The sequence below is a fragment of the Centroberyx affinis genome, unplaced genomic scaffold (genome assembly GCF_046629955.1).
Source record: "Centroberyx affinis isolate AG114_WGS23_722 - 3 ecotype Tasmania unplaced genomic scaffold, CSIRO-AGI_Caff_v1 ptg000046l_1, whole genome shotgun sequence".
Classification (NCBI taxonomy): Eukaryota; Metazoa; Chordata; class Actinopteri; order Beryciformes; family Berycidae; genus Centroberyx; species Centroberyx affinis.
This window is the reverse complement of record NW_027278759.1, coordinates 1-126,465: the sequence shown is the minus strand read 5'-3', so window position 1 is coordinate 126,465 and position 126,465 is coordinate 1. Positions and strand designations below refer to the sequence as shown.

At 43.3% G+C, this 126,465-nt stretch overlaps 11 protein-coding genes and 1 non-coding gene across 13 annotated transcripts; 4 read left to right on the top strand and 8 right to left on the bottom strand.

The window, feature by feature from the left end:
- Positions 1-4,964: 4,964 nt before the first annotated feature.
- chrna11 (cholinergic receptor, nicotinic, alpha 11) lies at positions 4,965-10,611 on the bottom strand. Its single transcript, XM_071517803.1, has 7 exons — positions 10,557-10,611; positions 9,673-9,867; positions 7,846-7,932; positions 7,169-7,278; positions 5,551-5,699; positions 5,338-5,457; positions 4,965-5,259 (listed from the first exon to the last, which is right to left on the bottom strand). Exons 1-7 carry the CDS (start codon positions 10,609-10,611, stop codon positions 4,965-4,967), a joined length of 1,011 nt encoding a protein of 336 aa, XP_071373904.1.
- An 11,649-nt stretch (positions 10,612-22,260) lies between these two features.
- Positions 22,261-27,862, top strand: LOC139643217 (small conductance calcium-activated potassium channel protein 1-like). Its single transcript, XM_071518408.1, has 9 exons — positions 22,261-23,160; positions 23,823-23,918; positions 24,470-24,760; positions 25,492-25,613; positions 26,136-26,277; positions 26,467-26,577; positions 26,970-27,097; positions 27,406-27,475; positions 27,632-27,862. The coding sequence occupies exons 1-9, from the start codon at positions 22,291-22,293 to the stop codon at positions 27,860-27,862; spliced, it is 2,061 nt and encodes a 686-aa protein (XP_071374509.1). The 5' UTR covers positions 22,261-22,290.
- Positions 27,863-28,576: 714 nt separating this feature from the next.
- On the bottom strand, positions 28,577-31,329 carry rps27.1 (ribosomal protein S27, isoform 1). The gene is made up of 4 exons (XM_071517598.1): positions 31,295-31,329; positions 30,427-30,535; positions 30,183-30,293; positions 28,577-28,845 (listed from the first exon to the last, which is right to left on the bottom strand). Exons 1-4 carry the CDS (start codon positions 31,298-31,300, stop codon positions 28,817-28,819), a joined length of 255 nt encoding a protein of 84 aa, XP_071373699.1. The 5' UTR covers positions 31,301-31,329; the 3' UTR covers positions 28,577-28,816.
- LOC139643316 (small nucleolar RNA SNORA35) lies at positions 29,195-29,324 on the bottom strand. Its single transcript, XR_011695074.1, has one exon. It is a non-coding gene; the product is annotated as a small nucleolar RNA SNORA35 (small nucleolar RNA).
- A 792-nt stretch (positions 31,330-32,121) lies between the features above and the next one.
- Positions 32,122-39,091, bottom strand: lrrc71 (leucine rich repeat containing 71). Its single transcript, XM_071517816.1, has 15 exons — positions 39,007-39,091; positions 38,419-38,553; positions 37,958-38,065; positions 37,570-37,645; positions 37,410-37,484; positions 37,097-37,165; positions 36,799-36,958; positions 36,619-36,702; positions 36,410-36,484; positions 35,954-36,064; positions 35,658-35,742; positions 35,483-35,562; positions 35,146-35,257; positions 33,938-34,029; positions 32,122-32,241 (listed from the first exon to the last, which is right to left on the bottom strand). The coding sequence occupies exons 1-15, from the start codon at positions 39,089-39,091 to the stop codon at positions 32,122-32,124; spliced, it is 1,467 nt and encodes a 488-aa protein (XP_071373917.1).
- A 1,825-nt stretch (positions 39,092-40,916) lies between these two features.
- Positions 40,917-73,672, bottom strand: ash1l (ash1 (absent, small, or homeotic)-like (Drosophila)). Its single transcript, XM_071517778.1, has 27 exons — positions 73,577-73,672; positions 72,424-72,520; positions 68,517-69,346; positions 63,225-67,671; positions 59,582-60,257; positions 59,226-59,399; positions 58,958-59,052; positions 58,621-58,694; positions 58,419-58,464; positions 58,013-58,121; positions 57,601-57,807; positions 57,139-57,285; positions 54,781-54,889; positions 54,414-54,563; positions 53,407-53,474; positions 52,547-52,713; positions 52,148-52,300; positions 50,538-50,592; positions 49,962-50,094; positions 48,446-48,724; positions 47,169-47,255; positions 46,839-46,929; positions 46,000-46,138; positions 45,493-45,665; positions 44,856-45,022; positions 43,687-44,158; positions 40,917-43,471 (listed from the first exon to the last, which is right to left on the bottom strand). The coding sequence occupies exons 3-27, from the start codon at positions 69,129-69,131 to the stop codon at positions 43,380-43,382; spliced, it is 8,925 nt and encodes a 2,974-aa protein (XP_071373879.1). The 5' UTR covers positions 69,132-69,346; positions 72,424-72,520; positions 73,577-73,672; the 3' UTR covers positions 40,917-43,379.
- Positions 73,673-75,029: 1,357 nt separating this feature from the next.
- On the bottom strand, positions 75,030-79,911 carry rnf115b (ring finger protein 115b). The gene is made up of 9 exons (XM_071518375.1): positions 79,834-79,911; positions 78,772-78,830; positions 78,450-78,507; positions 78,143-78,360; positions 77,015-77,083; positions 76,830-76,908; positions 76,354-76,447; positions 75,805-75,920; positions 75,030-75,515 (listed from the first exon to the last, which is right to left on the bottom strand). Exons 1-9 carry the CDS (start codon positions 79,909-79,911, stop codon positions 75,393-75,395), a joined length of 894 nt encoding a protein of 297 aa, XP_071374476.1. The 3' UTR covers positions 75,030-75,392.
- Positions 79,912-80,563: 652 nt separating this feature from the next.
- Positions 80,564-87,476, bottom strand: scamp3 (secretory carrier membrane protein 3). The gene is made up of 9 exons (XM_071517790.1): positions 86,897-87,476; positions 86,553-86,633; positions 86,071-86,184; positions 84,555-84,678; positions 83,916-84,044; positions 83,012-83,171; positions 82,762-82,863; positions 82,434-82,551; positions 80,564-81,430 (listed from the first exon to the last, which is right to left on the bottom strand). The coding sequence occupies exons 1-9, from the start codon at positions 86,948-86,950 to the stop codon at positions 81,293-81,295; spliced, it is 1,020 nt and encodes a 339-aa protein (XP_071373891.1). The 5' UTR covers positions 86,951-87,476; the 3' UTR covers positions 80,564-81,292.
- A 3,646-nt stretch (positions 87,477-91,122) lies between these two features.
- Positions 91,123-94,370, bottom strand: crabp2b (cellular retinoic acid binding protein 2, b). The gene is made up of 4 exons (XM_071518082.1): positions 94,136-94,370; positions 92,155-92,333; positions 91,653-91,769; positions 91,123-91,483 (listed from the first exon to the last, which is right to left on the bottom strand). Exons 1-4 carry the CDS (start codon positions 94,215-94,217, stop codon positions 91,433-91,435), a joined length of 429 nt encoding a protein of 142 aa, XP_071374183.1. The 5' UTR covers positions 94,218-94,370; the 3' UTR covers positions 91,123-91,432.
- A 5,289-nt stretch (positions 94,371-99,659) lies between these two features.
- Positions 99,660-101,117, top strand: mrps21 (mitochondrial ribosomal protein S21). Its single transcript, XM_071518354.1, has 2 exons — positions 99,660-99,766; positions 100,775-101,117. Exons 1-2 carry the CDS (start codon positions 99,684-99,686, stop codon positions 100,953-100,955), a joined length of 264 nt encoding a protein of 87 aa, XP_071374455.1. The 5' UTR covers positions 99,660-99,683; the 3' UTR covers positions 100,956-101,117.
- Positions 101,118-104,736: 3,619 nt separating this feature from the next.
- ciarta (circadian associated repressor of transcription a) lies at positions 104,737-110,512 on the top strand. Its single transcript, XM_071518094.1, has 6 exons — positions 104,737-104,951; positions 106,820-107,172; positions 107,328-107,403; positions 107,539-107,617; positions 107,749-107,902; positions 108,314-110,512. The coding sequence occupies exons 2-6, from the start codon at positions 106,822-106,824 to the stop codon at positions 108,608-108,610; spliced, it is 957 nt and encodes a 318-aa protein (XP_071374195.1). The 5' UTR covers positions 104,737-104,951; positions 106,820-106,821; the 3' UTR covers positions 108,611-110,512.
- A 1,228-nt stretch (positions 110,513-111,740) lies between these two features.
- LOC139642904 (regulation of nuclear pre-mRNA domain-containing protein 2-like) lies at positions 111,741-126,055 on the top strand. 2 transcript variants are annotated; one of them, XM_071517961.1, is made up of 10 exons: positions 111,741-112,189; positions 116,585-116,714; positions 116,970-117,121; positions 117,395-117,447; positions 117,988-118,114; positions 118,303-118,478; positions 119,353-119,701; positions 121,431-121,637; positions 122,803-122,988; positions 123,244-126,055. In XM_071517961.1, the coding sequence occupies exons 1-10, from the start codon at positions 112,018-112,020 to the stop codon at positions 125,016-125,018; spliced, it is 3,327 nt and encodes a 1,108-aa protein (XP_071374062.1). In that variant the 5' UTR covers positions 111,741-112,017; the 3' UTR covers positions 125,019-126,055. The 2 variants fall into 2 exon arrangements, with proteins under 2 accessions (XP_071374062.1, XP_071374070.1); XM_071517969.1 differs by having other exon boundaries at positions 112,121-112,189; positions 116,601-116,714.
- The last annotated feature ends 410 nt before the right edge of the window (positions 126,056-126,465 follow it).

The following is a 126,465-nucleotide window of genomic DNA, read 5'->3' as shown; positions in this document are numbered from 1 at the left end:
CGTGTATCGCTTGTTGCAAAAGATACAAATATATCACACAAACTGCAGATACTGTATCTATGAGATGTAAATGCGTATGCATGTAACATGCTCATTATAACTTGCAAACCCCATGACATAGATGTTAAAACAGTACAATACAAAACACATTCGTACCTCCTGATACACATCTGCAGTTTGTGGGACATATTTGTATCTTTTTCATTTTTCAGTTACAGGTTTTTCATATTTTAACTCCATAGTTGGTGAACAAAATAGCAGGTGTAATAAATCTCTGGATCATCTCAGGCTGCATGATGTCACCAACCTGACTTTGCAAATCAACATTAAGATTCACCAATGACAGCAGAGCCAGAAACAAATTTGTAATAAAGTCTTAGTTATAATGATTTTTTACACTCATGAATGCATTCCAGCCTAGGTGATGTTTGAAAAAATGAATGAACAGATAATAAAGATAACAGATAATTTTAGTTCATTACTGGACCTGTTATGCGGTAAAACAAGAAACAAAAGATAATATTATATAAGATGAAACTTTAATGATTCTCTTGGGTTGGAAACCGAGTGCTTGTTCACCTCATGTGTAAAATTCCTTAGTATACTGAAAGAGAAAGGCGCAACACTCTCTTGTAGCAGAAAAATAGAAATCTATTTATTCAGCTCTAAAAACATGACGTTTCAGTCTCGACCTTCAATTTCAATTTTTCTACTACCAGAGAGTGCTGCGCCTTTCTCTCCCAGTACTATGCTATTTTGAATTTAAGGTTGCTCTCCTTTTTGTTGCCTGAGCAAGGATTTCTTTTTCAACAGTTTGAAATTCCTCAGTTAACACAAATTCATGCATTAGTGAATACTTGGTTTCACCCCAAGTAAAAAACCTCATGAGTGAACTTGTTGCTACCTCGGCAGCTCAGATGCTTTTCTCCCCAATGTTTTTACCAGCCAAGTAACAAATCAGCCCAGACTCAATCAACTTAGAAACGGGGCGTAGGAGTCAACTGGCCAGCTGCATCGCCACCAGCCGGCCTTGACTTATCGGCTGAGGGGCCGTGCCGCTCGGGGTGAACGCCTCGTGTCCACTTAACCTTGTGACCGCGGCGGCCCGGCTGCTTAAACGACGGCCGGTACGGTGAGGGAATGTGGCTCGGCAGGCTTAATCAAGCCTAACGACACATCCGTAGGTAGGCTCGCCTGGAGGAGGGGGCATCAATCATCGTCTGGAGCATCTCTCCCTCTCCCCCTCTCTCTCTCTCTCTCACTCCCTCTTTCCCTCTTGCTCTCTCTCCCTCTCTCTCTCTCTCTGCTTCTCGTCAGCTGTATCGACCAGTGCTGTGGGCCCCTGGTAATTAAAAGGCATTGATCGCCCTCAGCCGCAGGATGTTGGGGATGTGAACATACAGTAAAGCACACTGGGACCCATAGAGAGGAGGTGGGTGCCTATATCTGAATATGTGTCTCAACATGCTACACATATGTACTTACTGTGTTGTGTTTATGTTTAATTTAAATATTGATGAATTCATATATATTTTAATTTGTGTCCATGTTTGCATGCAGAGTGTATGTGCCTCCTTTAAGATTGCCCCAGTTGTGTGTGTGTGAGGTTTCATAGTTTCATAGTTCATTTGTATGCTTTGCATTGATGGTGTTTTGCTATCCCATTCACACCGTACACACTGGAGCTGTGTGAGGGCTAATGTGCCTCCAGTTGGGTTCAGTTAAATTACCCATCTGGTGAAATATCTGAGGCCGGGGAGAAGGCTTTGGGTCCTCGCCTGCTTATTAAGTGAGAATGGGGGGAAAAAAAACAACTGATTGATTCCATGCATACACAAGCCCAGAAGCATATCTTCCTCACAGAGGCACACACTCACACACACACACACACACACACACACACACACACTTTCCCCTTGCTTCTTTTATTCCGTCTGAGTGAACACAGTAAATCTGAGTGCTGCTAGATTGCTAGCGCTGCACATTTTCCAACCTCAGAGATAGATAGAGGGAGAGAGAAGGAAAGAGATGGAGAGAGAGAGAGTTAGCCTGTCAAAGGGGGAAGCTTGACTTGGCTGAACATGGAACAGCACAGTACTATAAATACAACCCCGCCTCTTTAGTCAGTCTGACACACTGACTGAGTGACACACTGAGGGCCACACGCCCATCCATTCACCCATTCTAACATAAACACACACAGACTCACAGAAACAAACACACATTCAGACTCCATACTGGTGCAGAGGTATACAGTACAGACATACAGTTGCATGAAATATCTCTCTAAATTCTGTTTATTTCTACAGTATATATTGTCCACGGTGGTATGATGGAGTGCGGTGGCCTTTTGTCTGATGTCTGTGACTGAGTTATGCTTGTCTGAGCACCCATCTCCCTGCCTCTGTCCCTCATAAATCCAATGAATTACCCAGCATGCCCCCTCTCTCCTCCATTAGCCCCCCTCCTCCCGTCCTCCCTCCCCCCTTCTTCCTGAACCAGTGATCAATTAAGGCCCTGTCCAGCTCGCACTGCACGTCAGCACTTTCTCTCCCTCTCCCTTTACCCCCTTTGCTCTGTCATTTTTCTCTTCTTTTTCAGGTGTCGGCCCTGCCACCGTCGACGGAGAGAGAGAGAGAGAGAGATGGAGCAGACGAGAGGTGGTAAATAAAAAAAAAACAAGAGAGAATCCTTTATTTTCAGGATGAGAAATGCTTTGTACAGATGCAAGTGTTTACGTGTGAGTGTGTGCTGGAGGGAGAACATCCTTCTGCAAACCGCCCCTGCAGGAAGTTTACATTCCAGCTCCGAGGAGATTTCACTTTACAGAGGAAGAGAGAGGAGACAGAAGATAAAGAGAGGTAGAGAGATAAAATATTCCCCCAACTCTCCCCGCCTTCTATTCAGCAATTCACAATGGGATAAACGTATTTGCATAAACACTGGAAAAGGACAGCGTTGATCAGGGATGTTGTGGAGGGTAAACCCACCTAAACCAAAAATGTACCCAACTTTTTATTTACGCAATAGAGTTCGCCCTCCGTTTTGGCCTTACATAAATCTCCATGATTTCATTTCATGGTATACATCATGATAAGTACAGAGTGACTGCAGGTTCTCAAAAAGTCTGAAAGTTTTAAATTAAATTATCTAAATTCAAGGCCTTAAAAGCTCTTAAATATGATTAAATGTTGCCCTTGAGTCTTAAATACGATTTCAGATATCTTAAAAATGTCGCTTTTTCTTGGTGCATTACTTTTCCGGTGAGAAATCTCCCTGCTTGCACAGATTTCTACTATTATGCTGCTGCTGTTTTTTCTCTCTTTTTTTTGTCCCCAGGCTTATTTTGGGGGGTGAAATTGGTCTAAAATTTGATTTCAGTCGGCTTTAAAATGGTCTTAAAAAGTATTACTGTAAATTTCATTTGCAGAAACCTGTAGTCACCCTGAAGTACTCTCAAGCTGATGTAAGTTATATAAGGGTATAGGTCTTTAAAGGGGGGTAAAAAGCATATGTTGATGCTTTGTTTTCCTGAAAATGTATTATACTATATCAGCTGGAGTCAATTCATCAAAATAAAAGCCCATCAATTTCTTATCTCTTGTTATAGATGTGAAGTCTCTCATGAAGCTCATACTACTGTAAACCACTGAATGGATCTGACAGAAAATTTACGGGATGTCAGTTCTCTGTATTAATTCTCAGACTTTGCATGATCTCATCCCTCAGCGTGCCTCTTATAGTCTTTATCTAACAGACTGACCTCCCATCTCAGTTATTAAACCTTTAATATGGAGCTCAATGAGATCAGTTCGTCTATTAGGACCTGCTTGGTTCAGTTAGGTAAGTGCTCAGTGAATCATTATTGGTTCGGGCCTCCATTGTAATGCAGCTACTGGCCATTTCACTGTTGATTACCGGTTAATACAGTTTCCCGGTCGTGATAAGCGCTGCACACTGCGCCCGCTGCTGAGGAGCTTTTGATCTCTGCTGATTGTTACAGATTGGCAATCCTCTCAAAGAGATAAGGCCTTGGAAAGTTAAAGCGGTCTGCAGGGAGAGAAAGGGACCTCATCTTTTAAAAGCTTGTTAGTCTGAAAGGTTATTCAAGGCCTTTCAATTTGACGGTCATTAGACGGATGTGATAGAATGATAGATGAGATTCTTTTTGTTCCTCTCTTCTGCGGCATTTTTCATCTTCTGTCCACTTTGTATATCTGAGCGTCTCCATCCTTTGAACAAGTTGTTTTAAGTTTGAGCAAGTTGTATCCACATTTTTGGTTGCTCCTCCTAACTCTGCCGATGTCACCAGGGACAAAGTCTGTTTCTTCACCAGTGCTCTTTGTTGTCTATCCTTGTGAAAGTCTGTTTCTCTCCCTCCCCCTCCCCTTCCTCTCTCTCTTCCCCACATCACTTTAAATTAAGCAGTCTTTTCTCACCCTGCTTTGGGGATGTGGGAGTAAAGGGCTATCTTCCCGCTTCCAGAAAATAAAACTGTCTTATTTATCTGTCTCTATCTATCTACCTGTCTCTTTCCCCCTCTCACTCTCTCAATCTCTCTCTCGCTGTAAGCTTCCTTATCTGTGGTCAAATTGTACCAAGCTCTTCTCATTGCCTTTCTCACTCTGTCATCTTCCCCTTAGGTTTTGGAAAGCCTTTTAATTAACCACAATCCATTTCACCTTCACGAGAATCTGATAAAGCACGCTGCTTCCCCTAATTTCATCTTAACTTCACTGTACATTCCTTTTCTCATCTGTTTTCTCCTTATAAAACTGGATGGATCACAAAGAAAATCATTTGTTTTTTTTTTCCATTTCCCAGTCCCTCCCAATCACACATGGGGCCTACAATCCTTTGAAAATGTAATTTTCTGGATCCAGGCCCACTCAATCCAACATTCTACCTTCATTTCCCCTCTTCCCTTCCTTAACACTCCTCCTCCTCTTTTTTCCTCTTTGTTTTCAAACAAAATCCTTGGAAATAGCCTCCACAAAGTTGGGAGCGGACATGAGAATAGAGATGGTGCATATGATGTTGAAAACACTGAATGCCACCAGACACAGGCGGTCGATTACAGCGGCTGCAAATTTCCACTGGTCAGCCATACTCTCCGCCTCGTCCTGCTCCCGGAAGCGGTCTGCCATGTAGCGCACCTCCTCCAGGATAGCCTGCAGCTGGGGGTCTCCTAACCCCCCAGAGGAGCAGCCTCCGATCCCTCCCGGCCCCCCTCCAAAGCCCCCACCGCTGGAGACCGTGCTGGGACAGCCTGCAGTGTCGTTATTGGGGGTCGGGGGCGGCGGGGAACTGCAGAACTTAGTCGGCAGGTGCGGAGGCGGGCTTCCTGCCACTCGAGGCCCTGTCGAGATGCTGTTCCTCTGGACCGGGTCCGGGAGCAGCGTAGGGTCCTCCAGGGCCTGGAAGCCCATATAAAGAAGGTTCCCGTTGTTGTTAGCGCTGGACTGGACGTGGAGGTGGGGGTGTCCTGCGTGGAGCGGCCCTGTCTGGAGAGGAGCCAGGTTCTGCGGGTGCAGCGGATGGAGGGTGGGCTCCAGAGGGTTGGGGATGCTCCCGCTCTGCGAGCCCGAGGAGCAGCGGCGCAGGTGGGGGGCGCAGGGGGGCCGCTCCGGGTCATCGCTCTCCCCCGGACGCTTCATACGCAGGAACCACGCTACCCACTGCAGCAAGACGACCCGCACCTGAGAGAGAGAAAGGGAGAGAAATATGAAAAAAAGGGGAGAACAGGGAGCGAGAGAGAGAGAAGCATCTAGAGAGCATAAGAGCACACAAGGAACCAGAAGAAAAAAACAGAAAGATGCAAAGCACTGAGAGCCACCAGGAACAGAAAACCACCCACACACCTTGACCTTCACATCACGCCGCCACTGCAGTTAAGTTAGGCTAATAGCTCCATTTGTTGAGGATTGGTATTGATGCTATTTCCGACCTCGCCTTTTGCTTCTAAATGCAACAGTACTTGTGTAAGCACATGTGTGAGATCCTCACCAGGGACGCCCAGTGAAAACGCCCGAGGCAAAGCAGGTTTACTGCTTTCACTGGATTCCCAGCAGAGAGGTTACTCTCTGATTGAAATTCAAACTGTGGAATTAACAGGACTGAGTGGCAGATTACTGTTGCATGACTGTAATGAGCTTACACTACGGTTTCAATTACCTACAGCATTTAGTTAAGAGCAGAATGTCTTCTGGTAAGCGGGTACAAATTTGAAACTGTTCTGTTCCACGTCTGGTCTGCTCTTTGCTGCTCCACTGTATGAAAACTCCCTTGGAGAGAGAGGACAAGCCCCCAGAAAGGGCATACTGGCCCAACAGCATCCAGATGGGTGTCTGGTTTTCTAATGAGTAGCTAATGTCCAGATGACTGCTCAATTAGTCTCTCCTGAGCATGTTCGCTGGCCAGGTAGCAGTCCCTGTTACTGCTGCTGTTGATGTTGTTGTTTTTGTCCAGTGTGCAATTATGAACAGTGCCGGTTCGATGCCCCGCTCTGAACCACATCAATTAGTTCATTAATTGGCCATCGGACTGTCTGAACAGGCCATTCATCAACAGAAAGTCCTTGCAGATGTGCCGATCCATACAGCATCTGTTCGCCCTCATTCACTATTCGTGTGCTTATTGATAAATGTAGATTTGTCAATTTTTTGCAGTTAAATTTTTTACCTTTATTTTCAGACCTTTACTTTCACCTTTACATTCAAGGTTAAATCTTGCTTTGGAAAAAGTCTTGACGCATGTTTTTAGCATTTAACAGAAGGTGAAAAAAATAGGAAGATGGAATGAGTCAAGTCAAATCCGCCCACAGATCCAGAGTGCTTTGAAAGCACACTCCCGTTGAAGGCTGCGGCGATGCATTTGATGAGCACGCTCAGACAGACTGACACTTCCTGCTGGATGAGTCACAACAGGGGAAATGAGAGAATAAAGAGAGAGAAGAAACGGTGGCAGAGGAGCAAAGGTAGCAATGACAGATGGATGAAATGGTATTGAAAATAGTAGAGCGGAGGTATGAAACTAAAACTGAAACAGACCTTGATAAAAAAAATAATATACAATATCTGAAATAAAGATTTGGCAAGCTGGACCGAAAAATGTATGTAACTGATCATGCATATGAAGTATTGATGAACAGCGTGAGCGCTGGCCTCACCCATTTGGGCATGTTTCCTCCGTTTGGGTCGTGGTGATGATACTGCAGAACCACCACTGTCGCAATGACTGACATCCCAACGATGATCATTATACTGGCAAAGTACTGACCTGGGAGGAGCACGGTATGGAACAGCGTTAGATTTCATTACAGGCTAAAACTGCATCATGGCAGCCATTTTTAATAAGAAATGCTGAAAGCAATGTTCTGATGATCATGACACTGCATTTTTTTCTTGAGTTTTTAATGGTCAGGATTTGTGTCTTTAGGCAAAGAAGGCATCGCATCTGTCTCTGGCCGCACACTTAGCTCACTAAACATAATTTCCAGCAGTGGGCCCACGATCAATTTAGCCAATTAAATTTAAGGGCGACCAGATGGCTAAAATCACCAGAGCTCAACCAGAAGCTAGTTCCTGCACCGCTCAGGGACAATTACTTCAAGCACAAACATGAAAGAGCAAATGTTTACTGCCGCTGTCACATGGAAACCTCATATCTCCCACCAAAAAAAAAGAAATTAATAGTAAAACCTCTTATTTTCCTATTGACGCTCATAAATTTTTGTTATACCAATAGGTTTTGAATGAGTTTCATGGGCCCAGTTATGAAACCGGACCACTCATGAAAACACACACACACACACACACACACACACACCTACACACACACACTTACCTATAAGAGGGATGGAGTCGGATGTGGCTGGCATGATCTCTGCGACCAGCAACATGAAAACAGTAAGAGACAGCAACACTGTGATACCTGGGAAGAGAAGAGAGAGAGAGAGAGAGAGAGAGATAGATGCTCAGTATTTTGACAAATCGTCAAACTCAAGATAGCTGACTTCAAAGGATTAGATTAGGTTCGATTTATTTTAATACAAATTAATTAAACATGAAAGACTAATGCTCGTACAGTGAATAACTTTTGGGCATATTCTACTGCAGTAGACGCACTACCGCACTTCCAAACAGCAAACCGCAAGCCTTAAGTAATCCAACCTGCGCCTGTGTGCATGTGAACACACACCTGTACGCTCCTGCTCACAAACTCATCTCCACCTCTTCATTTATCTTTTTCTGCACATTATCTGTCTCACTTTTCTGACCAAATTTAAAGAGTGCTTTCCTGGCATAACTTGGCCCTATTCAAAAGCACTCAATTAAACACCGGTCCAATGAGAGATAGAAAATGAATGCCCTTTAAGGATATTAAAAAATATAATAAATGCTTCTTTTAAGTTGTTTCTTTTCAAATAGACGGTTCTTTCTGTGTAAAGCTCCTCTGCACCTAAGGGCCCAGACACCCGGTGTCCCAGTGCCTCTTCCATCAAGCACAGTGACAGAGTTTATTCCTGGAAGGCAGTGTGTAAGCTCTCTCTCCCTAATCAATTCACTAGCCTTAATTACATCAATAGGTTAATTGGCCGTGTGTGTAAGGCTTGGCATTTTTTCTGTAGTGAAATGCTGCGTAATGCATCCTGTGTTTGAGTTGAGGATATGCTTTGACATGACTGTTGCTGTTTCCCTCTGGGGCCTCCCTCACTTTGTGTTAGTCTTGATCCTTCTCCTCCACTCAGACATGGGTCAAATAGTATTTATCTTTTGTTTTAACCTTTTTCCAGCCTGTATAAGGACAATAGAATCAGGACAATGCTATATGGCCAGAAAGCTTAGATAATCAGAGGAAAGTATTGTAAGTGAATTTAGTTTTCTGTGATTGACAGCTTATCTGTATTGTTCTGATGAGAGTGAAACCTCACTCATCTGGTACTCCAAGCAGTGTGACTCTCAAATGTATTAACTACTGTATTTAACTCCAGGTTGATCAAAGGTCTGCTTCCGCTCTCTCTCCATCCTATTAGTTAGTAGTCTGCCACCTTTGCCTCTTCATCATTCTCCCTCCCTCTACGCTGTCCTCTCTCATCCTCTTCGTATTCCTCTCCTGTCTGTGTTCCCTTTTTGCTACCGTCCCACACGCATTCATCTCTCTCCCTCCTCTACCTTCGGCTCGCCTTTCTCATCTTTCTATTTCATCGTGTAACCCCCCCCCCCCATCCCCCACTACCCCCCTTCCCCCAGCTCCTCACCCTCTCCCTCGGCTCTTTCATCCCTCCACTAAAGTCTCCCATGTCACTTTTTTTTATTTTTTTTACTTTTTTACCTTTACACATGTATGCTCTTTTTCAGCTATGCCCTGCTACACACTCAGACATTCACACCTGGGAGATCACAGTCTTGAACTGAATCAGCTCTACCGGAGCAGTTGGAGATAAAGTGCTTTGCTTAAGGGCACTTCATCATTAGGCTCGATGTTTAGGGATGGGGGAGCGTTCGCCTTTTCCAGCCAGATTTCCCAGCTGGTCCGAGGATTGAAACTAGCAACCCTCCAGCCTCTAAGCCCACTTCTCTGGCCTCTAGTCGTCTTTTCGACCGCTTCTCCTCCTCCACTTGCCTTTTACCCGTCTGTTTCCTCTCCCGTAGCTCTCTTTGGTCCACTCACCCAGTGAGATCTTCTCCCCAGAGTCAGCGGGCAGCACAAAGATGAGCAGGGTCATGGAGGACAGCAGCACACAGGGGATGAGCAGGTTCAGGGCGTAGTAGAGCGTCCGCCGCCGGATGGTCACAACAAACGTCACGTCGGGGTACGGCTCCTTACAGCAGTCGTAGAAAGCCTCGTTCCTGGAGCCGGGCACTCCTGGAAGGACAGGGAGACAGAGACAGACTGATTGAGACAGAAACAACGATATGATTCAGCTTTCGATATGATGCCATGTGATGTAATACGATATGATACCATGCCATACCATATGATATTATATGATATGATACGATACGATACGATACAATATACAATACAATATACGATATGATCCGACACAATATACAATACGATACAATATACGATACGATACAATGCGATACAACAGAATCTTTTTGTCAGATTTCGCTGCAATCTGTTATGCATCAGCACACACTGCAAAAAACGTCCATCTTAACGAGTCATTTAGTTTAATATTCAGCCTTCAAATCTTATTTTTCTTAAACCAAGAGAAAAATTCTGTCAATGAGTTGAGATAACTCCACTTGTTTCTAATGCAGTTTCACCCGTTTCAGGAATTTTCTAGAAATGAGAAAGTCAGAATAAGGCAGATCACTGCACTACTATCAAGAAAATGAAACTTGGTTCTACAAAACTCTTGAAACAAGTTGATTCACATTGGAAACAAGTGAAATTATCTAACCCCATTGGCAGATTTTTTCATTTTATGAAAAATAAAGATTATGATTTGAGGACTCAATAATAGACTAAATCCACATAAAACACAAAATCACACTACACTCAGTTACAGGGTGTATACCACGCAGTGAGTTCACCCTACTCACCCACTAGGTCCCACTCTCCGTTGGGCATGTAGCCTGAGATGTCAGCCTCGTTCATCTGCAGGTCCAGCAGCCAGCCGTCGTACGTCCAGGAGCCGAACTTCAGCTCACACTTCTGGATATCAAAGGGGAACCAGCGAACGTCTACATTGCATGTGCTCATGAAGATTCCTGAGAAAAGGGATAAAGAGAGACAGAATTTAAATTCTAAAACTCCTTTATTTTGACAACTCCAGCTAAAAGCAGAGACGTGTAGTGATCACATCAAAAGAAACCATTAGTCAAACAGAGAGAGAGCGAAAGGAGGAGGGTGGGAGGCAGGGAGTTAGGGCTGCACTATCAATTGAAACAATATCCAAACGACAATATTGACCGCATCAATTTCCAGTAGAGAGGTTGCATTTTTTTCCTTGAGGGAAAAGTGTTTCAGAAAACCTCTTGAACAAGATGCCTGTCAGAGAAAATCATTTATTTTTTTCAGATCCAGCCAGTCCTAACCACTGATATCTCATCTCCCCCACCTTACTTTTTTATATTTTAGATAGAAATGGTGTAGAAAAGATTATATGGCCACATGTATCACAATCCCTTGCACAATATTGCAGTATGATTTTTATTAATATTGCGCGGGTCTGCAGAGAGTTTGGGGTTTTGAAATTGAGTTTGGTGGCTGGTGAGGTGGAAGCAAAGACTATAGATTAGAGACAACCTTATCAAAGAGATGTGATCAGAGAAAGAAACATATTGTCACTCATAGCTTTAAGATATTCTCTTCTGCAAACAGATGCTTTGTCTATGCTCTGCCTGCACAAACTGCTGTTACCTAAGTCTCAGTAATACAAGAAAACATCAACAGTGAAATTCAAAAGTGAGATTTTCCACAGCGCCAATAATCAGATTATCACTTTTATTATGCAAAATTAAACGCACTCACACATGCACATACTGTACATAGACACATGCGCATACACAAAATCATGCATACACACACATACGTACACGCCTGCGCACCCACATCCACCCCCACACAGAGAATCCAAGGGTTGGAGAATCCTCGTAGAGGTCGCTGGCAAACTTCAGCATTAAAGTAATTACTGAAATGAACGAATCAAGTCTATTGAGACTTTCACTTGCACACAGTACCGAAATGCCAGTGGAGCCTAACAAACAGCTCTCAAAGACATTCATTATGAGCCTGCAGACATGCAAATCAGGCTTTAGAGTGGAATGAAAGCAGAGTTTGAAAAAGCAAATTTGAAGAGATTAGCAGGTCCGATGCTATGAACAAACCAGAGGTTGATCACACAAAAACGATCTCAAATTAAGTTGCTGCTATAAAACCTACTTTCACCTCATTATGCAAGCAACACTCAAAGGCTGATTAGAAAATGCAGGACTTATTTCTCCTGATTCCATGATTCAGCCCATTTTACCCCCTTGAAGCCAAGAATCAGGCTTATGAAATGAAAACACTCTACATTGCTCTCAAGCGTTGTTCTCTACAATCCAGTTACTAACACCAAGTCCTCACAAATGCTTGCCTTTGCTTCATGGGGACGATCCCTCTATAATTACTCCCATTATGAGCTGCTGAGGCACTAAACCCTAAATTACACTGATTAGCTAAAAGCAGTTTTATCTCTCTTTGCAGTGTACTGCACTGTGCACCTACATGTATATTTTAGTAACAGTAACGTGCCTCTCACAGATAGCCAGTAACCTTGGAGCTACACTCTCAAACAAGACACCCTGATTTTTCTGCAGCTTGGAACCGTCTCTCTCACGGCTTAGCGCCCAAAATAAAACTCCATCACTCGCGAAAATCACCTCCAAAGACGGCATCACCGGGCCTAGAGACAAGATTACCTTTTTGGAAACATCGCCTCAACCCAGCTTTCAACTAAAACCTATTTCCTCTTATCTCCTGTTACACCATTAAACCAAAACATCGCACAAGACCTTTAGATCTGCAGCTATGAGAGCTATTCCCCCCAAATGATAATACAGCAGCATTCACCTGGGATCATCTGCCTTTGAATTATTAACTCTGCTGGGTGTCAAGCTACTGCTCCCTGCCTGACACCCACAAACCTGTAGCCCTTTATCTCCTGACAATAGCCGGGCCAAAAGGACCCCAGTAATTGCAAACCGACTTGTATGAGGGAGAACCCAGGTCACACACACAGCTTCTTCTTCTCTCTCCATTCGCTCATTCTCTCCTGCTCTCTTTCCTTTCTCTGTCTCCTCACGTATTGTGGCACAGCCTGGCTCCCCCTCATTAGACCGGGCCATGGCACCGCAGCTCTCTTTTCTTCTTTGGCTCTGATCCAAACCACAACATTAAGGAGCTTTATTTACATTCAGGAGCACCTTATGAATAAACATAGCCGCTGAGTAAAATTGATAGGGTGGTTTTCTTAGCTTGTATTCCTCATCTTGACTCCACAAGGCCATTTCGGCCAGCCTGGCACAAAGGATCCCAGGAGCTCTGCTCTAATGTGGTGTAGAGAGAAATGACTGAGAAAGTAAAAAGCAAAGAGCCGTGGAAACCCAGGGGAGTCGTTACTTACACAGGCTTACATGGGTCTTGCGTTCAGGCTAAAGACAGGAAAGGGGGAAGCGAGTGTCTCCTATTTATAGGTGTTAGTCAGAGCATTGGGATTCTATAACAGTGACTAACCGGTGATGCTCTTTCTTAGTAATAAAATATTAATGTCAAGTGTACAAACAGGGGAGACATGCAGAGATTGCAGAATGAGATGCTGCCTTTGCACCTCAGAGAGATGAGGGAGTGATGGGGTGAGATAGGGATGAATGATAGAGAGGGCATCTGGGGATAGAGAGAGAGATGGAGAGAGAGAGAGTGAGAGAGAGAGAGAGAGAGAGAGAGAGACTCACCTGGAGGAAGATACTCGGCGTAGCCACTGGAATTGACCAGAATATTGGTCTTAAAGGTGGAGTCAAAGTCATCATCTGCACTAAGGAAGGACAGAGGAGGAAGGTGGAACTTAGGACACTGCTCGGTGAAGTGTGTGTGTGTCTGTGTATGTGTATGTGTGTGTAGCGGGTGTGTGTGAGTGTGTGTGTGTTACCTGTTGTAGAGCAGGATGTCTGGTGTCCATATCTGGTCTGTGGTGAAGCGGAGATTTTTCACTCCGGGATGTTCAGTCTGGTTCCACTGGAGATAGTGGTCAAACCAACTCTGAAACACACAGACGCAGATACAGTCTATCCACTTTACTGCAGACAAGGTGTCTCCATCATAACACTTGGTTGTTCAGTATGAATATTATTTGAGTTCAAACAGAATATCATTGCTATCTCTGTCTGAGAACCTTTTAGCTTCAAATAGGTCAGCTTTCAGAAAAACACTCCTAATTTCACAGTGACGACCATGCATTTTTTAAGATTTTGTAATGGATTTTGTATGAGATTTGCAGAGAGTAGGTCATGAAACTTACTTTACACATTAAAGGCCATGCAAACCAGTTTATGTAAAAACTTGAAAATGACCTAAACCCACAATAGCAGCGATATTCATTATCACTCTCTCAGGTCCTTACCATCCGCAGCCAGATGTTTGTGGTTAGCACCTGGTTCTTTTCGTCCTACAAAACATTTAAAACATTTCTTAGAAATCATTTGCACCATAAATCTCTACTAACAGACTAGAATATTAGTTTCCATCCACATAAAAGATTCAGAGTTGCAGAAAAGACAGTCCTCCGTGACTTCACGCAGTCCAGACTGAAGGACCGACCAAAGCACCAGCCAGCTGCTGTCTCTAGACCCCTGGTTCTCAACCTTTTCACCTCCCAACCCACGAAAATGAAACCTGCTATTATCTCCAGGTGTCAGGCATTAACGCACAGAACGCTGAACTTTGACACCAAATGATAATTCTAATTTTCCCTTTTCAGGCCATTTTACTGCTTAATTATCAGAAGCAGACTAGAAGCTGTAAATGTCAATTATTCACCAAGAGAAACACTTTATCACACAGATTAAAAACATGATCATGAATTTGTATGATAGAAATATATTTTGTCACATTCAACAAGTCATCCCTGTGGGGGTTGAGAAGCACTTAAACAGGAATCCAGCGTGACACCTACCACGTCCATGATCTGTATTAAGCTAAGGGAGAAGACGACGGTGAGCGGGTGCGAGTCGTTCCCCACCGGCCGCTCCATGTGGTTGTAGTCCTTCAGCAGTTTCTTCAGCAGGTTCCTCTGGTGGGGGCCCTGCTGCGACACTGGAGATGCAGAACAGGAAGGCAATTCAAATTCTAACACACCTTCACTGTTAAAAAAAACTCCCTATATTAAGACCATGAAACATAAAGAGTCTATTTGTGTAGACCTTAATCACAGATGCAGTCCCAAAAGATTTCATAATGCCCACGTTTTGAAAGAGTGAGTGAAAACGACCCCAACTCCCCCTCCCAACCTTAAACCCTCAATGAGAACAAGGAAAAATGCCCTGAAAATCTCATTAGGAAAAAAAAATGGAAGAAACCTTTGGAAGGGCCTCGCAGAGAGGGATCCCCCAGGTGTACAATGGGTGCCAAGAGAGAAAAAAATATATATATATTGCAGATAAAATCAGAAATTAAGCCTTCAGGAATTCAATTTCCTCATCCATAAATCCATCCAAAAGAAGAAGAAGAAACGAGTGAGGGAGGGAGAGAGGGAAACAGGAGATATGAAGGTTAAGAGTGAGAGATGCAATTAGGAGAGGAGAGATAAAAAAAAACTGATCTCTTATCGTCATTAGTCACTCTTATCTCCGTTTGCAGTGACATTCATGGTTTAAATGAAAAAAAAAACACGAGGGAAAGGTCCAGCTCCTCAGTCAGAATGGAACATTTAACACTAATATACAAAATAATGAGGAAGGAAATAATGAGGAAGGAAAGCAGCAAACGAGCATGCAGAAAATAAGAAGGATCTGATAGTGGGAAAGCCTCATCAATGCCTAATTGGCACTAATGAATGTATATTTTGGTTGGTGTGAAATGCCCCCAGGCGCCACACATATTAGAATTTGCGCAAAACGTTAAATATAGATGTTCTTGGAGTTGGAAAAACAAATTAAAGGAACCTGGAGGTGTGAATGTGCTTTATTAATGATTATTCTTAACATGCTGTATCCCTATTGAGAATATCTCTTTTCCATAAGTGTGTTAGTTCAGTTTACAAGGATAGGATGTAACTGATAGTGCCTACAGCATGGCACTAACACTGCCAAGGTTATTTGATTCCCATTTGCACTCATTGTATTGTAAGATGCTTTCAAATGGCATGCGTCATGTAAAAGTGAACTTTGCTGCATGTCAAATCATTCTGTAAGCTGTATTTATAATTCATTCTGCAGCAATTCAGTGTGAAATTGTTGTCCCTTGTCTTTTAATTGCTGTTGTTCCTACAGAGATGTGTGCTGTTGGCTTGAAGAAAAATTTCTGGAATCAACTGGTCTGGAACCGTTGTTTGAGAAAAAGCATTTCAGTCACAGTTGTGCCTGTAGGGAAAGTTCAGCAGCTCCACTCTCTATCATCTACTGTCAGCCTTTGCCTTCTAGTGTGACTTCTGCTGCCTGGAGCCCTTCAGCTCGGCTGCAGCAACACGTCCACAACACCATAACAAGCAGGCAAAGATGGAAGAGCGGCTCTATGAACGCTATCCAGCTGATGTGATCTGTTTTTCCCGACACATGCAGACACATCTGGGGAGACAGAGGCTTGCAGAACGAGGGAAGGAGAGCGGTGAAACTGTGATGATTGCGGCTTCAGATTCTTTTAATTAAACACTGTCATCTGCCTCGCTTCACAGCCAGGATGTCAATCTGCCTGCTGTCTGTCTCTGAGGAAAACACACCTCATGCAGAGGGATCAAACCCAGCATGTGTATCCAGCAAATATTCATCAGCCGCGCAGTTCAGGAGAAAAATCCCACTGACATAAAGAGGCAAGCAAACAGGTGAGCCGGATTCTCTCGTACACGCACTTCACTTCACCTTTTCCTCCCTTTTTCTACTTCATATTCTTATTCCACTACATACTTTACACACTGGGCATCGATGCCACCAACACAAATTCCTGCACATATTTATTTACCGTACTCAGTGAACAAAGTGATTCTGATTCTGCCGCATCCTGATTCATGGTTCCAACCCAGATAAAGTGAAAAAGAAAAGAAGACAGAGACAAACAGGCGGGCAGGCTCACCGTGGATCAAAGCGGAGAATCCAGAGAGAAGCAGAGCTGCCGAGGACCACATCCTGGTGGTTAGGAGCAGGAGGAGAGGAGAGCGGAGAGACGCAGAAGCAGGTCTGGACCAGCCTGGGTCTGGGGGGGGAGACGCCGAGGAGGAGAGGCGAGGAGAGGGAGGTTCGATTCAGGAGCCTGGAAATCCCCCGGTCTGCATCCACACAGCATCAGAGGGAGCGAGTGAGTGTGTTGGAAGAGGAGGAAAGAGGAAAGGGAGCTGAGAGACGAGGGAGGAGGAGGAGGAGGAGGAGGAGGAGGAGATGGTGGCTGTGAGGTACAGAGACTGAGCTCTCTCTCTCTCTCGCTCTCTCTCTACAGATATATATATATATATATGTATATCTGTCTTTCTCCCGCACGCACACCGCCGGCAGATTGCAGTGAGTGAGTGAAGGGAGAGGGGGGAGCTGATTGATTCTAGACACAAGTCAGCTCATGTGCGCTCTCTATCCCCCCCCCCCCCTCTCTCTCTCTCTCTTTCTCTCTCTCTCTCTCTCTCTTTCTCTCTCTCTCTCTCTCTCTCTCTCTCTCCCTGCCTCCCTATCTCTCTGGGAGGTGGGACTAAAAAGGAGAGCGGGAGAGAGAGAGAGAGAGAGAGAGAAAGAGAAAGAGAGACAGAGAGAGATGGAGGGAAGAAAGGAGTTAATTACTATATGAGGAGTTTCGTTCCAAAACGAGATTTAATAAAATGACACCCAATCTCCCATATTGACTGCTGGCATGAAAGTTAAGCACATTATGGGTCAGTGCTGAAGTTAGGAGTCAAATGAAGACATTTGCTTATAAAATATTTCACTTTTTGAGGACAGAATCATTTATATTTTTTCAAATATTGTATGATCAAATGTGTGTCTGATGTATAATTTCAGATAGCATTTTTTTTTTCCAAAAAGGCTATACAGCATTTTGAAATGAAACCCTTATCTCCCTTAGTTGACCTTATTACTGTAAACAAAATATATGCACATGATCTAGAAGCATCTTAACTGACTCCATTGGAGAATTTGATTAAACAAAGATAAGGGGGAAAAACCTCTTAAGAGATCACTTTGTATTTCTGTATTTATTTCAAACTAATCGCATGTCTTTCACACCTCTTGCACACTGAACACTGTGCATGTTATGCCTATGTGTTCTGTCGATATGGGTCAAAACATATGACAGCTGTTTTCAGATGTGATGTCATGGTCACGCACTGCTGGGGTGGAAAACTGAAACAGAGACAGGTGTGTGTGGTAACTGAGCGAGAATTTGTGTGTGGTAAAAGGTCTGTGAGGGATTGTGCGTGTGTGTGTGTGTGTGTGTGTGTGTGTGCTGCCTCCCCACTCAGCGGGGGGTGAGCTTTGAATCAGCAGGGCAGATGGACTCCAGTCTAATTGAGAAAGTGCTGGGCTCTGCAGGAGGGCTCAGGAATGTGCATAGTTAAACTCTACTTCTCATTTGTCCTCACGAAATGCTGATGCAAGGACAGAGCGGTGAGAAACCCAACGAGAGAGGGAGAAAGCAAAGGAGCGAGATGAGGAAGAAAAGAGTCGGACTGTATAATAGATTACCCTATTACTTCTACTGCCCTTCGGAATTACCCCGCTCCAAGGCGGCCTGTCAGACATCCTGAGTGCTCCGGAGGCACAGATTCATGCTCGGCTGCACACAGAGGATGGAGGATGGCCCTCAGAGGCTAAAAGAAGAATGGCTGAATCCCCGGTTAAAACAGAGAAAACCACACCAAGCGTGCAACAAGGACAAACAACGTGCCCCTGTAATGTATCATAACAGAAGCATCCTGTTGCTCCTGCAGCGCGGCACAGTTGCCGTTTGACTGTGTGCTAAATTGACTTTGAGTTCATCTCTGAGCGTACGGCAGTGAGAAATAAAAGGGTTCCTCGTGCTGTTATGCAGCAAGCGCCAGTCTGATACTGTGCCAAAATCAAAATTCATTATGCCTCATAAAAACACAGATTGGAGGCACTGAGGCGTGGGTGACATCTGGTGGTTTGTATTCCAACTGCAGGCTGGCAGTTAAACAACTGGAGCTAAGTACCAGCAGCAGGGCTTTGAGGGTGAGGTGCTGGAGTTAATTACCAAGGAGGGAGCTGGGCTAAATGAATTGAGGAGATGATGAGAGCGGAAGCCATAAAGAGAAGGTTAAATATGAAACAAAGAGGGCAGAAGAGTGAAAACACTGGAAAGGAAAAGGATTTGGATTAAACTGGCATCAATGATAATGATGGTGATGATGGTGATGATGATGATGATGGTGATGGTGATGATGATAGAGAGGAAGAGAATGAGGAAGTGAATGAGGATTATGAGCATTATATAGACAATAAAATGACACAAATGACGAGGAAGAGGAGAAGGATGCGGATCAATTCCTGCACGTCTTGCTGTATTCCTGTTGATTAAAGTGACTCTGATGCTGCTTCTCATTCCAGCGCCGTAGCAGCAGTGATGGTCCTTGGTCTGACCTGGCATGAAAAGCTCATCCCTCTCAATGCTAAATGCTGAACGCTGCCCCTGACAATGCAGCCATCAGCCAGTGCGCTGCTGCTGTGCTGTGTGTTTTTAATTACTCTGCTGATTGGATTAGGCGCTCCTCTACGCTGACACGTCCCGTCTTAATAAGGTGTTATCGACAGCCGAGCTCATACATCCGCCCGCCTGTGATGTCTGATTTGTCAGAGTGGCCTTTTTGTTTTGTATGGAGTTTGGTAGATGAGTTTCTTATGCTAATACGCTATTGTAGTGTATCCTGACTCACAAAGCACAGGAGCAGCTTGAGTAGTGAGAGTGATAGAAGTCCTGCGCTGACAGAAGTATTGTTGGGACAAAAGTGGAGTAATTTAATAGCATTTATGGGTAAACATTTTATTGATATGACAATTAAACTCTAGTTGTGATATTTGACCTTTAAAACACACAAAATGAGTCACTGCTGTTTGCCTTTTTAGAGGAGTATTTATCTTTTGACCAATGCAGCCCAATAGATCAGACTGAAGCGGTTAATATTGTCACAAGATGAACTGCCACTAACTAACATCAAGGGCATGAGACTAATTTTTCATTTACCCGCCACAACAATTAGTGGATTCAGACTATCCCAATTTAATTTAATTTCACAGTAGCCAAAGCAGAATTTGGAACAAAGAAGACTAATTGAGGACGAGCTGGCTTCCCTCCAAGGAAGCTAGAAGAAATGACACACTTATTCAGCTCCAGCCAAAATTTACAAGCACTTGGCTGGAGGCTTGCATTAATCTGAAGCCCTGCAGATGTGTATATATCCTTTCACCAGCCTGTTATTAAAAGGACAACACAATTTAAGAGCGTTCATGCTTTCTATCACCGCAGTGAAATCAGCCTTGCACTAGAATTGCACTCTGTTGACTAAACTGAAGGATGTCGTTTTAGATTCAGGTCCTCTGCTAGGATGTGAGCGGGGGGTTCAGATGCTGTCTCCAGATACAGCCGCTGTCCCCGAGGTTTAGTGCTGACAGACATGCAGCGAGGCATATAGAGTAGGAGGCTCCCCGCACGTTGACTTGTGCGGTTTTAGTTTCAACACAACAAACCAGACGGCATCTGGCTAAGTCTCCTGGAGCGGAGTACTTTTAGCATAATTAATCTAGTTTACATCTGGAAGGGCTGAGGAAGTAGAAATCAGACTGGCTGATCAGACTACCATCTCCCACCTGCGTACCACCCCCCAACCCCCCTTTAAGTACATGTTGTCTTCAGATTATATAACGCCTTTCTTTATCCCTCCACCATCCTGCTGTGCTCTGTCCACCCTTTCCTCCTTGGGTCCCTCCATTTGGATGGTGATCTATTATCTGTAGACCCATCTGTCACATGGATTTAGATAAATGATGCTGAATGTCATTGTTATGACTTTAATGCTTAATACTCCCCCCCCCCCCCCCCGTGTGCATATTGTTGGGTTAAAGGGGTGACATATTTGATATTTCATAAGCGCATAAGTATCAGATCTCTAACTCCCAGACTTGATTAATCTCGGATACTAATCTGCTGAATTGATATTGAGGACCATCGTTCACTCTTGAAGATTAAAAAAGAACAGATCTGAATAGCACACTTGGGATGCTCCCATGTCAAAAATTACACTACAATTACACAACTGATGAATACAATTATATATATATAAAAAAAAGTAGAATAATAGTAATATTCATTGCTCAATGAGAATGACGCTGAGCTGATTTTTGACATAATGAACGTGAGCCCACACACACACACACACACGCATCCACACACGTGCATACACACACACACACACACACATCCACAGGGAGGAGGAAATCTGTCAATCCCTGCTGAAAAAACTCTGACAGATGACACATACTTTGCGTTGCTGGCCAGCAACATCTGCAACTTAGAGTCTCTGCAGTCATTAAGCCCCCAGCTTTAAGGAAGATGTCATGACCATGGACAATGGTAATGCAGGAAATAGATAAATAGAATAAATGCCTGAAAATGCAATGGATATCCGTGGGTATTTGCCTCCTATGCCATCATATGTAGGGAAGTTCATAACCTCTGCTTGAATCTATGGGAGGGGCTCGATGAATCTGCTAATGGATTGCTTGGAAGTTCATACGGACAGACCTGCGAGATTTGGAGTATTTTGATCTGGACACACTGGAGCGTAGTGTTGTGGCTCGATTAATTTTCACTGTTTAACCTTTATTTCCGTGCGGGAGCTGTTGAAAGCGGTGTGTTTGTGTCTGTAGAGGATGCAACAGGATTTTGTTTGAAGGATCCTCTTGTGGTTCAGACAGATGTGACCTTCAGGACATTAAGAAGATTTAATACTGGGATATTTGGGGAAATTTAGTTGTTTGTTCTTCCTCATAGCGGACTGACTGGAGAGTGGAAAACTTGATTGAGGAGGTCCACTTCAGGTAAGACTAAAAACAAAGATAAACTATTTGTCAAGAGGAACTCGGCGGAACACGTGAAATAGGCCCACACAGAAAAGAAAATAGCTTTTGGAGCAGTGAGGGTGGTGAATGAATCTTCATTACTATGTATTGAGACAAGCAATTTGATTGTAACAGAACCAATTCTTGAAAATGAGTTTACTTTTATTTTTGTTGCATTTCAGACAAGATCTTCATATAATCTGTCTCTGCAAATCTAAAACCATTTTTAATAATAATTTAATAATATAATGACTGGCACAGTGGACAGAGACAAATACAAAAGCGGTATTCAAAAGTAAGAACATGGTATGAGAGAACCTGTCCTTGTGACTGTCATCAAAAGCTTAGTAGCTTAGTAGCTGCAGTTGAAGTTTCTCTTGCTGCCACAAAGCATTTCTCATCTGTTCGCTGCCTCACTGGCCTCGCCTCATTCTGACCATCTGTTCTTGTCCTCTCTCTCTCTTTCCATCTCTACTCAAACCTCTTAAAAAGATTCGGTGACTCATCACCTATAAAGCCTCTCACCATGGAGCCCTCCCCCTCTATGAACTTGTCAATGGTGGATGGAGACGAGGTGGAGGACCAGCGCCCCCTCCTCCCGCCCAGAATGGCACCTCCTCAAGCCTGCCCTGCCCAGTGTGGGATACACCATACGGTCCAAACGGGGATAGATCACGCGGCCTGGCTGGACAGAACCCAGGCCATGACCACGACACCTTTATACAACGGCCACCTTTATGTCACACCTTCCCCCCACCAACACAGGAGGGGGGACAAAGCAAAGGGCAACCGCAAGGACAAGAAAGGCGAGAAAAGGTTTGGGGGCAGTAGGCAAAATCAGCAGTGCCATCCCAGAAAGGCAGGACCTCACAGACTCCAGGAGAACGTCACCTCTTTCACTGACATCCCCATGTCGCCCTGCGGGTCGCCCTTTAAGTCGCCCCGCAGGTGCCACATCGACCCCAGGGACACGGAGCGCAGAGGGGCCTTCAGAGACAGAGGGGGTCGGAGGTCAGGTGACGTTTCCCTGGAGATGCGCGACCGTCTCCCAGAGATCATCATCACCACCAAAGACGATGACCTGCCTCCGCAGGTCTACAGCGAGACGCCCCCGTTTCCCCGGGACCCCGGCCCCTCCGAGGGCGAGGGCCTGCTGCCCGGGGCCGAGCGCGCCGGTCCGATCCCCGGGCTCAGTCCCACCCCCGGCCCGGAACCCAAAGACGACAACAAGGACGACCAGTACTGGAAGACCCATAACATTGGCTGGCGGCTGGTCCGCAGGAGGGCGCTGTTCGAGAGGAGGCAGCGGCTGAACGACTTCGCACTGGGGGTGGGGATATTTGGCGTGGTAGTGATGGTGATGGAGACAGAGCTGAGCTGGAGCGTCTACAGCAAGGTCAGCGCCAAAGGTCAACCACGTTTTCACACAGAGAGACAGAAAAATCTGAGGGGCCCTGAAGTATCTCACTGAGCAATGCTTCAAGAAACATGAATGTAGTCTGAGCTGTACAGCTGCAGTTATTGTTATCTTGTCCTGCAAGGGCCAATCACTGTTTTTGTTCAAGTCTGGGCTTAATTCATGTCTGAGAAATCAGTGCCAAGTCTCTAACATGGTGAAAGAAAATATCAGACCCCTCTTTGTCATTTTCTTTCATTGTTTTCAGTGAAATGTAGAGAAAATAGAAGACTTCCCAACTGTCCTCAAAAGATTGTTTTAGTTTTACTATTTTAAAAGAAGCTTGAACACGCTCCCACAACATGCTGGTGGGCTTTGTAAGTGAGCCATATTGGGAAATGATCAAATTTCAGTGGGGTCACTATGGTAAATTGATCCAGCAAATATTGCATGAGAATAATGCCTATAAGATCATGTTCACTAAATCAAGCAAGTGGATTATCTAAATGGAATGTATGTGATAGAAGATTAGAAGATTATGAGGGATCACCAATGCCATTTCATAGATTCAGCTTTGTAATGGTAAACAGCCATCAGTTAAAAATGACGTAATGTGTGTGTGTGTGCGTGTGTGTGTGTGTGTGTGTGTGTGTGACCCACAGAGCTCCATCTACTCCCTAGCCCTGAAGTCTGTCATCAGTTTGTCTACGATCATCCTGCTTGGCCTCATCATTGCCTACCACTGTTGCGAGGTGCAGGTAACTGGCCTCCTCACACAACTACATCATCAGGGGGTTTTTTTTCCAGTGACCTCGTTACTCCATTCAAATGTCAAAGCATCTCTGAAATCAATCTGCTGCAAAAAAAGGGATGTATATTATCTCCAGCAGTCACAGCTCCATTCAAAATGAAGTTCTGGTGTGCAGAGGAGTAAGGACTCGATTTTCAGTCTTTTTCTATTATTCTGCACACTGTCTTTTTGCAGTGTGCAGAATTATTTTCCCATTTTTCTAGTTTACAATATTTTGATTCTTGCAGTTGACCTTCATCTGAGCACAACCAGCATCTTTACTTTTTTCTTTGTTTTAAAAAATTCAAATTGTTTGTGAGGTCCCTCCATGGGGAATTTAAACTGTCTCTCCTTTTCATTAATACACCAAACCCCTATTGAATTGATGCATCTTTTTCTATACAGGCCTATTGCACATGCACAATACCAACTCTTTATAACACTTTGACTCATTTTCACTATAGGTGTAACTAACACGAATACTCATCTTAAATGCATGCTCCTCATCCTCATCGGTAGCTCTACGTTCACGACAGCGGTGCAGAGGATTGGCGGATTGCCATGACAACAGAGCGTGTGACGCTGATAGCGCTGGAGCTGGCGGCGGTGGCGGTGCACCCCTACCCGGTGGGTCTCTTCTCCTACTTCCAGCGGATCAGGGCGGCCCGCGGGCCGCTCTCGGAGACGGAGCTGGAGATCGTCCTGGCTCTGCCCATGTTCCTGAGGCTCTACCTACTGGGCCGGGCCATGATGCTGCACAGCCGCCTCTTCACTGACACCGCGTCCCGCAGCATTGGAGCGCTCAACAAGGTTGGAGGTCGCCCAGGGGCTCAGCTCAGAGTCTGGCTGCTCTGGCCTCGGCTCTGGTTTTGGCTTTGGATAGTACTGTGGTGTGTTCCTGAAACTTGTAAGATTAAAGAAAAGAGTTCTTGTGACATTTGAGGAGAACTTTTGCACAGCAGCAAACTAAAAGTCAGTTGTGTTAGAATTAAAAAGTGTGTCTGTGGGCAGTACTGTGTGATGTGATCCATGGGATAGTTGACTCTATATCTGGGAATAGTACAATTTGGGCCGGGCTTCAATTCTTGGAGCTAGCAATTTCCTTTACTATGATCCTTTCATGCACATCTTTTTATGTCTTATGTCTAGGTGGGCCGAGAGGTCAATAGAGGTGTGAATATCGAGGTGTGACCATCACACTTTTGCTCCCATGAATTCCAGTGATTTGACGTTCTGATTATGTCCCTTTCTAGCTCTCCTTTGCTTCTCTACTTTCTTATCCGTAGTTTCTAATATCCGCCCCTACTAATCCCTTCCCTTATTAATGCTATTTAAGAGTGACGAAATGACCTTTTGTCTCCCCTCTGCAATACCAAACCCACCATCCATGTATCAAGCCAGATTGAGAACAAGCTTTCTTATCCCTCATATCCTCTGCATTATATAAACATAATCCGACAGGTACTATCCTAAATACTGTCTTGCTAAGTAGGCCCTACTGTAAAAATGATGACATAATGGATCCTGTTTGTGATCTGCAGATACACTTCAACACCCGTTTTGTGGGGAAAACGCTGATGACCACCTACCCCGGGACTGTGCTGATGATTTTCAGCGTTTCTCTGTGGATAGTGGCAGCTTGGGGCTTACATGTCTGTGAGAGGTATGTGATGACAGCTTAGCTCCTACACATTTGATATTGATCCAAATATTGGCTATACAGTTCTTTAATGTTTTTAATCCCTACAACAAAATCCTGTTAGGTTCAAAATGTCATTTTAGTACTGCTGAACTATCTGTACTATTGGCTCCTTTTATTGCTACATAAATGACAGCATTTTAAGTCACTGATTCTTACTCTTGCTAGTTTTAGTTGTCATTGCTTTGCTTGATGTCCTTTTTAGTTTTTGTTTCTGTTTTCTATAGAAAGGATAATCCACTTTTAAATGGCATCTGGATCACTTTAGCCCTTGATTTGAACTATAATTGGATTCCTTTTCATTCCTTATTAATTTACTTCTCTGCTTTCCTTCTTCCTTGTGATTTGTAATCTTGGCATCATTGAAAAAAATGGCTCTAACCCTCAGTGTGTTTTCCGAGAACTAAATAAATGTTGAATGAATGAATGTCAGAGAGAGAGTAGGAGGATAGTGATGTTTAATTTCAATACATCTTTATCTTACAGACACCACAACTACAAGGACCTGAGTAGCAACTACATGGAGGCCTTGTGGATGGTCTCTGTCACCTTCTTGTCCATTGGTTATGGAGATGTGGTGCCTCATACCTACTGCGGTCGCAGCATCTGTCTCCTCACTGGGATAATGGTAAGGACATACTGTGTAACTCATAAACAGCAAAGGCCGGTTTCCTCTGGAACGACTGGGAAAAATCTCAAGTAAAACCTCAGAATATTTCCAATTCCAAAAGTAAAGTCACACTTTAAAAGCAAGTATTTATTTAAATTCAGAACTGTCTTTGTCTTTAACTTTTGTCTCCCGCTGTCCTGCTCACAGGGAGCCGGCTGCACAGTCTTGGTTGTAGCGGTGGTTGCCAGGAAACTGGAGCTAACCAGAGCAGAGAAACATGTCCACAACTTTATGATGGACTCCCACATCACCAAGAGGGTAATTACCCACGCCCAACCGCTGAGTGGAAGCACGTTACAGGTTTATGTAAAATAAATTTAGGCCCAAAATTTGCTTCTCCAAAATATCAAGAAAGGAGTGTCCCCAAGAGAGCTTCTGCGAAAACTATTCTGCTGCTTGTTGTCCCGCAGTCTTCAAAATGTGGGTGGTGCACCATAATTGGGGTTATATCTGAGCAAATGTTTGTAGTATGCATTCACCCTTAACCTGACACTCATCAACTATGGCTATTTTACTCACTGATATACAGATCTTGGTATTGCTGTAGTGCTGCATGCTCCATTTTATGGTATTCAGTGTAAATAACAGCCTGTCCAAGCTACAGGCCTGAACATAACTCTCCTGAATGATTTTCTACGTTCTTTCACTAGATAAAAATTGCAGCAGCAAATGTGCTGAGAGAGACTTGGCTTATCTACAAACACACTAGGCTGTCAAGAGAAAAAGACCACACCAGAGTCCGCATGCACCAGCGGAAGCTGCTGCTGGCAATCCACCAGTAAGACACTTGTTCTCCTAAAGCCATTCATGCAGTTTTCACTTAGTGACATTAAATGTACATATTGCAAAATCATGTTTTTTTTTCTACCTGGGCAGTAATCTGAAACAAAATGACCAAGGAGGGAGTATAAATTCATAGGAAACATATGTAATGGTGAGATAATGTAGGCCTAACTGAAATTAAATGTCCGGCCCTTTTAAATATCTTATGAGCCCCTTCTAAGATATTTAAAAAGTACAAAGTGTAAGTGATACTGAACTACTGCAGTACCAAAGTCTTCTCTAAACTTCCCGTGTCGGCCCTAGGCTGCGGCGAGTGAAGATGGAGAGGAGAAAGCTGGCGGACCAGGCCAACACTCTTGTGGATCTCTGCAAGGTGAGCCAGGCGAGTGAACATTTTTACAGTATACCGTCCCTTCAAAACCTCTATCAGGTAGCATCTAATATTCCGCCATGCCCTCTCTTGTCTCTCCTACATGAAACTACATGGACCCCACCACCACCGCCACAATGGACGCCAAACCCCACGCAGATGCAGAACCTGATGTATGACGTGCTGTCGGAGGTGCAGGGCTGCAGGGGAGACCTGGACACGCACATCTACAGCCTGGAGAAGCATGTGGAGGAGCTGAGGGAGGGCTTCAGGAGCCTGATGCCGCTCCTGTCCAACACTCTGTCCACACAGAACTCCTCCATCCGCCACCTGCTCAGGGAGAGGGAGGTGAAGATGGAGACTGCCGGCATGAGTGAAAGTGATGGGTAGAGAGAGAGAGGGAGGGAGGGAGGGAGGGAGGGCAAGCCAGGTTTCTCAAGGCCCAAGGCATATTGTTTGATTGTAATGAGTTAGAGTTATCTTAGTGCTAAGATAGCGAAAACTGCCCTGGGAAAGATGGACAGATGGGTGATAAAGACGAGGTTAAAGCTGTACAGAAGTGTGTAAAATTGTATTCCAAAATGTAGCTTCATTTTCTGTAGCACAAACACCATAAAACCAGACTAAGATAGAAATGAAACAAAGGCAACATTGTGGCAGTAATAGGTGAACTGATGTGTGAAACAGCCATCCAAACTGGACCTTTAACAATACTTTGAAGACTGACTTTGAATCATGGCACTTTCCAGACAAGCTGTGAACTGGCTAAACTAAAAATGAACAGTTTCAGAGGACAGCTATGCCCCGCCCATCAGTGAATTGCTGAATTGTCATGGTCAACAATGCACTTTTTTCTGATCATGTAATAAAATATGCTGAAATTTTCAAATGTTCAGTCTGCTGTGGTAATGTAATACTGAGAACACTAAACATCCATAATGTAAACAGAATTATGAAGGCAACAGTAGTAATTTTTAATAAAAGCATTAAGACACTTGCCTTGTGTGAAATGTATCTCAGAAAAAAATACCAATTGCACCGATGTCTGATAGCTGTTCATGCAAAGCACAGAGGACATTTTCAAAACACACACACACAACACCATTTATTTAGCCAAAACAATATTTTATTAAGAGAGACCAGGGTTGGAGGGTGGAGTTACAGCAACAACTGATCTGTCAAGCTGAACACAGTGAATCCATCTGCTGTCCAGTCCGTCTTCAGGTCTCGTTCCAGATCAGACTGCTGGGTGTCGAGTGAGGCAGTGGCTGCCACGCTGGGGCAGAAGACGCTGATATCGACCGGTCCAACCCCTCCTCTCCCCTTCATCACTGGGGAGAACAGCTAGTGCTGCTTCCTCCTGAATGAGCACCCTGATAGGAGAGAGAGGACAATGACAGTCAGGCCGCTGCTGACGGAAAGGGCCTTACTGGACAGAGAAATACTGCAGGCGCTGCATTATGCCATTGTTCTAGATGATGTTAACAGTCGACACAAGCCAGTTTTCTATCATGTGACTGATTGTCTCCATGTTACCAGCTTACTACACATTTACTGTACACGGCAAGAGAGGCGATGCTGATGCAATACCATTTAATACCATGTACAGCTCAAACATGGAGTTATGCAGACGAAAGAAAGGAAAAAAAATAACCCCCAAAAAACAATGTGCAATGCTATTGCTAACTACGCTACCAGCTGCACCACAGCTCTATAGTACATGTCTGTTCTCAGCCTTCGAAAGGGGGGAGCCAGTGGTTTAGCCCAGCCCTTCTGCAAACTGAGGTCGATCTGGCACTGGAATGAGATTGGAAGACCATGATGGAGGCAGTCCAGTCACTTGGCAGTGCGGTCAACAGCCTTACCAAACAAATCACATGTGAATATGGTAATTCAGCAAAATAGTCCCATCACCCAGGGTCTGAAATTAACACCCACCATGTTCCAAATACTGGTAGAATTTGTCTTTGGTGGATGAATCAGTTACGGCTTCACCTGCTACACTGGGCAGTAACTTTTAGACAACATTTGAATGGCTGTTATCCAGTCTGCCTGTTTTCAAACTTTGTCCCTGCTGGCCACCGTACACTCCGACCATTAGCAAGTCAACACAAAACACTGGCTCTGTATCAGATTCCTGATTGGCTGCACGTTACGCTGCTTCACACAAAGCGGTAGTGTCTGAACTTTGTACAAAATTTCCCTCGTTTCTCTGCTGCCTGGATAGTTAATTTGACCGACATGAGTTGAAACTTAATGGTATTCTCATGTGGTGACACATGGCAGGTGTGAGGCCACCAACGAGAAAAAAATTAAGACAAAGGCAACAAAAGTAATTGTAGAGTGAGAGCAAGTTTTAAATCAAAAGTAAATCTGCTTGCCTCTTGGATGCTTTACATAGTAACTGATTCAATACATGAAATAGCACTTTGTCTAAAGGGATTAAATGCTTGGTCTGGTTCTGGCAGCCAATTTAAGGCATCAAAAGGTATTGCAGTGCTTTGAAATTTGGGATTCCTGATATGTAACCCATTTCTCAGCTACTGAAAATAATGAGCATGGTCCGACTTTCTTTAGAAAGGCCACTGGCGCGTACGATTACTCTATCGCAATGAGAGATGCGGTCATTCAAATCAGTAAGTTGGTAAAAAAAATGTAGCTGTAGAACCAGTACTGAAAGTGTAACGTCCCCCAGCGGGATGATACTGACCCTCTGTGAGACGGGCTTTGCCTCCGGTAGGCTGACACAGGACTGTGGAGCAGCCCACACACAGCACCACTGTCTGGGCGTGGCTGAACACCGTCGTAATCTTGTAGCATCCTGAAAGACAGACAAGACAAAATGAGTCAGAAGTCTGATCTGTCCTGATTAAAGTGGCTGCCGCTGGGTTGAAGTACATAAACACCAACTTTCTCAAATGTGGATGTTTGATGTGCTGTGTATGTGGAAATACCTGGACATTTCACATCCATAAAGTAAGAGTTGGGACTCTGAACGAGACGCTTCTTCTTGTGCCTCCTCTTCTCCTCCTCAGGGGATGGGTGCAACAAGTCTTTTGCGAGCTGCAAAACACAAAACATACAGGGCAATTAATTAACTGGGGCTCGCAACATTCCTTCTGAAAATGTTGCGAAATCTATCAGTGTGGACAAATTTAAAATACATGACTGTTATCTGGTGGTTCAATTAATTAAGATTACGTGAGAGACAACACAATGGCTTCTAAAGTAAGAGGATAAGAGGTTTGGCTCATGGCCATTTTAGTGCACTACCTTGGTAACAGCACCCAAACTCACTGTGAGTGTTTCTAAAAGCACTCCAATTTGTTGTAGGCGTTAGATTTATTTCGCTTTAATGAAGGCTAAATGCTGTAGCAACATGTTAACGGTGCTCGGCTGGCCTACATTTCTTGGATTAGGTAACTCTACGCACTTGGTTCGCTCGCTGGCGCACATTGAGAAAATATTTAGAGGGCAGTAATAAAACAACCCAATTATCAACCCGATAACATCAAATGAGTTGAAATGGTCAGTGTCGGCATCACCGCTTGTGAGTATTGGGGCACAGCAGCCCGTTTGCTCCTCTGTTCAACCGTCTCCATGTTTGCGCTGTGTACGCAGCCATCTTGTATCACAAGGCGCTCGCAATGCGCTCAGATGCGGAGATTATGAGAGTAAAACTGGGACAAAACCTAAACCGATCCGTCTAAAACTCACACCAGTCGAATCGCTAATTACTTATGTAAAGATTGAACCCGGCGGTGACTTTCAAACCCTCCGATATCTGTTAAAATATATTTTTACAGTAGCTCGTGTACTCACTGGCATGTTGGCGAGGAAATAGCCGCTGCCGAAAAGGAGGCATTACCGGAAGCGAGGGGTTCATATCGACGGCTCCTTTGAGCTCAGAGCGGAAGTGATGACTTTAAGAGAAGGTGGCGGACATGTTGGTGAGGTCAACACTGCTCCACACTCACCAAGCAAACACCCAGATATGTTCTGTTCCGCATTAACTTGGACTCATACAAGTTATTTAAACCTCATATTAATTAGCCTAACATCAAACTGATGCAAGATGTGTGACGACAGTGTCTTCTAAGGAAAAAAAGTATGACATAAGCCTAATGCAAAAAAAGAAAGAAAAAAGACATGGGCCTAATGCTTTCCTAAAATATTATGGATTTGTGTTTATATTAGTGGTAGTGGTTGTTTGTGTAAAATAGCTGGAGGTGATATAACCACCATTTTATTTACCACTACATCACTGTTTATATGTCACTTCATTTCTAAGACTTCTTTACATTCATACAGGCAAAACGTCTATGGAATAAAACCTCAGATACAACTTAGGCTATATGACATATTGAAGGAATTTTATTGCCACACTTTTCTAATAAGGTGTTTCTACCTTTATTTAAAATTGCAAATTTTGTGTACTACCACCTATGTCGATGACCCAATAACATATATAACTCAAATAAAATAATTTAGGATAAGATGTTGTGAAGTTGTTTTAGGTTTTTTTTTTTTTTATCATATTTCTTACAAAAACATGACGACAGAAAAAAAATTGTATTGTTTTATTATTGTATACCAAAGGGCAAAGTATAAAGGATAAGTGTGTAAAGTGAATGTCACTTCTGTCAACACTAGGCCCCCTGTCCCTCCTCCTCTGTCTGTGCAGCACCAGGTTTGTTGAGCGGGTCTCTGAGCATCATCAGTTCCTGGATCTTGACATGGGACTCACAGTCTGGAGGGAAGCGGTTTCTCTGAGACAGAGATGAGAAACAAACAGAAATCAAATCCATTGTGGTGACAGGGTAGAGATTGCTGAGGAACAATGTTGATTTCATAAATGATAGTGTATTAACAGTGGCTGTCTATATACACAATTACATTTGTAATTGCTTTTAGAATAACTTGCATGGGACATCAGTAGACCAAACACCAAAGGTTGAGGTCAACTCACTTAAAATCCAATGCTAATAATAATACTGTATGATTAACAGGGTTGGACAGAGTAGTAAAATATCCTACTCAAGTGGAAGTACTGATACTTTGCTGAATTTCTACTTATTTAGAGGTAAAATTACTGTGCAAAAATCGAATTAAGTAGGTGTTTAAAAGTAAAAAGTAGTTAATTTTAAATGTACTCAGAGTAAAAGTTACAGCTACTTTTTACAAATGAGAACATTGTTACATATGATCTTTTCTGTGCAATTCTAAAAGGAAATGTCCAGTCGTAAATCAACAATTTACGACTGGACAGTTTCTGATGTAATTCTCATGGACAGCCGACAAAATCTGTACTCTGTAATGGATGTTTTAAAATGCAGCAAATACAATACTAAAGCCAACATGTACATAAGTGAAAGTAAAAGTACTGATAAAAAGAAAAAACATATCTGAAAAAATACAAATACTCAAAAAAGTTATTCAATTACAGTAACGACAGTAATTGTGATTTGTTACTTGCATCCTTAATGATTAACCAATAAAAAGCAGTTTCAGTGTATATTTTGAGTTGAAGTGATTGCCACACACACAGTCTTGATATGAGTGAACTGCAAGAGAAACCAGTGGTGGCAAGTAACTAAGTACATTTACTCAAGCACTGTACTTAAGTACAATTTTGAGATACTTGTACTTTACTTGAGTATTTCCATTTGATGCTACTTTATACTTCCACTCCACTACATTTCAGAGGGAAATATTGTACTTTCTACTCCACTACATTTATTTGACAGCTTTAGTTACTTTTCAGATGGATATTTGAACACAATGGATAATATAACAAGCTTTTAAAATACAACACATTGATAAAGATTAAACCAGTGGTTTCCAACCTTTTTGGCTTTTCACGTCTAACAAAAAGCAGGGTGTAGTCGGGGTCACATTTCAGATGTCTATGAGTTGTTAACAGCTCCACCAAATAGTGATTTTTCCCTCTAAACCTCACATGGTTTCATTTCAATAAATGTTCAAGATCAAAGATCAATTAGATTAGAGAAAAAGTCCAAAAACTGAAAACAGATTTGTGTATCAGAATGTTTTTTCTTCTTTCCTCTCCCATTAATCATCTCACGACCCCTCAGATTTATCTGGTGACCCTTTGGAGGGGCCCGACCCCTAGGTTGGGAACCACTGGACTAAACTAGCTAACTGTATATAAAGTAGTTCAAACTAGCTCCACCTCCAGCAGCTACAACAGTAACATGCTGCTTACACACTGATGCTTCAGTATTAATAATCTAATGATGTCATATATAATAAAATATCAGTCAGAGGGACCAAACCACTACTTTTACTTTAATACTTTAACTACATTTTGCTGCTAATACGTACTTTTACCTAAGTAGGATTTTTCATGCAGGACTTTTACTTGTAATGGAGTATTTTTACATTGTTGTATTGGTACTTAAGTAAAGGATCAGAGTACTTCTTCCACCACTGAGAGAAACACACCTGGAGAGAGAGGCGCAGCAGGCCGCTTCCCTCAGTCTGCATCTGCAGCGCCGACAGGAACAGAGGCAGCGACCGCTCTGTTATTCTGTTTCCTACACGAGGAAACAAACACACACAGCGCAGCCAGACGCATCACATTTTAAATTGACTGGCAGTTTTTCAATGTCCTCGTTAGATTTCATTATTTGTTTTGTGCAGACCCTTTAAAAGTGATCAGTCAGATCTTAAAATCGATTCTGAAACTGACAGGTGATCAGTGCAGAGAAGCCTGGACTGGAGTAATGTGATCTCTACATGTGGCGGCTGCATCCTGTATGAGCTGGAGGCATGAGAGGGACTTCTGACTGAGGCAGCAGGAATAGAGGGAATTGCAATATTCTAGATGAGATGGCAGTTTTAAGGTGGGCCTGTGGTTATTAGGGATCATGGGATCTCAGCTGGGTTTCTTCAGAAGGGGTTGGACTACTGCATGTTTAAAACCAGATAGGAAGGTGCCAGTGGTCAGTGAGCTGTTGATGAAGGACTGAATATATGGGCTGACAACATCAAAAACCTCTTTAAAAGATTCTGTGGGAAGAGGGTCAGAAGTTATGACATTAGACAATATCTTAGGATCATGATGATTCTTGGAGATGGGATCGGAGAACACCATACAATGAAAAACTCCACCCTTACATATCATCAAATCATCAATCTGTGATGTTCAATGCACTCCAGGGGTTATTGTGCGATTGGTATAATTTACTTTTGTGGTGTAAACCCTGTCCCTCAGCCTGCCTCGTCTACTTGGACTAAAGTTTGTGATTTCCTCCATTTCCCAGAATGCCTTTCATCCCTAACTCAAAACACAAGCCACAGCTACATGTCTTGTGACTGCATTGCATTCTGGTCTATTGAGGTTAATGTCAGTGGAGGAATTGGCCTCTATGTCTCTTCTATGATGAATTTCTCCCTGTATGATTATTGAACATCGGTGCAAAATGGCAGCTCTAGAAGGAAGCTATTGCACTTTGATTTTGAGGTGCTGACACCAAAATCTGATGTTTACTGTTGATATTTTACATATCTGATCTGGTCTACATTTGGACAGTTATATTGAAAAATACACCACCAAACAACAAAACGGGCCCAGAAATGCAAGGTGTCAAAGTATTTTAAGGTGGAGTTTTCCTCTGAGCTGAGATTCATGCCATGCCACAGCTGCTGACCTGCCAGGTTCAGGGAGGTGAGAGCGGCGTTTCCAGGCAGAATGACGTGGCCGTCTCTGTGCTGCACCGACTGCTCCAGCAGGGGGCTCACTATCTCCACCAGGCCTGCCAACTGGTGGAGGGAGAGACAAGCAACCAAGTGCATGTCAGTGTTATGTTCAAATCACATTCATCATCGTTAACACAGTTGTGGCTCGAAATTAAATTGTGGCACACAAACCTCATTCAGTGCAGCACCTGCCTTATCCTGCAGGAAAAGGAAACACTGTGAAACGTAAAAGATAGGCAGGTAATAGAAAAAGTCTTCAGTCTACAATCAGCGCAGTGTGTGTGGTACCTCCTGCTCAGACACAGATGGGTGTTTCTCTTTGCCCCCCAACTTCCCCCCTTTCCCTCGAGGCACCTTGAGATCAGAGGCTAGGAGAGATTGAAAGAGACAGCGATGAGAATATAAACACCCCTGTTGTCAGAGAACAACAGCACAAGTGGTTAGCTATGACAGAAACGATTACATTTCTTGTTAGGTTTTGGGTCTTCTTTCTTTGCCGTAGCTCCTGCCAGGTTAGCAGCCGGTTTCTCGTCTTTCTTGGCTGTTTCCTGTAAGTCAACAGATCCCAAGATCGTCTGTTACAAGATTTACTGTCTCACACCCTTGAGGAATATGGACACCTGTATAGCGCCACAAGTAATACGGGGAAACCGGAGGACAGCACACTAAACTTATGAAAAGAGCAAAAGGATGTCATTGCTATTACACTATATTTTCATTTTTGGCTGTCCATTTTGCACTTTTTTTTTAGAGCGTTACCCTTTTTTTGGAGGTGCCTTTGTTTGCCCCTTTGCCGCTCAGTGAGGTGCTGCTGGGCATCGATGGAGGTCGGTCAGTGGGAGAAAGCTCAGCACAGACTCCCAGGGAGGGCTACAAAAATAGAGGAAGAGAAGTAGAAGGTGTGTTTGTGTGCGTGTGTTGAGGTTTGCTGTGTATGTGTGTGTTTGTTCTTGGAAGCCGTTTTGATTTTTAGACCTTCAGAGTGAGGATATTTTTGCTCAGCGAGTCATTCTGGTCCTCACTTCTTCAAGGTGCTAGACTTAGAGTTTATGGTATGGTAATGCAAACATGTTTGTGTGTGTGTGTGTGTGTGTGTGTGTGTGTGTGTGTGTGTGTGTGTGAGAGAGAGAGAGAGAGAAAGAGAGAGAGAGAGAGAGAGAGAGAAGAGAAGAGTCTGTCTTCTTTAAAAAAGTATATAAGGTTTTCCACACTTACAGACTGGTCTCTTTCCAGAAGCAGCTTCCTCCTCTCCACGACTTCTTCATGAGTTAGAGCAAACTGACCAAGTATCTGAAAATAGAAGCGGTGGAGGGTGGAGGCTTATTAAAGAATATAATATAATGCAATACACAATAATATGATTAAAACAAATTAATGCCGATTTAAACGTATTATCCCCCAGGTTAGCAGAGAGCAGCACTCACTGTGGCCAGATGAGCAGCGCCTGAGTCTCCAATCTGATTGTTGGAGAGTGAGAGACAGAGTAGAGCTCGATTCAAACGCAGGCCCTAGGAGACAAAACAGGATGAACACAACACCGTCTGCCACAAACAGCTGCCATGTAGGGAACATTATGGAAATATGGACTCGGTTCTGGGTTCTACCTGTGCTATATGTGCAGCGCCTGCATCACCAATAGAATTGAATGCCAGGTTGAGTGATAAGAGGTTCTTGTTGGCAGATCTGGCTGTGGAGAGAGCTGACCCAATCAGACGCGCTCCCTCGTCTCCTATCCGGTTATTTCGCAGTGACAAGTGAGTGAGGCTTGATGATCAAAGAGAAGTGTTAGGCTTAAAAACACAGGAATGAGGCAGGTGTGTTTGTGTGTGTGTGTGTGTGTGCAGGCGAATCAGGTTCATTTGAATGTGCATATGTGAGTGGCGTAATGGCCCAGTGACTCACACACTGTCTTCAGACAGAAGGAGGTGGTAACTCTGCTGTGGAAGAGGGTTGCCTTCCAGTGTCACAGTCCTGACACAAACAAAAAGGAATGGATAGATCAGTAAAACACTGTGGGGTTTGATTCATAATGTTCAACATACTATGGTTTACTTCTCTCTACAACTGTATGACTTCCAAACAATGTCAGAATTGATCTCAAATCATAAATTTAATAGTAGCACTTGTCATGTGGGGAACCACCAAAAACCCAGTGACACATAGTTTAAGAAATTCTTTTACAGTGTGAGTGATAGGAGAATAACTATCCAGTCACCTAAGGTTGGAGCAGAGAGACAGTGTGTTCCTGAGGGAGATTACCATCCGATCTGTCAGTCCGGCCTGCCACAACCTGCAACACAGTGGACAGGATTATATAAGCAAACAAGATCAAGACAACAAGAGCACATCTCTTTCTCCAACAGCTCATTACTTACTGAAGGCTCTGCAGCTTGCTCAAGGAAGGAAGCGTCTTGTTAAGCACTCGAGCGATCAGCTCATCCACCTTCCACCCTGTGTGTTCATGAGGAAATTTCATCCTGTTAAGTTTTTCTCTGATGCCAAAACATAGATTGACATGATTCATGTAGCTATATCGTGAGATGTAGAATGATATTTACACATTTTTCACTTTAGTGCAATTATTTTAAATACACTATTTTAGCCATCAAACTCTGACATTATTTGCTGTAAAGAGTGTGTATTCACCACCAGTATTTTGAACATCTTGGACTCAAATGAGGACGTAAAAACTGAAAACTGTAAATGTCAAATGTCAAAGCAGAATATCTTTTTAGATGTTTCTCTGTGGCGTTGGGTTCTCACCAAAAACCTTGATGCTCTTGACGCTGCGGGGGTCTTCACTCTCCAGCTCCACCTGGAGGCATGGCTTAGACCACAGAGGTGCGGTCTTCATCTGGGACTGGCTGTCTTCTGAAGGTACAAGGATGTGAAGGATAAAATGAATTGAAACTGAGATGATGAAGATGACAACTGATAAGAAAATAATGGGAATAGAGAAAGCGTTACTTCTACAGAAAAGTAAGGATTTGCCAGCAATATTTTCAGTGTTAATTGAACTAAATCAACATTATGCCAGTGTTTATATAAGTCCATACACAGAGTTAATTAAACACTTCAAAACACACAGCTTTGAATACTTGCCCGAGAAACATAATCAGTTCTCTGAGTGACCAAACAACTCTCCAATCAGTGGTCAACTCCAAATAATTGTCACTGAAATGTCAACACTGGAATATTGGCTGTGAACAGGTTTTCATGTTTACCCATGTTTCCTCCATCAGTCTCTGGGTTGGCGCAGGCTGGCTGCTTTGCACTGACAGCTGGGATATCCTTCATGCCCAGAAGAGCACAAAGCCCAGGGAAGTCAGTCTCCAGGCTGCCTGAGCACTGATACTCATCTAGGAGAGAGGAGGAAGGATAGTGGAGTTTAGAGCAATGCCTACTGCCATCAAAGACCAAATGGATGGCAGTTGGATGACAGTCTTACTTACTAACTAACTTACTTACCAAAGGTCTGAGCAGGCTTTTCATCTAGGTTCAGTCCTAACAATGAAAGGGCCAGTGTTAGTCAAGGATCCCTGGACTCACTCTGAAGTACTCACTGAGCGTCTTTACTTTCTTTATCCAATGAATAGATATCTAAAGACTCTATCATAGCCATGACACAATAGCCATTGATTGAATGGCATTTCAATGTTGACTTAACTTTACCAAACAATAAAACAAAACAAAAAAAAGAATATTTCACATAAGTCACAATAAATTGTACGTTTGGTGACAACAGCCCCAAAACACTCACTGCGCTAACGTAACGTGATTTCTGACATGCTTATGACAAACTGTCATCTTACCTGTCATTTTCGAGGGATCCTCTTCGACTCCAACATTCCCCTTATCTGACTTGTCTTTTACTTTCTCGGAGCGCTTTCTAGACATTGTTGTGTCCTGAAGCTAAATGTAAATCTAACTCATTAGTTAGCCCGATGTGCTGCTAATGTTATCTAAATGAACAACTGGGCGTCACGGCCGTTACCATGGCAATCCTGGGTCTAACGCGAGACTTCAGATCTCTCCATCTTATTTGGACATGGTAGCCTATAATATGATGGAGTAAGTTAAATAAACATGAACATCGTTTTATGTGGGTTGTACGTTAGTAATATTGCTGAGATTGAAGACCCCTGTTCAAAGTACCAGCTGAATCAACTCAACACAGTATGTTGGAAATGAATAGTACAGCAATCTCGCGAGATTTTGCAAATGGCCGTCAGGTGAGGAGGCACATAGTTTACTTAGGCTAAAGACTAATTATAAAACTCTAAAACTAGGCTAGTTGTTTCAGCTTAATGATTATTAATCTGAAGTTGTTATTTGGCACAGCAAAAGTATTTATATATATACAGTATATATATATATATATATATATATATATTTAATTCATGTTAATTTTGGCAATCTGGTAAACTAAAGTCACACAGGCTGCAGAAATCTGGGAGTCCTGGGTCTGGATTATTAGAATCTATCAAATGAAGAGTTTGGAGTTTTTCCATCTTGTTTAGACCATTTGAGAAACATCCCTAAGGTCATTTTCATCCTCCATGCTCACCACAGGAGCATCAGGGGCAGGCAGGAGCGCTGGTCTCCTCCTGAGAGAGGAGAGGAGAGGAGAGGAGAGGAGAGGAGAGGAGAGGAGAGGAGAGGAGTGTGGATGAAGGTCTTGGTGAGGCAGAGAGCTCAGACTCCTGTGAGACATTCAGGACCATGTGGCTGCTGAGAGGAGGCACAGATGGTCAGATGACAGCGACTCACACTTCACCATCCAAGACTTTCATTTCACAGACACTGCAGCACGGAGGTTTCAGTAGATAGTAATGGGCAGCCCACAATGCAACAGGGATTTTAACCACAAGTGCTGCTGCTGGCTGAACTGGCCATGTGTTTAGTTTGTGAAGTTTTATGCATTTCACATTGACTATGAGTGCTCAAGAGGAATTTCATGAATTATGGATCACGCCTGGCCAAAAATAGATTTGACTCTAGTTTCCAGTATTTGAACCTCCTTAGTTTTCATTTATTTACAGTTCATTAAAGGCATTGTGTATAATGCAATAAAGGCTGTTTTCACTGCAACAGAATGAAATGCAAAAAACAATTCATTACCATTTTTTAGGAGTTTATTTGGGAGCTTGATAGCTAGTTTAATAGGGTTTGCATCTCTAGTGCTTCGTCCTGCATAGCCTATTCATTTTTAGTCAAATGTTGTGAAAGGTGACTACACCTGAATACTGACATTCATATTGTGTCAAGATACAAAGGTGATGCTGGTGAAACTGGATGTCATTCCTGACATATCCACCAAGCTGACAACTCTATAGGTTCATCTAAATGCTGTGTAGATTGGCTTGAGTGTGGTGCCAAAAATGTTGTCCAAATTCTTGTAGAACTCACTATATATTCCACAATGTGGAAGGATGAGTTTTGTCTATTATCTATCTACTACTAAAGGTAAACTCTCGATCATTTAGCAGAATATTACAATGCATGTGTAGTTTTAATGTAAATTGGAGTTGAAACATAGATTTGTTGTAACTCTATACTAAATTAGATGAAATTTTATGGTTGGAGAAAAGTTGAGTTTTTCTCAGATTTCCTACTGAACACACAAATTGGAAATGTCAATACTTTTTGGTATTCATCTGAACCATCTCGGGAGTCTTCAAAGCATAACAACAAAAATTGTATTCACAATAATGTAGTGCTTTTTATTAAAAAAACAAACAAACAAAAAACAAATATAATATAAAACAAAAAGTAAAAACCAACAGCATTTTTCATGACTTAATAATCATAATTACAAACTTTTAACGAGTGGAAGAAGTTTTTGACAAACTGTACACATCACAAAATGTCCGCCAGTCTGCCATTTACAATGCTTGCATCTTATTTTGTGATTGTCTAAAAATAACTAAACAAATCACACAAAACACACAAATACAAGTACAAGCATCATACCATGACTGCTATCACAAAACGGAACCATTTCTTATTTGAAAGAAAAAAAAAATAACAACATGATATTGAGCTGACAGCTTACTTTTGTTTCTGTCACCTTTTAAAAATATCATAACATTTTTATGTTGGTTTGTTTTTTAGTGTTCAACACTTTGCAGCAAAAAACAAGGAGTATATTTCTCCTTAAAAGTAATATTATTAACAATAATCAGTGACAAAGATGTCATTGCAGAGTCACTGTCATGTCCCAATGCCTTCTGTGTCCGTTTGACATTCTTCTCGTTCATGCAGTACATAGATGAATTTCATTTATAGGCAACAAAAACTCAGCTTAAGTTTTTATGTCGTTAGGACAAGTTATGGTGAGATTTTCTGGACAAAAAAAAACAAAAAAAAACTCCTTTTCCTCCGAGCTTAAGTGTCTTCATTATAGTAATACAAACGGAAGAAATTATAATATTATCATTATTATAATAATCATAATACATTTAGGGCTGAGTCCTGTACAGTACAATAATAGACAAAATCCGTTATCAAGATATTGCTTTTGGAGACACTCCTCATGTAAAGTTTGTATATACATAACTTGGCACTGTACAGCTTCCTATTCTCTCTCTCCCTCCATCAGTGTCTCTTTCTAGTCTCTTCTCTGTCAGTTTACCGCACTGGGACATTGCAGGCTGTCCCTTCTTAGCAGAGGCATTTGGGGAAGAAAAAGAAAATCTCATCGAATATCACAATTTATTTTAAAACATTCTCCATGGCAACCAGGAACATATTCTGAAGAGAGAAAAAAAAAAAAAAATCTTAAGTCCCTTCCCTCCCAATATACAGTATACACCACCCCGCCCGTCTCACAGAATATAAGAAAATATGACCATCACGATACATTTCATGTTAAGTATTGTTTTCCATAGTTTTCTTAAAACTGTTAATTGCCATCAAGCCCTTATTTTTTTCTCTTTTTTTTTTAAAAATGTATATCTTCAAGAAAATCTGGCAGAGTACAGACACACAATAAGTGTGTACGCACGCACACACTCACGCAAGGCAGTCGGGGAGCACGGCTGTCTAAGGCGTTACAGTGAAAGCCAGTGTTCCGCCGCCTGATTTAGTTAAGCTGGTGAATCATGTTACTTCAAAAAGAGGGGCGAAGCTGACTGCCTCACGAGAAAAAAAAAAAAAAAAAAAAAAAAAAAACTCAACAAGACACTTGACCGACAAAAGCGCACACTCAATCTTCCCAAGGGCCCCCTCCCCTCCCTTTACTCTAAAACAAACACAGACCCCCGTCGTCCTCCGTTCCTAAATGAGTTACTACAGTATAACAGGAAAAAAGATAATAGACTTTTTTTTTTAACTCGCTTTTTTCAGACTGCATCATCCAATACTGTGAGTGTTAGTGTGTTTTTCATTATAGATACATTACACGGAGCTTCACAATATCCATGGTACCAAAAGTGCAGTTGACCAAACTCCTTTCTGCCCCTCTCTCTCTCACTCTCTCTCTCTTTCCAAGTTCCTCAGCAGTGTTTGCACACTGCTCCTCTTATGTTGCTCCTATGCCATTTTCCCCATAGTCCCGGCACAGATCCTCTGGCTTTTGTTACAGTTTGTCATTACAGCTAGGTCCCACTAGAGGGAACCATTCTCCAGCATTCGCATCCCCGTTCACTAAAACGACTGCTTCCCTCTAGCCATCCCTATTCAGTACCACTTGTTCCTTTTCTGACGCTCACTGAAATGAGTAGTCATGGTGGAATTCAGTTACCCATGTCTATATGGATAACGCCGACACCTTCAGTCTTCAGTCTGTCCCGAGCTCATTGCAGGCTGTCTTTGTATATTTGTTCAATGCATTTAAGTGCATGGGTTATTTCTCCTATGTTCATAAAAAAAACATGTTTTGCATCATACTACTTAAATAAGCAAGAAGTCTGGGTCCGCTCCCCCTCAGTACTTACTGAACCCTTAAAAAACCGTAATCGCTGTGGAGTCGACACCTCCAACCCCCTCGCACTCCCAACGTTTTGCTTTGAGTCTGAGAGGACAGTCTTGGAATAGGTACGCCTGAAGACGGCCCCGGGAGCGCATTGTGGTCCGTAATGGTCAGATCCCCAACAATGCTGTCTTCCCTTTCTGCTGTCTCTCCGTTTCCTGCCCCTTGCTCACAAAGTGAAAGGCAGTGTGCTTTCCAGGCACATAGCAACACTTATTTTCTGCCCACAAAATCGCCAAATCCAAGTGTCCGTCGCCGTAGCCGCCGCCCTGCGCCCTCCTCCAGGAGATAAGTGACATCTATGGCTGTTGGAAGAACAGAGAGAAGGGGCTTAAGAGCTGAGACAGAAACAGCTGACACATGGGCTCTCATCGCAAAAAAACACAAAGGGAGTAAAAAAAAAAAAAAGAACCTTTCTTCTGCTACTAGTAAGCCTCCACATTTAAAAGGCACAATCTGTGAGTTGCCTAACCCTCATTCGTCTGTTGACCCTCCCTGTGCCTCAAACCCGTTCCCTCACCGTTCTTGCTGGGTGTTCTGTGCAGCAGATCCAGCAGGATCTTGTTGAGCCTCTCCCTCTGTGCCTCCCTCCTGCCCAGTCCGGGGTGGTGCAGTGGGGAGGAGGCTGAGGAGGAGGGGAGCTCCAGCATCTCTCCTACCCTCTCTGCGGAGCTCTCCTCCAGCTCCTTACGCTCCTCTGACTCCTGCCCTTCCTCCTCCTCCTCCTCCTCTTCCTCTTCCTCCTCTTCATCCTCGTCTCCCTCCCCTTGCCGCTCCAGTCTCTGGGGTTTGCCGGTTAGGGGTGCGGGATCATCTGATGCCATGTCCATGTCGTCCTCCACTCCTCTGCCGTTTTCACCCTCGGGTGGGAAGTCGTCGCCCCGGTCGCAGGAGGAGCCGTCGTCCTCGCAGCCTCCGGCTCCTTTGGGTCGTTCGCTCTTCCAGGCCGAGCGTCCCCCGTTCCTCTTGTAGTTGTCGGGAACGTAGTGCGGCTGCAACAATGTTACAATTAGACCTGGGTTAAACAGCATTTGCAAATACTTCTCATGGTTTGATTTAGCCCACTTAGGCATCAGATGTTTGGGTTTGCCACATGGACAAAACTATCAGTGCCAGAAAGTTTAGAAAAAAACAGGAAAGTATTTGAAAGTCACGTTAATATACTTTTCTGTGATTGACATCTTGTCTGACACAGACCTGAATTGTCCTGATAAACTAAACCCCGCCCATCTGGTAGTCCATGGAGGTTAAAACAAACTAACAAAACAACCTTACTCGCAATGCTACCATTCTCTCTCCATGCCTTTTAGCGTTAAAAAGTTCTTGATTCCTACCAGCTTACAGTCTGCAAAGACAGCATGGTTAATATGGAGGGCTAGCAAAAATGCAAAACAGATTTAGATTTGGTTCACTTACAAGCTCTAACTATGTGGTTTGGATGGGAAACTACTTGCAGGTGACAAGTGCGTACCCTGCAGGTGTGTTTTAGCCCATTTGTTTGTGGTTAGCCCTCCCTTCCTCTGTGTATCTACTGGAAACTGAGTGGGCCTGATAGCTGCCGAGGCACATCATGCATTAGGCTGTAACATTATCTCCACTCTTAAAATAGCTTTCTGTCTTCATAAACCACTGATAGATCCACCCTCCAAGCACTCCAACCCCACCCTCCAGGACGCCCATCGCTCTCACCGAGAAGTCTCTTTTGGGCGCTAGCCGCTTGGGGAAGTGGTTGAAGGCGTAAGGCTTGGTGCAGACCGGGTAACGGTTACGATGGATCTTGTAGAAGAGGTGAGCCGACTTGTCCAGGCGGTAATCACAGATGTATACATCCTGCTCTTTCACACCCTTCGGCCGTCCTGCAGGGTGACACACACATTGCATTAGTCAGGCATTCATACAGTTTACGTCCTTATTTATCAAAGGGTGAGGAAGTAAATACCTGCATATGTGTTCTGTGTATTGTTTGTGTGTGTGTGTCTGTGTGTGTGGTGGTTAAAGCTTGGCTAAGATCAGTGTTAAGTTGTGACGTGTTTTTTTAACCTTCATTTATCCTGAGAGGGTTTGCTGACCACACATCCTGCTTCACATTCATACAGTTTCACACATTCACACCTGGGAGCTGACCAGCACAACTGCAGTTTTCTACTATTAGCCAGCAGTTTCACTCAAGCAATTGGGGGTTAAGTTTCTTGTTTAAGGGAACCTCAAGTAGTCGCTGAGGGAGGGGAGCTAGTTCACTTTCCCCACTTCAAACCGACGACCTTCTGGTCACACGGCCACTTCAATGTGTGTGAGTTTGTGTGGTTGTGTGTGTGTGTTTCCTCACCCTTGCAGTAAGTGTAGAGGTCGAGGACACAGCAGGTTCCCACCACAGCCTCCAGGGGGATGATTTCGTAGAGCGGCATGCGAAACAGCTCGTTCTGGTAGAATCGCCGTGATGGAGAATGGTGCGTCTCATGAGGACGAAAGTAGTGGTGGCCAAAGGCAAACCTCTCACCCCTTCACAGCACAAGGGGACAGGACAAAGACCGGCATATTAGAGGCTGTGAAAATCTGCGTGCTTTCTTTTAGTTTATTAGAATGACAAGTTAGATAAGTTTATTACTACTTTCACACCTCAAAATCCAGTAACCTTTAGTTTGAAACCTCTATCACCTTATGCACATAATGAGCACATTTAAATAACAGTGATAAGTATGAACAAATACCATAGATAAGAAGAAACAAAGCATCTCAATATGCAGTGTATAACTTTTCTTGTTTCTTGTCATTCCGCAGATATTTACAGTACGTCTCTGCAGTTGTTGGCCATGCTAAATTCTGACTGACTTACTTTTCATTCTTCCAGAGTTTCTCGATGCGGAAGATGTCGAGTTTGTCTCTGTTGATGTGAGACAGGAGGCGGTAAGACTGTCTGACCGGCTGGCCCTCAGGCGTGCGTCTGCTGTCTCTCATCAGATACACACAGTCACCTGCAACACAGAGACACCGATAGGTTGGTTGTGTACAAGGGTAAAATTTAGATTCAGACTCAGTTGTGGTGATACACTAAGCTGGTGTTCAAACCTGGTGTTCCTTGTTGATGTAGTTCTCAAAAAACAAGATTGAGTGCTGTCAACGACTCAAAATGTATTAGTGAACTACAACAACCATAATGCATTGCACCTCTGACACAGCATGGTGTTGGTCAGAGATTCTGAACAGAGAGCTAAAACCTGAAACGTAGCCTACACCACATGCTGAGGAAGTAACCTGGTTGTAATTAGCTGCATGTTGTGAATGTTTGCTCATCCAAACTGGCGATAATCAGATTGGAGTATAATAGTCACCTTATGTTCCAGTATCAAGTTAGCTAAAGCTAACCTTAAAAAATTATGAGATACCGGGCTTGCTGAAGGAAATTTCAACAACAATGCAGCCCATTCAGTAGTCTGCTTATTTTGGAGGTCTGAGGTTCAGATAAACAAATACAAAGAAAACACTCTCAAAGAAAACACTGTCTTCTACTGTTCTACTGTATCATGAAGAGGCCTACTTTTGGCAGTAGCTCACAAAGTCTTCCCTTTGAAACATTAAGATCCATTTTAATTGCCTTAACAAAATAGCTCAAGTATGGAGACCTGTGGAGACCTTTCTAAGTATCTATGAGCTTATAGTTGTTTGTTTCCATACCTTGGTGTAGCAGCAGCTCATCTCTGAGGAGGCAGATGTAGTAGATAGAGCCAGACTGGGCGTAGCTGGGCTGGGGCAGCATGGGGACTTCCTTTAATAACAACAATACAAAGGAAATGGGTGAGATTAATGGAAGAGACTGGTGGAAAGGATTTGATTCAAGATGGTGCCTAAAGTGGTTTACAGGATGTCAAGTGAATGATTGAGGTCACACGCTGTCATAAAGTGTGGTGACATTAACGTTAGTGTCCTCAGAGGGAAAACCGTCTTGGACAGGACATATGGTTCTGGTGTTCATGGCTCTTTGGAGGGGAGTGGGGGGAGACGTACCCTGTCCACGGGCCGAGGGTCACACTGCTCACACAGGTAGTGCTCCACCTCCGTCTCCAGCCGCATGCAGTCAAAGTGCTGCCATACCTGTAATGACAAAAAAGATGACAGTGTTGACAACTACTCATACTGCAGTGTGAATCACATGGAAGTGTTTAAAGTTACTATCATGCACCATCTGCATATTGACATCAAACTCAATTTAAAAAAGGACAATCCAATCCAATCCAATCAATCAGTCACCCACTGGTATCGACCAACATTCACTCTTAATTATCATTGGTGACTTTAATACTCCATTGTCACTGAGAACTGTGTTGCATTACGATAAGATAAGATAAGATATCACTTTATTAATCCCCTTGGGGAAATTACATTCTATCTGCTACATGAGACAATGGGAAATTACATTTTTGCTCCACCTGCCACAGTAGCAGGTAAATCTAAAAAGTTCTGTACTTTTACTCTGGACTTTCACCAGTTTGGACATAACAGATTTTCCACACACTTAAAAATCACCTAAGTGGCTGGTAGAAATGACCAATCTAATTGAGCCAAAACAGACCAGCATGGTGTTAATTTCACATCCTGCTGAGAAATGTAATGTTCTATAATCCATAATCATATGAATGTATTGGGACTGGATTGCTATCAATTCTCTTAAAAAAAAAAACAGTGATTAGTATCAAAAAAATCCCCTTTGGAGTGTTCCCAAGCTAAAGCCACCACTAACAAAGTAAGGCCAATTCATCCTGACTCACCACAAACCACTGGATTCAATAGGAGTAATTTGACCCCACATTTTCTTGCCTTGAGTCAGTTTCTGCCCCAGTGCTAAATTCAATAATTTAAAAAAAAAACCCAAAAAAACACAGACATTTATTTATAAATCACCCTGTTCTGGGATAAGACCATGTGGCGTAGTCTGTAGGGCTGGCAAGGACAAACCCATTTGTATCAATCTCATTCTGTGGCTGGGGTTTGACTCACAACTACTTTCTGAACTCCCCTCCATCTATATTGGTAACTCTCCCTGCTTTCACTGTCTAAAAATAACAGATAATATGCACAAAGGACTGACTGCACACTCTCCTTTGGAAAAAAACATCTTGCTCCTTCAATCCACACCCTAAAAAAAGTGTAAATCATCACTCAACAAGGCTAAAAATAAATGATGAAAAATCCACCACTCACTCCATGCTAATAAAACTTTATTTTCCCACCAACATTTTTCAGTAATGTGCCTTTGACGCGACATGCGACTCTCTGCTTCTTACCATGCACTTTTCACACTGGATCATCAGGCCTTCGTCCTTGTACATTCCACAGATGCAACGGATGACGTCGTCGTCCTTGTCATGGGAACCCGGCCCGCCCCCTCCGTGGTGGTGGTGGTGGCCGTGGTCCCGCTCCAGCGAATCGGAGCTGTCTGCCTCGCTGGCGGTCTCGCCCACGATCTCGTCAATCTGGACGGCGGCCTCATGGCGAGCGCTGTAGTAGGCCTTCCTCAGCCGACACACGTCCCTGCCCACCGACGACTTCCTGCCGTAGTATTTCTGGTGGGAAAATGAGACAAACAGAGTCAGAATTATTTAATTTGCCAAAAACAATAAAAGGAAATTGTCTTTGTGAAACTGTTACTGACAGTGCATACTGACACATGGTGCTAGGGCAACAGGACCTCACAAACAGTGTAAAGAGACAGATCATATAATAGGCTGATTTGCTTGCAAGTCTATGGACAATCCCCTGCAGAACAAAGGTCAGCGTTGAGAGGACACTGAAAAAAGCATTCAAAGCAACACTGCAAGCTGCCAAAACTCCACTGACAAGGCTACACCCCACAGCTCTCAATTTAACAATAAGCCACTTTCCTCTCACGTTTTTTAGCCTACCACAAAGGGCCTTTGGACCAAAGGTTGAATCTAATTTAGAGGTCCACTTCAAACTTCTGTGACTATAAGAGTAAGCTCCCCTGAGAGGTTTCAAGTGGCACTTGTTTAAACTGCTAAGCTATACAGATGTAAATCAAAAGGGTCGGCACTGTGTGTGTAGAGGATCAGTAGTCGTGAAGTTATATCCCATTTGGGAGGTGTGTGTGAGAGAGAGGGGAAAAGAAAAACACTGACTGAGTGGGAGGGAGAGTGTGTTAGATGATAATCTTCACTATTGGGCTCAAAGATTCTGGGATTTAAAAATAGAGAGACTCACAGTACAGTGTTCATGTTATAAATGTTTGTGAAGCAGGGAGAGGACAAAGACCGGGTGCTGCAGCAACCTTGGCCTCCATGCAGTCATTATACAGGATTTTATGATGATTCTTGATGTAATTGAATAGACTGATCTATTACTGTGAAGTGCAGCACAGCTCTGAGACAAAGTTTGCAATCTATCTGTTTCTTTGACATCATCTGGTTTGTGACCAAAATATTTCCAAATGATAGATGATTATCTCTTTTTGGTTACTAAAAAGATTTTGTGTTCAAATTCATTCAAACTCTTGGCTCTCTGTCATCAGTGGGTTTATCCATTATTACCCAATGACTGGACTGCTGAAATGCCAGCTAATCATTCGGTTTTGGTGATTCACTACTGAAGTTCAAGCACTAGGCTACTCATTTTTTCTTCAACTGTTACTACTAGGTGCATGCATTCTGAATTCACATGGAATGGTGGATGTAAATAGAGACGAATAAACAGTTTGCTGCGCACTCAACAGCTGTGCTGGCTGCAGTGCTCACTGTAAATAGCAGAGGAACATTAATGGGTGCGCTTGATGGGACGTCCACCTACCTCAGCATTGCGGAACACTTTGAGCATGTCAGTGTCAAAGGCCTCCACTGTCTTGTAGTGGCCGGTGAGGATTTGCTTCTCAATGGTGCTCAGGTCCAGAGGGTCGGACACCTTCTCATAGTACTGACTGTTCCTAATGTCACACAAACAACAAGGTTAGTGTTCACAGTTTTGCTGTGGCGGCAACTTATGACCATTCATTTAAACTGGTGTAATCTGAATATCAAAGAAAACAATGCTCACATATGACATTTACAAATCAATGAGTCTATAGATTTTAAGGGTGGACCCAGTGGGAACCAAACCTCTAACCATGGCACTAACACTGCCATTGAGCTAAACAAAATAATAATGAGGCACAGTTGTTTTGACAGCCAGTGATTACTATCAATATGGGACAAGAATCAAAGCACTGGCTCAAATGTGTTGCAGAAGATAAAATTGTTTGAATACACTATACACTATGAGGGTGCCGTATCCTGATAGATAAGATAACACAATACAGCCTTCTTGTAAACAGTAGAACTTTAAGAGCGAACCAGTCGACATGCGGGTTTGCACTTCACACACTCTTACCTCTTCCTTGATGGGAGGTTCACCAGTGGAGCAGCGAGGGTTTGACCAGCTGAATCTGAGGCAAGAAGAAAAATGAAACTCCTGTCATCAGTATGTGATTTTTCAATTAGAGTGTGTCATTATACAGTGAATATTAGAGCTGTGTATAGAAGCACTGACAGACAGATCTGTATGCTTTAGAGGCCTAACTAGACCTCAGGTCAGATTAGAGGTCATACTAATGAAGACATTTAGTAGAATAATCAGACATTTAGTAGGGTAAATGTTCAGCACCATTGACTAGGTTTACATGCACACCAATAACCTGATCTTAACACGACTATTAAAATTAAATATTGGTCATGTAGACACATTCATCCAGTTACATTGCTGTGATTAAGACCTGTGGAGTATGGCTATAACAGCTGCATTATTGGCAGGCTGTTGGAAATGTATACAACATATTTACATTTTAGGTATTTGGCCTAAAATGTAAAATCCAAAATTATTTACAATGAGTCCTAGTTAAAATAATTGATGCAAGGTTCATGGCTGCAACACTTGTTTACATTCAGGGCCATATTTACAACGCATTTGCAGTGTTGCATGTATAAAAAGTGCTGATTCTAATCTACTAACCTGTGTGCACAAGCAATTTGCACGTGAAAATGGGGTAGACACTCTCTTAGCGTGTTTGTCCCACTTAATGTGTATTTTGAGGAGTGGCAATGGTAGGACGCAAAAATGGAGGAGGAGATTATTGAAATAGATCATTATCGATTTACTAAACCAAAATCAATATATTGCGCATAGTATTTAACAGTCAGAGGAAGCGCGTCTTAGCATCTCACCCGGAGAAAGGTACAGAGGACAACAAATAAGAGAACTACTCTTTTTCAAATGTCAGAGGATGAGATTAAAAAAAATTATAAATTGCTGTCATATTTATTAATAATGACACTGATATTATTTTATCACTGCTTGATGAAATAAAAAACTAACCAGATCTTGGACCAAGAGGAGCCACTATACCCACACTGACAAGACTTCTGGCAACCCTTCCCCTCCTGGCCTCTGGCTCAGCTACAATAGGAGATCACAGTCTGCTCTCTCACCTGCGCTGTCTGTTGGTTTGACAGCAGTGCTGCGGCATGTGGGACTATGGCTGCACCTCAGGCATTTTAATTGGAATAACTGCAACTGATTTGATTTGCCTAAATGGTCTCCATAAATCGCTAAACTGGAGCAAGCTGCACCCATTAAGTCTTTGTGCACGGTAGTAATTAGTGAACCTCTTGGTAAATACGGCCCTCAGTCTTCATGCCTCTTGCATCTCAGCACTGGATATGGCACAGTAAAGTTACATGGCAGCAACATAAATACCACAGGGGCACTATGACTAAAGTTTAAAAAAGGAGGGAAATGACTGATATTACTTAAAGCCTATAGAGGCAACTGATTTCAATCAGTGATCAATCAATTTCAGTCAATGAAAACAGGAATGTTAACAGCACATTCTTTTTCCAAAACACATAAAAACTGCTTCATTAAATTATTCTCATAGTCAAAGTAAGATTAATGATTAAACTGTGTGCATGTAAGCTTAGACGCTGTCTTGTATATAAACTAACCCTTGTAGCTGGTGATCATGTCACAAATCTCCTTGAAGATGTGTGCGAGGCGAGCAGTGCGTGTGACTTCTGTGTTTTCCTCCGCAGCGGCGAGTCTCCGTGTACGCACCGACCTCGACGTCTGCAGCGCCGAGAACTGCGTCAGGAACACATCTGAAGACAGGACACGAGCATTATGCATCAACAGGTACGTTGTTTACAGTGTATTCCATGGTTGTCCTTAGCTGATATGTTTATCAAGAGGCATTAGACTGTTGTCACTAAAAGTTATTCTCATAATTGACTAAACACACTTTCTTCTCAAATAATCTTTCTTTCTCACACTTAAATCAACTCCTAGTCTTATTATTGTACGGTATAAGCTCATTTTCTCCTCAAATTAAACTTGTGTACACACACCTGACTTGATGTTGCCGTCATCACGGATGACTCCTCCCCAGCGTGTGTAGATGGACAGGCTGCTGGCATCCCTCTCTCTCTCCCCCTCCCTCTTCAGCAACTCCTGTTTCTCCCTCATCTTCTCCCAGTTCCTCAGGAGAAACACTCGGTGCTTCAGCACAAAGTTCCTGGTGATCAAGGCAGAGAGGACAGCAGTGAGCAAAGATGCTCGTCCATATGTCTGTGTGTGATGACAGCATGTGGATACGATCACGAAGCTAACACCACGGTCACACTTAATGCATCGAATGACGCATTGGGTTTGAGTGCAAATGTTGCCTGCGTTTGATTTATTTGGCTTTTGCATTGACTATGAATGCAGAAATGAAACCAAATGTTTTATGTTGTTTTGCTTTCTGCGATGTTTTTACAATATTTCACCAGTGATTCAAAGTTCCAGTGAAAAGTATGTTGTAATATTATAATCAATGACCGCACTTGATCTGCTTCTCTCAACACATTTGAGTCATGGGATCCCGGTGTAGAACTCTGCACATAGTTTGGAGCAACATAAATGCTTTACAGATCAAGTGTGATCATGTGTATCAAACTGGACACGATGAAAACACAAGAGAACTAGCTAGCAAGCACACTTCCTAGCAAATTGTTACTATGCTACCACAGGAATCCCAGCCAAAACACAGTGCCACAACACTCCATCAATCGCTTTGAAACCATAAAAATTAGCGGGGACATTGTGCAATAGCACTTCTGCCTCAGTTTGTGTGATCACCCCCTAGATGTTAAGCATGAAATAGTTACAATTTCTTTTAAGTGTTGCTTGTGTGTGTGTGTGTGTGCGCGCACGCATGTATTTTTACCTTTCTCTGTTAGACATGGGCTTCATGAGGTTAGGGTAAAACTTGTTGCTGTCACTCGACTCTTCCTCCTGAAAAGAAAGAAAGACGTGTTAAAGTGTTAGCAAGAGCTGTAAGAGACCCTGCCTCTGTATTAATGGAGAAAAACACTAAATTTATGAATTCACATGTCATTCTTGTGGCCTGGCGCAGTTCAATCAGAATTCATCAACTTGAAACATTTTCTTCAAAGCTAGACCCAATAGAACTGACTTTGTGGACTTGATATTTGTCTATAATCTAATATTCATATGATATTATAGTGTCAAGTCCAAACCAAGTGTCACCTGATCCCCAGAACGCCCCCCCTCCTCCTGACTTCCTCAGAGTCACCTCTTTTGTCTTTTCCAATTTATCCTCTATGGAGCCATACATTGGTGTGACATCACAGACCATAGGGAGACAAACAGGTCTCTCCTGTTTCTGGCTATGGGAGACGCAGGTGACTATTCTCTACAGAGAATATAGATAAAACTGTCCTAGGGCAAAGGAATAACACATTTCAAAACTGAAATTCACTGCTATACCCTTTTAGGTATTTTCAGTTGCGTTTTTAGAAACCTCGTGGCCCACTAAGAGTTCCTTTGAGACAAAGAAACATTCATGCCCTAGATAGACACCACACCTGATATTCTACTAGGCAGTACCAGACTTGGACAAATCTTTTTTTTTTCCAACCAGGCAGATAACAATGTGGCTTTCATTAAGTGAAAACCTCTGGCAATAGATTCTGGTCACTATTCAGGAAAAAAAAATAGAGCCTTCTAAACAAAACAATGAATAACACATAAAAATGTAGTTTTCAATCAATTCTTGAAGTGTATTTTCTCCAGAATCTGAAATTTAAAAAACTTTTGGTATAAAAAGTCTATTTTTTTCTCTTACATATAGAATTTGAGTGACCTGACTAAATTGGAAGTGAACTAACACCAACCCAGGTTGTCAGTACTCTCTGACTCTTTTTCACTCACTCTTTTTTTGAGCTGGTGTTTGGACTTCCGTTTCTCTTTGAGTCGACCCAGCCGCCGAGTCCCACCTGTTTTCCCAGGCAGGCCATTGATTCGCTGGCTCTTCCCTCCGATGATGCCCCGGCAGCTCTCCGAACCGCACTTACACACTTGCTGTAGAGCAACACAGAAAGGGGAAAAAAAAGAACAAAAGAACGAAGAGGTTGGAGCAAGTGAAAAAAGGTCAAGAGCAGCTGCGGTGAGAACATCAAATCTCCAAAACCTGGTAAAAAGAAATCCTTTAAGTAAATGCTATTCAAGGCTATTCTTTGCAAATCTACAGCTATACATAGAACTGTGAAGAGGTAAAAGATGGTAGTTGGTGCCTCACCTGCTCCTCTGTGTTGAAGGAATGGAAGTTGTAGTCATAGGTGAGCTCAGTGCCGCTGTTCATGTCCTTGAGAGCAAACAGACCGATCCTGTACACACCATTCACCGACCTGAGGAGACAAGTCACAGGACAAAGAGGTAAGAGAGGGTGAGTGAGTGAATGAAGGAGGTAGGTGAGTGAGTGAGTGAGTGAGTGAGTGAGTGAGCGAGTGAGTGAAATGAATAGTTTGACCAGGTGTCTGTATTTTCCCTTATTTCCCTGTCCTTGACTTCAAACAGAATAATTGATGCAGGCTTTCTAGCAACATATATATTTATAGGTATATGTGTGTTTAAACATCCTTGTTAGTACGCCACTTAAATTAAGATATTTTAAAATTGGGACAAAGAGAGAAAAGGAGTGCCCTGGTTTTCATTTGTTCGATTTGGCAACCGCTCAACACGTTCTAACCCCTATTTTTCTCCTTTGCAAACGAGGCAGAGCTCCAGCTTTTTGCCATTCTTCTAAGAATACAGAACACTATTCTGTTCGCCCAGCCTCTTGATAATTTATTCTTTCTATAGGGGTAAAAAGCTGGTTCAGCGTATTGTCTTCGGGCGCTACAGCTGTATCTAAGGCCCAGGTACATGTAATCTCTCTTCTGTGACAAGATGGATGACTCGTCATGCTTTGTGCTGAAAATCCTCCATCCTTGAGGAGTCTTTTATTTCAGCCCAGCCTCTCTACATTACGTACACACACACATACGCACGCGCACCCACACACACACACACACATGCGCTCTCACACATACACACAAACACAGACCAGTGCCCTAGATTATGGGCTGGTCTACGCTGGAGGGCAGAGGGAGCAGGGAGACAGTCGGGTCTCTGTGGTCGTTAGCTGTCTGCGTTCAGATCCTCTGGGGGTTAAATGGTGGTGACACATGTTGAATTTCACTGTATACTGGCAAACCACAGCTAAACAAAAACCAGGTAGGTTTCACTTATGGAAGTCAGTAGCAGGGAGGCCTACTTAACCAGACTGACTGCAGTGGATTTACCCCTGCTGAGGGAACAATCCTAAACCGGTCAGGAAACCAGTGAATTGTTTTAGTGCGGTGAAAGGCCTTTAAGCCGTTTAGCTCTCTTAACTCTGGCAGAGAGTGACGGAGGTGATCTCATCAGGTTACCACCGCACAACCACACTAATGAGGGTGGGGTTTAGAGGACTTGTTAAGCATTTTCATTTTTACGATGAAGTGCACCTGCTCCACCTGCCTCTTTAGGGGCTATTAAGCAAGACACCCAAGCTAAGGCAGCACGACATGGACAAAAAAAATCATATTGTGATTATTTATCCTTGTGACAAGGACAAAACCACAGGTTATGGTGCACTGTGTGATTAACTGTGATAAATCCACACTTTCCAACATGAATATAACAAAGATTATCTGGCACAGTAAGTGAGCCCACCACCCACACAAGCACACCCACATGCAAACGCACACATACCGACTTTGTAGTAACCTACCGGAGTAGTAGTAGAAGGACTTGTCTATGTTTGGATGATATCACAACAGAAAGATAATTTCTATGCTCAATATGTTTTTGACCCCAACTGTGTTTGCATTGTGGTTCTCTGGTTCATAGTTATACTACTTTTTGTTGTACTACTTAGTATGCCTCTTAGAACCAAAAGCCCACCTCACCCAAATCATCAGATATGCAAACAAAGAGCAAACTGCACTAGTGAACTGTCTCACTTTCAGGTGGCCCAGTAGTTAATAAGTCAGAAATTGCAGTTTTGGCACATATGTAGATTATAACAAAATATAGTCTGTCAGTATCAAACTGAAACTATTTAGGCTATAGGCTAGTCCATTTTCCAAAGTTTATTTACCATGAATTCTGAAGCATTCAGAATTCAACAACCACTCAATAATCAAGCTGTAACATTTTCCAATTGACTCTCTTCTCCCGCTCTCTTTATATAGTGATTGACAACTTACCTGACAGTATCTGAACTGTCCTAATGTGGTAAACCCCACCCATCTGGTACTCCTAACGGGTTAAAACAAACACTAAGAATTAGATCCGTGCATAAACTGCCCCACTTCCCATAGAGCACCTCTCGAGCTCTACATAGTGTTCAAGTGAAAGCAACGTTCCTTCTTTGTCATCATTGTAAAACACTAAGAAATATTTGGAAACACAATTTGTCCCAGTTCTGGTTTGATTATCTGTCCAAAACAGCTAGTAGCAACTGCTGACGCTCCTGCCTGAAAAGGCTTAGTCAAATCTGGGCTTTGGTGAGCACCCAAAGGCACCACAAGGACATTAGGAGGAACCAAGACAAAGCTGCCGTGACACCCACCACTTCTGCATCTCACAGTTGGGCTCACAGCTGTGGTTGATGAAGCGCGCCTCGTTGCCCATCCGGTAGCTGTCAATCACCATGCCGCTATCCAGGTTCAGGCAGTAGTGGCCACTGTGGGAGAAGTACTGCTCCATCATACGGCTCCTGAAAGAAAGAGGAGGGAGTGGGAGAGCAAGAGAGAGAGAGATGAAATGTTTTTAAAGGCTCCTTGGGGCATGAAATGTATTTTTCTCCCTCTTCTTTCTGCCTTCTTCTTTCATTATTATGTATGTGCAAATAAAAAGTCCTAAACTGAGAGAGGGACGGAGGAAGAGAAACAGAGATAGATAGACACAGAAAATGCAAAATCTTCTGACATTCGTACACAAGGGACACCTATCAACCAACAAGTACTTGCAAATTCTATGCAGGTCATGTGACAGATGCACAATACTAGCATGAGCTGGTCGTCTCTCTCACCTGAACTCGTGCTCGCTGACCACCTCTCCCAGGTACTCGATGATGAACTGTCCTGAGCGGAGGGGCTCCTTGGTGCGGATGCCCCAGCCTTTGCCCTCGGCACGGAATCGCTCCAGGCACTGGACCCACTCATGTCTCTGGATGTGCTGGTTGTCACACTGATCCCCACAGGGACAGGTGCTGGGAGAGCACTCAGCAAAGCTCATCCTAGTGGGGAACAGGGAATTAAATAAATGTAAATTGAAGCTGCTAATCCACTTTCCAGAATGTCTGAATGAACAATAACAGAGCTCTGGCTTTACAAAGGAAAACTGTTAGCTTGCCATGTTATCAAAAGTTGAATAAATTAGCCAATGGAAGCACAAAGCCGCTTTTTTCATGAAGTGTAGTTTCAGTGTTCATGTCCCTGTACCTGTTCAGGCAGTCATCAAGGCAGCCTTTCTCAACGGGTTCCTCAGGAGATCTGCAGTTACACGTGGTCGTTTCATAACCGGAGAGAGGCTTCACATCCACATAGACGTCTGCAACACATAGATAGGAAGGGATTAACATTTTCCATTTACAGTTTTAACCTGACACTCTCATCAAGTGTGACTAGCAATGAGTACGTCAGTGGAATCAGCTTAAATTCCTAGATTGCAAACATTACACACAACCAATAATAAGGACTGCAAGGGTCAAAGCCACAGCTCCCAAGCAATAGATGTAACAAATTTCCCTGTGTCCCATGGATTAAAGAGGGAACCACATAAGTTGATCAGGCCACAAATAACATTCTGTCCAGATAACTGGATCACTGGACCAATGCCGATACTCACTTGATCTGATCTTTTTATAAAGGGGGACATCGGGCCTCTTGTAGAGCTGAAACCAAAAAAAACCCAGAACGGTTAGCACAGAGAAGACAAATGCTTATGTGGGCCTGCATTTGGGCTGTAGCTTTTAAGTCTATGCTTCGGTCTTTTACTCTGAGCATGGAAAAACACTAAAAACACTTAAGCACTCGACATGACTGATCACCTGATCGTGTTTCCACAGCCACAAGATGTCGTAAGGCAACTGGAAATCAATGCGCTTCTGTCTCAGGTACTTGCCTAAAAAAAGAGAGAAGGGGAAAATCAGGGAGACAAAATAAAATTGGTTTGTAAAAGCGTACTCTCAGGGTTCCTGCACATCAAATTCCATCACTGTCACTTCACTGACATTTCAGAAAGTGGTTTGGGATATGCATCATTTTTCATAACTTTTCCAGGCCCAGAAAACTAATAACCCTTCATCCACAACTCCCGAGTCAAATAACCATATTTTGTTGATGTCATAACAAAGTGCAAAAAAACGAATTCAGTTTAAGACTCACCAACATGGATAGGAGCAGGAAACAGTCCGTACTCATGTTCCCCAGGTATGTATTCCAGCTTTTCTTTCTTCAGCTGCAGAAGCTGACTCCGGGGGCTAGAAGACGCAGTAGAAAAATAGTAAAATGTCTATATAGGCAGATTATAAACAGTCTAGAAAGATGGTGTGTAGTATGTTAGTAACTAAAATAAATGTGAATATCAGCAAATTGTTGTTAAGTATGATGGTGCACTTGCGGGCTGAAACAGGAGTTTTTGTTTAAGACTCACTCTTCAGTCTTGAACACGTCAGAGTAAAGTCCCGCCTTCTGGAACTTCTTCTTTGGAGGTCTGGCTGCTCTCTTCTCCCGTTGGCTGGTTATGGGCATGGGTGGAGCTTGTTCCCTGGAGACGGTGCCTGGGCGTTCCGGGGAGCAGTGGCCATCTGGCTTGCCTTCCAGTGAGCTAAAAATAGAACCATGACTTGGTTTCTAGTGATGACTGGACTTGATAAATGTTCCTATATATACTCCTGCTAAATTCTAAGTTTAGTACGTGCTGCGAAACTTACCTTTATTAGTATCCCACACTTCAGACCTCTTAGGTATAAAGGTTAACATGTGATCTTATAGTGAAAATGTGCTTACCCACGAAAGCGGTGGAGCTCTTCCTGGGTGAGCCAGCCTCTTCCGCCCCCGGCTCTGGGCCTCATCCCCAGGTTGCCCAGGTTCTCCTCTCTGTCTGGCAATCGTTCCTCAGTCTCTTCCGCCTCCCCGTCCTCTTCCTCTTCCCCCTCCTCCTCCTCCTCCCCATCTCTGTCCCAGTGCTTCCTCTTCTGGCCTCTCCTGCGCTGGCCCTGGACCACCGACTCGATAGCGTCTGTCACAGTGTCCCCCTCCCACCCCCTGCCCCCTGGCCCTCCTCCCCTATCTCCCCCTCTGTCCCTGTGCCTGGTCTGAGTTACCTCCACCACAGGAGGAGGCGAGGGCGGCGGGGAAGGTAACGGGTGCTTCCTGGGACGCCCGGGGCCCCTCTTCTTCACTACGTTGTTTCCTGTACGAGCCTGTCTCTGCAGCTTCTTGGCACGCAGGATTTTGTTGACGTGGTGCAGGCTGTGTTTGGGAGGCTGCACCCGGTGGGAGTGGTGAGGCAGGGAGGCATCCAGGCAACAGTCCTGGGAGGGGGAAAGGCAGGCGGAGGAGGCAGAGCCGTGGGAGTGGAACAGAGAAGGTTGGTGGTGGTGCTGCTGCCGGTGGTGCAGAGGCCCCTCGGGACCCTCGGCAGTCGGGAGGGCACCACCTCGCGTCTGGACACCCGACGCCCCTAGTCAGAGAAATACAAATGGCATATGGAGAGAATGGGATTATCATGCTGCAGACATAGTAGTAAGGTCTCCGAGACAAACAGCATTGTCAAATAATTCTTGCCATTTGTTGTGTGGTATTAGGACAATTCAGACAGCTGTCAATCACAGAAAAGTATGTTAATTTGACCTTCAAATAATTTCCTGTAATTTTTATTTTCCTGTATGGCACTATGACCTATGTGGCAAACAAAACAAATCATTTACATCATCCATCATCATTTGACCTAGGTCTAGTAAAGTGAGATGAATGCAATATATTTTAACGTCAACATTGTGCTCTATAATAAAATATTGTAGCACTGATGTTTATTCATGAGAGCTTACAATTTGTAGCTGTAAAAAATACATCAAAATGAAGGAAACCGCCATCAAGCCGTCTGGAGGGCGACAGTCACATTTTCTTCACAGTTTGAAGTGGCCTAATTACATAACATAGCATCAAACACCATATTAAACTCACCAACCAATTATTCAGCTCCCTACTAATAATAGGCTGGTAGCATTTAATGGTAGTTGAAGCTGCGTAGAAGACTTTTCTCCATCACTCAACATCTCTTCACCGCTCTTCATTTTCCCTCACTCCGCATCCCTCATCCTCTCTTTTCTTTTCTTTCAACTCGTCAGGCCCTGCTCTTTTTCCGTGATCCTCTCCCTCATTTCCACTAATCATCACTTAAGTTACTAACCTTTGGCTTCACCTTCTTCTTCTTAACTTTACAAGACTCTTCACTCCCCATCTCTATTACTCGCTCAATCTCTACACGCTCTCCTTTTCCTGGTTCACATTATTTTTACAAGCCCTTTTTCACCCTTAACTTTCTCATCCTCCCCTCCCTTCCTTTGACCTTACAGGACTCTCTGCATCACTCTCGATTCACATAACTTCCTCCTCTATTCTCTCCTGTTGCATCACTCACATTTCTCTTTTCACCCTTGCCTTTCTCACCTTCCCCTTCCTACATTACAAGACTCTTCTTCACTTTCCATACCTCTTCCTCTCTCTTCCGTTCTCTCGTCTGTTTCCTCATTAACATTACTCTTGCACGCCTTTGTCATCCTTGACTTTCTCACCCTCCCCTTGTCCGACCTGGCAAAACTCTTCTTCCCTCTCCATCTCTGCTTCTCTCTCTTCTTCTCTCATTCACTCTGGTCTTGTGTGACATCCCCCACCTCTCCTCCTTCAACCGTGGACGACTCTTTTCTTCACTCTCCAATCATGTTCCTCTCCCCTCTTCCCTTCATTTTCATTATGCCTTTTTTACATTCGCCTTTCTCACCCTACCCTCGCCTCTCTTTTAACTTACTAGATTCTCAGAGTTATTTCTGTACCCATTCGCTTGCTTCTTCACTCATTCACACCCAGCCTTTTGTGCTATTCCTCATCCATGGCCTCCCCTACAGCCCCTTCAATTACATCACATTACACTCTTCACATCAGTCTCCATCCTTGCTCTTCCCTCACCCTGTGCATCTCTCCTCTTCAATCACTCCACACTCAGTCTTGTATGCCAGTCCCCGCCCTTAGCCTCCTCTACCTTCACGGTGCATTCTGTGACCACTGGATGACCCCGTGTCCTGAGCTCTAATCCAGGATTACATTGGCTTGGTCCAAGCCGCACCACACTGCCTCAACAGGGACCTTCCTTACAGCTCCCCTCCTCAATCACACACGCACGCAGACACACATTAGATAATACTCACATGCAAACACACACACTGCTGCGCTGTGTGCACAGTTGTAAACATCAGTCTCAGTCAATGGGAGCCACCCTGATGAAGTAAGATCGTTGCTGAGGCGCGCTGTCTTAGCTCAGCGATATTAGACGAGCCCAGGTGCTGTGTGTACAGACGGACAGGACTAAGCCTTACACTATGGGCTTTTGAGGGAAACGTCTACCAAATATAGCCTGTTAACAAAATACTCCACCCCTAGACTCACAGCATGATGAGCACTCTTGTGGAAATGTAATATCTACTGCGGCCAACTGAACAGTGACATCCACACTCACAGTGGAGTCAGTTTAAGTCATTATGTGGGCTTTTCCTGCCAAGCCCTTAATCACTAGTAAGGGCTACCAAATGTCAGAGACAGTGCAGGCACAGGGGATGTCATTGTGTCTATCCAGGGGATTTTTAAAGGAAAATGGGCAGTCCACTCCCCTTAGTATTTTTCTTTGCTCAGGCAGTGGGACAGCTGAGAGGGCTGCACAGACGCAAGAGAGAATGTTCTAGCAGTGTTTGATCTAAGGACAGCTGAGGTGCATGCGGTTCCAGAGACAGAGGTCTTAACCACTACACCATTTCTGGGTACTCTGAAGGATTTTCAAGAGATACACAGGCTTCACTGAGCAGAGATCAAGCAAGGATTGAGAGCTCACTTGCTCTGCCATATGGCAGTCTCCGAAAGGGTTATTGCACAAATATATAGTCCTAGAATCACTGCAGCCACTAATTGATTGCACACTGTGCCAGTTCCACCACAGTTGTGCCAAGCCGTAAAGCTCATCAGACATCACCCAATCATATTCAACCACATGGTTCTTGAGGCAACAGAAACAGAACTATTTTTGGAAAATGAATTTGGTGCACAATTGACTTCAATAACCTTCAACAATGTCAAATTCAATTTGGGTCGAAAGATTGTCTGTGCAGAATAGCCTATCAAATACCAAAGCTTATAGGACTACATGAATCACAGGGGATTCAGTGCTGTGAAAGGAACTTCTAAGAACAAATTAATGCAAATAGCCTTCCAGCTGCCTACTACTCTTTGTTACTGGTTACTATAAATAAGATACCTGGACAGCCTTTTCTTTATTTTAAATGAACTATGCAGTCTGCAGTTTATCAATGGATGCTCTGCTGTAGCTAGCATATTTATACAGGTCCCTTTGTAATTCAAACCCTCGGTGCGGCTGACTCACCCGTCTCTCTCCTCTCTGCTGACGTTGACCGGTCCTTCCTCAGTGTCCGGTCCATGCGGGAAAAGCTGGAGCTCTCTGTGGCTCCCCCAGCCTTTCTGCCCCTGCCCCCCCTCAGGGAATTGCGGGTTAGGGCAGAGGCAAACAGATTTGTATGGTTTGGAGAATCCTGGGCTCCAGGCTCTATATCCTCCAGGGGCGTGAGGGGCTCCTCGTCCTCGCTGTCTGAACAGCCCACTGGGTCTTCAGCCCGTCCATCTGAGAAGGGTCCCTGGCCGGGTGCCGCTTGGCTCCGGGACAGCTTAGCATAGTCTGCCTCAGAGCTGCCCATCCTGAACCAGGACTCTACCGGGTGGTGGCCTTTTGTGCTGGTGCCCAGTGCTAGCCGGGAGGGCCCCAGACAAGACATGGAGCTGTCCTTGCGCTTGTACCTCTCCGCAGAAGAGGATGAGGATGAGGAAGGGGAGTTGGCTGAGGTGGCAGCTGCCTGCTTGCTGGCACTGGCACTGGAGGAGTCTCGTCCAAAGCGGCAGCGCTGTAATGACTCGGCCATCCCAACACTGCTGGCTCGCTCCCCTCTCCCCGACGCTCCGCTGTCGGAAATCCCTGCAGTGGCCCGGCTCCCCGCTCCTGCTCTTCCTGCTTCCTCCCCATCCTCCTCGGTGCAGCGTTCTCTGTGTTTGTGTCTGTGTTTGTGTTTATGGTGCCAGTTGAAGGAGAGCTCAGAGGACATGGGTGGGTAGAGGACAGGGGACCTGCCTCCTCCCAAGTACTCTTGCCTCAGCAGCTTATGCTTTTTCTTGTGAAATTTGGAGGGGTTCAGCAGGAGGTGAGAGGGGTGGTGGTGGTGCATGTAGGATGGGGGAGGGGGAGGGGGGAAAGACGGTGAGTGGTGAGAGTGGTGGGATGGGGCTGTGTGGGGTGACTGGTGGTGTGGGTGGGGGTACAGAGCGCTGGCCGGAGGATAACCTCTGTAGTAGCTCAACCCCAGTGGCCCAGAGGAGTAAGGAACGCTGTAGGAGGGGTGATAGAACCCACCGCTGGAGAGAGGGAACCCAAGCCCAGGTACAAAGGGAACCTCAGACATGGACTCCCTCAGTTTGGGAGGCCGTCCCCGTTTCTTCTTCATGTCTGGTTTACGAACATAGTGCAGTGGGTCACAGGGGTATGCAGGATGAGGGGAGTAGTAGCCACTAAAGTTAATCCTGAAGATGGTAGGCAGGAGGTCCCTGGGGAGATAATGGTGTGGTGGAGGGCCACCTGTGCCTCCTATGCCTCCACTGGCCCTGCTCCCCACTCCTGGCACTCTACCTGTTCCCGTTGCCATGCCTATCCCACTGCCCAGCCGGTGCCCTGTGGTACGGTGTGCTATCCGAATCTCGCTCAGCCTCACCACGATCTCATCCAGCTCAGCCAGAAAGTCTGGGTCCTGCCGCCGGGAGCGCAGCTGCAAGTACTTCTTCTTGCGTTTCCGTTTCTGTCTCTTTAGCTTGTCGTAGCCAGGGCAGCCATGGCTCCGGCGCTTGCACTTGTGCTTATGTTTCTCTTTGTGTCCCAATAGTGAGGAGGTGGGAGCTGCTGGGTGAGGCCTTCGGGGGTCAGGTGATGACCTCGCCCCGAGGGGTGACGGAGAGGGGGAGGGATGTTCCATAAGTACAGAGGACGAGTGTCGCCGCCTGCCTCTGGAATTAAGCCCCACCCCCGGTCCCATTGCTGAGCTCATGACCCCTGGCATTAATAACCCGCTGCCCATCCCAGGTGGCATCCCCATTCCACCCAAACCACCCGCCCCTCCAGCCTTCTCGCCACGGTCAGACGTGCTGTTGTTGTCTGTTCCTATACCACTGTCACTGGGCACTGTCTCCTCACTGTGCGACTCACTGACCGGCGACGGGGTGGCTTCTTTTAGCTCACTGAGGGGGGCCGGGGAGGTGGGATGTAGCGGCCTGGGAGGGGAGAGCTTATGGTAGTGGTAGTGCTGTCTGTAATGGTGGTGGTGGTGATGGTAGCCACGGCAAGATGACTTCTTCTGGGAGGCTGCTGTGGCCGCAGCGGACGACGAGGAGCCAAGCCCTAGGGTGCGAGGATTAGGGGCTGAAAAGGTGGGGGGAGGGAAGGGGAACGAGTGGTGGCTATGATGGGGGTGAGAGTGATAGTGGGAGTGACCCGCAAAGTGCACTGAGCCTGGCTCCACAAAGCTAGCATCACTGATGGGACTGTGGCCTCCACTGGACTGGGAAAGGGAGGGGGAGGGGAAGACCTCTGAAGAGGAGAGCTGGTGCTGCTGGGACTGGGACTGGTGGTGATGAAGAGGGGAAGTGGTGTTCGGGGATAGGAAGGGTTCTGGTGGTGGCGTTGGAGCTTTGGAAGTGGAACTGGTCGCTTTTGGTTTTCGGCCTCTCCTCTTTCCCATGTATATTGTGCCCTTTTTGCTGACATTGATTTGTGGCCCTAGTTTGCCCCCGAAGGAAGCAGCCAGGGAGGATAATGACTGTGTTGCAGCCTCCACAGAGCCAACCACCCCACTGGTGGTGCCTCTAGGGGCATCTTCTGTTCTTGGACCCAACAGGATTTGACTGAGAATACGCTTCCGTTTCACACTCTTCATCTTATTGATCTTGCCTATGATGGTTTTCATGATGAGCTGCCCGTTTCCTTTGCTGCGGAACCGTTTGTCTCCTGCGTCCCCTGCCTCAGGAGCCAGTGTGGGAGGCTGACCCTCCTGTGGTAAGGTAGGGGGAAGGCGCTTAGGACGTCCCCGTTTTCTAGGCATAGGTTTAGGGGGGTTCAGGTCCACCTCTGGATGAAGAACAGGGGGGTCCTGCTCCTCTTTGGATTTGAGTAATGATGAGAAAACCTTGGAAGGGGCCAATTTGTTACTAGGGCGCCCGCGAGCAGGGGCATCGAGCCTTGGCATTTTGGACTTCGGCCTCCCCCTTTTTTTAGGCTGGGGTGGGAAGAGTTGTGACACAGGATTTTGTGGCACAGGATTTGGTTTGACCTTATTTGGGTTGGGAGGCCTGCCCACAGGTCTTTTTACCGGCGGGGGTGTATCCAGGCTTGAAGATAAAGGCATGGCGGTTTTGCTCTGGTCGAAGGGACTGCCCTGGCCTGCTCTTTGAGTCTGGTTCTTGTTCACAACACGGGTCCAACGGGGTTTCCTACCCCTGCGTTTTTTCAGGGGTTTGCTGTCCTGCTCTGGGGGAGAGTCCGGGGATGAATCAGGAGAATCGTCTCTAAGAGGCATTGGCGAGCTTTCTCCGTCAGCGGGCTCTGGCGGTGAAGGTGCCCTTTGTCTTACAGGCTCAGGGGGGCTGCTGGTCCGACTAGGGCGGCTACTGTCCCGGTTTGGACTGCGCTTACTTGGGCTAGAGCTCTTCCCCCTCTCGACTCGGAGTGACTGATTACCAGCCCCCTTGTCCTTCCCCTCTGGCTTTCCTATTCCTGATGGAGGAGGGCACTTGGTTAAGTCTCTGGGGCTGTCCCTGTCCTGCTCCCTCTCGCTCGCACTGCTCTCGTCTGCCAGGGAAGGGCTCTCTCGCACGTGGTGTCCTTGTGAGGGAGCAGGGGAGCCTGGGTGACTCACTGAACTCCCTGTCCTCTGCTCGGCTGAGGTGGTGGAAGAGGAGGAGGATGAAATGAGACGAGAGGGCGAAGATGTGGTGTGGGGCGGGCAGTGAGCGTGACGTGACTGTGGTTTAGCATTGTTACTGTTGCTGTTGTCGTTGATGCTGTCCTTTGACATGGTTGTCAGTCGGCTGTTGCCATAGGTGAGTGCAGGGCTGTTGCTGCGACTACTGCTGTTGCTATTGTTAATGTTGATGCTGCTGTTGCTGCTGCTGCTACTAGACTTCCCAGTCCCATCTGTGTCCTCTTTTCTCGGCGGCGTCGAGTTGGATGACCTGTCCATAACATTGTCTTTGTTCCGAGAGCCATAAGGCCGGCCAGGTGGTCGTGACACGGGAGGAGGCGGAGCAAGGTGGACCACTCTTGAATATGTATTCCTATTGGCCATAGCCCTGTCGCGTTGTTTGGCGGTGGGGGCCATGAAGCCTGAGCTGGGGAGGGCAGGGGAGGGGGCAATCTTTGCGGGTTTGGTTGGCTTAGGGGTCTTTGATGGTGGGCAGGTCGCTATGAGTTGAGCTAGTTTCTCAGTGACTGTGGGCGCTCCCCAACTTTGAACACCCCTGTCCTTGTCCCTCTGACTTTCAGTGCTGTAGGTGTATTGAGGAGGTTTAACCCCTTCGAAGCTGGGTTCTTTTGATGCAGGTACTGGTGGAGAAGGTGAAGATGTCCGGGGGTTGGATTGTGGAGTGGGTGTTTTCTTTCCAGAGGGGTACGTTTTGCTGTCTGGTGAATGGCGGTGAAGATTCAGGGGTCTCTCAGACGTGGTGGTGGCTGTTTTCGCGTCTGGCTTTGTGTCCGACTTGCAGGCCATCTTTGGTGGACCCTGCAAAAGAAGAGAACAATGTGGAAACCCTTAGTGAGGGCACTGATTTAAGAATGATCATGAAATGCGCTGTCCAATGTCCAAGGGAAATTATCATGGATATAGCCTATTCAATTTTATTTCTAAACACTTGAAAAGATTTAGAAGTTATGTACTAAAGCCATCAATTGAGATCTCACAATCTCACTCTCTCTCAAGACAAGGCGCAAAGTACAAACTATCAATCAGCAATGGGTTTTAGATGTACAAGCCAAACTAAAAAGAGTTTTCTTTATCCCTGTGCAAATTGCAGTTCATTGATAAGATTTTCTGTCCACTGCTGCTTCCCAGGCATGCCCAGGGGGAAAGCTCCTCTCGACTCAATAACACTTATCAGGGTCAGATTGGGGACAGCGAGGGAGAGCTGGAGAGAGGGGTCATGCAGGGGAGGGGGGAGGAGAGGACATGGCCGGGCAGACAGAGGATAGACGACACAGACGGAGGGAGATGGGAGGGGGTGGTGCATGATGGATAGAGACAGGCCAGCAGAGAACACAAAGAAATCAAAGAACAATTTACGCGCTGCTCTTTATCTGTGCAATAACATGGTGATTACTAGGGTAACCATGCTGTGGACCACTGCATTACCAATGACTGACTGATAACATTTTAAGGTGATGAAAGAGGATGTATGAGTAAATAAATGTACATTTGGCTGTCAGTATTGAATGTTCTGTTTTGGCAGTATATGCAGCCAAACACCTCTTGTGCAACTCCTAAAGGTCTCTTCAGCTTGGATTCTGTGTTTAACGCAAATATGATTTCAAAATCAAAATGTATAAACTCAATATGTTCTCACTGCTTACCCTTTTAGCTGGAGCACTCCCATTCACTGGGGAGGGTGACGGGGTGGTAGTGCTAGCTGGAGGAGCAGCAGCAGGAGGTGGTGCGGGAGCTGCAGCAGAGGAGGTTGATGAAGACGATGGGTTCGGTCTGTTGTTAACACAAGGACTCTGCTCCCTCTCTCTCTCCCTGCCATGCGGAGGACTCTGGCTCTGACTGCCTGGCCCATCACTTGTCACCCCTCCACGGTTTCCTCGAGCGCCGCCTCCACGCCCCGTGTGCCTAACGGTGGCCCGGAAGGCCGGGCGGCACACATAATTCTCCAAGATCTTAGGCGGCTTCTTCATGCGCTTCGCTTGAAGACCAATCTTGAGTTTGACATTGCCCTCAGATAGGCTGCTCTCTTTGATGGAGAAGTGGGACTGGTCACCGCCGGCACCTCCAGGCCCGCCTCCTCCTCCTCCACCTCCTGCACCAGGGGAGACTATAGGAGCTCCCTCCTTATCTCTTTCCCTCTTCTTCTTCTCCTCCTCCTCTTCTTTCTTTCCACCCCCTCCCTCCTTCTCTCGCTCCCCGGTGGGAGCACCGGTGGGAAGAGGGGGTGGAGTTGCAGTTCCCCCCTGAATCTTCTGATCCATCAGAGATTTAGGGGGTGTGCGGGGTGGCTAGGGAGGGGATGTTTTGGATACCAGGTACAGTTTTTGTTAGGGGAAAGGCAGTGGTCCAGAAGGAGATGGGATAGGGGTGAAGGGGGAAAAGGGGGGAGGGGGATAATGGTGAAAGTGAAGCAATCCTTGTTTTGTGATGGCTTCTCTCCCTTCCTTGGCTGTCCAGCCCTTTCTCCGTCCTTCAACTGTGAAGGTAAAGACAGGTAGAGAGGGAGAGAGAGAGGGAAAGGGAGGGTCGGGGAGAGAAAAACAAAGCCAAAGAATTCCACATTAGTCACCGCAACACAGATCATCAACCAAACAATGACAGTTTAGACAGTGCATAACAGATCACAACAGAAAAGTATAAATGTCTCATAATGAATGATGGAGGGGAACAGGCGGCAGGGCAACAGTTTTTATCATCTATTTGGTTAGAGGCTGTCCTTCATCCTGTCTGGGTGACTTTTTATGATGTGTTCGTCCTCCCAGACTATAACAATCTGTGACCTATTTACACAGCCAAGGTTTCTGTACCTGAGACACGTAACCCTAGGCTCAAGGACTCACAACTGTCCGCCTGAGAACTACAAAGCCTACAAGGTCCGGAGTGAATAGCTAAATCACCACATCCTTCCAAGGTATTACGGGATAAGCTGCCAAATGAGCAATCCCTGAGCTTCCCTCATTAGTTGCAGTGAAAATGTTTCTCTGTAAAAGTGGCAAACTGCTCACAGTCTGGGCTAGCACAGCATCAGCAAAGAGCAGCATGTTTCTTAATTGTGCTCCTTAGAGGACAGCCCAATTCAATGAAGTCGTCTGCAGCTCCCTGTGGCCACTGAGTGATTTAATGCGGATTCGCCCCCAAGCAGGTGCTTTCTCTGGGTGAAGTCATTTGGAGGCAATTCAGAACTGTGACCTCAGCACATTGGGCCCTCTGGGACTAGACAGCGGATCCGGCCGCCTTTCCCAGCCTTCCACAGCAGCAACTGAGAGTGAGTGATAGAGCGTCAACGTGTCGGCGGTTTCTGTGTGCCCTACATTAGTGGAGAGCACTAAAGGAGCCACTTAATGGAGCCTCAGGAAAGTCATACAAGTCATCACATCAGTAAAGCGTCCCAGCAAGAGAGGAGGAATCGGCTATATACAGAGTCTTAGAGCCATGTTTGTTTTGGATTATGATTGTGGAAGACAGTAGTAGAGACGGAGGAAGACGGGGTTTTTTTATCGAACCACACAGTAAACGCAACCCGATTCTTGGAGTCCGGCCTGTAGTTCCCCACGCCCTCTTTTCTGTGTTTACTTCAATTACTCACTCCATTTCGCCTCAAAACTCCAGACTCCCCCTCGCTACACATACCACACTCAGATCACACCTCCCTCTTTTCTCCAACACTCCATCAATCTCTGTGTTCTTTCACCCGTTTTCCTTTAAGCTTTTCTATCCTCTTCCTCCTCTATTTCACAAACTTGGAAAGCAGTAGTAACAGCAGACAAACTAAAGTCACTGTGTTCCTACTTTAATCGAAAACACATTTCACCCGCCACCCCCCCCACCCAGCTCAGCTCCTTGTGTCCTTCTCTTGCAGAGTGACAAATGTTCTCCTCATTCTTTTATACTAGCTGCTTGCAGTGATACTAGCTGCTTCCGCTGCTCTGACAGCAGCGAGGCCAAAAATAAGCCGATGTAGTACCTACTAGCTCTGTAAGAGGCTACTGACACAAGAGCAGAGCAGAGCAAAGCCTCTTGGAGAGTCAAAACATTCCTCTCACTTCTCACGACTAACAAGCTAAGCCAAGCCATTTACTGGCACTTGTTCCCCTGTAAATGATCTGATGCTAAGCTGAACCTCTTTTCATTTTGTGAGCAACAGTTCGAAAACTTTGATAAGCCTCGACACCAGAGCATCTCGTTTCCGCGCTTGGCACTGAGTTGCTTTTTTTTTTTTACTTACAAAGCATGTAAGACACATTACAGTCATTTCACCTTTTACAGTCATACTGCAATACTGCAATGTCTTACAGTAAAGATTATCAGATTTGGAGAAGGATATCAGTCATGACTGTCTGTAGTTCATTTTACTCTCAGGAGTAATAACCAGGAGTTAAAGTTGCAACAAGGGCATATAACATGACAGCAATTGCCAGAAACGAATACGCATATTAAACAAGACGAGACACTGAATCAATATTAAGTCAACGACCTAAGAAAACGGTGGAGCAGGCAAGAACGTAGTAAACAACTTCCCGCGCCCCCTCCCATTTCTCTCCTCCCCTTACTCCCTCCCTCCTTTCACTCCCTCCTCACTTTTGCACACGTTGTTCATAACTGCTGATTTCCCTTTGGCCAGAGGAATAGTATCCAACCCACCCACCCCCCACATCATTCACATAAGGGCTGGCGTCTGGCTACAGAGCTCCATGTCATTTCCATAGCTGATTCTCCATCGGTATTAGCACACAGCCGTTCTCGGGGGGAACCCAAATTCCTTCACTACTATTAGTTTGTGTAATCTATAAGCGGGCGTGCAAAAGCATAACAGAAACCGCCATCAACGGCCTTAAACGGCAGAGACGGTTATAATGAACTCATATCGAAGGTAAACGAGCAATAACGAGAGGTTGAAATAAATAGGACCGGAATGACAGGTGTCAGTCAAACCAGCACCACGCAAACATCCACTGTAGGAGCTCAGGGAAGTTCATGTCATGGTGTTAACAAGCTTGCCTGTTTCCCTAGACTGATGACTTATTACAATACAACGCGTGAAATATGTGTGTGGAAATGTAATTATTTATGCTTTCTCTAAACATGTACAAAGGATGACTTATTGGCGGGAAGTTGAAGCCAAGTAACGTTATCTGCTTTCGGTTTTACAATATACACAGTCACAACACTTCACTCCTCGGGTGGCCAACTCGTGCGGCTGCGAGCTGATTACTCTATTTTTTTTATTGTAGGCTACGTAATCATATCACTCAGAGCAAATTCACCATAGTGTGATCATACTCATGATTATTATCTAAACCGAATCAAACCTATAAGGCATGCACTTGCAATGGTTGAGAGGCGAGAGGTTGATCCTCCGCATGCAATCACACAATTATTTTGGTAAAATCTACCAGACTACTACACAGACTATCTACAAACTGGTATCTGCTGCGGGGCTGTCAAAATAGGACCAGTGAGCAATCTGATTCAATGAACATGGCACTCTGTCAACAGCAATAAAATAAAATCAGCAAATCAGTCCAAATGTATCGGAATTTCATATTCACTCACCTGTGTAATTGTCCAGAAACGGTGTTCACATTATTTGGCTCTGTGTCCTCCCTTCGTGCGTATCAACATGGTGGCCACACATTTTATGTTCCAAGTGCTGATTTGCCAAAACCAAAACATGAAAAATGTCAGATATGTCAATTTTGTATCTCAGATACTATATATCTAACGCATATACTTAATAATATTATTGCCCAAGATCTGAGCTGACTACCTGGAGTGACTATCATGTTCCACGTACTCAAGCTGGAATCCCATAACAGATGTCTTTGTACTGTTTTCAGAAATGCCAAATGGGTTATAGCTAGGTAATAATCCTGAACGTTAAATCTCACCTCGAAACAGTACACAAAATAGGCTACAGTTACCTACAAAAATTTGGTTGTTAACCTTGCCAGCCCCTAAATACAAAGTTGCGATGGTTCGAGCAGACCATCAACATGTAATGCATTGCTCCAAAATTGTTTCCAAAATAACTGGAAATACCTGGCAACGCAATAAAGTATCAAGGATGGCGTCGCCACTTGGCCCTTGCTATAACCAACGCACTGAGAAGGTCTGTGTTTATTTTGTAACAAGCTAGTAGCTACCATCCGTCCAATAATAGACAGACTGTGCTACATTGTATCAATGGCACTGGCAGTGGCTAACTAGCCATCTATCAGCAGCCTGGTGGAAGACAATTTAGGCAAATTTCATTCAAAACAGTTGTAACCTATACTGTATGTGTGTTGCATATCAATGGCATAAACCTACCGCTTTGCTGAAATATGTGTAAATCGAGCAAAAACGACACAGCATAAGACTAGTAAGGTACATAATCTTACATCTCCGTCACATTCTCGTAGGCACTCGTGTTACTACATCTCAGCTACGACGGCTAACGATGCACTAGCAAGTCAGCTAAACCAGAAAGACCTTCCGACGATGGTCGGTTCAAAGACAAACACACTATCAAAACGACTAAAATACACAGGCAACGATGTAGCGATTCATATTACAATGGTATAAAATAATAGATGCAGCGCCGTGTACGTTATTAAAAAAAAACACCAACTGTCAACAAAATGGCGGCTGCGTTGAATCAACAGAGACCCGAAATGGATCTCCCTCTATTTCTTCTCCCTCGGCCCTAAAATCCCTTTTCCCTTACAGCAGCTGGTATCCGTAATATTTCCGAGAAGCTCCGAAATCCTCTCCGACACGCCGTTAGCTGAGCCTGGATGTGTCAGGATGGGCCTCTCTCGTTAATCGGGCCTCCATGTCTGCTCAGCCCGTATCGTTACTGTCAGTACAACACGGGCATTCTCAGTCCCAGAGAGGGAGGGAGGGAGGAGGGAGGGAGGAGGACGAACCGAGGAGGGAGGAGAGGAGAGCAGAGGAGAGGAGAGGAGGGCAGATGTCGGTCGTAGGCTACGCGGTCCCTGCGGTCACTGGTCACTCTCTGCCCGTGTGACCAAAATCTCTGCATTTCATTATTTTACTATTTTCGGTTCACACGGGAAGCTGTTTGGGCTGAGGGTGTGTTTGCTGGTATGCAACAGTCAACTGTCACACTGGCTGTGTTTGCCCTCAGCAGAGACCAGTCTGCACCGCCGGCTGAGGCTGAGCCCGAGGGAGAGTCAATATATAGAGGGGGGATACACAGACACAATCAATTATCAATCAGTAGTTATAGCCCACTCTATTCAATTCTACTGTATTCTCTTCTATGCTGTTCTATTCTATTCTGTACTGCTCTGTTCTAGTTTATTCTATTCTGTTTCACTCTCTTCTATTGAATTATTCTATTCTACTGTATTCTATTTTATACTACTCTATTCTATTCTAGTTTATTCAGTTTCACTCTATTCTACCCAAATATTCTATTCTACTGTATTCTATTTTATACTGCTCTATTCTATTATATTCTACAGTACTGTATTATATTCTATACCACTCTATTTTATTCGATTCTATTCTAGTTTACTCTAGTCTATTCTATTCTGTACTACTGGATTGATTGATTGAATTTAATTGACAAATTTCAATTAATGGCACATGTACAGTTCTTTGGACAGAAGATATACACAAATTAAAAGATAAAGCTCAATAAAGCTCAGGAGCTTATTTCCAGTGTGGTCCTTTGGGGAAAAGGATAGGATCAATGAGCAACCTGAATTCTATTCTATTCTATTCTATTCTTTGAGCCCATGCATAAGCAGGAGGTCTATGGGAGATTTGACAGGAATTTAACAAACTGTCATCTGTTAGACAGTTAAAACAATGCAGCTCCAAAAGACAATAGACCCATGGAGTAGAGCCTCAGATTTGCAAATATGCAAAACATTAACTGAAACAAAACTGCCACGTTAATCCACCAACAGAATGGTCAGAGCACAAGTCTGCAAGATGCACCGCATATCTAGAGATGTGCTTCACAAAAGTAAATCTGCATCGGAAACATTCATGATGAGGGCAAAGAAAGGAGGTGGAGAGGGCGAGGATCACAGAGTCTGGCTTTAATGACAGTTTTAAGTAGGGAGGAGGACAGCGCTGAGTCAGATCAGGTGGAAAAGGAAGGCCAAAGAAGTCTTACAAAAAAGCGTCTTACCAAGAGCCTTCATACAAAAGTGTTACTTCATAACTCTGTGAATTCCCATCATTTTTGACAGCCACTGGCGGCTCAATGGTGATTAGTTCATGACATCTGGGTCAGTCATTCAGAAAACCACATAAGAGGCCAGTGTAGCGAGAAGGACACATCACTTCCACAACATCGTGTCAGCAAACTGTCGGCTCCATTTGTGTGTGGTGTAGCTCAAAAAAACGGTAGGGACACTGGAGTGGGAAACATAAAGGTCCTTGGCAGAGGCACGTAAATCGAGTGGGTCTGAGAGTTAATGACGGTGATGCGTGTGATCTATCATTTTGTTAAACAAGCAGTCGACGAAAACAGCGAAGGAGGTAGAATCCGCAGGCCGTGTCTCTCAGATGGCCTGCCTCTCCTGTTGCTCCGTCCTGATGGAGCGTGGCTCGGGCGGCTCGGACGTGGGGGGGAGGCTGTTGTCCACGCCGTCGAGGCTCTTGCGGCACACTGGACAGGTATCGTGCTGTGGGAGGGGAGAGACATTTGAAAACGTGAGGCCCGGAAAGCATGGCAAGTTCCAGGCAAAATGTCAGTAGTGGCACGTTATCTATGGTATGAGATTAAATAAAATTAGTGCACCCTCAGGTAACAAAATCGTTCTTATTTTGTCTGCGGAGCCTTCAGGTCCGGATGTGTGACGTACTGTGAAACCCTCTGTGACAAATCTAATAATATGTAAAAAAAAAATAAAATAAAAATAAAATAAAATAAAACCCTCAGCCCGCTGACCACAGCCACTCCTCGTTCCTCACCAGTTCCAGCCAAGGCACTATACAGTCGCTGTGGAAATAATGGAGGCAGGGTAGCTGTCGGACAGATTCTCCTAATGAATACTCCTCCCTGCACACCGGACACTCCAGTCTGCAGTCTGGGAGGGAAAAACAAGGAACACACAGAGAAGCAGAACGAGTGAGAGTGTGTGTATATGTGTGTGGGAGAGAGAGAGAGAGATTTGATTAAACAGTGGAAAGAAAAAGCTCAATTCTAAGATTTTTAATGATTCTCCACATGTGTATAGTAGGTCTGCACACCATCAGAGTATAATATAGTAATAAACTTGTAATATTGTTGCCTGTTCTTCCTGTGTATTGTTTTATATCTGTAATGCTTTCCTTCTTGGCCCTTTCTTGTTTCTGACCCAATCAAATGATGTGTGGATAAAGGTTTAGCAGCTTTTACACACAAATTCCACATTTCCGACCAAGCTCTCATTAGTGTGAGAGGTTATAGTGTGGGACTGTGGCATGTCATCCGGTGTGTGTGTATATAAGCAGTGATGATGGCCGTGCTGGGAACCCCACCTGTCTGTTCTTGAGAGACACTAACTGTTGGGAGGGATGAGATCATCTCCTTCTCTGCGGGGGGCGGACCTGTGCTCTCCAACTGCCCTAACAGCTAGGAGAGCAGGACAAGAAACAAAGAGTATGGATATATAAGGGGGGAAGGGGGCAGAAAGAGAGAGAGACCGTCTCTAATCAAAACAAGTGCATGGTAGCAAGAGAGTCCTAAAGAATGGAAGAGAGCAAGAAAAATAAACAGCTTATAACGCAATTACAATAGTTTGGGGGTGAAGACGAAAGCATGGAAATGTGGAGGGAGAGACAGAAAGAGAGAGAGAAGAGAAGAGAAGAGGCGAGAAAGAGAAAGAGAAACAGTTTTGTTGTTTGTGACTCAGTATGAGAGTTTGAAGTTGGAGACCGAGAGACGGAAAGAAAACAGATAACAACTCGGCACGCAGCCACAGTGTCTGGATCTTAGCAGAGAGGACATCACTGACCTCTGTGATGACAGCGTCCAGACCTCCCTGACCCCACGCATAGTCCGCTGGGTTTGAGTGCAACTGTAGCATGCTGGACCTGATAGAGAGAGAGAGAGAGAGAGAGAGAGAGGCAGAGAGATTGTCACAAAAATGAGAAATTATGAAAAGCCAACGATGTGAATGGAAAATGAAAAAGCATTTACAGTGAAGCTGGTGTGGCGCCCGGGTTTCCATTGTTGGCAAACAGGCCGGCCAAGAACTGCTGCACGATCCTTCAGAGGACAAAGACAGAAAACAAAGATGTCTACTTTAGTGTACTTTCAAAAGGAAGACTTTCTTATTCAGCACTTTCAATTCATGCCGTGCCTTTATGATTTCGCTTGGAGCTATGAAACCAGCCGATAGAGGTGTAAGTCAAAATTCATTCATATTTAAATAAATTCATATTTCTCCAGTCAAAATGGCTAAGCACAAGACAGATTACAAGTGTATTATCCTGCATATAAGTCTAGTACTGAGCCAAGAAATGTTCAGGAATGCTCTTATGCAAGATGAAAAATAGCTTTTTTGAATACAGTATACAAACAGCAACTGTATCACCATACCATTATGTACCAACAAAATGACTCAATATAGACTTTTCAGTTGGTACAGACAAGTGCAGCTGAGAAATTACTAGTCTGTTCAAATAAAAAGCATCAGTTTGAACAATTAGCATCTTCTTTTGATCATGTGGAAAATACAAATTGTCATACTGACACACTTTGAGTGTAAATCCCCCAAACTCTGCTTTCTAACCATTCATTTGTAAAGGTTTACCCACTTTTCGAAGCCGACAGATCTTAATAATGTAAATTCACTGTATACATTATAGAAAGAAGTATCAGATTTACATATGTCGCATGAAAATAGCTTCTTTTCAACGTAAAGTTATAAATTAGTCCTTTTGTGAAAACACTGCTGTTCTTTATTTATATTGGTAGTAGTTGGTCTTATGGTGATCACCAACTGGAGTTCAGCTGTTTATTTCCTAGTACATCACTGCTTATAAGATCAAACTGAGATTAATATTGTATGACAGGACATATACACAACAAATGTTCCAGTGTTAATTAAGTGTCAAGCCTTTTCAGTGACAGTTACTTTGTCACTGAACAACTTTGGAGAGTTGTTTTTCCTCTTATAGAGCTGATATGTCTCTGGGGCAGCTGTTCAAAACTATCTAAAAGAGTTAAATAAATTCTGATGGATGTGGACTTATATAAACACTGGTATTATGCAGATTTTTACACTCTCAGAGTTAAATTAACACTGCTGATTTCTCCACCCACCCTTCCACTGCGGGCATCTGTTCGGGCCGGGACGCTCTCCGGTCTCGTCCGGGCTGGGAGGAAGACTCTGGCTCTCTGGGGTCCGTGGCTCCTGACGGCTCCTGAGGAGGAGGATCGGTCTGACCTGCAGGTGCCTGCTCACTGGCGTCCGGGTCAGACTCTGAGGCGGGGGGATGCGACAGCAGGGCCGAGCGCTCCATAAACAGCAGCTGCCATAACTTGCAGGGAGACCACAGAAGCAATCTATCACACAAAGCCTTAGAAAGAGGATCTTTTTTCAGGTCATGAGACTTTTGTAGGGACAAACCTCTGAGAAGAGTGTGTTTGAATCTTCACTGGCCACTGTTGTACTGTCCTCCAGCAGACTGGAGAGCAAAGTGAAATTCAGTTTTAATATCAATGATGTAAAATTGAATACACAACTCTTAATCCATGTTTTTAGATTGGCATGCATTTTTGAGTTTATCCTATATGGGATTTTGAAAGGGCTTCATAAACCAAAGTTCCATAGAATTTTCTCAATCCAAAGAGGACTATATAATATTTTAATTGGAGTTAAAACATGAAAAACACCAAAACTGCAAGGTTTTCATTTGCCAACAGCAATGTAATAATAAACTGTAGGCTACCTGGAGTCTTCTGTCACCTCCTCAATAAAGCCAGAATCACACCTGGGGCATATGAGATCCTTGACGACAAAAAAACACAAGGAGTTTATTCAAATTTGACAAGGGAAACAGAAGCTCAGTGATCTCTCTCTCTCTCTCTCTCTCTCTCTCTCTCTCTCACACACACACACACACATACACACTCTCTCTCTCTCTCTCTCTCTCTCACACACACACACACACACACACACACACACACCCACACACACACACACACACACACACACACACACACACAAAAGTCCCAACGATCTATCATAACAACATATTTGTGCGCAATCACGCCATGAGAAAGAAGTGTCAGCTGCGCGACAAATGCGCCACAGCAGTGGCTCCCACAGTGGGGTCCGGGGACCTCCAGGGGTCCTTGGGGGGATTCAAGAGGGTCTCTAGCAATCTCAATTTCACTATTATTTCAGCCACTAGGTAAAGAAAGAATGTATCAGCATGGCTATTTTTTTTTTTTTATTAAACTTCACTGTACAAGTTGTTACCCGCCCACCTGTAGTGCAAACAGTTACAAAATAATCAAACTGGGGTTCACGGTTTAATGCGTAGATCTGTCCAGGGTCCATGACATGGCAAAGTTTGGGAACCCTGCGCTGGCTTGTCTGGTGGTGTGGAGACGCTGCGCTGCGCAGCGCCCAGCCCCTTCCCTTATGTTTCTCACATGCAGCTGACAGTAGACCACTCGCTGGCCACAAAGTCGCCAACAGTAGTGCTTCTAAATATGGCAACGCGAATCGCCAGATTTATTCTCCCTAAAGTAACATCTTGGTGCAGCGTCCTCATGCGCGCTGTACACACACACACACACACACACACACACACCAACAGACGATTATAAGTGCGCAACTGTATACTCGAGCAGTTACAATTATCTAGCAAATGTTTTAAAATCAAACTCACACACTTATTTTTTAAAGAGACGGAGCTCATAAACTGCTTTTCCATGGGCGCAGCAGTCATTCTCAGGCCAGCCGAGCGCAGGGGGAAATAAACACTCTCTCCAAAGTCACTCACCGGGAGTTTGGGGTCTATTTCACTTTTACAGCAGTGACAGAAAAACCGGTGTTGTGGTGTCGCCGCAGCCTCCGCCATCTTCACGGTAAAGCACAGTCACTGACGTCGGTATGGCAGCCCATAGAAGTCTCGGGCGCTTGTCTAATGGGTCAGATCAGTCCGGCAGGGTTTAGAGTGGATGACATGTCAGAAAGCCTGCTCCAGATGACACGAGTGTTAACAAACACTGACATCAAGTACTGAGGGGGCAACACATTTATCAGGCACAGTTTCAAATACAAAGTTACCGTATATGTGGGAAAGCTACATACGACTCTAAGAGTAACAAACAACAATGACAATAGATTTATCATTAAGGATCAGACCTGCATTTTTCCAATGGCTGGATAACAGTTTTCCACGAACCTGCACTTAAGATCAAGTAGCAAGTAAATACAGAGGCCGAAAAGTAACAAGTCAGGATGACATCATGGATGCAGTTTCTTTCTGGTAAGTTGGGGGTCGCCAGAGAATAAAAAATGTTTATGGAGGATCTTGTAAAATAGCAGTAATGACAGTGACACCAGATAATCACAGTGCAACATGATGTTAACATACTGGTCTTGCTTACAGTGGGAGGTTTGACTCACCTAAAACAAATACAGTATTACAGCATTTCAGTTCAGCTCAGGTCTGAACCAACTGTGTTAATCAACAGGACGCATTAATAACTGTAAACTCCATAGGCATGACAATACATTTTTATTAAAACCAAGACAGTGACCTGCAATAACAATCATAATAACCACAAGCAGCACCAACAGAACAATGAGAGAGAGAGAGATAATATCACAACCAAAACAACACGTTCATAATTTTGTAGTTACAGTATGAGAGATTTTGGCAATAAGGTAAATAGGCATTCTCATTTGGAATAATTACAAAACAACTTGTTAGTTTTCACTTAAGCAACAAAATAGTAGCACTGGCCACAGCTGAGCCATTCAGTTGTGAGTCAAATGTTATAATGGCAACGCTTCAGTGTTTACATACTCAAGCATCAGCTCCATCCATATGCCTCGTTTTAAACATTAGCTCCCAATAAACACACATGAAACATCAGGACATTTTGAGGGAAAATATTCAGGCTACAACTGCCCCAATACGTTCGACTTGGCACACAGCTTGACTTTTCATATAAAAAACATTTTCCCTGCATCCATTAACACTCAGCATGACAATATCAACAGACACTTTGACCTCAACATCTTATGGTTTTCACAGGAACGTTTTCCTCACACCACCTTTCCATTTCATTAATCAACACATACGACTTGGTAACTCTTCAGCTTGGTGATGTATCTAACTCGTCCTGTACACCTTTACAAATTACACAACCCCGACATCGTCTCATGCACTTGCCCTGCCTCTGTGGGCGCTCCACCGCCCCTCTTACCCTCCCAACCCCCCCGGTCCCTCTCTATCGCGGGGCGGTGAAGGCCCCCTGGGCAGCGTTAGTGGCGGCCTGGCGCACAGCCTGATTGGACATGACTCCGGTGGCGAACTCAGCCTGGGCCTTCTGGAAGCTGGCATCGGTCTGCCTGTACATAGAGTGGACCTGGAGGAGGGGGGGGGAGCAGAGGGCGTTGACACCTGATACACACACACACCAATTCATCAGTATATTATGCTCATTGTCAGGGTGAAAACGATACCCAGAACTTGATATCGGGGCTATTCTTCAGACCGTTTGTTATCTGTTGACAGCTCCATGGTAGGTGGACCACCAGGGCACAGCGGCTGCAATTATCCGCACGGACCACGTGGGAAGTGTGAATACAGGTGGACGAGTTTGCTTTCACTCTCTTCCCTCATTTTATATCCAAAGAAAGGCGACCTACCAGATCATGTCACAGTATTTCCAACTGGAGTTCCCCATTGTCTCCCATTCTGTTTTGGCTTGATTGAAAGTATTTACATGCACAACGCACATTAATATTGCAGTATTATTTGGATATTCCATGTAAGTAGTCCACTTAAGAATTGGTATATGTAAATGCTATATTCACTTTAAAATAGCCGGAATAATCCCATTTATGATTAAAAACTGGATGTGATAATTATAAGCCAATATTAACAGGGCTCCTACACATTTTACATTTCAAAATTCCATACTTTTTCGTAAGACCTTAATTGCTGCATGCTTATAGCGGCAGGTGAAGATGACAGTTTAAAACAATATGACAAAATGTTAAAAGATCTAGATAAAATGTGTAGTGTACTGGGACTGACAAATACTACTTTTCCAGCCGTTTTGTGCAGTTTCCAAGACTTGGAGATTAAATTTCCATCCTTTTCCAGATCTATGCAGGAACCTTGTATTGACCATGATACTATAAAAGGTCAACACCTTATCGTATGTATTTGGTATTGTCGTTTTGTGTGGTCTGTGTATGTTCTGTTTCCATGGTAACACTCTGAATATTCTGTTAATTCATGCCTATAGAGATACCTGCGATCGACATATGAAGATGCATATAAACACTTCATCCAAAATATGACCTTAATTTGATCTACTATCTGGAATACTGTACATGTAAACAAACTCATTCAGTGTTCACCTTCTTGAGCATGACAACCCCCATGGCAGTCTGGGCAGTGAAGAGGACGGCATTGATCATCATGATCACTCCAACGGGGACACTGGTCTTCAGAGCAGCCAGGCTCACGATCCACCCACTGAGAGAGGGAGGGAGGGAGGGAGGGGCAGGAAGACAGAGGAAGAACAACAGATTTATGAGATAAAGGAAATAGCCAATTAACTTCAGACAGAAAGAGAGAGGCACTCGAAACCTAGACAGAAGAAATTGGACAGATGTAAAAAACAGTGTGATGATCATATGGCAGCCCCAGTCCAGATACAGGGATAAGTTTGTTTGTGGCTCATACCTGAAACCCCATCCAGGGATCCCGATGGTCATGATGACATAGACGACCACTTGGGCAAAGAAAATGAAGAAGAAGGCGAAGAAGTTGAAGGAACTGTCACTCCTAGAGGGGAGGGGGGAAAAATATTAACCATTATCAAGACTGACTGACTGAGGCAACAATTCAATTCCAATCCCGATTTACTATCACAATTGTTACCCTGGGCTCATGATCTCAAGACCCCTTTATGGAAGTCAGCGACGGTACGCACCTGAAGGCTTTGTAGACGGGTCTGTACCAACAGACAAAGGAGCAGGGGGTGAAGAGAAGGGCCCAGAGGATGGCCAGGCCCAGGCCGACTCCACCGGAGGGGTCAACGCAGAACATGGCCAGGGAGGAGATCAGGTTGAAGAGCAGTGTGCCGGCACTGACTGCAGGATGGTAAAGAAGGATAAGAGGAAGACAGAGTACACAGAGGGATGAATAAATGTGGTAAAACAAGAGAGAACAGAAATACAGTCAGTCATGCTAGAATACAGAGTTCTAGCATTATTTTTTTTCCAGAATCATTTTTATATTCATATTTTATAGAACTATATTTGTTGAATATTGCACTGGATGCCACTTAATGTTTATTGTTGTGTTTTGTCAGTCTGCAATTTGCACTGCACCAACTTAGCAAGCTAAATTCCTCGTAAGTGCATATGTACTTGGTGACAATAAATCTGATCAACTCTGTTTTACCCCCTACTGTTATCTTTTTTTATCTTGTGTTGCCTTCTTGTTTTTGCTTTAATTTTGTGAATCAAATGACCACATTTGCTCTTATTTTATTGTTAAAGCACTTTGTTAACTGTTTTAAAAAGAAAAGTGCTGAGACAGAAGTAGCAGAAACACAACTGAGTCATCCTGAAAAATACGATGGTGACACTGATAGGGAACTAACACATCTTGCAGAAGTGCACGAAGGTCACAGGAAGCCAAATGCTACTAAAAACATTGGCTTGGTGGCTACCAGCTCCGTCGATGCTATTATTCTGCAGGCCGTTGGTTCGAGCACCTAGAAATTGCTCACACACTTGTTTAAATATTGAATTGTGACACTGGTGAAGCACTCCCACATCCAGCGGTAAGAAATGATGCGACTGTGATGATGCGAGTTACGGGGAACTCACACATCCAGAAGTAGTACATGATGGTGACGGTGCGCTGGAAGTTCTGGCTGATGTCCAGGTTGATGTCCTGGTAGAAGCAGGGTCCCACTGGGCAGAACGACGGCAGCGGGGGCCAGTTATTCTGACGAGCTGAAGGGCAGAATGGTGGGGGAAAAGTGACTGACAATGGTTTTGTTACTAAAAAATCAATAATACTTTGCTGCTGTCTGGTAAAAATCTTTTATTTATTTTACTTGGGATGAAATTATATATAGTTTTTTATGGGTAGGGGAAGTTTTACGACCCTTGACCCATTAAACCTGTTTAAAACCCATTGTAACATTTAAAAAAAATACAACTGTGTCAATGGGAAAAAAACATTTTTTTTTTATTCCTCTAAACATACTTTTTGGGGATGCGTGCTTTATAGATTATGGATCTATCACTCAGAAACACATATACCCTTTCTGTTAAAGAGCATAAAGGAATCATCTCAGACCTTAGGCAGTATAATTTACAAAAAGCAAAAGTTAAGGGCAGAAGAAGTTTTCTGCAACTAGGTAATTCCCAAAGTCTTCTTTTTGACCAGTATTCTTGATACTATATCATGCTTTCACCCCTCCCTTCCCCCCCCCCCTTCCCTCCTCCTCTCCCTCTTACAGGCTCCAGGTCCCAGGCTGTGTGACTCCAGCTCCCTCTCTCTCCTCTCCAGCTCTCGGGCCTTCTTCTCCAGCTCCTCCTGCTTCCTCAGGAGCTCTGCTGTGGTGGCGTTCACTACAGTCTGCTACATTTAAAACACAAGGTAAATAATGCCTCAGATCTGCAAGTCAAGTTTCAGGGAGATAGTTTGTTCTTGTGTCCCAAAGTCATTGGCCAAAGATTATATGAATGGCCTTGTCTCATAAGAGATGCAGAACATTGTAATGTCCTCCCAAGGTGTGTACATTTATTAACACCGACAGATAAATGACAACTATTTTCCGTGACACTAAGTACTCCAGGAGATGCAGAAAACACTTGTCATTTTTCTGATTAAGAGCAGTACACTCAAAATGTCACCTCTGTATCAGTGTTACTAAATTTTCACACATGATTACAGTGTGGACTCTCTTTCATTCTTCATGCTTCAGATTTGGCTCAGCACCTGTTGTTGAAAACTAGGATGTGCTTATTTTTCTTTTCTTTTCTGTCTGCAAAAGAGATGCCCAATAGTATGTACCGCGTTTCTAGGACATCACCCCTATTTTATAGACTGCATAAATACATACAGCGTGTTACAGTGCATAGTCATGTGACCCGCCACAATCAAGTGTGGTATCTGGCAGTGTGGCAGTTTTACATTTCAAAAACCCCAAGCCAAAGGAAGGAAGTCCATCAAAGCCACTGCTGTCTTTGCCTTTTAGTAAATATTTTTGCTTTTTAAATCTGCAGATGTGCTTAAGTACTTCGCTACACTCAATACACCTGTTAATTTGTCACATCCACCTATTACTCAAGTGGAGAAAGCAGTCTGTTGCAATGTGGAAATGTGACAGACAACGTTTTTAATTTCAAAATCAGCTGTCTTATGCCATGAGTTATAAATCTTGGTCTGCTGGATAAAAAAGCAAAAAATGCTACTGCAATAACACTGATAGGTTATAATGGATCAAGTGAGCATGGAGTGAACATAGAGCGTGTCTGAAGATATAGCAAAGCACCGCACTTAATCATGAAGGCCACTTTTAATCATGAAGAGACACTTGACTAAGGAGTATATCCTCATATTCCCAATGCCATTTTTGAGATCTGCTTCTTAAGGATGAATAGTCTGAGATCACATCATTGTATGTCCACACTTGGAATGAAAATTGTTCTTATGTATGTCCTGTGGCTGTGTCTATTTTAATTTTATGTGTCTATATTACTTACCCACACTCCCGCTCCCATCTCTTAACATTTCTTGTATTCACATTGCAGCTGGATTGCGTCCAGAATATGTAGAATTATGATTACAAGATCTGACCACATCCATATCTGGTTTTGAAGATCCGATTGCAATGTGAGTAAAATCCCAGTTTTGTGTGTCCAGGTCTGGCACTGAATATGTCCTTGTGACAGATGATAGAAGATGCGTTGGAATGACAAGTGTAACTATAGTGAAAGTGTCTTTATACTTTGCCGGTAGGGTGTGTACCTGGGAGTTATAGGAGCCATAGTTGCGTGGCTCGGTGGGCGTTGTCCTGCTGGGTGGGGTCTGTGCAGGAGCAGATGGAGCGGAGGGAGAGGTGGCTTCATATGGTGGTGGAGGCTAGAAAATATTTAGGAAACATAATTATTAATGACAGGAACCATACACCAGTATGTTGTCATAGGGCACAACAAGTGAGTCAGCCTCGCCTTTGTTTGGGAGCAGAACGGTGCATCATAACATCTGTATGGTCTGTACGTTTGTTGGATATTTTAAAATATGTGAACAAGACACAGGTAGGGTCTTGTTTCCACTGTATTCCTTGGTGTAATGAGGTACAATGGCAGATCAAATCATCGTACTCTGTCCCTCAAGATGAAACCAAGTCAAGGCATAACACTATGTGAGACTGTTCAGTATAATAACACCATTTATCAGTTATCAACAATTATCCTTGGCCTCAGCGATGAACCACAAATATTTCTTACCCCAGTTTTATTGTCAAATGGGTTGTAAAGGTCCAGTGTGGCATATCCTGTGTTGCTGCTATGTTGAGTCACAGCAGGGTCCTAGCAGGCAAATCAAACAAAGGATTATTTCATCAGTACAGTAATCTGTTTGACATGGATTGCGAGAACAGAAGCTTATTTAACAATTGTTGTGTAGATTCTTAATAAGGGCTGCAACTGGGCAAAGATTAAGTAGGGCAGGCCAGCCACACCACATCACATGAGCAACAACACGCCTGCTCTTACATACCAACATCAATGCCTTTCATCCACCAAACAGACAGAATACACTGACATTATGCTAGCTTTCCATTACAAATCACCTGGAAAGGGTTGTGGTCGTCCATTGGCTCCGGAAAGCTTGTGTACTTTGACATCTCGATGGAGAGGGCTTATCGGCCTGTCTCTGTTGTTCGAGAAATGAAAAACAATCAGCAGGTTACGGTTAACGTCAAGCTAACGTTAGTCACGGAGGCAACGGACAGCAGCTGTTCAAATTCTCCGTTTTTTTCCTAAACGGAGAGGCGGACTGTCGGTGTTGGCTTATCCAGTCAGCTAGCTATCCGTCCCTCTTCGGCTTATCATTGCTCCAGTCGATAGTGCTGGCTCATAGCAACGAGGTAAGATAGCTAACGTTAGACACTAGACGCAGTTTTAGCTTGCTACGGTTAGCATACTCCGTAGTCAAAATAACCATCCGCCGAGCCTGTCTCATGTGACAGCTGCTCTCCACAACAAATCTGATCAACTGAACACGAGTTCACGTTACAGGCCTAATCACTCGTCGTATTCCCTTTTCTGGCGTTTTTCCTCCCACTCCTGATTGTCAGATTCTGGTTTGCTAGATTTGTTCACCAGAATTTTGGCGATTCAAACCGAAAGCGCAGATCCGTTAGTGCAAAAAAATATACAGCGGTCCAGGAAGTAACCAGCTACCGAACGCCACAGTCATGTGACTGCTGCGGCAGAGAAACACGTGGAAGCTGGAGGGGGCGTGGCGATTCGTGTTTGTTTCTTGCTAAAAATACATGGTGAATTTGTTGGACCAGTTTGATGTTGACCGTGCTTTGTTGGCACGAGGCAAAGCGGGGTGAAACCATTTTAACTTCTGTAAAGCACTGTCTGTCGTGTTAATGCCATTATAAAAAAATATTACGAATAGTAATTAATAAATTGTATTGACAAACGATAGCCTGTTAAACACTAGCTAAAGAACGTGGTTGCAAACATAATATAACATAAAAATACACGTGTTGCAAAGCGACACTTAAGCGGTCACAGGTGTTTGTTTCTCATCCAATCAGAACTGAGGACCAGAAATATCGGTTAAATTATTAGCTCATTCCAGTGATTCCAGTTGACACACATACACTGAATGTACAAAATAGGACACTTACTCTTCATTGATGAGGTGAATCCAGATTAGTGACATTATCGTTTATTGATTTCCGTTATTAAATGTTTACCAAGCACAAAGGAGAAGAGGAGATAGAGAGAATCAGACCAGTCAGAGAAGGATTTTTAATCTTTGAGACAATGAAGATGTGGATTGTGCAAAAGGGGCTGCAGCTCAACATCAGGAAGATATCCCTAATATTTTTCACCCTCAGTGTATGCTTTTCATCTCCTGATAAAAAAAATAACAGGCTATACGCACTTTGTTTCACTGTCCCCTGTTTGACCAGTTTGGTGAATGACCATGATTGGAAATTATTTGGAATTTGCCCTATAAACAAGTTGATTAAAAGGTAAGTGAAGCCTCTTCCAAAATATAGCTATTCGTTTATTCTATTAATCCCATATCCATAAATCTAAATTTAGTCATTCCAAATCTTAATGCTATCTGAAAACAAGACCAAACAATATAAACACAAATTTCTCCCCTAAAAATAAGACAGCTGTCAAGACAGTGAATTCATGTATTTGATTTGACATATTTTATAAATGCCTCTTTCCCCTGGTTCTGTGTTTATTTGACTGTTGGTACTTTTTATGACGTTGTGCTGTAATAAGAATAAAAGGCAGAATACTGTATTTATTGTCATTACCACTCCTTCCAGTAGGTGTCACTGATGTGCCTCGAAAGATCAAGTGTGTGTGTTTGTGTTTGTGTGTGTGTGTGTGTGTGTGTGCGTGCGTGTGCGTGTGTGTGTGTGTGTGCGTGTGTGTGTGTGTGACCTATCACATTCCCATAGGCGTCTGATTACACTTTGGGCTGGGGCAAAAATTCTGTCATAGAACTGGTGTGTGAGTGAGTTTATGAGTGTGTGTGTGTGTGTGTGTGTGTGTGCATGATTTCACCAGATCACTATGTTTTTTGATATGGCTCCTTGTGCTCGACTTGCATGTTAACAGCACACCTTTGTCAAGTGAAAACCCTGTATCTCCAAAATGTCAACTTTTCAGCAACAAAGAAAAACACATTTGTTTTCTGCTTCATGCATTTTCTAGTTCATCCAGTGGGTTTTGAAAGGTTTTCACAAGCCCAAGAATCGTAGAACTTTCTCGATCCATAGAGGACAGTGTAATCCCTTGATTTAAGTTAATACATAAAAGTCACCAAAAGTGGATTTACAAGGTTTTCACCTGACAATAATGAGCAGTAAACTTCTGAATGCTCCTCATACTTTTCCCATGGGTGCATGCACCATTTAATCTGAGTCAGTCTGAGCAGGCGGACAGGCAACTTCTCAGCACAATGTCAATATTCACACCTAATCCCCTTGTACAGTCCCATTAGTTCTATTTCAATCTCTTGCCCTTCACGTCACGAGGGGTCACATGGGTGACTGAGGGGCAGTCATATGACAGCATTATAAACACATAGACCAGACTCCCCCCTCTCTCTCTCTCTCACACACACACACACACGGCCCAATAAATGCACATCATTTATGAGCAGAGTTGTTTACATAGCATGGCCATGTTGACTCTATTTGTGTTTACTTTTATGCCCTTGTGCAGCAGCATCTGTGTTTGTCAGCTGCCAGTGAGTCATCATTTCATTTTCATAATGGCTCTCTGTTATGATTGGTCCAGATGGCGCCATGTCAAAAGTTGGAGTTGGGTGACTCCCGATCCTAAAACCACAGCATTCCACAGCCAATCAAGCGATGCAAGGCTCCATGACATCACTGCCTGTGGAATGAACTGGCATAACATTTGTGTGTGGAAAGTGACCTGAGTAACAAGGAGGGACTGGGTGGTTTAAACTGCTCCTATGAGGATAACAATCATTAATCAAACTGGGTGTTGAATCAGAATCAGGCGTTTTATGTAAATGCATATGTGTGTGTGTGTGTGTGTGTGTGTGTGTGTGTGTGTGTGTGTGTGCGCCATGCATGCTCATTTTTTATTGAGCAAATTGCAAGGAACTTTCCATTCACCCCAGAGTGCCGTTACAGTACTGTGGTTTTGTTGAGTAACATGGGCTTCACTGAAGCCATTGAAAACATACTTTGTCCCTGTGAGACATAGAAAAATGCACGATAATTGATGTTGTTTAACCCACACATACTTGATCACTCACATAATCTCTCTCTCTCTCCCTCTCTTTCTCTCTCTCCCTCACACACACACACTCACATTTACCCAGTGAGGTTACTGAGAACACACAGTCTGGAGGAGGCCCAGTAGTCCCGCTGCTTGCTCAGCAGTGTGTGTATAAACTGGGAAGAACTTCAGAGGAGTGCCTGTCTGCTCACCGTTTCAAAACCTGGAAAAGCCATCACCGCCTGTGAACCGTGTTGCTCTCCTCAGGAAGTGCCTGAGAGACCCTGAAGGACCATATTTCACAGCAAGGTGAAGTCTGCCCTGGACTGAATCACGGAGTAAAGTCTTGGGTGATTAGAGCATGGGCTAGGGGGATTCTGAGTTCTGCTAAATCCATCATTTTTAGATGACGGCCCTGTCTCTTTGTATTTCAAGTTTGTTTGTATATTTTGCTAACGCCCATCAACTTGAAAAGTGGGTTTGGATAGGGAGCAGCTAGAAGTCTCCCCGCACAACTTAAGTGAAAGCCACTTAACACTTTGTAACTGGGTGCAAAGCCAGAGAAGAAGGGGTGGGGGACTTTTTATTGAGCTCATTCTGTAAGTAGGTACAGCTGGGAAAGGGAACGGGGGAATAGTGCTTCTCCTGATTTTATGAAATTATTTTCTTATGGCGAACCTCTCTCTCTTTCTCTCACTCTTTCCTCACCACTCCCTGTTTCCCCCTTGTCTTTGCCAAATGTCTCTCAAGGTGGCGTTTATGAAATATGGATAGTCTTTGGGAGTTTTCAGAGTAATTGGGTGCATTTGTGTGCTGTGGTGAAAGAGAGCACACAGAGGACAAAACACAGTGGATGAGAATGGATGAGGGATGGAGAGGAAAGGGTGTGGAATAATCAGGAGAGTATGAGTGGCAGATAATGATGTAAAGCAATACGCAGAGGAAAGACAAGGGAATAGGAGGAGGCAGCGTAGAGAATACTTCTTTGAGAGGGAACATAAATTTTGGCTTCTCAAAAAAACACTGACGCATGATAAATTCATATAAAACTGTGTGTATTAACAATCTGAAAAAAGGATTTAGATATTGTAATAAAGTTTTACAAACAAGGAATGTATGACATCTTTATGTGGTGCATAAAGAGTAAAAGTCAGTTTCTGGTGATAGAGCAATGAGATCTACAATATAACAAGCAGCTACCAACATCCACTCATGTAAACTGATGCCTTTCTCAACAGCGCACTGTTTGACAAGATTTGACCAAACTCTGACCGCCTGGAAGTATGAAGAAGAAAACAAAGGGGAGTAAATGTAAACCACGCATGAAGCACAAAACTGAAGTGCTGTGTGACCGTCTGGAAGGCCCCTCATTCTTTCTCATAAACTCTGGTGCACACAACATCCCCGGCACTCATTGTCTGAAAGAAAACAGCGACAAAAGAGAGAATTTAAAGCCTTTTTAGCACCATAAAGCTCAGAAACTAAGCATTGTCATCTAAGTTTTAGGGTCTTATTTAATCTGAAATACAAATACACTCTCCAAAGCCTCCAAAGTCCTGTCTAGGTGCTGTAAAACAAAATAATCACCAGTATCAGTTCTCCGTCGTTGGTCAGTTCTCTGGTCCAGGCTGTCTTGGGTCCCTCCCCTTTCTGTAAAGTCTGTTCGCAGCTGATCTTGTTGCCTGTCTCCCACTTAGGAAAACTCTGCATGGATTCACACAAGAAGAGATTGACCGTGCATGTGAATGACAGACATCGGTGAAGTGTACTGGACATTATGGGGCTTAGCAAAGCTTGGGATTTCGTGATAGCTGCAGCTCAGTGGGCCGATCTCTGCATGTTACAACATTTTATAGTCTGTCAGAAGCCATGTCCTTCACCACTCACTCAGCATCAAGAAATGAAGAACAGATCCCTGCATTATCACCAAGAACGATTCTCGAGTTGCACTGAAATGGTTTCCATATGTCTCTTCTACGCAGAACTCTAGCAAGCTATGCTGTCCTCGGCCAAGTGGTCTGCTGGTATGCATGTGTTAATATTATATAGGAATGTTATATGAGAGGTGCCATGGGGAAGCAATGTGTACCGTGCAGGGGCGTCCGTCCACCGTGGACTCGCTGAAGGACTGGCCCACGGTGAAAGAGACATGGGTGGTGCGGACGCTGGTGGACGTCTGGATGGACAGAGTCTCTCCCTGCTGGGTGATATCCACTGCCGGGCTGGAGGCCGCCGCCACCGCGATCTTCCTCAGGAACAAGTTCACTCCTGACCACAGGGGGCCAAACACAAACAGAATGAACAGCAAGACGAAATCTGTTATGAATCATCCGCATCACCTCAATGGGTGTTGATTTATGAAAGATGGCTAAAAATATCATCAGAATCATTTTAAATTAGCGATTAATTTGATATGGTTAAAGAAATAGTTCACCCCGAAATTAAAATTCAGTCATTACCTACTCAAGGTAATGACTGAATTTGAGCCTTCTCTCAAACTATTGAAGTTAATGAGGTCATCATTTACAGCTCCAAAACGAAACAAGACCTCACGTATAGTGCAGACAAGATGCATTGTGTGACAGCAGGCTGGAAGAAGGATTTACCAATGTAGCGACAGGGGCATAATTGGTAGCAACAACGGCGCAGTCACTGATGTGCAAAGTACAACTAGGTTGACACATAGACTGAATAGCTTATATCAACATCTACGTGCAGATTAGCAGGGTGGGGTCAGTGGGAATGTGATGCTTCTTGCCTGCAGCTTTCATTCATTCATTCCGAATGTAAAAACACTTGTTTGACACACACAGCAGAAGGTGGCTGCCTGCAAGTATATGAAACGTGTCTGGATTTTTTCATCTGTCTATTCATTTCAGTTGGATGGGTTTCAGAACAAAATCTCTACCTACATACATCTGATTCAGTTTCCCTGAGGCCAGTCCATATTTGCTCATGGAATGGTATAACAAGGGGGCAACACACACACACACACACACACACACATACAGAGAGAGAGAGAGAGAGAGAGAGAGAGAGAGAGAGAGAGAGGGTTGGGGGGCCCAGGGCAATGACGGAAAGTCAGTCTCAGTGCTTGCTGGCTGAAGGGGCCCAATTCAAGGCTTAGTTCCGTTTACACTGGCTCTAATTACAATCGCATGAGGAGGACCTTGCTTCAGATGAGCAGAAATCTAACATTCTTCCACAGGCTATTTGTCTTCTGATTTTTAATGGATGCCACTGGCTGGCCCTCCTCTGACCTCGCTCTCTCCCTCTCTCTCTCTCTCTCTCTCTCTCTCCCTCTCCTGCTACAGCCTCATACAACAGGATCAACCTTCCCAACACTGGCGCAAATAGGAGTCAACTTGTTTAACCACACAGATCCACTTCTATTCTGAGAGGAAATGGACTTAACAAGTCTCCCTTAGACCACTGTGATCATTTGACCTCCAAGCCAGTCGGATAATAATGATTGATAATCTGATGTACCAAATGATTGACAGGTCTTTGTTAAGATGATACCTCCTTTTCCTATATATATGTACATATATATACACACACACACACACACACACATATACATTTTCAGTATGTATATATATATATATATATATATATACACGTATATATATATGTATATATATATATGTATATATGTATGTATGTATGTATGTATGTATGTATGTATACATTTATTTTTATTTTTTTTAACTGTGACCTGGATTGGGATCGGGCTGTATACAGCATTTAGACTTCTGGTTAAATGCATATTAATATCAAATTTTAAGGATTTTTCTTTTTAAAGTAAAGCATTTTCGCATTTGTTTGCTAAAGGCCGAAAATATGATGTAAATTGACATCATATTTTCGGTTAAACCTGTCTTGTTCTGGGAGACTTTGGACAGGAAAACAAAAAAAACATTTTCAAAAACAGTAAAGCAGTAGGCTAAAACATTTTCAGTAGACACCATCACTCGCTTTTTCTTCCAGCAACTTAAATAGACATGCTTAGCAAATGAGAGTTAATGGGATACATAAAATGTCCCTAATGCTGCATGATAGTTACTCACCCAGTGCTTTCAAAAGTTCTTCGAAATTTTCCGAAGATTTCATTTTCCATTTGCCCGAGAAGTCTGTGATTTTATTCTCCATTTCAATACACGCAGATGCCCCAAAACGATGGTTGCAGAAAAATAGAAACTATAGTCTTAACTGCAGAGCGTGTGTCATTCGCTGGCCCGGGTCTGTCTCTCGTTTACCGTTAACCGGGTTGTAATGCGGTCCCTTCTGCCATTCATTGGCTCAAAGCTCTGCAGGATCTGCTGGTCCAGCCTGTGCTGAGTGGTGGCAGGGAGGGATCATGCATGGCGATTTCCCCCCATCCTGATCCACTGTGGGCTTAATCTCCACCTCTGTCTGCTCCACCTCTACATATCAGCATGGTGAAAGATTTGGATCAAATTGTTGCTATACTGGATTGATGGGGGTGTTGTTACTGGTAAATACGTTATGCCAAATTGGATTTATATTATGGAATTGCAGTTCTAATTAATCGTTTGATGTTGACGAACAGCCATTAGGAGATTAAGTAATGAAGTAAGCCTATTTAAGTGATCTTTCTTGGATGGTGCCAGAAGATGTGCTATAGGCCCATGTGGATCACTTAACAAGAAAAACAAATGATGGATTAACCTTTTCTTTGAAAACGTACAATTTGAAGCCATCCTGAGGGAGATTAAGATTTTGGAATGTGAAATCAGATAGTACAGGGTTAAACTACAGTTCAGCTCCTAGAGGGGGTGGGAAGTTGGTACTAATGAGATAAGGCAGCTAGTTGGAGGCATTCAGCAGCCATTAGCCTATAGGTTAAAAACATTTACACTCTACAATTAAAATCAGGAGACAAACATTATATCAATTAATCCACCAAATAAACAGCCATATGGTTTTACTTATCAGACTGCCCTCTGGTCCAGTCTCCGTCTGAAGGAGACAAGGAGACACTTTCCCCACTCTGACAGGTTTCATGTCTCTGCATGTTGTGTTTGTAAACAAACAGAGACACAAGACACTGTTTACCTTTTCAGGCAGGTGCTTTAAATAGCAGAAACTGGAGGCTATGCAGCAATTACTTTACATGTACATCCTATACACCCATCAGAGTAATCAACATAGGCTATATTACATATACATATATTCTAGTATTGTAATTACAATACTATTGAATTTCCAATTACTTCACCCACCATTAAGTTGCATACTGTGTTGTCTTGTTTCACTGTTTTGTTTTGTTTTGTGTTGTCCATGCTGCTATCGGTTTTACTCTTCTTTGAAGCTGAATTGAACTGCTGAATTGAATTACACTGATTTATTGATTGATACTGTCATATAATTAACTGATGACAAAAACAGGGGATGACGTTAAAAGATATAAAGCGGATTTGATTGGCCACATTTTCTATCACAGGAATTTAACTGCCTTTCTTGATTTGCCATCCTTTGTAGTGGGAATCCCCCGAGGTAACTGGGTTGGTTTGTATGATCTGCAGAAGAGATAAAATGCTAATGGTTATGGGACTCCTCTCTCTGTCACTGTCTCTTTTACTCACTCTCTCTTTTTGTCTCTCTCTCTCTCTCTCTCTCTCTCTCTCACACACACACACACACACACACACACACACAAGGATATTTCATGGAGTCTGGATCAGAAGTGATACCTCTGGAAACATGATGAAGTGCATTCAACAAACAAAAGAGTCACGATGGTATCTGTGCAGGTTGTCTGAGCTTTTCCTCCCTTTCCTCCCACTTAAAGCGCCAGAGCAACTACAGTATAGGCCTAATTATAACACCAAGTGAATTAACCTTGGAATGGGCAAATAAAAGTACTTCTGAATGCAAATTAGTACCATCCAGGCCAGCATTCACCGTTGGCTGACCTCAGTCTGTGCTATTATCTGTCCAAGAATATGGGATTAAGAGACGCAGGGATGAGAGAAAGAAGGGGAGAATGACCCTGATGAAAGGAGAACACTGGACACCCAGTCCCTGTTGCTATGGCAACGGGTACAGTTTCATAAATCTGCCGGATTGTTGTGATTCTCCTGAATGCGGTCTCACTTTACATATAGCCTAGTCCGTGAGCCAGTAGGTTTGGTCGGTACCATCTGAGGGGAATAATGCTCATAGTGATTTTTGGCAATGTATACATCTCTAGAGTTAGAAAATATGTGATAGCATTGCACCAGTGGTAGTTTTATGTGTGCGGTCATGCATTTTATAACGCTACCCTAAAATATACATTTCTGGAAAGTGGCCAATATAAAGTACAACATATATGTATATTCAACCTAGTGATATTTTGTCATCAGTGATCCCTCAACATTGAAATTTGTCACAATGATAGCTGAGTTCAAGCACTTTTCATCAAATACTGTTATACAATTCTACATTGAAAACTGTGTCATTGGTGGTACTCGCAGTACAGTGCCCAATTTCAGTAGTGAATCATTTAATTTTTAGAAAAATCTGTTTATTTTGGAAAAGTCAATAAAAACCCTAGGACACATATAATCACATGGATTTGTAGAGAATTTATTCAGGAATTAAAATAACTAATTACTTTTTGTATAAATTCCATATTAACATCAGTACAGCAGAAAATGTTACCCCACCCCCCAAAAGGTAAAAAACCTCATTTGGAGATATTTCTTGAGTTTTATCAATGTCATGATATTTTCCATATTGTTACTGAAGGATATACTGCTAGAATTACAAGAATACGTGTATAATAGCAGGTTTCTGAGCAAGATAATTACTTTATCCCTGCAATTTCTCAATTATACAGATTTTTATAAGGGTAGTCCACAACTTGGGCTACTTAGGCACTTGATGGTTAATTTATCTGTGCTTAGTATCAAATCAAAACAATCTTAAGATTTTGTCATTGCATATAGAATTACAGTACAATATTTCAAATGTGGGGTTCCACACGGCCATAACCTAGGCCCCATTTGGTTGTAAAATGAATATATTTAATCAAAGACTGCTTTCCATACTTTGTTTTACATCCTTTCATAACCTAATAATCCTAATAATTTTTCAAGTCTTCCACGTCTTCATCTGAACTTTCCACACTCTCTGAGGTGGATGCCTGGTTCTCACAGTCTGCCAGTCTACACGTCAGTACACCTGAGGCCATTTGCAACACATATACATCTTGGGAGTGAAAATTTCTTTGGAGGCCAGTAGATCCAGGACGGCATCGGGTGCTGGCTGGCCTTCCATCCAGTGCACCAACTGTTCAGCTTCCTCTTCTCTCTCCATCTTCCATCCTCTGCCAACAGGGCTTGGGGTCCTTCTCCAAACATCTTCTCCATATACCAGCCTGGTAGTTGGCTCGCTGTGCATGTTTTGTTAAGCAGTCCTTGCACGGTGGTGGGAGTTGATGACTTTCGATTTCACCTCTTTTTTTAATTTTTTTTTATTTTAGGCATTTTATGCTTTATTTGACAGAGATAGCGTGAGAGAGACAGGAAGGTATGGGAGAGAGAGAGTGGAGGACATGCAGCAAATGACCACAGGCCAGATTCGAACCCGGGTCACTGCAGGAAGGACTGAGCCTTATATGGTACGTGCTCTACTCGGTGAGCGACCGGGGTGCCCCTCGATTTCACCTTTGGCACAGAAAAGGTGATACCTGAGCTCATTGACCTTGGTGGTCGATGCTTTCAGGGCATACAGGAGACATGTAAATGCCTCTAGTTTGTCCATCAGTTCTGGGGAGAGGTCCCATTCCTGACCCAACTCTAAGAATGTGTCCTGAGTTTCCCTGTTGCTGGTCAGAAGTTTTAGGGCACTTGTCTTCCCTTTGCCTGCAAAAGCACTTACAGTGTCACATCCTGTATATGCGTGCAACCCGATGAGAGCCCTACAAACCTCTATGCCAACAGTGGCAGCAACCGTCCTGATGTCTACCAGCCTTGTACGGGTTCTAGTGCCACACTTCTGGAACAATGGGGCCTCAATCTTGTCACAGAATGCTAAAGACATGATAAAGACATCTGTGTCTTCTGAGCAGATAACTACAGATCGGTATCCCTCTCTTGTGGCATGGGCAGCATGGAGAAGTAGGCGGCCATTTGCTTCTTCTTGTTGACTTTGAAGAGCTGACACATCCTCACTGTCTTGAGATGTGATTCTGTAACATTTGTCATTCACAGTTGCATACAGAATCTTCTCCTGTAGCTTTGCTCTGTACTCCGCCTTCCTCCATTCATGGACTATGAAGCTAATGAGACTAGTTTTGTTACTGAATTTGGTCAGGAAGCTCCTCCACTGCCTCACCATCTGTGTGCCTGTGATACCTTGCAACTCATGACCAGTCTCTTCACCCCGTAGAGATCTTTCACTATTCTTGATAGAGTTCTCCTTGTATGTGTCGAACACAACATCTATTCTGCTACTCTGACTGCCTTCCCTCAGAGCCATACCCAGAACTGTTGTGGCTATCTCTGAAAGTAACTTGATCACCTTTCACTCTTTGGACCAAGTTCATTCCATCAACCACTGTAGCAGAGTTTCCTGGGAGTTGCTCTTCTACTGTCACATTTTTCTGCTAGGTTGTGGCCAAAGTAGATGTATTTGTCTTTCTCAGCAATCCATCTGGTGTGGACAGGGCCCAGGGCAATGGTCCAAGGGGATGAGAAAGGATATCCTCCATACGTAGACTGCACCCTTGTGCCATCACTATGATGCGTCCAAACAAAGACCTGTCTGCTTTCAAGATGATTGCCCTCCCACTTGATTTCACGTCTCTCTTCTTACACATATGACTGAATGTTTTCAGCTTGTTGGTTTTCATTGGGTCATGGAATTTCTTTGCTGGTGGGTCTTCCTCTATGTATATGTAAACATGGCATTCATTCTTTAGGTTATGTACAGAGGAAACTTTTGTGTTACATCTTTCATGAAAACAGAAGTACATCTCAAAAATCACTATGAGAATTATTCTCCCCAGATGGTACCGATGGCCCAAATTTGGGGTCCTGGCTCACAGGCTAATAGACCATAATAATAATTGCTGAGGAGCAGTTAGTCCAACATGTCCAACATGCCTTCCCTGCCCTTTGGTTCCCATGTAAGAGTGGATATTTATTTGTCTGTCTGTCTGTCTGTCCATTCATTCATTTTGGATTCAGTCATAACTTACTTTATTTCCATTATTTACCTAATTTGTGATGTCTGATGATCTTTCTCCATATGATTTATGGAGCCATGACTTCATCATTGAAATCCCCTGCCAACAGCAATAACTAGTTTGGATTTCTTTCCACCTGCAAGTCACACTGATAAATCAGATCACAAGGATCAAATGTAGGTGAATGCACCTCTTTGGGAATTTGGCTTTAAGCACATGTATGACAAAAAACAACCTTGAAAGCATGCAACACAATAAGTAAAATGTTCACTAAAGCATTTCTGCTGGGGACAGAGGTCAGCAAAATGGTTGAGTCAAGCGTCACCTAGCGTTGATTTTCTGCAGGGTTTCTAGTATGTGGAACTATTTATAGTTGTTTCCACCCGGTCCACTTTTCGGCGAGCACCACCGGCCTCAACATGGCGAACCATCTTCGCTTCTTTGCGCGGACAATAATGGTTCATGAGGGCAACGTCGATGCAGCATACAAGACTTTGAACAGGTCAAACGCTTTGGTCAATACTATTATAATTTTTCTCACATATTAGAATTAGCTAAAATGTGTTATTCTTAACCAGCGGCTAACTAGCTAGCGTTAGCTAACTCACCCTTCGGCTCAATGTCACAGTGCAGCAGCTGAGCAATAACCTTACTGTTCATTAGCGGTAACATTGATGTTATGTTTGTTTGAGGGTTTCGCTTTAGATACACACCTTTCTCTCTGTTTCTCTTTGTATGAGCGACAATACATGGAGAGAACGGCAGGTATCGGAGCTAGGTTGTAATGAAGCTAATAAGAGCCAATTTAATACTCAAACTACAACAGATTGCTATTATTCATGATTCTTATATATCAATTTAATGGCGATAGGGTATCCTCTATTTCAGGATGAAACCATAAACTCCCCTTTTTTTTAATGTAAATAAATGTTCAGGGCAATTTATGATGAAACACACATGCATCCTTGATAATACATCGTGTTTTCTTCCTGGATTTTACGTGCAACTCTGTTTTTTGACACCAACTAGCGGTGGAAATGATGAAGTGGGTATTCCACATTGATCCGTCATCAAATTACCACCCATTCAACCTCCCCCCTCCAGCCCCGCCCCCTCTACTGTCCTGTCACGACGTTAATATAGAACCTCCTTGGTCACGACCCACCCTAAACTTTAAACTTGTCAGTCCACTACAACAAGTTCTAAAACTGCTCTGCAGTAAGACCGCTGGTGTAATTGTTGATCTAGGTACACAAACAATTTCAATTAAACATTTTGTTTCCATTTATGCAGTTAGCCCATAGTCCCAGACTCAGGAAGAAGAATTTCTCCAAAATTTAAAACTGGAAATATTTTGCCCAAACACATTTCCACGTTCCAGTCTATTCAGAAAATTTAGAACGACTGCTCTTCCAGTGTTATTTGTATTGATGTGTTAATCTACATATTGAGTGACTTGGCCTCAACCCTAGTCACAGCTGTTCACACTGTATTCCTTTACATGTTCCAGGGTCCTGGCTCAGGATGGGATTATTGAAACAGTGAAGCGAAAACGCTACTACGAGAAGCCTTGCCGAGAGAGACAGCGGAGGAACTTTGAGAACTGCAAGCGCATCTACCATGCCGACATGACCAGGAAGCTCGCCTTCATCTCCAAGACACACAGACAGGATCCCTGGGTCGGCTGCTAGTGGAATGTAGTGTGATGAAATAGGACATTTTCAACAGACCAGTCAGGACAGGACCAGCAAACTGGAAGAAGGAAACAAAAAAGAAACCATCAAAATCATAATATCAAAATGAACTTCCATGTGGTCACATTGTTTCAAAATAAAAGGAAGACATCATCTGTGCATTGTGTCATTGTTCAAGTTGACTTTGGCATTTTTCCTTTGCACAAATTTGAAAGGAGAAGTGCTGTGCTTCTATTCAGAAAGGAATAAAATATTTTGTACTCATATTTTTGGTTGTAATGAGCATGTTACTGTACTCTTGGTTGATTACATTTTGTTGTGTTCTTCATCGGGTCTATCCACTATGGATGGGACGATATGTTTATCTCACAATACGATTCTATACGTGATATGGGGTTCACAATTCGATACAACCACAATACAATGTAATAAATAAAAGTTCAATGACAAAGTGTGCCTGCAGAATTATGTTTATTTCTGAGCCACAAATCTTTGTAGCAATGACATTGGCTTGCTAGAAAGTAAACAATTTAAAAATGGCATTACAAAGTGCAAAGAATATAATTTAGATGGAGAGCTTGTGAACTTGTGATGGTCAAGCTGTCTCATTTGTGATTACTACTACAGCAGAGTAAAATGTAGCAAATATCGCGATTCATTTTTCTACCCCACTACACATATTGTCACAATTATGTTTTGCGATATGTTGAATTTCGACATGTCTTCTGATCCCTAATACCCACACAATCTTACTAATGAAAAACAGTTAATACATGAGTGTCATTTTCTGACCATTGTTTTAGTTGGTGAGAAAATTCGCCATTTCATTCTCGGTCACTATTTACCACAGAACACTCTATAAACACCAAGATGAAACAATCAGTATTTAAATGAAGATGTCAGTAGGATACAGATATAATTGAATGTGCATAAAATTATGTTTACCTACATTGAAGCTTCACAACTCGTTGTCAGGTACGGTTCAGAGAAAATGTAGGTGCCCTCATTGATTTCACGGGGTGGGGGAGATGCAAACATCGCCGGGGATGTTTTTGTGTGAATGGGGTCTCGGCTCAGCAGCAGCTCTCCGCATCTTATTGGGGTCACCTCTGCACAGTGTGGTGTTGATGCACATTCGCGATGTCAAAGCCGCCTCCCGCAAGCTACATTTGTAGCGTCCCTGCACAACAGAGACGCATCAACCATGCATGGGCTGTCAGACCCATCACTCCCACCACAGGGGGTTAAATGTGTGCACCCGCTCTCTCTCCCTGCACACAGGGAAAGTTAAACATTTACACTGAGCTGGATTCTCTGTAGAGGTTACCAGGTCAGGTGGATATCCTGTCCTGCGGCTTCTGTCAATGGGTGGCATGGTGGGATGGGGTGGGATGGGATGGGATGGGATGGGATGGGACGGGGATGGAGGGGGGTCAATACAGTGGTGGTTGACCTATATTTCACACTGAAAGAGAGTGAGTGCCACCTCTGACAGCTGTCAAGAATTGAATCAGAATCAGGAAATCACAGTTAAAACAACATGATAGTAGAATTTATGGGGAAAGGGAATATAGATGATAATAGTGTGTCCATCAGTTCAGTCACACTATCTCTATATGGAACATATTCTTTGACAACCAGTGGTGTAACATAATAGTGATGTTTTTGTTGTACCCTTCCCCACATGCACACACATACACTACCACCTTCTCCATCATATACACATTAGCAGGCATATCTATCACAGAGCAGATAACTGCAAAGAAGTCACTCCTGAGCGGTCCACTGTGCCAACTCTCATTACACAAATAGTAACCTGGTCAGCGCCATGGACAGCAGTCCTCTGATCTCTACATCAAACACACTTCTCTCATGTAGCCTACAGCAGGGACAGACAACCATGTGCCATGGAGGACAGAGTCTGCAGGTTTTCATTCCAACCAAACACTACAGCAGCTGATTTCTCTGATGAGATCCTCCTCTCTGGCTGAAGGTGTGTTGATCAGTGAGATCAGCTGGTGTAGTGTTTGGCTGGAATGAAAATCTGCAGACTCAGTCCTCCATGGCACATGGTTGCCCACCAGCCTACAGCTTGAACACTGCAACCAAGTAATACAACACACCCAGCAGTAACACAAATCAACCTTGCTCCCACAAGTTGCCAAGGCTAAGGAGCCATGGCAGTAATCCAAACAACTATCCAGAGAACGTTACTCAAATGGCGGCCCACCACAGATTCCTTGGAAGGCTGATGGGCCATGGTGCAACTACTTTACTTTAGTTACACCACTGGTGTCAATAACGCATCACTACTGGTCAGAACAGATTATTCTGGCCTGTGGAGTACAAGAGGCACATGGGGTTCTGTACATGCAGCATGATCCAGGCAGCGTGCTTTATCACTGATATAAAGCCTCTCTCCATGGACGTATTACTCTGAGACAGACTACTTATGTCCTCCTCGCCCACAGTTGTGCCCAGCACGTCATCTGTCACCTGTCACCTGTCTCATATTTCTCAGACTCTCCTGTTCCCTCTGTTACCCAGTCTGTGATTCCTCTTGAGCCGATGTAAACAAGCCAGATAGATAGTTGCATTTTCATATCAACTAGCTGAGACTAATTAGTGAATTGGCAAAAGTGGTTGGGTCCCAATCTTTTTATCTTCCGATCACAAGTCTCTCAATCTAGCAATGCCTATCTGACATTGATTAAAACACCTAATAATGTGTTTGATTACGGCTAATAGCTTGCAAATGCAATAGTTTGGGGATACACCATAATCAAAAGCACTCTCAATTGGTAGTAGCCTAATCAGTGGTCAAGTAGTCAACACAACAGGGTATTGTTTGTGCGTATGACAGATACAGATGAGGTAATTCGCTCATAGCCTATAGCAATCTTATTATCTAATTATGTAATGCTGTGTTCAAAGCTCTTTGTCTCTCTCTAATAGGCCTATGATGCCATGTGTCTTATTCACTTAAGCCTACCCCATCTAAACCAAGAAACTAGTTTAATTCTAAAAACACAAAACCCACTTCAGAAGGAAGTGGCTCTAAAAACATGATTATAGGGTCCCTTTTGGCCAAGTTTGCTGCAAGGTAGATTATTCCTTAAAAGTGCATTCATTACACAGCTATTAAACCCCTTGATATTCTGAAATCTTCCAAAATCTCTCCATGGTCAGCTGGAGGGCTTCCTCCAACTCAATTATGAGAAATCTGTAATTTATGGCTTGCAGATCCCTGGTGGGAACCAGCGACGTGAGAAATCACTCTCACTCACGCGCGCACACACACACACACACACTCACAGAAAAAGAGACAGGAAAAAGAAGGAAAAAAACAAGAACAACATCAACATAGAGTAGAAACAGAATAGAAACAGAATAGAAATATGCCAACGCCTGGCTTCTACTTTGACTGTTTTACTTCCTCACGTGTTGCACTTCATCGCTGCAGGCAGATTAGCTCCATCTTACTTAATATGCCTGTTGCAAAATATCTACTACTGACTCCTCTGTACGTGCCAGCGCTTCAAAGTGAACGCCGCGTGCCTTGCTCGTTCGCCACACCATCAACACGTGCAGGGGGGTGCGGTGGGTGATATGCAATTACCAGCCAACCGGCGTTAAGAATGCCGCTGGTTGGTCACCCTCTAAGCCAATGAGAGCAGACCGAACTGCGTAGCAGCCAATGACAACGTTCGATGCCGCACGTGTAACTGCCGTGGAGTTCTGTGGTGCTTTTTTCACATGTTCGACCTCGCTGGAACAAGGGAGCTGACGAGTAAGGAAACAAGAAGAAGAAAAGGGAGGGAAAGAGAGGAAGCTGGACAACAGTAGACGCCAGCGCTGTGTGTGTAAACACATACGTCCCTTAGCTTTATTGGAAGAAGTTGTTTAGGCTTCAGACTGGTCAAATAACGTGCCTTCTTTTTACCGTTGCTGTTTGTTTTCCTGTCGTGAATCCACGTCTGCTCCAGACATAAGGTGAGTGCTCTCCTCTGCCATCTGTTTGTTTCTGTCTTCATAAAACGTCAGCTGTAAAGTTAAAACTTAAAAAAATACAGTTTGTTTTGCTTCAGTGATACATTGTTGTGATGTCTAAATATGTATCGTTATTCGCTTATTTGGCTTTGCTGCTCTTTTCCAGTCACCCGACTTTCATTTAGAGATAACCACGATCAAATCGTCCCAAATCCCTGCATGTACATGTGACGTTTCATATTTATTACAAAGATAACTAACTCAGTGGTGTCTTACCTCGATGTGGATAGCTATATAAATTATACAATTAGTGGCAAAATCATTGCAGATACAGCCACATTTGAGATAATTTACAAGACTGAAATATTTATAATGTCCCATCGTGGCAGGTTATCAGTTTATTATTGTTGTTGTTGTGGTTTCCAGAGTTCATCACAGTCCACAGTTGACGAAAATGTCATCTGTCCTTATATGACACACACACACACACACACACACACACACACTCCTGATCATAATAACAGCGGTAGCTCAGTCATTGTGGCTTTGAGAGTGAATACTAATCATATGGATCATATCACTATGGGCATGGCACTGCATTAGAGTTGATCTGGGGACACATCCACCAAAACAACCCAGAGGTGGGAATATAAAGTAGGTGCAAGCCTTGTGTCTTGCAAAATAAATTCCCTCCCACATCCACGGTGGGATTTGTGTGATCTCTCCCTCTCCCTTTGTGATGAACTATGAAAACTGATAGTTTGCCTTGTACTTAGCTTGCTTCTATGTGCTGAGACCTGGTGCATTTTCAGAGATTGTGCTCAACTTCTGAGTAGGGTTGCAAAATTCCGGGAATTTTCAAAGTTGGAAACTTTCCATGGGAATTAACGGGAATTTATGGGAATTAACGGGAATTTATGGGAATAAACCGGAATAAACCAGGAATTTACTAAATTGAAGGTATGCTCTTAATAGGGAACTTAAATATAGTTGGGGAAAACATATTTTAGCATAATCCTGACTAAAACAACCAGATATCATGCAAGTACAGTTGAATATCTTTGCTATTCCTCAATCACATGCACATAGCACACTGCTTACTGCAGGGCTATTGAGACCACGCCCCCTACATGCAGCTCAACATTCATGTTTTTGTTCTTCAATGAAAGAATTGATTGTTCAATAAAATATTTAACACTTGATAAAGTTCTACTTACAAATAAATCTGTTTTAATTGTATTATTTTGGATGGATGTCTGCTTATAACAAAACAAATATTTATGCTTGGATATGATACCTTTCCATTAAATTACCCTCAATTCCCAGTTAATTCCCATAAATTCCCATAAATTCCCATAAATTCCCATAATTCCCATAATTCCCATGGAAAGTTTCCAATTTGGAATATTTCCAAAATTCCCCAGCTTAACTTCCCATGGAAATTTACTGGAAACTTTCCGGAAATTTACCGGAAATTTTCCACCCCTTTGCAACCCTACTTCTGAGCAACAAGCACTCCTCTGATTAGGGCTGCTTGATATTGACAAACGGATCATGTTGGGATTCTTTTGCTGAATATTGAGATTGTGATATGAATTGCGCCAGATTTGGACACCTTTTTTCCATGGAATATTGTTTCTTTCAGCACTTGGGGAAAAATCAATTTGGACTGGAATTGATCTGGACATTGCAGAAGTTAATATTACTATTTTGATTGTTTTGCTAGTGGTCTTGTGGCAACTGAATGATACCTTACTTTTTTCTTGAATTCTGTTTTGAGGTTAGATGTCTACTATTCTCTCTACTATTATATTCAAATAGCTCTTTCTCTCCCACTCTTGTTCTCTCTCTCTCTCTCTCTCTCTCTCCAGAGATGAATTCATTGGTCAAATCTTCCAAATGGCCATCTTACGACTCGCTCCGCTCCACCCCCAGCTTTCTCCTCAGCGAGAGTGAGCAGACTGAGGATGAAGCAGACGTCTTCTCCTCCGAGGGAGAGGGGGAGAGCGGACTAAGCAAGCCATTCTCAGCTGGTGAAGGAACAACGCTTTCTGGGAAATACTTTCCCTTCCCAGGTCACGCAGATGAGTCGTACTGCAGGTCTCAGAACGACCAAGCAGAACGCTGCCCTGACAAAGTGAAGCATCCAGCCTCACCCATGACTGGAGCTGCCACATTAAGTCCCTCATCAGCCACAGCAGGGGACCTGGCCTTCGCTCAGAAAGTGAGCTTTTTTTTTAAAATGATTTGAAAATTCTGTGTCTTAGTTTTAGGACTGATCAATAGCTATAAATAACAATGGGCCAGACCTGTCCTGCACTGAAACTGATATTTTCTGAGTGGTATAATGTAAGCCTTTCTCTTCACTCCCTCCCCCAGTGTGCTGACTTGCGCAGATTTATCAGACCTTTGTTTGAGCTTCTAAATGGACTGAAAACTGGACGATTTGAGAAAGGTATGTAGTTGAGCAATACCAAACATTATTATTATTATTATTATCATCTGTTTTCAAATTTTACACCATCACATCCTGTAATAAAACCTCCAAGTGTGTATTTGCATTGAATCTTGTATCTTTGATCTTTGGCAGGTTTAAGTAGTTTCCAGCAGAGCGTTGCCATGGATAGATTGCAGAGAATTCTGGGAATTCTGCAGAAGCCTGACATGGGGTAAGCCAGTGAAAGTCACTAATAGCAAGTAACAGGCCAATATTTAGTGATAGTAATGGGGATTTTGTAATTGTCAGTAATAACCAGTGTTATGATTAATGCTTGTCCCTTCTCTCCCTTTTGTCCTGCAGAGAGAAGTACCTGCACACCCTGCTGCAGGTGGAGATGATGCTCAAGCTGTGGTTCCCTCAGGTGGGATTTCAGCCCTCAGTTACTCCGATCCAGAATACTACTCCCATTCTCCCATCACGCTGGCGCCAAAACCAACTCCATATCCCAGTTAAGGTGGGCCTCTTACTGGAAGTTCCCTTTGTTACCATCTGACAATGCCTTCTCAAGTATGCATCACTCGTCCCAGAGGCCTTTGTGATCTTACCTTGCTATAATGAATAATAATATAAATGTCATTTTAATGTTTTTTCAAAACAAAGTTTACAAAATGCTTTAACAATCAAACATACTCATGAAATATATTAAAGCAAAATAAGAAGGCACCACAAGATAAAAAGACAAGAATAGAGAGTAAAACACGAAAAACATCACATAAAAGCAAGTTTATAAGAATACGTTTTGAAAAAGTGATTCTGCTAGCCTAAACTCCTCAGGCTGGTTGTTCCTGTGATAGTTATGATGATGGTGTGTAAAACCTTACATTCTCATTTTTATTATGTTTTTGGTTTTACCCTCCCATTCCAGAAACGAAAGCTGAGCTGGTTAGATCCAGAACCTTCCAGCACACTCTCACCCCCGTGTAAACGGCATCAACAAGGGATGCTTGGGAGCTGCCAGGCCGCGACTTTTCCTGACACCGTCTCCACATGTCTACCTGGAGCACCTAAAAAACAGAGAGGTCCGGAGGAAGGAAAAGGCCGACCAGACGAGGGACATGAACTCACAGACAGTACTGTCACTTTAAGCAGGCCGTCATTTTTGTGTAGCAAGAAAGAAAATGAAAATTGGAAACGGCTTGTGATTTCTCCACCCTCCCCTTAAATAAATCTAGGGGTGGAGCCAGTCTCTGATGAGTCTGTTGCTGCTTTGCCGAGCCATGCAAAACAAGCAGGGGAGGAGGAATGCAGAGAGACATTCATTAACACCCAACTACCCAGTGTGACATTACATTACACCGGGGCCATTGCACTATATTACCATGAATTGTCTATCTTTTGTCTGTAAGGGAGTGTTATTTTTTTTATTCATAATGAATTTTACTAACTTAAAAGATGTTGGCATTGCTTTCCATGTGTGACGTGACAAAGCAGTCTGTGCTCTATTTTGTATTTTTTCATATGATGGAATAAAGACCTAACAGTATAAGATTTTATGCCACTGTTGGGAAAAACAGAAGTAATAGATTCTACTTTTTTTTTATGAAAGTAAAGAACTCAAAACTCAGTGGGTCATATGGTGCATTTACAAAATTATTTCAATCAGCAATGTGCAGAGATGACTGAAAAAAAGGGCAGTTGGAAAAATGAAAATTTATTTTGCCACCTGAATGATTGTATCCCCATGCCATGCCACGGGCACTTAGCCACTGCCAAGAAGTGCCAAACAAAACCGTAGGGTTTTATTACACACTATTTCCTCACAGTGACCGCTTCTTTATTATAGAGCAATTAACAAACATAACATATTTGATCCTGTGTGAACAGGAATAGTTGCACTTTAGATGACAACAAGGAGATATTACACAAATACCAACTTCCAAAGAGTCACGGTGTTATTTATGAAAGATCTGTTTAAAAGGATCAGTACTTGAAAACCTGGATTCTTATTGCAGCCTTTTTGAGCCAGTGATTATGTTACATCTGAGTAGATTGATTGCTTTGTGACTTCACTTATTTATTTGACTGCATTTTATTTGTAATCTTACCATATGACACTGTGAATATGAGGTGTTGAATGGTATACAACATGATTTTTAGGTTATTGCCAAATATATTGTCCACACAAGTATTTTTGCATAGCTTCAAAGTAGCAAAATGCCCTGAATAAGACTCCTGTCATTGGTAAGACAATGAACAGCCTCTGTGTCACCTTGCTATTAATTGACTTGCTATTATATCTGTCTCTCTCACTAATAGTGCTTTACTATTGATAATGAAGCATGGAATATCACAGAGACATGATGATTCAGAACAAAACCTTATTTTCATTCCTGTGCACATGGTTTCTATTCAATAGTATTTGGGTATTGAACCACCGATCAAATATCATTCATGTTGAATGGACTTTTATGCCTGGTGGCTTCTAGCCAGTCAGCTGACATAGACAGGGGTAATCATACATTTGCTATATAAAGAGTTACATTATCAAACATACAAGGAGAAGTGTGTCATTTGAATAATTTTAAAATTAATGTCCCAAAATGACCAGATGATCACTGATGTTTCAAGTGAGCTTATTATAGCCATTAACAGGCTGAGGTGACCTATGTCATGCCAAACTCTTTATGTCAACCAAATGTGCTGCTGTTTAGTTTTTCTTCAAGCTCCACTGTTGTTTGCTTTGTCATTTCCATTGGTATTGATTTATTTGTTTTGAAAAGAAACTCGTATTCAGGAATTCATGTGCTGGATAAAATAGTATTAGCAGTTCTTGTGCTGTTAGTTTACAAACGGTAGTACCAGTACAGTACAGGGTTTGCTGTAAAACAAGAAATGTCCTGTAATTTGCAGCTTTCATTTTTAAGTAGGGGATAAATGGACAAGTACAGTAAAATCTACTTTGCAGTTTTATTTGACAGTCCTCTTCATATTTCTTTTTAACTTTTTTCTTTTTCTTCTTTTCATTTCTTTTGTTCTAGACTAAGCTGCAAAAAAATGTGTTTTATTGTACCTAAAATGGAATTGTAATATTGTTGATTGACTGACTTTGATAAAAAACAAAAATGCACACATTTTTATATATTAAATCAATGATTTGGTTCATCAAAATATGTTTGTTGATGTCTGGAATGAAAAACACTGACAGACCTATAGCCTGTTTGAAGTGGGTCAGATTATCTGCACTGCCTCCAATAACAAAACACTGTTAAGGAGCAGGACATGGATAAAATGATAGAGATTAAACATTACAGTTTAAAGATTAAAACTACAGCATTTATAAAGAGGTGTTAAGAGGAAAACATATGTAGCAGCTATGTAACAGTATGTGTAGTGGGTAGGCACAGTAGGCCTACATTTGCTGAGTGAGTTCAATTACTGCTGAATCACTACTATCATTTCCCAATTATAGATAGATAGATAGATAGATAGATAGATAGATAGATAGCTAGATAGATAGATAGACAAACAGACAGACAAGAACACTCTGGAGGGTAGAAGAGGGACTGCACCGTGTGCTTAATCATCTTGCATTCATTGTTTTTCATGCCCATCCTATGCAGCCGGGTGTGGAGGGAAATGAGATAGCTGACAAAATGGCAAAAGGAGCCTCATAACTGAGTAATGATGATATTTTAGAGATCCCATTTGGAAGAGAAGAGGCTAAATCATTAATTAGACATGCAGTGATGGAATCATGGCAAAAGATGGGATGTGGATAGCAAAGGAAGGGACTATTACAAGATACAGAAATCTATTCATAAGAAGCCTTTTAAAGGAAGGTGCAGGAGAGAGGAGGTGGTTTTTAGATTTGGACATACGAGCCTAAAGTCCACTTTGTTTATTATGGACAAGAGTGCTTCAGATAAATGTGAGGAATGTAATAGTAAAGAAAACGTAATACATGTATTATTACAGTGTAGTAAATTTGCTATGGAAAGGGAGACACTTTGTGGTAAGGTAGGTGAGACTGGAAGGGAGTGGACCCTTGAAGGAATACTGGGTGATAAACAGTGAAACCTTCGTAGTGTATTAGTAAGTTTTCTTTAGGCTACAGGTTTACTAAATAGAATCTAAATTATAACAGTTATGTAAGCTATGTGTTGTCATGCTACAACACACTCCGGCACAGTAGGTGGAGGTTTCCACCTAAATAAGTTGATTTGCGATCCGCCATAATTGTCAGAGAAGAAGAAGCGCTGCAGCAGAAAGCTTCCACGGCTGTGGGGGGCGCCATATTCACACCGTGTTTGCGGAAGCGTCCCTCGCTACTACACCAGCAACGAGTAAACAGACCCAGACTGTCGCAAGGAGCTAACTTTTAGCGTTGGTTATTAAATGCTATGAATTATTATCGCATAAATATTCATTACGAATAAACCCATCTTCTTTCTAATTATAGACAGCATAGTCAACACATCATATGTTTTTCTACGCGGGCAGCTGAGCGACTCCTGAATGCGATAATGTGTGTGCTAGGTTAAAGCTAGCTAGCTAAACTCTCTGCTAGCCACAGCCACAGCTACAGTCAGCTTTAGGTGATGGTAGACAGCAGTGCAAGCTCCTCCAGACATGGCTACAGGAGCAGGCGCTTCTGGCGGCTCTCTAGAGTCTTCATTAGACAGGAAGTTTCATAATGTGTCCAACACTATGGATTCAATTCAAGGACTATCGACGTGGTGCATCGACAACAAGAAATACCACAGCCTGATTGTGCGAGGCTGGATGAAATGGTTGAGGAAATGTAAGTTGCTTGACTATCCGTTAACTGTCAGTTGCTACTTCAGGTAGCTAACGTTAGTGGGTGAGCTCGTTTTGTGTACAAAAATTTGACTGACTGGGCAGAGGAGACGTTTACAATCTGTTCATTATTAAAATCATTGTCGCATGGCACGGGTAATTTTCCTGATGGTTACCGTACTAACTGGTCCATTTGCCCCAGGTTCTTTACACACATATGTATGTCTATCCAACGGTAAGAAATCGTGTGTACAGTCCACTCACACGGTTTGGAACGGGCAACTGTGGAGATACAAAACGTGCGCTCCCAATCATAGCAAGGCTAACTACGCTAACTACATGGTGTTCTAAACTTGTTAGCTGTTTAGCTAGCTAGCGCCCAATGCTATGTGATGGAGAAACTTAGTTAAATATAAAGATATGTCTGTTTCTTTCTAACCACCCACCCAACTGGAATCATTTCCCTAAGAGTCTTGTACCCTTTAAAATATTTCCATATGCTAACGCCAAATAATGATGCCGGATTTGGCTAGGTAAGAAAGTCCCAATGTAAACTGAAATGTTGAAATTGACTTGGCAATGTTTAAACTTTAATTAAGCAGTTGACAACTGCTCGATTCTTTGTCGATGTATTTTTCACTAAAGGCTCTGGTTCAGCTTTGACCCTTGGATGTGACTGTCATGATACACTCGGCTGGAAATACCCTTTCCATCCATTGAAACAGTATTGATGAACTGTTTTGTATTCTATTGATTGATTCTATTGATGTGTTTACTGCTCCCAGGCACAGACACCCAAATCATTATGTCAGTCAGTGTTTCCCATAGTTATTTATTGATGTTTTGTTATGTTTACAGCTCAATTTCTTTTAAACGGCAAGTGATTTTAACCTATAGTAAGCAATACATTTCTTTGTATTCCTGCTGATTCTTTGGATTATGTGACAGAGAGTGATGGATGTTGGTAGATGGGCTACATATTCATTCATATACTCACATGCAAAGACCGGGGCATGAATCTGAACTTTCTGTCCTCTTGCCGCAGTAGCTGGTGGAATTCAAAAAATCACACTTTAACTATTTTACCAGGCAAATTTGATTTTGAGAATATAAAGGAACCAGTGCCACATCACTGGTAGAGTAGCCAAAACTTTACCAGCATTTGGTTGGTGGCTGGTGTTAATTTTCCACCATGAATGAGACTCTTGTTTTACCTGCATGCACAGTGTCTCTTGAGGTGAGGTCTCTAAGCAGTGATTGTCAATGTTTCCAACCAGTTTATTTGTCTGTTTGTACATTTGGCTTTGTGTAGCTTTGGCTTTGCATGCATGTGCTTGACTGTGAGCACTGAGCAAGAGATGATCTTGACTTTGACTGTAGTGTGTGAAGCTCTTATGTGGATGTCAGTGGGCTTTTGCTGATTGAGGGAGCAAGGCCTGCTCAGTCACAGCAGTGAGTGTGTGAATTTTGTGCCTCCCATTCCACAATTGCAGTATGGTGCCTTCTTTTGAAACACTGTTTTCACCCTACTGGCCTTGCTTACATGGTAATTAATTTGATTGAATGCATTTCTTTTTACTCTGAAATGTATTGCTTGAGCATTTGCTAAAAGGATTGACAATATGTTGTATGTTTGTAAACAGTGGTGTAAAAGAGACATGTGCTTGGAGTAATCATGGTCAAGGAATTCCCCCAAAGCTTATTTTCAATATATAAGTTAAGGTTTTCAGGAATATATGGATATATGGACCCAGAATTTTAATGGTTCAATAAAATCTGAATAGAATATGGTGATTAACTCCATAGGGATGTTTGGATTATATGTTTATTGCACTGTGCTGATGATATCTGGGCCTAAAGGTGTGTAAATCAATATACAGCCATAAGGATAACCAAGTAGGGATCAGGGAACTTTTGGTGGTGGTTGAACATGGTCTAACAGACAGACCATAAAGACCTGCTTGTCTATCATCAAAAGTCCTTTTTCTTTTGTCTCATATCCATCATTTGATGGGACATTTATATAGATGAGACAGCGGAGAGAAAGACTAGCTTCAGCTCATGGTTCCAGCAGTTATCCTTTTTACTTTATCTCCAATTGCTAGCAATGGCAGATAAAATGCACAAAGAGACATTTGCATTCAGTTGTCTGGAGGAATGTTTATTGTTCATTTATTGCATAAACCGTTGTGATAATCTGAAGAGGTCTTTGTGCTGAAACAAATGGATTTCTGTCTATGTTAACTCATGACCACAGGTCTAGGTTTCCATGGTAAGAATAAGACAAACTGGGTAACTGATTAAATTACAGTAGTTGTGATTACCTTCTCTCCTAGCCAATAAGCATTGTGTGGTCCTGAACATTTGCCACATATTTAGGAATGCTGAATGTTTTTTTTTTGTCTGAGCTATAGTCTATGTTGGTCTATGTTGGTCTGTTTGGGTGATGAAAAATAGAAAAGGAAACAAAATCACCAGAATAAATTTGTCCCATGAGTGAGTTTGTTGAATTAATTGCTTTTGTTGTTTGTTACTGTTTTGATATTCCAATGCCAAGGTTTTTTATTCATATTCACTATGGCTGAAGATGATATGGGATTATTTATGAACTTCTAGATACCAAGGTTGCCTGTTAGACCTTTGGCAGCATCGTTTGACTGCCCTCCTCCTTGAAAGAGGAGTGTAGTCCCTGCAGTTGCACCAGACTCAGGGCTGTTGTCAACTCACCATCGTCTGTCTTTCTCTCAGCTTGCTGTTTGTTTGTTGTGCTGAGCTTTGAATGCGGTGAGCTCAAATGCAGTGTTTACTAAGAAGTGTTCAAGGTCTTGAGGATTTTGTACAAGAGTTTTGTACATTTATTTATGCTAGATGGATCAAACATTTAGATTCTCGCATGTCAATGTAATAAATTATTGTGTTCTACGTTCTAAATTGCTGTAATTTTGCCTTGTAAGTGTTATGATTACTTGGAAGGCATGGAAGTCGAGCAACCCACATAAGTTGTCCTAACATTAAATATGCAATGTGGACATTTTTATCCAAAGCGGCTTACAGTATGAGTGTATATATTTCTTTAATGCTTGGCCCCAGAGGGGATCAAACCCCCTTCCCTTTAAAGTGTTACAGCAGTGTTTTTGCTTTGCTGGTACAGTCACAGGAGTTTAAACCATAAAGGTTGCACTTTGGGTTTAAATTGTTGAGGCGGTTTTCTTAATGCATGGCAAATTTATGCAAGGTAATGTAGGCTTAGTTTTGAATTAGTTTGCATATCTATTTTGTACCCTTGAGTTTAAATGAGTTGGATGTGAGTTATATCCATTTGTAGTTGTTGCTGCCTCAGGTATGCTGTCTCACCTCTTGATCGCAGTTTATTTGTTTATGCACTCTGATGAAAAATAATTCATTTTAAATGAGGGAAGTCGTTTCAGATACATACTTTTTTTTTTGCTGATGTATTACGTTTCGATGCACAGGTTGCATGCATTGTGTTTATTATACTTATGCATTGATAATGCATGTACGTGTAAACTAAACACAAACTCTTTCTATTTGCCAGCTCTCTGTGAAGTTTTCAGCACAAAAACATTTAATCAGAAAATCAAAGTTACAATGAAATTGATGGCTAGATTGAAATTGACTTCAATACTGAAATCAATACCCATGTTTGATCAATTTCTTGTGTAGCACTCTGCACATAATTTACAACAACACAAATGAATTAGGGATTAAGTGTTAGTTTTAGTGTTGAAGTGATAAAGCATCATATAGTAGGGCTGGGCGATAATTCAATATTATCATTTATCGTCTTTCAGTGGAATCATATTGTGATGATATGAAGATATTTTGATATCGTGACACACATTTCTGCTGTCTAAATTGATGATTACAAGCAAATTTTACTTAAAAACTCTGATAAAATGAGGTATGGTAGGAATATTATTTGAATATTTCTGTTTTGTTTGACATCACACCTAACATCACCATTCGGTTCAATGAGATGAACATTAATTTGATTATTTAACGTGATTTTGCATACATGAACCATATCGTGATATATATTGATATCGAGAAAAATCCTTATGATTATCGTGATATTGATTTCAACCATATCGCCCAGCCCTATCATATAGCCATTGACTTATTTATTTCTCAGTTGCTTTTTCTTTGCTTTTATGATGAACTTGACTCTCTGATGATGGTCTGTGTGACTGAAATCTCTTATCATTTTTTAATACTGTCTAAATAATGCAATAATAGAAAGACCGATGTGTCTTGTTCCATTCAGATTCACTGTTCTTTTAATATTGGGCCTCTACTCAGGCTGTTTGGGCACAAATCCTCTCTCAGCAGACACTCTGCCTCCCCAGTTCACCTGACGTTACTCTCTTTCTTCTAACAGCTGATGCCTCACACAGGCTCAACTTGTTTTACGTTGCCAACGATGTCATTCAGAACTGTAAGAGGAAAAACGCCATGGTGTACCGCACGGCATTCGCTGAGGTTCTCCCCGACGCTTTCTTGCTGGTCAAGTGAGTAGTTTGTAAAGATCTGTTTTTTTAATGGAGGGATAACCCCCACCCCAAAAATCGCTCTCTGATTAGTCATTGTCATTTATGTCAGACAGTCCCAAAATACTGAATATCTGATCTTTTGTTTGTTTAGTTTATTTCAAAGAAGTACCACACCCATAAATAAAACAGAAATGACTCATTACACCAGAAAAATGGAAGCATCATCTCTCCTGTCCTCTTATTCTCTACTCCCCTCTCCTCTCTGCCCTCCAGTACTGATGGGGACCCCAAGGTGATGAAGTCGGTGGAGAGGATACTGACCATCTGGGAGGAGAGGGGTGTGTATTCAGGGGCTCTCATCACCGAACTCAAGGGTTACTTGGTCAAAGAGGAGTCCCCTCCTGAGACACCTGTGGAGCAAAAAAGTAAGAATGTCAGCTCTTGTTCTTTTGTGTTTTTTCCCCCCGTTTCTAAAAGCACATTTCACATACAGGCTTATCGATTTTATTATCTTTGTGTTAGCCTGCTTTATTCTTATGTAGCCCTGTTTGTGGCTGACAGTTTTTATTTAATGCTATTTGCTTCTGTTTATTGGTTTACTGATGGTAAAGCACTTTTTAACACTGTTGTGAAAAATGTTATATAACTATATAAAGATGATTTATTATTTTGTCATATTTGATGTGACCCCTTTTCAGCTCCAGTTGATTCCAAGGCAGCTCTCAAGTCCAAGGTTGTTGCTGAGTTTGTGGTAAGCAAGAAACTAATTTTAAGTTGAATTTGACTCCCGTTTCCATTGTTATTTTACAGTGGCCTCATCTCATTAATAGGATGTTTTCTTTCCTTAATTTTCTTAAAATCTGCCTGCCGGACAAATTCTCCTGTATGGGATAGTAATGATTTTGAATTGATGTCCTCTTGTGGTCGATCAGTTTATTGGCTTGGCAAGTTAATCAAAGATTATTGGAGCTTTTATAAAGAATTAGCCGTGAATATGGACATCAGCTATGGATGATTAATTTGATATTATTTATTGGGCTTACTTGAGTGTGTTCAAAAATTCATTTGGTTACAAAATTCTATTTATTTTTATTCCAATTTGTTTAGATTCTTTAAAATTTCAACTTTTAAATGAGTTCAGTGCTGTTGATCTGAGCATTTGATCGTTAAAAAAGAATCACTTGGAATTGTCCCCTTTTCCTTTTCTCAAGTGTTGGTATTGACTGTCTAAAATCCATAATTGGTTGACTTCCACTCTTGACTGTGTGACTGACTGTTCCCTGTGCTGTAGCCCCAGGCGCTGATAGACCAGCTGTCCAAGTACAAGACTTCAGTAGAAGAGGTGGACCTGAGAGAGAAACAGCTGGCAGCCATGAGGGTCGACGTCTGCAGTTCTGAAGCCCTCAAGAAACTCAAAGGTGCCTGACTTGAGTCTTACACTATTAACACATGGAACCCACTGACTCTCCCTGTAAGATATACGGTCTTAGCTTTAAGATCAGCTAAGTTTCCTTTTTTTTAATCTCTCTTTGACTTTTTCTCTCTCTCCCTCTCTGTCTTTCTCTGTCTCTCCCTCTAAAATCCATACATGCATTGATTCTTACAGACAAGGCAGGAGGAAAGAAGTTCTCCAAGGACTTTGAGGAAGGAAGTGCGAAGCTGCAGGACTTCGTTAAATTCCTCGACCGACAAAGCAAAGGGGGGCCTCCTCTCCTAGAAGCCCTCAGCAATGCAGATATCTTCTATGAGATGCAGTACCAGGAGGTCAAGATTGTCGCTAATGTGAGTGACAGATGGATTTGTGCTCAGCTTATTTTAAACAGCGGAGCACACTAGCCTTCGTGTTTAACACCATCATAGAAATAATTGCAAATGCTTGAGGTGATCATAAGAACCTGTATTTATAAAGTGGTCTTACAGCTTCAATTTGAGTACAGGGAGGAAATGCTCTTGTTTTATCTTCATACTCATGCAACTAGAAGTTTGTTTACCAAGATAAAAACAAACTGATTGAAGGAAAATTATGGCAGCATTGTTTGTTAGGCCAGCAAATTTCTGGTTTTAATTTGTACAGACTATGATTTGTCGGTCTTGATTAAAATGGACGGAAGAGGCAGATTTCAATAAATAATGCATGTTGGCATATTTTGTCGTTCCGTTTATCCATAACATGCAGAGAACCACTTTGGATCAGAGTACACACACTCAGAACAAACATGAGAATGATCTCACCAGTACGATCAAGCTCAATTAATTACTGCCGTCTTTTGGGAGTGTGAGCGTAAATTCGAGTTAGGATCAGATTTGCATGCACACTCCTTTCATAAATCAATGTTACTGAGCAAGCCCTCATTTACAAAAGCACTTAGTGTATAAAGGACATGCAAAAAAGAAAACATCAATATACAGATATCAAATGCAAAGTTCTAAAAAAGTGGACATTATAGGACAGTACAGAGTGCAAGTACATTAGAGAAACAATAAATTTGATGCATAAAATTTGCCTGAACTGTTGATTATGAGAATGGAATGATTGAATCTAACTTGATACTTTCCCTTTTCAAGTTTGTGGACTGAACAGTAAACTGGGTAACTGTTGGTAAACCTTGTTTGTTGTCTGTCTGTTAATTGATCTTTCGTTACCTCTCTCTTCAAGGCCTACCAAACGTTTGCTAACCGGGTGTCCCACCTGAAGCGTAAGCTAGACAGCCTGAAGGCCACCTTACCAGACCTGGATGAGTCACCCATTCCCTCACCCTCTGCGGACGCACCGTCTCCAACGGGCTCCGAGTCACCCTTCCATGGTCTGGAGATGCCCAACCCTGATCCTGATCCAGATCTGGATGGCTCCGCTATGGATGACGAGGCTGAGCCACCAGCCCCGAGCCCCCTGTCCTCGCCCGGAGCATCCCCAAAACAAACCTTCACTGTCGGGGAGAATGACAACCGCGAAGTGGAGGACATGGAGCTTTCGGAGGATGAAATGGAGAGTGGTGGCATCATAGGTAAGCTGTCAGTTGATTACACAGAGCAAGGCTTTTAAGTGTTAGTTTCAAATAAAAAAAGTTCTTGTTTAATTACTTCCCTTGGTTTTCAATGGCAGAAATTTACTACATAAAATGGGGTGAATTACTGAAAATGGGCTGCAATAGAAAAATCATGCAGAAAGAATTCCTGTCATAGCCTTGAGATGTCAGTGAAGGACATCTAAGCATTTCACTCCTTGTCAGCCTTCCAACCAAGTTCTCTATAGAACGCTTTTCACTATCTTTAGAGCAGGTGTGTCAAACTCAAGGCCCGCGGGCCGAATCCGGCCCAGCACCTCATTTTATGTGGCCCGCGAGAGCTTGCAAAGAATATAATAAACTACATGTCCCAGAATGCATCCCGATTTTGTTATCCGCACACTGAAGGCGTTGATGCCACAGCTCCAACTTCAAGCTGCCCGTGTCCTGTCCATGTTTGGAAGCACCTACCTGTGCGAACAGATGTTTTCAATCATGAATCTAAACAAGACCAAGCACAGATCACGCATCAGCGATGACAACCTCCACGCTGTTTTACTACTTTGTATATTTCATTTTTTAAAATAAATTGTATAATAGTTGTACACTTGAATGTCTATTTGCCATTATTTTTCCTAGAATTCTGCTTTCAGAGCTAGTTATTAATTATTAAGTTATTACTAAAACCAATAATAATTGAATGCAGAGGCAATTATGTAATATGATAACAAGTAGATACATTTATTTAGTCTTATATTTACCACCGGCCCTTTGAGGGCAACCATAATGCTGATGTGGCCCGGGATGAAATTGAGTTTGACACCCCTGCTTTAGAGTCATCAAATCAAAATCAGGGAAATTTCTAGAACATGGAAAAGGCAGTAATATTGTTGAGATAGATCTTATTTCAGTGTTTTATGTCCAGTTTTCCTCTGTACTGGCTAAATTGCCCTTTGTGCATGCAGTTTCAAAATGTTTTCTTGTCTTTTTGGAGTTGCATTCAATCACATGACTGAAGGTTAGGTCACTGAGGTATGATGAATTCACCATGCTTGATCGATGTTAACTACCACAGTAATTCAGATTGGTTAAATTATTACCCTTTGATTGCTTGGCTATGATTTTTTAACCATAACCGGTTAAAGAAATATCACACTTCCATATTTGTAATTGTATTCCACACACTTTGTAATGTGGATGTGGAGAAGTTTCATTTACCTGAATTTGGTTTTGCACATTTGACTGCAAATGTGCAAAAACTTCACAGCCTACTCACGTTTGCTATGTGTAAAAATAGTTTATATTATTGCACATTTGTTTAAAATCTACACACCGTGGATCATTATACAGTGTGTGGATTCTCTCTGTTGTGAAACATTGGATGTATTGGATGGATTGGACTTAATGTGCCTAACCTTGTCTGCAATACTGTTCATTTCCATCTACGGGGCGGTTGTACACCCTCTCGGCAGAAATCAAAATCACTTTGCACTTCTTGGTTCGGAAAGTCTTCAAACGGTGACGTCATTCATTCATATGAGAACAGACTTGATAATAGACTTGATACCCAACTCCCATGTCCTACTCTGAGCTATGAGTATTTTCAGCTTGATTCCTATAAGTAATTCTGAGATGCTTGATAACTGCGGGCCCTGCTCTCACTGCCGCAAAACAATTCCACGGGATAACCTGTATTGACCTCCTTTTCCCATTTGTTCTTCTTCTGCAGTTGAGGAGAAGGTTGAAAGCCCCGCCCACATAGCAGCGTCCAGTCCAGTCCCTGCCAAAACTGAGCCATCGGCAGCAACGGAGCAGCCCGTCACTGTCACGCAAGCCACGCCCACCTCAGCTGCTCCGCCAGCCAGCCTGCCCAGTGTTGACCTGAGTAAAATTGGCTCCCTCCTCAACAGTTTAACCTCAGTCGTGAAGAGCACAGGTGAGTGCTGGTGGCCGTCCCGACATCATGAAAAAAAACTTAACAGTGAAACTTAAATAAGTGATTTTAAGTGAGGGATATAATGTAGGTAAAAGATTCCTGTTTCTATCTTATAAAGTTGAGAACTCATTTCAACATATTTCAGATTATATTTACTTTTATTGCATGGAGAGTGCTTGGCTGGAATTGAAACTGCATGTTATTTCATGGCACAGAACTGGACACCACTGACTTAGAGGGAACATTGATGGAGAGCATTGTGGTGTTTTTAGCATTGACACAGTGCTAATTGAAATTTGCTTTTGTGACAGCATTGTAAAATTCAAATGCTTTTCAGATTATTTCCAGAAGTCCTTAAATCCTTTTCTAGCTCATTTATTTGGTATGCGATATACGTAGTTTGATTCCATATCCTTTTCTTGACAGACTTTATCATGTCTAGAGCCGTTGACGTCATTATTAAAGTTTTGTTTTTATTTTAGATCGATTTCAAACTATGACAACCACATTATGTCTCTTATAATAGTTCCAAATTCTCTTAAAGATCCAGTGATTTCAAGTCAGTCAAGAGAAGTTTGATGTTGATTTCTAGCACAATGAGCATCATTTTTTTCAGTTTTTGATGTTTAGATGGTACAAAGCTTATAGCACTGAGTGAGAGCCGAACCTTCCACTGCAAGTCAATATTTCTATCTTTGGGGAATAAATATCCAGTGTTGGAACTTGCAACCAGCAGCAATGGAGGCACAGAGATTTTGGCTAGTTTGGGAAGTAGCTGGCTGACTATTGTCTGACAGACTATGGGACACCTGATTAACTATGCATACTGTCGACCAATCAGAGCGTTCATTAAAACCTGGGTGTAGGTGACAACATTTACACCCGGAAGTAGATTGCAAAATGTGTTCGATTCTGTTGATAACCAGAGTAAGAGGTTTTTTTTAGTCAAATTTCCACTATGCTGACAGTTAGTTAGTTATAATGGTTTGGACAACTTTACATGTAAGAGGTACTTTGTTAAATTATACTATGAAATTGAAAAATGCAATTCTCATTGTGCTAGACCTTTAAGTTCCCATGTGCCATCACTGTTATAACACTTCAGATTCCAATGATAAGTTTTGGCGATTCATAATTAAACTGAGTCTCCCTCTCTGTCTCTCAGGACCTTCAGTGGAGAGCGTCTCTGCACCGGCCACCACCGGCCCCTCAGTGAAGACCACACCTCCTGCCCCAGCGGCCTCCCAAGACACCAGCTCTCTGGTCAACCTCCTGTCCCAGGTGGACATGACTCCTGCAGAGCTCCTCAATGCTCTGTCCAAAGCCCAGGGCCAAGGCAGCAGCCTTCAGGGTAAGAAGAAGTCATTTGCTTAGATTGAAGCTAAATAAAATAATGATGTAATCTGCTGTGTGGTGCTGAGCAGAATAGATGGACAATGTTTAAGTAGAGTCTGGATGCTCTTTTCTTTTATGCCATGTGTGAAAACCTTTCTTGAATGCAATTAGTGCCTTCAGTGATGCAGCAAGATTGGTTATAACGCATTTCTTATTCTCTATACTCTCCTCTCCATCTCTCTCTCTGTATCTCCCCTTCTCCCTCACTCAGGCCTCACATCTCTTCTGAGCAGCCCAGCTGGAAAAGTCTCCTCAGACTCCTCCAGTTCAGGCAAGGTTCCTCCCTCTCTCTCCTCCACACCTGCCTCAGCAGCTCCCTCCATGAGCCTGTCTCTCTCCTCTGTTACGCCTGTGCCTTCTCCACCCATCTCCACTGTAAGGCAGAGCCCCAGCTCCCAAGCAGAAACGCCCCTTCCAACTTCCAACTCAGCCTCTGCCCTGGTCCAGGCTCTCCATAGAGACATGGAGCTGACAACAGACCCAGAACCCTCTGGCAGTTTGGAGTCTAAAATCCACAGCTTCCTGCAGGGGAACCCCGGTTTCAGCGCTTTCAGCCTGGGATTCTCTGTCGACCCGGTTGTCGGGGGTGACAACCTCAGCCCGGTAACTGGGACAGATACCCAGGATGGGACCCCAGTGCGGGACGAGGGTGGGGGCACCCCCACTCAAGATGAGGTCATGGACAAACCAGTGGTGGAACCGTTCACTTCCAACACAGATCAGTTGTCCACTGTAGGAACAGCTGCAAAAATGGCTCCCACTGCCTACCAGAATAACACTTGGCAGGACACCAGCAATCCCCAACAACCCGGCCACTTGCAGCCGGGGGTGGCTCAGAATGGGCAAGGCTACCAGCCGTACCCATATGGTAATCAGGAGATGTCAAAGCATGGGATTGCGACAACTGTTGCACACTACCAACAGATTCCCACACAAAGACCAGGGCCAGTGCCCAGGGAGGGAGCCCCAGGCAACGCCATTAGTAATAAGACTGTTGAGAGCTTCCAGGGTGTGAATGAAGGGGGTTGGTATGGTGACGCTTACCCAGAGGGAAGCACCCAGCGCCCCAGAGGCTACAATGTGGCTACACCAGGAGGGGGTGGAGAAAACAAGACAGGACTGTATCCATACCAAGCAGACCAAACTCGGGAACCTCAGGGGTTGGCGTCCCAGCAGGGAGCCCTCGCTTCCTCTGGTTTCTTCAAAAGCAACCTCCCTCCTGTCCCCAGGTTACCGCCCCCTCCTGACGGCTTTGAGGCCCCTACTTCCATGACAGGTAGTAAGATGGTCCCCCCAGAGCAGCAGCCTCAGCCGAGCCCAGAGCGAAAGGAGGTGACGGGGGCCCAAGTGGACAGCGTCATTGGTGGGATGGTGATCCATGACCATCAGCACAAATCCATGTTCCATCAAGATGATCCCCTGTTTAACCCTGACGAACTTCACCGTCACCCTAACGAACTTCACCGTTACCCTGACGACTTGCGCCCTCACCTGGATGACTTGCGGTACCAGGAAGATCTCAATCGTTACCATGACGACCTCCGCCGTCGCGACGCCGTTTTCCATCAAGACGACCCTTACCGTCACCCAGAGGATCCATACTACCGGCCAGGCAGCCCTCCACGGTACCCCAGAGGTCGAGGGCGCCTCACTCCCCCTCTCTCCCCCTCAGACGGTGGTGCTTACTACGCCCACGACTACCCGCCGAGCAGCCCCTCCTCTCCTCCCCACTACGCTCCTAGGAGACCGCTGCCACCTCATCCTGAAATGCGCCATCCTGGCCCGCGGCCTCCCTACCGGCCTCCCCACCGGCCTCCCCACCCAGCACATCACCCACACCCCAGAGGACCCCCACACGCACCGCCATTTCCTCCGTTCCACAGCCCGGATCCATGGTTACGAGGCAAACGTCCAGGTCCGAGAGGAGGGGGACCTGCCGGTCCGGTCTTCGCCCCAAAAAGACCATTCCTACCCCCACGGTACTGACTCGGCAAGTAGCTTTGAGCTCTTCAAATCACTGTGGATGTCATGGTGGCAGGGGTGTGACCTCAGACTGTTCAATATTATGTTAGTCACATAATATTGAGATCTACAGCCTGCCGTGGGAATGCACCGAAGGTCTGAAATGGAAAATGTGGGTAGAAAAGGGTGGAGGTACTGAGGTGGACTTGGTCATGGTGGGGATCAGACGACAAGGTTATATCGAAGAAGAAGAAAGAAGCAGTTGGAAGAATAGTGGAAATCGAGAAATCTTCATGAAAAACGGCAAAGAGTATAAAAGAAGGTGAGAAGACTGCTGAGCTGAAGTGTGAAGACCGAAGATGAAAGAAAATAAGAGGTGGATATATATAATTCACTTTTTTGTTATTGTTTGTTCCAGTATGAAGCATTGCATTAAATATGTAATTGAGCTTCCCTTTGACATAGCTCAGAGCGTGTGCATGGTATGCGTGTGTGCATGCTGTCAAGCGTAAATCAACTAGTCAAAGACCGTTGTTCATTTTTTCCAGTTGTATCTGAAGATAGTTATTTTTGCTAAGGAAGTAACACAGGAATGTAGTTGATGCAATGTTTTTGCTGTTTTTAGTTTTTCAGTGCGAAGCTGTGACCGCTTCTCTCCCATTTAAACAATATTCCAATAGCTTTTGGTAAAACTACACCTCTTTAAACTTCACTTTGTGTATGTAGACACAAAGAGTGTATCTTATAGAATTTCTGTTCCTTCTACAATACTCGTTTGTATAGCTGGGGAAATTATTTCTCATTGTTCCAACTCCGAATGTTATATTTGTGAAGCGATGCTTTCTCCACTAGTGCGTAAGATCCCTTCGGCGACACTTTCACGTCTCGTTCAGTTCCTTGAAGGAGGGTGGCACAAATCTAGTTGAAGGGAGAGATAGGTGTTTGGGAAGAGTTCTTTTTTTAAGCCTTCAACACTGACGAAGAAGAAAAGAAGTTCATTTTCGGAGGGGATGAAGATTCTCGTCTTCAGCTACGTTTTACTTGTACTGACTAATAAAAATTTGAGTTTGAAAACCGGTGTTGTTTATCTTCTTTCCTCTCAGGCTTGGAGTGTTGCACCACTGCCTGAAACCATCAGCCATCACAACCACACACAACATTTCAATATGCTTAACCTAAAACCTAATGTCTTTTCAATCACTAAAAGATAAATGAGCATCTAAAATAAATGAGCGTCTCTAAGAAGGCTATAAAAATGAATGAGATTTACATTAGAGGATGTGCAACTATACGCATATGCGTTGCTATTTGAGGATACTATGCTTTCCCCCAAATGTATGTTTTCTTAATCAGCAGAATAATTTAGTGAAAAGACATCTCATAGGTCAATGTTTGTTCCATTTTAGTATCAGTTTCCTTTAAGCTTCAAAATAGTTAAGAAGTCAGCTTAACCATATTACATATTAATAAC

Excerpts from the sequence above, each read along its gene's own strand:
- chrna11 (XM_071517803.1), bottom strand. The coding sequence starts at position 10,611 with ATGAACGAGGCTGACATCTCAGGCTACATGCCCAACGGAGAGTGGGAC. Across the intron at positions 7,933-9,672 it reads TGGGGAGAAGATCTCACTGG|GTATCACAGTGTTGCTGTCT; the intron begins GTGAGTGGACCA and ends TTCTCTTCCCAG. Across the intron at positions 7,279-7,845 it reads CGACTCCATCCCTCTTATAG|GTCAGTACTTTGCCAGTATA; the intron begins GTAAGTGTGTGT and ends TGCTCCTCCCAG.
- rps27.1 (XM_071517598.1), bottom strand. Across the intron at positions 30,294-30,426 it reads TATGGATGTGAAATGTCCAG|GATGCTACAAGATTACGACG; the intron begins GTATTTCCACAT and ends TCTGTCTTTCAG. Across the intron at positions 28,846-30,182 it reads CAAAGCCCGTCTCACAGAGG|GGTGCTCATTCAGGAGGAAG; the intron begins GTCAGTATCATC and ends CTCTCCTATCAG.
- rnf115b (XM_071518375.1), bottom strand. The coding sequence starts at position 79,911 with ATGGCGGAGGCTGCGGCGACACCACAACACCGGTTTTTCTGTCACTGC. Across the intron at positions 76,448-76,829 it reads TGGACGCTGTCATCACAGAG|CTGTTAGGGCAGTTGGAGAG; the intron begins GTCAGTGATGTC and ends CTGCTCTCCTAG. Across the intron at positions 75,921-76,353 it reads TGTCTCTCAAGAACAGACAG|ACTGCAGACTGGAGTGTCCG; the intron begins GTGGGGTTCCCA and ends TTTCCCTCCCAG.
- mrps21 (XM_071518354.1), top strand. The coding sequence starts at position 99,684 with ATGGCGAACCATCTTCGCTTCTTTGCGCGGACAATAATGGTTCATGAG. Across the intron at positions 99,767-100,774 it reads GCATACAAGACTTTGAACAG|GGTCCTGGCTCAGGATGGGA; the intron begins GTCAAACGCTTT and ends TACATGTTCCAG.
- scamp3 (XM_071517790.1), bottom strand. The coding sequence starts at position 86,950 with ATGTCAAAGTACACAAGCTTTCCGGAGCCAATGGACGACCACAACCCT. Across the intron at positions 84,679-86,070 it reads ATGGCTCCTATAACTCCCAG|CAGACTGTAGTGAACGCCAC; the intron begins GTACACACCCTA and ends TTTTAAATGTAG. Across the intron at positions 81,431-82,433 it reads GGGTTGTCATGCTCAAGAAG|GTCCACTCTATGTACAGGCA; the intron begins GTGAACACTGAA and ends CCCCTCCTCCAG.
- LOC139643217 (XM_071518408.1), top strand. The coding sequence starts at position 22,291 with ATGGAGCCCTCCCCCTCTATGAACTTGTCAATGGTGGATGGAGACGAG. Across the intron at positions 24,761-25,491 it reads GCATTGGAGCGCTCAACAAG|ATACACTTCAACACCCGTTT; the intron begins GTTGGAGGTCGC and ends TGTGATCTGCAG. Across the intron at positions 25,614-26,135 it reads GGCTTACATGTCTGTGAGAG|ACACCACAACTACAAGGACC; the intron begins GTATGTGATGAC and ends TTTATCTTACAG.
- crabp2b (XM_071518082.1), bottom strand. The coding sequence starts at position 94,217 with ATGGAGAATAAAATCACAGACTTCTCGGGCAAATGGAAAATGAAATCT. Across the intron at positions 92,334-94,135 it reads AGAACTTTTGAAAGCACTGG|GAGTGAACTTGTTCCTGAGG; the intron begins GTGAGTAACTAT and ends CCCTGTGGTCAG. Across the intron at positions 91,484-91,652 it reads ACGACGGAGAACTGATACTG|ACAATGAGTGCCGGGGATGT; the intron begins GTGATTATTTTG and ends GTTTTCTTTCAG.
- LOC139642904 (XM_071517961.1), top strand. The coding sequence starts at position 112,018 with ATGGCTACAGGAGCAGGCGCTTCTGGCGGCTCTCTAGAGTCTTCATTA. Across the intron at positions 117,448-117,987 it reads AGGTTGTTGCTGAGTTTGTG|CCCCAGGCGCTGATAGACCA; the intron begins GTAAGCAAGAAA and ends CCTGTGCTGTAG. Across the intron at positions 121,638-122,802 it reads CTCAGTCGTGAAGAGCACAG|GACCTTCAGTGGAGAGCGTC; the intron begins GTGAGTGCTGGT and ends TCTGTCTCTCAG.
- lrrc71 (XM_071517816.1), bottom strand. The coding sequence starts at position 39,091 with ATGTCTAGAAAGCGCTCCGAGAAAGTAAAAGACAAGTCAGATAAGGGG. Across the intron at positions 37,166-37,409 it reads TCTCTCTGCTCCAACCTTAG|GACTGTGACACTGGAAGGCA; the intron begins GTGACTGGATAG and ends TGTTTGTGTCAG. Across the intron at positions 35,563-35,657 it reads CCCAAAACCTAACAAGAAAT|CCTCTGATCTCAAGGTGCCT; the intron begins GTAATCGTTTCT and ends AATCTCTCCTAG.
- ciarta (XM_071518094.1), top strand. The coding sequence starts at position 106,822 with ATGAATTCATTGGTCAAATCTTCCAAATGGCCATCTTACGACTCGCTC. Across the intron at positions 107,404-107,538 it reads AACTGGACGATTTGAGAAAG|GTTTAAGTAGTTTCCAGCAG; the intron begins GTATGTAGTTGA and ends GATCTTTGGCAG. Across the intron at positions 107,618-107,748 it reads CTGCAGAAGCCTGACATGGG|AGAGAAGTACCTGCACACCC; the intron begins GTAAGCCAGTGA and ends TTTGTCCTGCAG.
- ash1l (XM_071517778.1), bottom strand. The coding sequence starts at position 69,131 with ATGGATCAGAAGATTCAGGGGGGAACTGCAACTCCACCCCCTCTTCCC. Across the intron at positions 54,564-54,780 it reads CCTTCAACACAGAGGAGCAG|CAAGTGTGTAAGTGCGGTTC; the intron begins GTGAGGCACCAA and ends GTTGCTCTACAG. Across the intron at positions 46,930-47,168 it reads ACCCTCGGCCCGTGGACAGG|GAAGTCCCCATGCTGCCCCA; the intron begins GTACGTCTCCCC and ends TTGTTATTAAAG.